At 55.1% G+C, this 119,327-nt stretch overlaps 4 protein-coding genes across 9 annotated transcripts; 2 read left to right on the forward strand and 2 right to left on the reverse strand.

The window, feature by feature from the left end:
• Window positions 1–812: 812 nt before the first annotated feature.
• On the forward strand, window positions 813–78,738 carry TBC1D14 (TBC1 domain family member 14). 6 transcript variants are annotated; one of them, XM_081098101.1, is made up of 14 exons: window positions 813–840; window positions 9,287–10,022; window positions 35,054–35,174; window positions 58,663–58,781; window positions 60,289–60,371; window positions 62,311–62,428; window positions 64,182–64,288; window positions 65,379–65,459; window positions 66,474–66,568; window positions 68,911–68,982; window positions 70,058–70,186; window positions 72,919–73,028; window positions 75,678–75,936; window positions 77,527–78,738. In XM_081098101.1, the coding sequence occupies exons 2-14, from the start codon at window positions 9,304–9,306 to the stop codon at window positions 77,590–77,592; spliced, it is 2,079 nt and encodes a 692-aa protein (XP_080954227.1). In that variant the 5' UTR covers window positions 813–840; window positions 9,287–9,303; the 3' UTR covers window positions 77,593–78,738. The 6 variants fall into 6 exon arrangements, with proteins under 6 accessions (XP_080954227.1, XP_080954230.1, XP_080954228.1 ...); XM_081098102.1 differs by lacking the exon at window positions 813–840 and adding an exon at window positions 1,416–1,529; XM_081098103.1 differs by lacking the exon at window positions 813–840 and adding an exon at window positions 4,698–4,713.
• A 2,564-nt stretch (window positions 78,739–81,302) lies between these two features.
• On the reverse strand, window positions 81,303–86,942 carry CFAP184 (cilia and flagella associated protein 184; the record flags this gene model as incomplete). The annotated part of the gene is made up of 1 exon (XM_081114036.1): window positions 81,303–86,942. The coding sequence occupies one exon, from the start codon at window positions 86,940–86,942 to the stop codon at window positions 85,197–85,199; it is 1,746 nt and encodes a 581-aa protein (XP_080970162.1). The 3' UTR covers window positions 81,303–85,196.
• A 597-nt stretch (window positions 86,943–87,539) lies between these two features.
• TADA2B (transcriptional adaptor 2B) lies at window positions 87,540–102,152 on the forward strand. Its single transcript, XM_081091833.1, has 2 exons — window positions 87,540–87,812; window positions 99,008–102,152. The coding sequence occupies exons 1-2, from the start codon at window positions 87,543–87,545 to the stop codon at window positions 99,998–100,000; spliced, it is 1,263 nt and encodes a 420-aa protein (XP_080947959.1). The 5' UTR covers window positions 87,540–87,542; the 3' UTR covers window positions 100,001–102,152.
• Window positions 102,153–103,337: 1,185 nt separating this feature from the next.
• On the reverse strand, window positions 103,338–109,241 carry GRPEL1 (GrpE like 1, mitochondrial; the record flags this gene model as incomplete). The annotated part of the gene is made up of 4 exons (XM_081091820.1): window positions 103,338–104,472; window positions 105,568–105,649; window positions 106,812–106,974; window positions 109,141–109,241. The coding sequence occupies 4 exons, from the start codon at window positions 109,239–109,241 to the stop codon at window positions 104,126–104,128; spliced, it is 693 nt and encodes a 230-aa protein (XP_080947946.1). The 3' UTR covers window positions 103,338–104,125.
• Window positions 109,242–119,327: the final 10,086 nt, after the last annotated feature.

The following is a 119,327-nucleotide window of genomic DNA, read 5'->3' on the forward strand; positions in this document are numbered from 1 at the left end:
TGATTGGTGCGACCAGAGGCGGTCCGGCTCCGAGCACTGGGCGTTTTCCTCCAGCCCTGACGCCCCCACAATACGATGATAATTTAACAAGCGGTTAAGTGCCTGCCATCTGCCAGGTGCAGGGGACGTAACAGTGAACAAGACGAGCCGGGTGGGCCTCAGGAAGCCTCCATTCTAGGACAGGGCGGGTCAGGTACCACCCGACAGAAGCCTTCTCTCCGGGGGGGGCACGGCTTTGGCAGGCGGTCTGGGCGGGGCACCGGGCTCGGCCCCTCGCGGCTCCTGGCGGCTCCCGGGACCTGGGCCAGCGGCTCTCCCGTCCGTATGCACGCGGCTTTGACCGCAGACCCTGTCTTGTTTCCACGATGCTGAGCGGAGTAATGCTCGGGCTCCAGGCCAGCGGTTCCCAAACTGTCTGCACTTCACGCAACTTCCAAAGCTGTATCTCGCTTCCAGATCCACTGGCCCAGGCAGTGGCCTCGGCTTTGGCATCAAAGACCCGCAGGCGCTGGGCCTGGGCTCATGGGCTCAATGAAGGGCAACCGCCCGAAAAGCCCGTTTTACAGATGGAGAGACTAAGGCCGGGCGGGGAGGGCCCCACAGCGACGTTCCGAGGCCGCGGGTCCCGGGCCGAGGTCGGGCGCGGGGTTCGCCCACACAGGCCTCCCGCCTCCAGCCAGGTGGGGGCGGGGCCTCTCCCCCGCACACCTGCCCGGGGGCGGGGACGCCCATCGATGCGCTCCGCCGCTCGGCTCCCCACGCCTGGTCCCCGCCGCTCGAGCCCTTTCCCCCTCCCGGCCGCTTCCCACTTCCAAGATGGCCGCGGGTGGAGCCGACCAGGTGAGGAGGCCGCAGGCGGGTGTCCCCGGGGGCCCCGCGGCCACGAAGATGCTCTCAGACACCCCTCGCGGCTCCGCCCGGCCCTCCGGAGGGACAGGGGACGGAGACGCCGGTCGGGCCCGCGGCGGACGGGCGAGCGGGCCTGAGGAAGGGCTGCGGGGCGAGCGCCCATCTCCAGGAGCGGCGGCGGCAGCTCGGGCGGAAGAGCGGCCGCAGCCGGCAGGGGGCGGGGCGAGGGCGCGCGGGGCGGGGCGAGGGCGCGCGGGGGCGGGGCGAGGGCGCGCGGGGCGGGGCGAGGGCGCGCGGGGCGGGGCGAGGGCGCGCTCCGCTGTTGGCCCCGGGCGGCTCGCGCGCACCTGCTCTCGGGGCGCCGCCGGCCGGCTCCTGGCGTCCTCGCCGCGCAAGTGGCGGGTCCCGCGGGACTTGCGGTGCCGGCTCCCCGGCCCCGGGATGGCGTCGCGGCCGAGCTAATTCGGGTACTGAGGGCTGTGGCGGGGGCGGGGCTGGGAGGGAGGGGGAGGGGCCCGGCGCGCGGGGCGCTGCCACCTGCTGCGGCGCGGGCCGGAGCGGGAGGCGGCCTGAGGCGGACGCGAGGGCAGCGCGGGGCCGGGTCCTGCCCGGGCGCCCCCTCCGGCGCCGGGGAGCGCGAGGGGCCCCGGGGACATTACGGCGCCCGGCGGCGCTCGGCGGTGAGACGCGCCCCGACACGCTGCTTTCCCGGAACTTGACGAAAAGTTTCCCCCTCAGATGCGCGGGGCTCGCGGGCCCGGAGTGGACCCGGCTGGGCGCGCGGACCCGCCCCTCCCGCCGCCGCGACCTTTCCTCCTCGGGGCCCCCGGGACCCTCCCACCCTCCGCCGTGGAGCCCCCGACCCCCTTCCTTCCTGGAACCCCTGCCCCTCGCCCCGACCCCTCCTCCTCGGATGCCTTCCCCCGGCCCGGGAGCCCCTGCGCCTCGGGGACCCGGCCCAGAGGCCCCTCGGTTGTGTCCTCGGGAAGCGGAGCTCGGCCCTGCGCACCCGCACCTGGCGTTTCGGGGCAGGACGCGGGCCCGGCCTCGGGAAGCCATTTCTGCCTCCCAACTGCCCGGGCACCGTTTGCACCAGCGGCGTCGGGAGCGTCGCTGCGGCAGGTGACCGCGCGGAGGCTCCGGGCCGGACGGCGGCGGGGGTCCGAGCGCTGCAGGCCCTCCTCCCAGCAGTGGACACTTCCTCTTGCCCTGCCCAGCGGCGGCGGTCAGCCCGCTCTCAAGCCTGGACGTGGCTTCCTCCCACCGTCTCACCTGCGCAGGGGCTGACCCTCCCTCCCCTCCCGGCCGAGCTGCCTTAGTGTCTGTCCTGTGTGCGTGGCCCCTGGAGACGCTGGCTCCACCGGCCCCAGCCCTGATGAGAGCCCTCGGGGGACAGTAGGAGATGCAGTAAGGGGTGCAGAGGCACCAGCCGGAGAGGCAGAGGGGCGCCCAGGCTCTGCTCCCCTCAGCCCCCCCGGTGGGGAGGTGGCGCCCGCAGGTCCCGCTCAGCGCTGCGCCCTGCCCTGAGCTGGGTTTGCGGACAGTGTTCCCAGTGGGGCCCAGCTCCTGGCGGCGCTGCCGATGGCCGGCAGCTCTCTCCTTCGGCCCCTCCAGTCCCCACCCCTGCACCCACTGCCCCACTCCCCTGCCCGGTGGGCGGAATGTCTGCCCCTCACGCCCCCACTTCCTCTTGCGGGTGCTCTGCCCAAGGCCTAACGGTGAGCACCCAGCTTATCAGAGCAGCTGGTCTGGAGCCTGTCTCTCCCCTGTTGGTCAGCGCATCTGACCTTCCTGTCCCAGCCTCAGCCCAGGGGGTGCCTGCCCAGCGCGTTGTGCTTGCGGGTGGACCTTGGAGACCTCGGAGAAGATGTCATCAAAACAGACATTCACTCGTGTAAAAGGGTTTTAGGAAAATGGTGGTGTCGTTAAGGTTTGTTTTAGGGCGGGCACAAGCGTTCTAGGGCCCGGCTGTTTGGAATTTTACAGGTGGGGAAGTGGAGGCCAGGTCAGGGGTGCAGAGCAAGTGCGAGGAGCGGTGTGAGTGGCAGGAAGGAGCTGCACCGGGCGGCGGTGCGGACGCTGACGGGTGGCTTGCTGATGCAAATGAGTTGCTAAAATAGTGGGCTGAGCTGGCTGGCCATCCCGGCGCCCAGGAAAGAACACAGCCGCTCCTCTGAGCTTAACTCGAGCCTGGCACAGTTCTGAGGGCTTCCGTGGATTTCTCCCCTAATCCCATCAGCTGCCGGAGGCGATAGGGTCTGTTGTTGGCCCCGTTTCACTACATAGAAAGTGAGGCGTAGGAAAATTAAGAAACGAGTTTAAGGTCATACAAAATGGAGGAGCTGGGATTTCAACCCAATCTATCTTCAGATCCTGCTGCGCCCACCCCCTCCCCCTTTTATTTTATTTTTAAAACTTTTCTGTTGAAGCTAACATACATTCAGAAGAAATTATTAACCGTTTAGCTTACTGATTGTCACAAAATTTAGGGCCTGTGTTCTTAAGCACTGCAGCAAGCCATGTATGTGGGCCTTGATGTCAGGCCTGGTTTGAAGCCAGTTTCTGTGCTGTGTGAACTTGGGTGAGCTCCTTAGCCTCTCTGAATCTCAGTTCTTCACTGTGCTTGTCAGGTGTGTGAGGCTTGGAGCATGGGATCGTAGCTAGCATGCTTGGTCATGGTAAATGTTTGGTAAATGATTTATCTTTTAAAAAATATGTGTTTTTATTGATTTCAGAGAGGAAGGGAGAGGGGGAGAGAGCTAGAAATATCAATGATGAGAGAGAATCATGGATCAGCTGCCTCCTGCACAGCCCACACTGGGGATCGAGCCTGCAACCTAGGCGTGTGCCCTGAACGGGAATCGAACCGTGACCTCCTGGTTCATAGGTCGATGCTCAACCACTGAGCCACGCAGGCTGGGCTGAATGATTTCTCTTATAAATAATTGAGATTACACGTTACGTTGGCTTTGTTCAGTGGTCTGAATGTCTTCCTAACCTGTCAGTTGCCTCTTAATCACATGGGTACTTGTATGATGGCGGTTTTGGTAAATCACTAAATGTAGCTGAAATATTTTGGGACGTGCTGAATCCCCCTTGCATTGAGAGTCCTTGATTTAAAACGTCCCCACCTGTGCCTTTTAAACGTAACCACCTTTGGGCAGTATAACTTCAATATCTGCTCCCTAGGGTTGTAAAGGAGCCTTTGGGACCCTCAGCAGTTTAACCCCAGTTTCTCCCTGGTTTGTGATGGACCAGAACTTATTTACACATTGTGTTAAGTGCCAGATTCCTAAAAGTTGCCATTCACCCTCCAGAGGAATATATTGAGCTTCTAAGAAATTATTTATTTTAGTATTTTTTTAAAATCCTAAAGAATAACACACTTAACACATTTACAAAATCAACTATAAAAGTTGGTTTTTATAGTTGACTTTTCCATTCTATGTATGATCCCAGCACAGCCACTTTATTACATATTACATATGCCTTCCATGCCTCTGTCTTGTCTGTGGATGGTAATGACAGGGTTGTTGTGGGGGTTATGCCGATGGCGGGTGTGAACACGGAACACGGCCCAACGTGTAATGCACACTTACTGAGCAGAGGCAGCTGCTCTTGTTAATTGTTAATGCCCAGGCACCTGAGACCTAGAACACCCTGTGCCTTTCTTCCCAGGGACCTTCCTGCCTGAGCCAGGACCTGCATGTACAGGAGGGAGATGGTGGCTGGTGCTTGTGCAGCCCTCTGGGAAGCAGGCCCTCCCACGCGGGAGCTGCCACACAGATAGCGGTGCGCGTGATCTGAAGAGTAAAGTAGGGAGCTGGTGGCAGAGCTGGGTTGATGGGAGACTTGGCAGTGAAGGTGAGTGCACACAACCTCCTTGGAGGGCAGCAGTGTCCCCATGCTGAGCAGGTGGCTGTCCTCTGCAGGACCCAGAGAGGAGCCTGGACAAGGAGGGCTGCGTCGTGGACAGGGAGGAGCCAGAGGACATCTGCGTGGATGGGCAGCATCGCTTCTCCCCAAAGCCACCAACAAGTGCACCCCCCGCCGAGGGCTTAACTAAGTCATTTGGTTTTAGCTTCGTAAGCTCTTTCTTTTGTTTCTGAAGAGCTGGCCAAGACTTAGTCCTGCTCTTTAAGGAGGAGAAAATTGAACTGTGGCTTCAAGATGGAACTGCTTTTGAAAGCCTTACTCGAAATCGCTGGCAGAGCCACTGCCCGCTTTCTGACTTGTATTAAACCTGAGACGCAGCCCCCACGGCATACAGGGTGTTCGTCTCTCAGGGCGCTGATCTTATTTGCAACCTGGGGGACTCAGTTTGTGGCAGGCGGATAAAATTCAGACGGTCTTGCTGCCTGAATTTCATCCTCCTCTTACCCTTGACGTCTTGTGTGTTTCCTCTTGTCCGGGAGGTGAGGGCTAGTCATTATTGTCTCCAGCATTTCCATGGCTGGTGCCGGCTGTGCCAGAAGACACCGAGAGCCTGGGGGTGCGCACCCGCTGTGGTCGCCCCTGCTGCCGGGCTTGTGTGCTCGGCCACAGCGGCTTGGACTTGGGGAAACCCCTGTGGAGGGAGGAGTTGTGCTTTACTTTCCAACACCATGGACTGCTGACAGGGTTCCTCGCCGGCTAGTCTGGCAGCAGCCGTGATGCTCAGGGTGGTCCCCGCTTCCTTGCTGTGTCTGTCGTCCGCTCACATGCCAAGAGCTCCAGGGGACGGATTTTCTTCCTCTTGTTACCTCCACTGCTTACCTTGTTTTGGGGACATAACCCAGCTCTCAGCAGATGTTTCTTGGATGGACTGTTCCTGAAACCTGCCCACTGAGAACATAGCTGTTAGTCCTAATTAATTCAGCAGATAGATTTTTGAATCCTTAATCCATGCCAGGCCTTTGGCCAGGCTGTGTGTCCAGAGGCTGTGAGTGCTGTGCCTGCCTGACGCCTAGAAGCCTGTGCAGCGAGACGTGGGGACAGCTGTAGATAGTTGTTTCAGGAGGGGTGCAGCCCAAGGGGCCTGGGAGGGAGGAGGGCCTGTGGCTTCCAGGCACAGTGAGGAAGGCTTCTCAGAGGAGGTGGCCTTGGAATGTTCCGGGTGTGTCTCCTGGTGGCACCTGTTACCAGCTCCCCGTTTTCCAGATGCTGAAGGCAGAGAGGACCTCGGGCACGGCGCAGCGGTCCTGGGCGTTGAGAGAACTGAGAGTGGCAGTGCGAGGCTGGGGAGGCTGGCAGGGACGGATCGGGAGGGCCCTGTGCCAGCTCAGGGAATTTAGGCTTATTCTGTCTTCAGAGAACGTGTGACTTGGAGGCAGGCCATCGGCAGCTGGCCTCCTGGCGGCTCCCCAGTTCCCCCTGCAGCCTGTCTTGGAAGCACGCACTCTGCAGCCACCCCTTCATGGCGCCCTCGAAAGGCAGGTGCTCTGGAGGGCGGGCGTCGGCTTTCTGGCACTGGTGGCACCAGGTGGAGGGTGTGAGGACAGGCGGCCTGGGCCCTTGCAGATTTGGGTTTTAGAGTGTGTTGCAAGCGGAAGTACTTCTTTCCTTTTAGGTTTATTTCCCCGAAGGCTAACACCCTGTTCCTGAGGTTTAAGGAACTTACTAGTAAACTGAACTTGGAACCAGCGGAGGCCTCAAAGGTGGCTCAGCGTCTCCCTTAGAAGAGGCCCTCTGGCTGCTGTCCGTGGCCGCAGCGGCCGAGGGGAGAACGAAGCACGAGGCGTTCCTGCCATTCTGGTGTCAACATTTCAGTTCATGTTGTGGCAGGGACTGGAGCTTTTAATGTGGCTAAAGTAGAGGAAATCCACATTTACTGTGCACCTACTGTGTGTCAGATGCAGGGTGTGGTGTGCTGGCGCTTTCACCAAACCTCGTGTCATTTATCCTCAGGGCTACCTGGGATTTCTGTGGTATGGCCCCGTTTTCCTGCTGGGGAGGAGGGAAGTTGAGGCTTAGAAAGGTTGAGCATCTCCCCTGAGGACTTCCTCTTGGGGTCGGCTTTTCGCCAGCTTGACTGTTGGAGTGTTGATGGTGTTTTGATAATCCTAATTACCTTTGACCTTTGCCAGAGATTAGCTCTTAACGACGTGCTGACTATGTTCCTTACCATATTTCCCTTTTAATTGGAAAAGCCAAGTAGCACTTTCCGGTTTGTGTGAGTTGGACTCTCCCTGCGTCTTTGTGGCGTGAATGCTGCTCTTGTTTCAGGGTTTCCCCAGAGCAGCGTCTCCAGCCCAGGAAGTCCAGGCCTTGTGAGCCGCAGCGCATTTAGAATGTGCTCCCAGGTGGGGCGGGGTGCTCTCACCCTTTTGGAGGATGCACTGAGTTTTTGCTCTGTGGGTTGGAGGACACTTTATTTTGTGCCACATCTTTATAATTTCATTTTTGTATTAAACTCTAATTTTGTCTGTAGCACAGTGTGGTTCTGCCTTCCAAGAGAAGTTGATGCCCAGTTAGTATAACGTCATAGTTAGACATTCCTTCCTTCCTCTTGGGTCACAGTTCCGGCTTTTATGTGCAGTGCAGTCTATATCTGAATGCTGCATTTCGATTTATTCCTTCATATTTCTACTTTTTTGTTCCTTCAATCTCTGGGAGGGAGAGTAATTTCTCCTCCCTTTTCTGCTCCGAATGACTTTGCTTTTGCTGTGTTGACATTGAGGGGAGGGCCAGGCTTCTGGAAGGAGAGCAGGAAGGCTCTTTGTAAAAGCAATGACACCTGAAAGAGAGTGGTTATCCTTGTTATTGTCAGCTCCAGAACCTTCAGCTACTCGCTGTTTGCTGATGGGAGCTGCCAACAGAGTGCCTGCTGGGGGCCAGGGCCTAGTGAATGCTTTTCTCCTGGTGCTTTATTTCATTCTCCTGAGGCAGGATGGTAGAGCTGGGAGTAGAACCCAGGCAAAGTCCCGTTCTCTGTGTTGTTCTGCTCCATAGGTCAGATTTATTTTTATTAAAAATACTAGAAGCCCGTTGCATGAAGATTTGCGCAATAGGCCTTCCTTCCCCTGGCTGCCGGCACCGGTTTTCCTCTGGCACCCTGGACCAAGGCCTTTGGTCCTGCCGCAGCGAGGCTTGGCTTCTCCGCTTCTTCAGTCTTCAGTCTTCACTCTGGCCAGGGCCTTCAGTTTCGCTCCTGGCCTGTGTATGCAAATTAACCGCCATCTTTGTTGGGTAAATTTGCATAGTTGCTCTGATTGGCTGGTGGGCATAGCGGAGTGACACCAATTTGCATGTTTCTCTTTTATTAGTGTAGATATTGATTTCAGAGCGGACGAGAGAGAGAGAAAGAAACATGAATGATGAAAGAATCATCGATTGGCTGCCTCCTGCACGCCCCCTACTGGGGATCAGTCCCACAACCCAGGCATGTGCCCTTGACCAGGAATCAAACTGTGATCTCCTGGTTCATAGCTCAACGCTCAACCACACCAGCTGGGCCATAGGTCAGATTAAAATGCAGCACCAGGTCTCTTTAGTTTTGAAATTTTAAAGGACAGTAGAAGGTGACATAACATATGCCAGGTCCTCAGTCCTCTGGGGACTGTGCTGTCCAGGCTGGTGCATCTCTCACCCCCTCTTCCCACCCCCGTCTTAAGCAGAGAACTGTCGGCAGGGCCCTGGGTGTATGTGTCAGTGGCGGCTTTGACTCTTCCCACTCAGGGTTATCGTAGGGTTATGGTATTTATTTTTCCTTTACTGTTTATCCATCTTCACTGAGCCAGCCTTCTGACCTGGGTTTTTATAACTGCAAACTAAGCCATTCATCCACTAGGAATGGCCTCCTTGGGGTTAGTCCCATAGATCCCAGCCCTGCCGTTAAGTAACAGTGTGACCTTGGGCCTGTTTCTTAACCTCTCTGAGCCTCAGTTTCCACATGCCCTCTGTGAAGTCCTGAGTGAGCTGGCTGAAACATTTGTGGAGGGCATGCTAAAGTGGGCGTGGTTGGGGTAATCTCACTGCACGTGGCATATACAGCTTACCTTCTTCAGAACAAGTAGAACCTTGTCCTATATGTGGGTTATGAATTCACACACTTCCAACAGAGGCAGCCTGTTCATCGAGAAACACACACACACACACACACACACACACACACACACACAAACAGAAACCTGCCCCTGCCTGGCACAGTCCTCATGCTGCCGCCCGGGTTCTCCTGGGGCTGGCGGTGTGGCTGGTGGGTGGTGATGAGGATGGCAAAGATGATATTTTACATATCATCTACGCAGATCCTTTGTTTGTGTATTTTCCTGTTATTTTACATCACGATAGTTTATGTTAAAACTAGTATGTGGTCCTGAATGGAAAGGTGGGTCTGTAGGACTTCTTCCAAGGGTCCCTTCTTTAAAGGGTGTCAGGACATTCGCGCTGTGCAGAGGAAGAGTGGCGTCTTTGGCTCTTACAGCCACTGCCTAAATTTCCATGTTGATGTTTTTCCTAGTTTCTCCTTGGACCAAGATGACTGATGGAAACCTTTCCAGCTCTACAAATGGCGTGGCCTTGATGGGCATCCTGGATGGTCGGCCAGGAAACCACATTCAGAACCTGCAACACTTGAATCTCAAGGCACCCAGATCCCTCTTGCTGCCAGAGTATGGATCCAAGCTGAAACATGGGGCTCTAGACCAGCACAGCCTACAGTCCGTGGACTCGGGCATTCCTACTCTAGAGATTGGCAACCCAGAGCCCGTCCCCTGCAGCGTGGTCCATGTGAAGAGGAAACAGTCTGAGTCGGAGGTAGTCCCTGAGCGGGCCTGCCAGAGTGCATGCCCGCTGCCATCCTATGCGCCACCAGCTCCCACCAGCGCCGAGCGGGAGCAGAGTGTGCGCAAGTCCTCCACGTTCCCCAGGACAGGCTATGACTCTGTGAAGCTCTACAGCCCCACCTCCAAAGCCCTGAATCGCAGTGATGACGTCTCCATCTGCAGCGTGTCCAGTCTCGGCACAGAGCTGTCCACCACCCTGTCCGTCAGTAATGAGGACATCCTGGACCTCATGGTCACGAGCAGCTCCAGTGCCATCGTGACCCTGGAGAATGATGATGACCCGCAGTTTACTGACGTCACCTTGAGCTCCATCAAGGAAACCCATGACCTACACCAGCAGGACTGTGTTGATGAAATTGCAGAGGGAAGTAAATTGAAAAAATTGGGACCATTTAGTAACTTCTTTACAAGGTAATGCCATCTTTGTTTCTCCAGAGGATTGGGGTTGTTGCATTCAGACCAGTTGAACTGTTCTTGTCTGAAACGTGTGCGTGTTAGGACACCCTGTTGAGCAGGCCCTGTGTCAGGCAGGCGATCAGGCCTTTCCCCAGTAGCCCAGAGTCCTGTGGGGTGTTTTTAGGACTGGTCTGTGGTGGTGCTGCTTTTTGATTCCTCACTGCTAGCTGTCACTTCTGTGTCCCTGGCTCTCGCACAGTCTGTTGTCACTTCCCGCCCCTGACCTGCTATGCCTGAGGGGGACCCACAATGGTCCGTGTTACCAAATCAGCAGCCTTTGTCAGCCTGATGCTCTCAAGGGCCCTTTATGCTAATACCTTGTGTCTCCTGGGCCAACCAAAGGGTGCTGATGTGGTTGATGTCAGAGTCAGTAACCCACATTTCTCACCCCAGCCCCCATTTGCATAGCCCAGGCCTGGTATTTCTGGGTGTCTGTCACTGCTGAGATGTGTGCTGTCACCTGTGTTGGGACTAGGCCATGCACCCCACTCCCCATGGTGCCCTGTCACCCAGGAGCCAAACCATGGCTGCTGGGGTCCCTGTGTCTCACCGCAAGCCCCATGGGGACAGCTCCTACTGCTTTGGCCTATTCTCTGTGCTTTCGTGTTTTTATTCAATACTGTTTGTGTCCCAGGCTCTGCTCTTGGCAGGTAATATGGGAGAATTGTGGTGGTAGGAATAGTAATAAGGAATGACTGTTGGTGGGCTTACAGGCGGTGGAAGCAGGCACAACAGTCAGTCTCACAAGCAAATGGGAGCTCCTAAACCGTGGTGTGCTGTGAGGAAGGCACGGGCTGTTGGGAGGGTGTGTGCAGAGCAGCCATATGTTCACAGCTGCTCTTCAGAGGGCCCTGGCCCAGGGCTTGGCAGGTGGGAACATTCCTGTGTCGACCCTGGCTGCCCCATGTGTGTGCCCCCAGCAAAACCCATGCTGGGCACTGCATACAGGGTGTTCCTTCAGATGGTGTGATGCGCTGGCATCAGGCATCTGTGACTGGGCATGCACGCTAACCTGCCGCTGCCTCAGTTGCTTCATCAGCTGGATGTGGGGGTCCTCGCAGATGTGTCCCAGACCTGTCCTGAGTGAGCCCTCTGACCAGGGCTGTGTCTTGTCGGCACCTTTTCTCTGATGTGCTGGCAAACAGGTATGGGGCTCCCAGGAGTAGCGTGCCTGGTCTCAGAGTGCATCACTCAACCATGGCCCTCATTGGTGGGGGGACCCAGGAACTTTAGGGGAGACTCACTCTCCCTGCCAAGGCCATGGCCTAAGGTCGTGTAGTGGCAGTTCTGGTTTGTGTGACTGCACTGACCCCTGTACGCAGGTCAATGTTTCAGCATTTCTTGCTTATGGAACCAGCTGGGTGCCTGTTCAGGCTCCTCGGGATCCATCCCTGAGCTCCAGAATCAGGATCTCAGCGAAGGGCTCGGGGGATAGGCTTTCAGAATCCCTGGGGGTTCTTGGCCAATTTGGGAAACCTTGCTCATGAGGGTGGCTGGGAGCTACACAGAGGAAAGAGCTTAGCTTTGGAATTCAAGAGACCTGTACCCATGTCCTAGCTGTGTGACCTTGCAGAAGTTGCTTCACCTCTCTCAACTAGTTTTCTCATCTTTAAAATAACGTCAGTAAGTGCCTAGCACGTGGTTCTGCTGTCCACGTACGGTGTGCTCTTTCCTTTGTCGTCCTCGACACCCTTGTGCTTTCTGTCTCGGCTTCCTTGTCTGCAAAGTGAGGGTTCTACCCCTTGTAGTCCATGGGGCAGAAGTGGTTCACACATGTGAAGCAGTACAGACCCAGACAAGTGTGAACAGTGCAGAACCAGGCAGGTGTGAACAGTACAGACCCAGACAAGTGTGAACAGTGCAGAACCAGGCAGGTGTGAACAGTACAGACCCAGACAAGTGTGAACAGTACACACCCAGACAAAGTGTGAACAGTACAGACCCAGGCAGGTGTGAACAGTACAGACCCAGACAAAGTGTGAACAGTACAGACCCAGACAAGTGTGAACAGTGCAGAACCAGGCAGGTGTGAACAGTACAGACCCAGACAAGTGTGAACTGTGCAGAACCAGGCAGGTGTGAACAGTACAGACCCAGACAAAGTGTGAACAGTACAGACCCAGACATGTGTGAACAGTACAGACCCAGACAAGTGTGAGCAGTACACACTCAGACAAAGTGTGAACAGTACAGACCCAGACATGTGTGAACAGTACAGACCCAGACAAGTGTGAGCAGTACACACTCAGACAAAGTGTGAACAGTACAGACCCAGACAAAGTGTGAACAGTACAGACCCAGACAAGTGTGAACTGTGCAGACCCAAACAAGTGTGAGCAGTACAGACCCAGACAAGTGTGAACAGTACACACCCAGACAAGTGTGAAGCAGTGCAGACGGAGCAAGCCTTGAAGTCTCAGTTGCTTGTTGCGATTCTCCTGACTGCCTTGTCTCTCTGTTTCGGAGCCTCTTCTGTGAGATCATTTCTAAAGCTGCTGGTGCCTGAAAATCCTTTCAGCTGTTTGCCACAGAAATCAGATGTCTCCTCTTTGCTTTATTCCTTGGTTCTTGTCTCCTTATCCTTGTTCTGATGGCTGAAACATTATTGTGAGCCATCATGAAGTACCTTTGGGAAGCTAGTGGAATATTAATGACAAATGAATCAAATATGATATCATGGGCCATGTCTAGTGAGTTTTGTCCTAGAATCTTCAAGTCTTAGAGGAGAGTGTCAATCTAGATTTCCTTTGATGGGGAATGTGCTCTGGGCCCAAAATGTTTGGAAGCTACTAAACATTTTACAGGTGAGTAAATTTACAGGGGACTTATAGCGAGGGTCTGGCACACAGTAGGTACTCAGAGGACTGCAGGCTGTGTGAGTTTCTGTTGAGGGCAGGTCCTTTGGGGTTCTCAGCCCAAAGGCTTCTGAGTCATCCTGTTTCTTCACTTGATCCCCTGTGCCCAAGCGACTCTCTTTACCCTAGCGCCTGTCTGTTCTTATTCTCACTGAGTCAAGTTCTAGGTTGTAGAAGGAAGTGTAGGCAGGACTGTGGGAGGCTAGTCTAGGACAAAGGGCCTCGGGGGGAGGAAGGGGTGGAGATGGTGGCCTGAGAAGTAGGCCTGTCGGTGACTCCGGCTGCTTGAGGAGGGTGGCCTGGAGGAGAGGGAGCTGACGAGTAGCAGGAAGGCTGGCTTGGGCCTGGCCACTGCCAAGTGGAAGTGCAGGCCCAGCTCTTGCTCTTATTTTTTTCTTTCATCCAGGCTGTGATAAGCACCCCTGTGGCAGACTCCACTCTGAGCTTAGAGATAGTCCCTGCCCTCAGGAGCTTACTGCTCAGGGGAAGACAGACCAGACCCTGTGGGGCAGGGGGAGGTGCAGCGGTCCAGAGCACGGGCTCAGGGGTCAGGTGGGCTGGCTTCCATGTGCGCTCTCCTACTTACTAGCTGTGTGACCTTCGGCAAGTTACTTCACCTCTCTGAGCCTTAAATGGAGCATAAGACTACGGCACAAGGTTAGAGATCAGATAGGTAAAGCATCCAGCACCCTTCTTGACAATACCTAAGTAGTAGCCACCTATAATTCCAATAGAAATCATGATCATTTCTAAAAAACGTGTCCTAAAGCCTTTTCTGGTTCTTGTCCCGACATTGTGCTTCTCCAGTCAGTCACTAGTGAAAGAGTTGCCGCAATGTTTCTCCACTTTGGCACTGTTGACATTTGGGATGGATGAATTTTTGTGCACTAAAGGCCGTTTGGCAGCCTCCCTGGCCTCTACCCACTAGATGCCTGTCACAGCCCCAGTTTTGACAGTGGAAAAATGCCCGTAGACATTGCTAAATGTCCCAGGAGGGTGGGGGGCGGAGGGGGCGGGGTCAGAATCACCCAGCCTTTGAAAACCACTGTGCTAGCAGGTTGTAAAATGTTGGGATTCCATTGCTTCCTTGAAGGAAATTTACTGCTGTCATGCAGTTCAAGCAGGGCCCTCACCTTGTATAGCGGGACCCCCTAAGCCCAGTGTAGTTGTCAGTGTTTCTGCAGAAGCCCCAGCAGCAGCTATGAGAGGAGCTCAGTAGCACGCTTGTATTGCACAGGACATGGCTGTTTCTGAGAAGCCCAGGGTTTGGGCTGCTAATCTGCACTGGTCTGGAGGGTAGTGATTAGCTCTGACCACTTACGTCTTCTTTTGTGTAACCGTTTATTAAGCTCTCAGAAGAGATGCTCCAAGTGTCCTTTGCTGATGAGAGGTGGCAAGATGCAAAGAAGGAGCTTGCCAGGGGAAGACAGGCAGAGGGAACAGCTCTCGGAGGCTGAGCGGGGTGCACCTGGCTGTGTTTAAAGAGCTGTAATGATGCTTTTTTCCGGTCTGCTTCCTGGCTGGCTGAGGGCCCCTGCGGGACACGGTCTATGTCTGGTTCACCCTGGCATCGAGCTGTAATCCAGAGATAGAGACGAGGAGTGTGGTGGTCGAGAGCCGAGGCTGCTCAGACCCAGGTTTGAACCCCAGTTCTGCTATTTTTGACCTGTGACATCAAGAAACTCACTTAACCTCTGTGATCCCCAGGGGTACAGGATGACATGGGTTAAATGTACCGCTTGGGATGAGTTGGTGTGAGGGTCAAACGAGATAATACAGTAAAGCTTTGGGCACAGACCAGGAATGCAGGTTAGATTTCTGGCCCGGTGTTCTGCCTTTGTTGGTTGGGGTTTCACGTAAGAGTTCCCTTTTTAAAAAGGTCCTACTATATGAGAGATTTTGAAACGACTGGCTTAAAAGTAAGTCTCCGGCTTGTAGAGCCCTTGCTGTGAAAGCGCTCAAGCAGACTCTCAGTTCCTGTGCTGACCTGGGTTGTGGGGTGTGATTATTTGGGAGGTGACATGAGCGGTGCTAAGGGAGGAATGTGCTCGGTGCTTTCTTTTGGCGGGGGGGGGGGGGGGTCGGGGGGGTGAGTTCGCTTATGGGCCGGTGGGTGCCCTTCAGAGGTGTGTGGCAGCCAGAGCCACCGGGTGCTCTCCGGGTGCCATTCTCAGACTTCCATGTGGTCGCCTTGTCCCACTGCCAGCAGCATGTGAGAGAGTGTGTGGCCGATCTGTGGGCTGGCTCGTTCCTGCTCCGGACCGTTTTCCTCCGGGGCTCCTCCTGCACTCTGCAAGCTGGAGCCTTCAACACGTGCATTTCCCAGCGTCCCTTGCCGTGGGGTTCTGGGTGTGAATTGGGTGCCATGTGTGAGAGATTTGAACTTTCCTTCCCCTTCAGGCTGGTTCCTGCTATCTAGTGATGCCATGGAGGCGTGAGGCTCTCCTGCAGCAGCAGCCTGTGTGACGCTGGGGTGGGTGAGGTGGCTGCAAGCTGTGGTGGCTTCCTGACCTGCTGCACCCTGGAGGGCCTTAGTCCAGGGGCAACTCAGATGTGGCAGCTCCCTGCTGTGCGAGTTCTCTACCCAGGGAGCCATTCCTGGAGGCCCCATTTAGAGCTGATGACTTCAGCCCTTACAGTGATTTCCAAGTCATCTAACTCCTTGAGTTCAGTCCCTTCCTGCTTGAAGCTACCGGAGTGACTCTTTATCCGCACTGAGAGCTGGTGGGTTCAGGTAGGCACTGCAGTTAATTCTCATTTAGGTGAGAACAGGCAGGGCTGGCCAAGTAGCTTGCAAGGGATACAAAGATGATACAGGGTTTGGGTCTTTGAGCTTCTTTCTTACCTAGAAAATAGAAATAAGTTCGTTTTCAAAGTGTTGTTGGAATTAAACAGGGAGGAAATGTACATGGATGTAAAGCACTGGGCATATGACAGGCATTTAATATCTTTTCTATTGTCATTATTCTGCCTGACTAGTTTTCTGCTACTTTGACCATTTTAAAATTATCAGTGAATTGAGGTGTAACATTGTAACTGTGACTTTTCTACAAAATCTGCTTGCTGATGTTCTTGGTGACTTTGACCTGGCATCAGGGATATTCAGAAAACCTGCTGAATATCTGAGCTGCTGGGTGGTGTGTGTGCACGTGTGTATGCACCACTGTGCACCTGGGAAGGAGCACGGGCTGCTGTTCTCTCGACCTAGCATTTCCTGGCATGTGGTCTTGGGTGAGGCAGGCACTCAGCTCGCTGGGAGGTGTCCTCATCTGCAAAATGAGCTGAGGATACCCCCTCACAGAGCCATGAAAATGGAAGGAGATTGAGCTCCACATGCACAAGATGAAGGTCTGCGCAGGAGCTGAGGAACTGTCTCGAGGAGAGGGAGTTTAAACCTCGCTGCTGCAGGGGCTCCCAGCTGCCTCTGAGCAGCTCCCCCCCCCCCGCCCCCCCCCTGAGGAGGCAGCAGCCACCTGTTGGAGCCAGCCCTGCACCTTCTCTCCGTGGAGCACTCATAGCGCTTCCGTAGAAATTGTCTCTGCACTGGAGAGAGCTGAGATGCCAGCTGCATGGGTTCCAGATGGCCGAGCGGCGACTGGAACATGCACTTGTCCAGCTCCAAATCCCTGCCCTTACAGAAGCCTCTCCACCGCCTCTTGTAAGTAGTGCCAGGAGCAGCCTTGGGGAACAGGGGCTGGAGAACAGGGGGAGAGGAGCTGCAGCCGGCGCAGTGCAGGTCTGCAGGCCAGTGTCGGGGCTGAGGGGCCTCTGCACCGGTGGGCGGAGATGTCTCACCTTTCCTCCCTCGGCCTGGGTGACCCCTTCCTGGAATAGTTTCCATTTCTGCCCCTCACTGCCACGCACACTTAAAATGAGGAGAACCCACCCAAGATCCCAGCATGGGTGGAGGGCTCTCCTCCTGTGGTTCCCTGGCTCCCCGCCTGTGCCCTAGTGCAGTGTCATCTATGGGTCCCCCAGCCTGGTGCCCCTTGCGGGACCGCGTCTCACTCATCCCATGCTGGCACCTAGCCAGAACTCAGTAATGCTTCTCAAATAGTGAATTCATTTCCTCGGTGGTACATACCCAGGACCTGGTGCAGCAGCCAGCAAGCCCCTTCCCCCAAATAAAAGTACCGGATGGCACTGGGATCTGCTGCAGGCACACAGCTGTAAGAGAGGCCCCTTGTCAGGCTCTGAGTGCTAGAAAAGTAAAAAGTAAAGTACCCGGGGAGGGAAGAGTGAGGGTGGGAGGTACATTTTAAGTAGGGTGGTCAGGGAGGGTGTCACTGAGCAAGTAACATTTGAGCAGAAATGTGAACGAGATGGGGGAGAAGAGTGTTCTGGTCGAAGAAGCCGGCAGGAACGGAGGCTGTGGGGCTGGCAGGGGCTTGCTTTGTGTTTCACATGTCTGTCCTGTGGCCTCCACCCTCCTGTACCCATGTCCCTGGTCCCACAGCGGGTCGCAGGCTTCAGCAGCCACCCTGTTTGGTCATTTCGGGTCTTAGGTTGGGGCACAGTTGGTGCTTATGCTAGAGTCTACTGTGCTGTCCAGTGTGTTAGCCACTAGGCACATGTAGCTGTTTAAATCTACACCATTGGTTCTCAACCTTCCTAATGCCGCGACCCTTTAATACAGTTCCTCATGTTGTGGTGACCCCCAATTTCATTGTTACAAATTGAACATAATTAAAGCATAGTGATTAATCACAAAAACAATATGTAATTATATGTGTTTTCTGATGGTCTTAGGTGACCCCTGTGAAAGGGTTGTTCCACCCCCAAATGGGTCATGACCCCCAGGTTGAGAACCCCTGATCTACACTAATCATAAACAAATATGTAAATTGACTATATCTCCATGACGCCTCCAGCCAATCAGGAAGGAATATGCAAATTAGCGGGACAAAGATGGCAGTGGCCACGGAGCCTGCCGGAGCAGGTGGGAGGCTTGGGTTGGGTGGGAGGCTTGGGTCGCCCTGGCGACAGAGGAAGCCAAGCTTCCTGCCTGCCCTGGCCGGCTGCTGAAGGAGGGGCCTGTGGGCATTGGCCACGGAGCCGGTCTGAACACGCGGGAGGCTTGGGTCGCATGGGCCGGCCGCCGAGGGAGGAGCCTGCAAACGGTCCTCAGCCCCTTACCCAGGCTGGCCACGCCCCCATGGGGTGAGGGTTGCCGCTGGGGGGTGTGGGCAGCCTGCAAACAGCCATCAGCCCCTCACCCAGGCTGGCCAGGCACCCCAGCAGGGACCCCCACCCTGAAGGGGGTGTGGCCAGCCTGAAAACAGCCCTCAGCCCCTCACCCAGGCTGGCCACACCCCCCAGCGGGGACCCTCACCCCATGGGGGCGTGGCTGGCCTGCAAACTGCCCCAGCCCCTCTCCCAGGCCAGTACTGTCCCCAGTGGGGACCCCCACCTCAATGGGGGCGTGGCTGGCCTGCAAAACCACCACAGGCCCCTTTCCCAGGCCACCCTGCCCCCCCAAGGGAACCCCCACCCTGATCCGGGACACCATTCAGGGCAAACCAGCTGGCCCCCCACCCATGCACCAGGCCTCTGTCTATACTAATAAAAGGGTAATATGCTAATTAGACTGGGAGACCTCCCAGGAGACCATCCAGACGTTCTTCTGGACAAAGTCATGGTGGCGGGGCTGAGGAAGAGGCAGGTAGGGGCCAAGAGGGGTGGGCAGTTGTGGGTGATCAGGCTGGTGGCGGGGGGGCATTGGAGGTGATCAGGCTGGCGGGGGGGCGGGCAGTAGGGGATGAGCAGGCCAGCAGGGGGGGCCAGTTAGGGACAAGCAGGCTGTCAGTGGAGGTCAGTTGGAGGCGATCAGACCGGTGGGGGGGCAGTTGGGGGTGAGCAGGCTGGCAGGCAGAGCGGTTAGGGGCAATCAATCAGACAGGCAGGCAGGTGAGCGGTTAGGAGCCAGCAGTCCTGGATTGCGAGAGGGATGTCTGCTAAACCGGCAGTTGGACATTCTCTGAGGGGTCCTAGATTGGAGAGGGTGCAGGCTGAGCTGAGGGACACCGCCCCACCCCCCCCTCTGTGCACAAATTTCGTGACCAGGCCACTAGTTTCATATAAATGAAAAACTCGGTTCCTCAGTCACACTGTCCACATCTCAGTGCTCAGCAGCCACACGTGGCCACTGGCTGCCTCATTGCACAGCACGGATTTGTACTTTCCCGTCACTGTGGGGAGCTCTGCTGCTCAGCGCTCATCTGCTTAGTTTAGGTGACAATCTGTGACTTTATTTTTGATCTTTGTTCTCGTTGATGTAACAAAGCTGCACAGGGTGGTTGAGAAGCAACCAAATCAGTATGAGGCACATAAAGCCAAGGGAAGCTGCGGAGGAAACTGTCCACAGGCCTGGGGGAGGGGGCGGAGGAGCCAAGGTGGCCTTTAGTAAGGCCGGTGTGGTGGACAGGCCGACCCGCTTCCTCCTGGGGCTGGGGCAGTGGCTGCCTGGCATGAGTCCTGTGTGACATGCCTGTGCAGTCCAGCGCGTGTTTAAATGTTCTGGATGTTTAATGCAGTAGAGGCGGAGGGGCCTGCCCCTCTCAGAGCTGGGTTCTGGAAGCGTCTGCTGTGCCTCCAGCGTGGGGCCAGAGGACTTGATGGGCATCAGAGAGTGTACCTGTAGCGCCAGGAGGTGGCTGCTCTGCCCTTCTGGCTGAAGGCTGCTTAAGCTGCTTCATTTTCTTAAACCTTGGTCTCCTTATCTCTGAATGGGCGGTACCGGGGCAATGCATGTCCAGTGCTCGGCACAGAGGCTGGTGCTGCGTGCTCACTGGAATCTGTTAGGATCGCTTCCCTGCTTGCTGCTGTAAAGAATGAGTGAGTGAGTGAATGAATGAATGAATGAATGCTAGTAAATGCCAGCGCAGTGGAGATGAGCAGCAGAAAAGGGCAAACAGAAACAAGGGACTTAACCCGTCCTGAGGGCGAGCACCAGCGGTTTCTCTTGTGTTACTAATGCCGTGATTAACAGCAGGCCCGCTTGGTTTTCCTGTGATCCAGCCAGTTCTCCAGCAGGAGTTGAACTTAGGGAACAGGAATAGTTCTGTCTCCCAGCTGGGCTTGATCTGTTTCCTTCCCTTGGGTGGAAGGAAAGTTCTTTGATCTGAGCAAAGAAACCTTTTAAGTTCAGCCGCTCTGCCCGTTGGGGGCTGACATTGAGATTCCTGTTCACCTTGGGTGGGGCCGGCGACTCTCACTGTGGAGGCAGGCGCATGCAGGAGTGGTGGGAACTGAACCAAGAAAGAACCGCGTGTCTCTGTACTATGTAGCGCATGCCCTGCTCACCAGCCAGACCGAGCTCCGGGAAACCTCGGAGGCCTCACGGAGCTCTCTGCCGCGCCTCTGTCCCTGTCCTTAGAAATGTTACAGCTGTGAAAAAGGTCGTCTTGGGGAGGCGGGGAGAGGAAGAATGTGTGCTCTTCGTAGGATTCACGTGGCCTCCTGAGTTTTGGAGCACCCCCGTGTGCGGGGGCTGTCGGGAAATCTACTGACTATGGGGACTCCCAGGCATCTGTGCTCAGGTGCCTTGCCAGCCTGCCTTGGTTCTGCCCTTGGGAGGGGGGTTCAGGGTGACGTGCAGGGGCTTTGTGAGCGCACAGGAGTTGGTGGGGCCTTGAGAAACCCACAGGCAACCCCATTCCTGCCAAGCAGCTCTTCAGCCACCAGCTACTTCCTACTAGTAAAGTAACTTCTCTTGGTGCAAGTGGGTATAAAATCTGTTCTACTGAAAAAAATGTTAGTGGAATAACACAGTTTAAACTCTCTTACCCCGTTTTCTACCTTGAATAGTGCCTGTTCTAAGCTGCTTGTCTGTTCTGTTTGTAGAATACTGAATCTCTGAGGTAGCTGACGTTACATTCTTCATGGCCCGTGTTGTTCATGTGCACACACATCTGACTGGATTGCCACACAGCTAGTTCCTGTTGATGCTCAGGGAGCTGGGTGTGTAATGAGAGTTTGTTTCTCAGTTCCAGTTTGCTGATGCTTTGTTGTGAATAGTTGTGGTTTGTCACAGGGTTTCTGTCAGGTTCTGTATGTGGAGGGATGAGTCATCCAGGTTTGCCTAGTCGCCGCTTTGGGCCCATAACAGTCCAGCTTTCCTGTCAATTCCCCTTTGCTTCCAGCCAGAGGCTTTCCAGTTCCAGGCTCCGTGTACAGGGTGTTTCAGGGAAGAGTAATCAGGATTGAAGTCCTAATAGCCTCTAGGTTTCAGATTTGGGTGTTAGACACATTTCCTACCAGAAGGGGGTACAGGGAAAGCGGTTAAGAGGGTGTGGGCTCAGTCCCCCAGTCCACGTCCTGCAGGGTGGGAGGGAGCCCCACAGGAGGAAGAAGAAAAGGGCTAGGGGCCAGTTAGACGGGAAAAACACCTCGTGGATCAGCCCTGGCCTTAGCACCTGACTGCTCACTCACTTGAAGCGTTTACCCTGGAATGAGCAGATTTCATTCCTTTAAAATTCCTTTGAGAGGAGTGATTTTTAAAGCAGAAGAAACCTTGGGTCACACAGCTGTGCAGGTTTCAGTCTGATTGCACATGTGGTATCCACACCTGTGGTGGTCAGTTTGTGGGGAAACACATAAATATGTATTTCCGTAGGTGAGCGCTAGCTGCGGTGACAAACTTGAATTGGTTAATGGCTAAGACACAAAGGACATTTACTAGTATTTCCAGCTCATGCTCTCCCACGTTCTCCCCGCTCCGGCGATTCCAACACGAGGCCTCTGGGCGGCTCTGTGCCAAGCCAAGAAAGGGAAAGGGCCGAAGGTAACCAGTGCATCTGCAGTTCACCCGCTGGGACTTAGTCATGTGGCCTCGCCCACCTGGAGGGCAGGCTGGGAAACTGGACTAGTGCTCGGACTAGTGAGGGAATGGGTTTGGAGAATAGTTGGGAGCATTGGCCATTTTGGGGGGTCATTTTTCTCCATCCCCCTTCCCTGTTCAACTTCATGAGAATTGAATGCCTAGAGTCGATGAGTTGAATGCTTTGTCATTCTGTTGCCTAAATCAGGGGTCCTCAAACTTTTTAAACAGGGGGCCAGTTCACTGTCCCTCAGACCGTTGGAGGGCTGGGCTATAGTTTAAAAAAAAAACTTATGGCCGAACTGGTTTGGCTCAGTGGATAGAGCGTCGGCCTGCGAACTCAAGGGTCCCGGGTTCGATTCCGGTCAAGGGCATGTACCCTGGTTGCGGGCACGTCCCCAGTGAGGGGCGTGCAGGAGGCAGCTGATCGATCTCTCTCATCGATGTTTCTAACTCTCTATCCCTCTCCCTTCTTCTCTGTAAAAAAATCAATAAAATATATTAAAAAAAAAAACTATGAACAAATTCCTATGCACACTGCACATATCTTATTTTGAAGTAAAAAACAAAACAGGAACAAATACAATATTTGTATTTGCATGTGGCCCGCGGGCCGTAGTTTGAGGACCCCTGGCCTAAATGGTAGTTCTCATCACCTGCAGAATACTCTCCAAACTCCCTGGCGTGGTGTCAGGAGCATTCTGGATCCACCTGCCCACCTCAGGACTCCAGCTCCCGTTCTGTGCTGCGGCCACAAAAGCCACGCTCGTCACTTAGGGTTCTCTGAACCAGCCGTCTCACGTAGTCACTTTGCCCCTTCTGCTCCTCTGCCTGGCAAGCTCCTGGGGTCCTTCAGGAGTCCTTGTTTGGATCCACATTCCTAGACTACTTGTCAAACAGCGCTGACACCGTCCCCACCCCCGTGGACCGTGAGCTTCCTGGGGCAGGGGCTGCATCTTCATCCAGTATTTGTTTTCCTAGCCAGTGCAGGCACTAAGCAGATGTTCAGTAAACAGTCTTAAATGAATGAGGGATAAACTGTAAACCTGAAAAAGTAATAGAGATCTGTTACCTTAACTGTTAAAATCTAAATATTTCCCCTTTTGATTATGTTGTTGTTCTGTGTATTGGGAGGAGACTTTCCCTAGCGATCTGGGTCACACAGCTGTGCAGGTTTTAGTTTGATTGCACATGTGGCATCCACACCTGTGGTGTCTATGACTTTTTTTTTAAGGAACCTATTTTTACATGTTTTCTTAAGGGTTCTTTTTGTTTAAACTATCATTCTATTTTTGCCCTTTCCACTTTTACACCTACTACCCATTTTTCCTTTTTACTGTATTTTCTTACACTTTTTTGAATTTAAAACATAAAATTGCATAATGTTTCTACAGTTCAGTATCCTGCTATTTTACTTATAGAAAACATTTTCCCACAAAATTAAAAATTTATACACTTATGAATGTCTTTGTGGTATTCCGCCCTGTGAATCATTTACTTGTCTAACAGTAAGGAAATGGTTTTCCTTCTGCTTTTTGATGATAAAATGACCTGTGGGTGCGTGTACTGGTGCGTGGTGTACATTTCAGGATTTCCTGGGGCCGAATCCCAGAAGTGCTGCCTGCTTGGTAACCACAGTCCTGACCCTGGTCACCTGACCTGCCCTCTCCCGAGAGCGTGTCTGTGAGCCCCCAGGAGCCCATTGTCCTTGGTGCAAGTTTACTGGCAGTGAAAGCCCAATCTCTGCTTTATGAATGAGGACACACTCCACGGGGCCGGTGGACTGTCGAAATCTGTCACGGCTCTGGCCCCACGTGACTGTAGCTTGAGGTCTGGCAGGACTGGTCCTCCCTGCTCCTGCGGTCCCAGAATGCAGAGATGCTATGGTTTGCTTCTCTCCCTCTCCTGGGCCCTGGCTCAGAGGACCGAGGCACGCTTTCCTGCCTTTGCCTGAGATGCTCCCTTCTCTTGCCTGCGTGCCTCTGTCCGATGTCTGCGTATCTTTAAGGCCCAGCTCAGCTCTTCCAGGACGCCCTCCTGGCTCCCAGGGGCAAAGGCGGCCTCCCCCAAGCATGCTGCTCTCTGTGTCTGCTCTCACGTAAGTCCAGTTTTGTTTTGTGTCTTGTTCTTAGTATGAGGCCTTCAAGTCAGAGCCTGGATCTTAGTCATCCCTGATCCCCAGCGAATGCCTGGCGAATGTTCTTGGTTGGCGCTGGGACATGAACAGAACATGGCTTGGCCCTGCCCACTTGCACAGTGTAGAGTCTACACTGTAGACCCTTGCTCGTGGAGCCACATGCAAGAGTGGTTTCTTCTCATGCGCAGGGGCAGGCCACTTTGTGCCACGCTCTGGGCTGGGCGTTTTTCGTACCAGAGAAGACAGGGACCTGCTGGGCTCTGGGGGTGCCGCCCAGTGGAGGGAGAGGGCGCACAGATGAGCTCTAGGAGCACCTGGGCTAGGAATCGGCACACCATCCGGATCAATGAAACCAGAGACTGGAAGGTACTAGAAAAGGTTACATTACCAGGCAGTCGTTCCCAGTTTTATTTTGCTTTCGTTCGTAGTATTTTTAGAGTAGTGTAAAGCGAAATCTAAAAGAGTGTCATTCACTGTTCATGGGAACTGCTGGCCCAGAGCTAATCTTCAATTCATATAGATTAAAGCATCAATTAAAGAAACGAGAGAACACGTGACAGCAAGCATTTATTAGTTCAGGACAAAGTTCTCAGCTCTAGTTGCACAGAATTCTCTGGGAAACTAAAAAAATCAGTTGATGTGTAGGCCCCACCCTCAGCAATCAGTTTTCATTGGTTTGGGGTGAGGCCATGGCGTTAGGATTATTAAAAAGTTCTCTAGTGGATTCTCGCTGCAGCCAGGATTGAGAACCACCCGTGGGAGGTATGAACTTAAATCCAAATCCAAGCCCTTCAGTTGACTGTGTGACCTTGGGCAAGGTTATATCTCTGAGTTTCCTCATCTGTCAGAGGGAAGATCATACATAGACACCTTGAGGATGGGGGCCTGTGTCTCTGGGGGCCTGTGCCTCTGGCTGGCCTCTTGGCACAGCGCCTGTGTAGGACACAGTCAGAGCGCAGTACAATGGGGCCTTGACTTACGAGTTTAATTCGTTCTGAGACCGAGCTCGTTAAGGAGCTTGTTAACTCAAATTACTCTATCAACTCAATGCAAAAAATCGGCTGAGAGACAGCTGGTGTCTCAAAAAACTCGTTAGTCGGGACACTCGTAAGTCAAGGCCCCACTGTATTCTGCTTATTGAATGAAAGCAGTAACGGGTGAATAGTGTTAGGATGAGATGAGATGAGCTGCTTGGCCTGTCATGCATAAGCCGCCCTCAGTGTTACTGATGAGCACAGGTAAGTCACCCATCTGGTGGCTGAGGCTGGTTCCTCTGTTGCAGAGGAGAAAGCTGAGGTTTCTTTCTCACGCAAAGTCAGGCAGCTGGTCCTGAAGCTGGGGTATGAGCCCCGACCTGCCTGACGCTGAGTTCCACGAGGAGTCTTTGCGCCACAGCCAGATCTCATCCCTTCAGGTCCAAGTCCTGCATCCCTCAGTGTGGTCGTGAGCCCAGACCCCTCACCACGTGTGATGCTTATGGCCTATGAGCTCGCAACTCCTCTTTCCCTCCTCTTAGGATTCCTTTGGAGATTAAGAATAAATTTGTGTTTTTCCCCAGGAAAGTAACGTTCAATACTAAACCACATGGGCGCTTTCGCCCTGCCTCCTTTCTCCTTGTGAAAACCTCCGCAGATGTTAGGGAATCCTCCCTGATTAACTTCTCCTTCCTGTGTTTACATGCTGGGAAGGGTTGAAGGGGACTTCAAGGAGGCTGTGACCCAGCCACTGGGGCCTGTTTTGGACTCTGACTTATCAGTGGAGATATACAGGCCTGAGTGGGTTTCAGGGTTAGTTAATGAATGACCCGTGAGTGCAGGCTCTACAGCAGGTTTCCTGCCAGCCCTCGGGGATCCAGAGAGCAAGTAGGGTACCCTCCCTCCCCCATGTAGTTAAGGAGATGCGGAAATAGCTATAATACAAGTCCCAGCTCTTGGTCAATGATGCGTGTAAAGTGCTCTGGGAGGACAGCAGAGCCACTGGGTACAGAGGAGTCTTCATCCGAGAAGACTCCAGAGAGCATGGGAGCTGAGCTAGCACTTCCTAAAGTGTAGCGTATACTGTTGTGTACACAGTGAGCCCTGCATGTGGGCCCTTGGAGTGTCACTGAGCCCTGAAGTCTCTGTCCTATCCCTTCCCTGTCAGGACCTTGCTCCCCCAGGGCAGCCGCTGTTTTGCTTGTTTTGGAGTTTCAGATAAATGGATTCATACAGCATATACTTCAATGTCTGGCTTTCTTTGCTCAGCTTTGCCTGAGGTTCACCCGGGTGTTACTGAATGGCGGCCGTATTCGTTTTCTCTTGCTCTGTATAGTTTTCAGTCGCACAAACATACTTCTGTGTGTTGCCCGTGCATGGAGGCTTGATTCTCAAGTCTGTGACACTTACTAATTAGGAGGTGCTCATCGTAATAGTCTCACGCGTGTCTTTAGGAGCGCATGCTGGGGCGGCCCTGCCGAGTGTGCTCGGTAGACATGCTAAGCGCTTTTCCTAGGTCAGTGGTCGGCAAACTGCGGCTCGCGAGCCACATGCGGCTCTTAGGCCCCTTGAGTGTGGCCACGAAGTTTCAATCGCACTGTACCTGCGCGCCTGCACGTGGTATTTTGTGGAAGAGCCACATTCACGGGGCCGCAGTTTGCTCATACTGCTGCAGCAGCGCGCGGCACTCGAGTGCTCTGTGCCCTCTCGGAATGCCGCACTGTCACTTGTTGGCTTCTGTGTTTGTTCTTTTCCGCCACCCTGGTGAGGGGTGAGGGGATTTGGGTTTACTTTGCCTACCTTTCCATATTTTATTGGCCTCTGTTCTCAGGTGCCTGTGTGGGCCTGTCTCACTGATCTGTAGGCACATTTTTAGATTCAGGGTGAGAGCCTTTGTGAAATAGACGTGAGGAATGCAGATCTCCTCTGCACGGTGGTTTCCTTCTCATTCTCTGCAGATTTTTTGTTTTGTGTTCTTAATGAACAGAACTTCTTTTTTAAAAAATATATATATTATTGATTTTTTACAGAGAGGAAGGGAGAGGGATAGAGAGTTAGAAACATCGATGAGAGAGAAACATCGATCCGCTGCCTCCTGCACACTCCCTACTGGGGATGTGCCCGCAACCAAGGTACATGCCCTTGACCAGAATCGAACCTGGGAACCTTGAGTCCGCAGGCCGACGCTCTATCCATTGAGCCAAACCGGTTAGGGCCAGAACTTCTTAACTATAATGAATTCTACTTTATAGAATCTTCTTTTTTATGGTTAGTGCCTTTTTTGTTCTATTTAAGAAATTCTGTTATCTTATAGAATCTTTGTTTTGACATTACCTGCTAGATCCATGATCCATCAGAATTACCTTTCAGTATGATGTGAGGCAGTGGTTAATGTTCCTTAGCTATAGAGATCACCCTTCCCGTGAACCTTGAAATACATCAGGTGACCATATAGCTTCTGTCATCTATTTGTCATTTTACTACTATCACTAATTTCAATACTTTTTAAATTACTGTAGCTACTATATAATGGGTCTTGATATTTGATAGAGTAAACCCTCTACTTTGTTCTTTAAGATTATTTTGACTATTCTAGGTTCTTTTTCATTTCCATATAAATTTTAAAATCAGTTTGGCAATTACCACAATAAATCTGTGGTTTTGTTCAGGATTGCATTGAATTTATTGATCTTTATTGATCATTTTTTACTATATGAAGACTTTTGGTGTCTGAGTATGGTGTGTCTTTCTATTTATTTAGTTTTTCTTTAAATTTTCCACAGTATTTTATAGGTGTTTCTTGTTTTTTTAAATGTAAAGGTCTTGTGTTTCTTTCATTAAATTTATTCCAGGATATTTGTTATTTTTGGATGGTTTTACAGATGGCATTTTAGAAATGTTTTTTGGAAATGCCGCTCATTTCTGTGTGTAGTCCTTGCATCCTGTGATCTTGTTAAATTCGGTTCTCGCTGTTGATCTGTGGATTCTTTTGTGTTTTCTGTGTAGAAAGCCCCTGTCTGTGAGTGGGTTGTTTCCAGACCTCGCCCCTCTCCCGCAGTGTTCTGGCCTCACGGAAGGCCTAGAGCTCCGTGCGTGTGGAAGTGGCCTGGCCTCTGAAAGCTTCCCTGCTTCCCCACTCAGTGTGACGCTTGCTGGCGGGTGTCTTTTCACCAGGTACCTCATGCTTTACTAAATACCTTTTATCCGATTCAGGAAGTTCTCTTTTATTCCTAGTTTTATAATTTTAAAAGATCACACATATGTTACGTTTTGTCAAATGCCTTTTTTCCTGCATTTCTCGGTTGTAAGTGTTTTCTCCTTTATGTGTTTATGTGGCAAATAACATTGCACTTTTCTAATGTTAAGTAAGCTAACTGCATTTGCATTCTCAGGATAATCCCAAATTATTCATGATACACCATCCTTTATGTTCCATGCTTGGATTGGATTTGCTAATATTTTGGTTATGACTTTCTGTCTGTACTTTGTCCTTTCTTATACTGCCCCTGACAGGTTTTGGTGTCAAGGTTATGCTGGCCTTATAGAATGGGCTCAGAAGTATTCTGCTTTGTGTGTTCTCAGTGAGATTTTTCTCTGGTGGTTAAATGAACCTACCATGTGTGAAAACTTATAGAAAGTCAGTTTTATTGCATATGAATTTTAAAAAAGCCTACACACACACTCCGTGTCAAATGATTCTCGAAAGGGTACTAAACAGTCCTGGCTGAATAGTTTTTTCTTGGGGAATAATGCCCATAAACGTGCTCATTGAATGACTACTGAATTCCTTCTGGGGTGGAGAGAGGGTAGGAGTGAAAGCTTTGCCTCTGAAAGGCTTTGTGTATTTCTTCCTTAAATGCTTGGAAGAGTTCACCAGTGAGGCCCCCTGGGCCTGAGTTTTCTTTGTGAGTTTCTCATTGTAGATATTTTTTGGAGATTGTTTTGCTGAGGTATAATTATGACACAGGACTGTTGCAGGTTGAGGGAGAACTTGGAGAGGTGTGGGAGCATGGAGGTGTAGATTTGTAGGGAGGGAGGACACAGGGTCCTGAGAGGGACTGCGGGTGTGGCGCTTCCTGAGTGATGCCTGTGCCAGACCAGGTGTGGATTTGACTCCTGGGGGTGAGGGGTTTGACAAGTTCAAGTAAGATCGCAGGGTTGTAAGTGTGTCAGTAGTCAGAACAGTGCTTAAACTGGAGCGAGCGAGCAACAGAGCTTCTCAACTAGAGGGAGGCTCATACAAACAGATTGCTCCCCCCCCCCCCCCCCCAGGTTCTGATTACGGAGGTCTGGGTCGGGGGCGCAGGATTTTGTGTTTCCAGCTAGTTCCCAGGTGGGCTGCCTCCAGTCCAGACACCAGACTTTGGAATGCAAGGAATTAGTATCCTTGCTAGTCAGCCCCACGCCTCCTCCCCCCAACACACACAATTCAGCTGCACTGGGACTGGGATTTTGAGGGTGGTCTTTTTTAAAATACATTTTTATTGATTTCGGAAGGGAGAAAGAGAGAGAGAGAGAGAGAACATCAAGGATGAGAGAGAATCATGGATCGGCTGCCTCCTGCGCGCCCCCTACTGGGGATCAAGCCTGCAACCCGGGCATGTGCCCTTGACCAGGAATCGAACCTGGGACCTTCCAGTCTGCAGGCAGACGCTCTATCCACTGAGCCAAACCGGCTAGGGCTGTGGGTGTTGTTTTTTAGTCTTGGCCTGGCACAGACCAGGTGCTCAGTACTACTCCTGTGCCCTGTTGTCTCCCACACTTGACTTATTTTTTGTACTTGCAGAAGGAATACATGCTGATTTAGTTTGTGTTTTTTAGCAGTATGGAAATTTGGAAAGTAAAATTAAAATTTCCATCTTCATCCCTTACCACTGCCTATCGCAGAGATGGCCACCTGGTACTGACTCTCCAGTCGCAGGTGGTCTCCTTTATTTAAGGGGCATGGACTGGATATTAGAGGGCCCTGGCCGGGGTGCAGCGTCGCCTCCCCGTGGGCTCATTGCAGACCCAGGAGTGAGCAGTGCCTGTGGGAAGGATGGCAAACCAGCCTAGACTAACTTCTTGTGGGTTTAGAATGGCTCAGGTTTGTTGACCTTGAAGTGGTTAGTTAGGTCTGGTCCTTGAAAAGGTTTTAATGGTGTTTCAAATCAGGAATAGGGAGAATCCCTTGGTGATGGTTCTGAGGCAGGGATTGGGTCAGGACTTTCCATGACCCTTTCTGTGACTCACCTGCATACCTGTTCTCTTTTTCACAAAGCTCAGTGTCTGACACACAGGACATGCTCTAAGTCGTTGCAAATGTGACTTCATCTTGCTTCCCAGAAGGAGTGCCCTGGGTTTTGTGTCTCTTTGGCCTCTCTGGCGCTGTGTGTGGCTCTGGGTCTCTGCATGGCGCCGAGATGTGGAGTGGAGCTGTGCTGAGTCCCTGGAACCGGTCACTCATGCTTTGCTTCCCAGACTGCCCGCCCTCCTCCCTCCTCCCTCCTCCCTCCTCCCTCCCTGTGACTAGTTAGGAGTCAGAGCCCTGCCTGCCCCGCCCCCGCCTTTCCAGCAGCTGCTCTGTCCTGGTGCCTTAACCTTCCAGACTGTGGAGCGGGGCTCTGAAGGCGTCCATGGTGCTTCCCCGGGACTCTGGCTCCAGCTGCCAGGAATGCGGCGAGGGGAGAGTCCGCCCGTCTGCGGCTGGCATTGCAGAGCCATGTGGCCACAGTAGACGCGATGTCCGTCTCCTCTGCGCTCCTGCTCATGGACAGGTTTGTGGTCCCAGTGTTGCCTTTCTTGTTTTTAAACTGGAGGCGTAACTGGAGCTGGGTTTTTACCCTGTGTGGAGGTGTAGGCCCCCGCTGCCCATTGGGCAGAGTTGCCTCCTTGCGTGTTTCTTAGATGAAGTGGGCGTGTCCTGTAGCTCCAGCAGGGTCTGCTGTGCGCCAGGAGCTCTCGGCAGGTGCTCACAACCCTCCCTTGAGTTGACCGCTGCTTCTGTTTTTAGGGATCCACTCTTTAGCCTCAGATACTACTGGGGTCACATTTTCTAAAGGAGGAGAGGCTCCAAGTGTTCCTAGCTCTGAGCGCTTTTAGTTGTGGAACTAGGAATTTGGGGCACAGTGACTGGTCTTTCCCCGGGGCAGGGAGAGTTCTGTCACACGGGAGGCTTGCTCTGCAGAGTGTGTTTTGGTTTTCACCTGTGATGGCTGAAGAGGCTGGCCTCTCCCTCTTCCCTGTCCAGAGCAGAGTGAGGGCCAGTGTGGGGTCTGAGGCAGGGAAGCCTGCTGCTGCTGCGGGGTGGAGAGCGGGAAAAGCACACAAGCTATGCAAGGGCTTTGGAAGCATCACTCAGGATTTCTGTCTTCTCTACCCCAGGGGGTGCCAGGGGGTGCCAGGGTGTGTATATCCCATCAGGAGTGAAGTCCTTAACCTCTCTGAGCCGGTTTCCTGTCTGTACCATGGCGACGCTGTGCCTTCCTGGTGGGCTGTTTCACACATGCGGTCCTTGACAGGTGATCTGTAAAGGAAATGGTGGAGGAGATAGCCATCGGTGCGCGTGGGACGGAACGCTGGGTGTTCCTGGTTACTCCTGGCTAACTTGCTACAGCTCCTGTTAGTGAGCTGAACGAGGGAGAGGGCACGAGGCCCAGGCAGTCACTGAATTGCAGCAGAGTTCGCTTGCACAGTGTTGAAGGAGGAGGACTTTGGAGTTTTATTTCTCAAGACTGAGAGGTTTTGAGAAATCCCTGCTGAGAGTTGGTGGCCTGTGGAACCTGCTCCGCAGGGTGGGGAGGATTGCTTCATGCACCCTGGGACGGCGCTGACTCCAGATTTCCAGGTAGCAGCTCGGACACGTCCCCCTGCCTCTCGGCCCTGTGCCCATTAGCTGTCTCTCTGGCAGGACTCCCCGAGCTGTTCGGATCCTAGCTTCCTCTACTTTAAATGGGCAGGAATCATTCTTGTGTCATGTTTATGAAGAGGCCCTGAAAAGCATGCATGGAATAATTTTGAATGCTTTCCTACTGTTCTAGACTGGAGTCACCACAGTGAATAGGAGGCAGTATATAGTACGTCCTCACTTAACGTGTCGATAGGTTCTGTGACTTCCAGTGAAATGACCCATAACAAAAACTATTTATTTTATTATTATTTTAATAGGTTTTTACTGATTTTAGAGAGAGGGGAAGGGAGAAGGATAGAGAGATAGAAACATCAATGAGGGAGGAACATTGATCAGCTGCCTCCTGCACGCCCCCTAATGGAGATCTGGCCTACAACCCAGGCCTGTGCCCTGACCAGGAATCAAACTGGTGACCTCTTGGTTTGTGGGTCAATGCTCAGCCACCGAGTCACCCCAGCTGGGCAAAAACCAATTTTATAACATCTGCAAGAGTTAAGTTTCTACAGCACCTCATCAACGGTGTAACAAACTGACGTCATGATTCGAGGACCTGCTATATCCACCCTTAAGGACTTAGATTCTGGTGATGAAAACCGAAAAACAAGTGGATAAATCTAGGCTGAGAAGAGGAAAGCTTCGTGGGGACAGGATTCTAATGGTCCATGTTGTCCCCGTGAGATGTGTCACTGACCCATCTTGCTCCTAACTGTGATGACACTGTTTCCTTGTGACATGCACTCCACAGTGTGCCCGTGAGCTGCTGGCTTCCCGGGGCCGGCAGGCACAAACCAGCACTATTTTTACATGACTCTGTCATTGGTGTCAACATAAGGACGTTCAGACCTGTAGAGAATTTTTACGAGTTTACTTGAACCAAACTGACTACAGTGCTGGGAGCAAGAGCTCAGATGCCCTGTAGAATGACAGTTTTGCAGCTTTTTTAGACGTTTGGAATTAAGGAAGGAATGGAAGGAAGAGTACTTAGAGGTGGGAGAAACCAAGGTGCGGGGTATTTAAGGGTTTGTGCTCTGCTCCCTGAGGTGGTCATGCGCCCGGGAATCTGAAAAAGGCATTTCAAAGGTCTTCACCTCGAGGCACAGAACCAAGGGCATCTCCTATCTTTTCCTCTGCATTGTGACCTAGTGAGATGAAAATAATTATTTTGCAAGCCCTGGGGTACACGCAGGGGTGAAACCCTGACTCCTTTTTCCTGCCCAAGTTCTCTGCCTCCCTCAGTTTGTTAGTTGGCAGTGGCTTAACCGTTGGCAGCGCACAGTGTATTACCCGAGGCCTCTTCAGCATTATTATCCAGGAATCGGGATAGGCATTGTCAACAGATTGGGCGGGGGGGGGGGGGGCGCTGGGGGGGCGGGACATCCAGCACCTGCGGGGCCACCCGCCTTCAGCCTCCCTTTCTTGTAAACCCAGCCGGTCCCTCGGTCCCTCAGATCTCTCTGATCTCTCTGTCACCGCCCTCCCTCCTGCAGAGCAGAGTGCTGGCCCAGCTGGGGGCTCAAGCGTGAGGCAGAAGCTCCTGCTCCTCCTGTGCCCTGCTCCCCAGTGGAGGAATGCCCCGGGGTGATGGCTGCTGCTGGCCAGTGGCTGAGTATGTGTGACAGGCTCGAGGTGGGCCTGGAAGGGTCCTTGGTGCATTGGGTAGCTGCCAACAACATGGCGGTGTGTCCAGTTAGCGATGCCAGCTGTGATCACTTCCTCAAGGAAGTTTCTCCACTGGAGAGAGAACTGGTTTTGCCTTTGTGATCACCCTGGTGTGAAGACCCTGGTCCTCATCCAGCTTTCACCTGCAAGGGTTAGCACCCCATGGCCCGTTCTAACTCCACCCACCTTTCTGTGCTTGCTCGGTGGCGTCCTGTAGCTCTCCTTCCTCCTCCGTGCATTAATGCTCGTTTATTTGTACCCATGTAGGCTCGTGCCTTTCTGTCTTATTCAGTGGATTATAATCCCTGTCCTCTTTATTTATGTTGATGATTAAATTGTTAGCCAGTCGGAGCCCTTTCAAACTGGCAGCTGTTTCCGTTAGCGTCCCCTTCTTCCTTTGACACTTGCCTACCTGCTGGCACACAAGACGCTGCGCATTGGATCCTTTGCTGTGGGCCTGGAAGCCACCTGTTGTAGTGAGTGCACCAAAGCGGTGCATCCCAAACAGAGCTTACTTTGCACCACCATTTGGGATTTGTTTTGTTACCTGGGTCTTGCGTTTATGTGTTGTTGGGAGAGGAGACCTCATGACAGACTCCTGGGTGGCTTTCTTTCTATGAAATGTGGAGACTCTGTGAATAGGTATATAGATTTACCTGATAGATAACTTAAACTAAACTAAAGGTTAAGTACTACAGCAGCTGTTCTTTTTTTTTAATCCTTACCTGAGAATTTTTCCATTGATTTTTTTTTTTTTTTTTTTAGAGAAAGTGTAAGGGAAAGGGGGAGAGAAAAAAAGAAATATCCATGTAAAAGAGACACATCAATTGGTTGTTTCCTGCTCACACTCTAACCGAGGCCAGGGTTCGAACTGTCGATCCATGTACGTGCTGTGCCCTTGACTAGAAATTGAACCTGTGACCCTTCAGTCTGAGGGTTGATGCTCTAACCACTGACCAACACTGGCCAGGGCTAAAGCAGCTGTTCTTTGAGCACTGATTGTGTAGCTGTAACTTTAAAAAAAAAGATATATTTTTATTGATTTCAGAGAGGAAGGGAGAGAGGAAGAGAGAGAGAAACAGTGATGAGAGAGAATCATTGATCAGCTGCCTCCTGCACACTCCCCACTGGGGATCGAGCCTGCAACCCGGGCACTATACCTGACTGGGAATCGAACCTCCTGTCATAGGTCGACCCTCAACCACTGAGCCATACCAGCTGGGCTATAGCTATCATTTTAATTCCTACAAGGACACATGTTAAACAAGGGAACTGAGGCTCAGACAGGTTAACATACAGGCCAGAGAGTCACACAGCTAGTGAATGCTTGAGCCAGAGTTTCAGTTCCCTTTGGTCTGACTTCAAAGTTCATTTTTTTCTGATATACTGTGTCATGATGTAATACATTTCCTTACTCTAAATTATAGAATTTGTACACCTAACAATGAATGACAAAAATCTTACTTGAGGTTCAAGGTCTTTCACCTACTGCATAATTTCATGTCTGTATGGAAATCAAGTCTGAAAACCTGGAGTGAGTGGCTCACCACATTGACCTGTCACAGGAAGTCTGCTGGTTTTCTTTAGAGTGACTCGGCTGTCCTGATATTCTAACCAGCGAGGAATTCCCTAACCTTTTCTTCTCTCCCTGTAGGAACTTGCTTACTAGAAAACAAAACGCAAGACTTGACAAACAAAATGACTTGGGATGGAAGTTATTTGGAAAAATGCCACTCCGAGAGAATGCTCAGAAAGAGCCAAAGAAAGTACAAAAGGTATACAAGATGCACACAGCGTGTGCTGTGCAGCACATACTTATGAACCTTGCAAAAGTGACTATTTTGGAGGTTTTGGGATGGGGAAACTTTGTATTAATTTGCATGCCAAGTTCCTAACACTCAAGCCTGTCTTCAGCATGTCAGTGACTGTACTTTATCATTTCTGACAGTTTGTAACAGGCACATCAGAGTGTTCAGTTGAGAGAGCTGGGCTTTAGATATATTTATAACTTGATTTAATGTAGTCACTTTTTCCTGGTAATAGTTGCAAATGTGTTTGTGGTTGATTTGTATTGACTGTGTTTGCTAGTAAAGCTCCCTCTCTGATCCCCTGGGCTTCCTGGGACTGAATCCTTCCGGTGCTGCGTTGTTCACCCAGCTGTAGTGACCCTCCTCTTGCTGGCCCTGGAGCTGCCCACCTGTCTGCCAGGCTTCGGGGTCAGGCCCGTTGGGGGCAGCTGGAGGCACATGCTCACCTTTCACAGAGGGGCTCCTGCAGGGATGGCAGGCCGGGGGGCTGACCCACCACCTGCATCTTCTAGACCAGGGGTGGGCAAACTTTTTGACTCGAGGGCCACAATGGGTTCTTAAACTGGACCGGAGGGCCGGAACAAAAGCATGGATGGAGTGTTTGTGTGAACTAATATAAATTCAAAGTAAACATCCTTACATAAAAGGGTACGGTCTTTTTTTTTTTAGTTTTATTCATTTCAAACGGGCCAGATCCGGCCCACGGGCTGTAGTTTGCCCACAGCTGTTCTAGGCTGTGAGCCCAGAGCTGCGACACTGCCCCCAGCAGCCGCACCCCTCCCACCTGCTCTGTGTTCATTGATGATTGTTGTGAACACTCGAGGGTCTACTGGTGCAGGCCCTCGCTCTGCACTGGGGTTGGAGAAACAGCACACACCTGTGCTCAGGAAAGGCCTCGGGAGGACGTGCCTGCAGTGCAGGGGTTGGAAGAGCAGCACAGGTGCATGGGGATGGCGGCAGGGCCTGCGGGCCAGGCTGTACAGGGGGTTGAGTGTAAAGGTGTGATGGAGAAGTTATAATAATGGGGATGGATCATGTACTGAGTGGTTACTTCTGCTAACTTTAAGTGAGTCAGCACTTAGGTTTCTAGTTCATTTAAAACTCACAACAACCTTATGAAGAAGATACTATTATTGTCCCCATTGTACCAAAGAAGCATCTAGACCAGCGGTGGGCAAACTACGGCCCGCGGGCCGGATCCGGCCCGTTTGAAATGAATAAAACTATTGAAAAAAAAGACCGTACCCTTTTATGTAATGACTAGAGGCCTGGTGCACAAAAATTTGTGCACTCGGGGGGGAAGGGGGTCCCTCAGCCCGGCCTGTGCCCTCTCGCAGTCTGGGACCCCTCGGGAGATAACGACCTGCTGGCTTAGGCCTGCTCCCGGGTGGCAGAGGGCAGGCCCAATCCCTAGGTGCAGCCCCTGGTCGGGCTCAGAGCAGGGCCGATTGGGGAGTTGGGGCGCCGCCCCGTCATGCACAGAGCAGGGCGACGGGGAGGTTGTGATGCCACCCTCAGTCACGCTCAGGGTAGGGCCGATTGGGGGGTTGTGGCGCCACCCCCTGTCACGCACAGAGCAGGGCCAATCAGAGGGTTGGGGCACTGCCCCCTGTCACTCACAGAGCAGGGCCCATCAGGAGGGTTGGGGCTCTGTACCCTGTCACGCACAGAGCAGGGCCAATCAGGGGGTTGGGGCGCTGCCCCCTGTCACGCACAGAGCAGGGCCCATCAGGGGGTTGGGGCGCCGCCCTCTATCACCCACAGAGCAGGGCCGATCAGGGGGTTGGGGCGCCGCCACTCTCACACTCAGGGCAGGGCCAATGGGGAGGTTATGGCTCTACCCGTCACACACAGAGCAGGGCCCGTGGTGGGGGGGGGGGGTGCCGCTCCTGTCACACACAGAGCTGCAGGGCGATCAGGCGGTTGGGGAGCTCCCCCCTATCAGGCACAGAGCAGGGCTGATCAGGGGGTTGGGGCGCCTTCCCCTGTCATGAACAGAGCAGGGTGGATAGGGAGTTGTGGCCCCGCCCCCTGTCACACACAGAGCCGCAGGGCGATCAGGGGGTTTGGGCGCTGCCCCCTGTCATGCTGATCCCGGTGCCGGGAGGCCTCGCGGCTCCGCTGATCCCGGTGCTGGGAGGCATATTACCCTTTTACTATATAGGGTAGAAGCCTGGTGCACGGGTGTGGGCCGGCTGGTTTGCCCTGAAGGGTGTCTTGGATCAGGGTGGGGGTCCCCACTGGGCTGCCTGGCCAGCCTGGGTGAGGGGATGATGGCTGTTTGCAGCTGGTCACACATACCCTTCAGGGTGGGGGTCCCCACTGGGGTGCCTGGCCAGCCTGGGTGAGGGGATGATGGCTGTTTGCAGCTGGTCACACACACCCTTCAGGGTGGGGGTCCCCACTGGGGTGCCTGGCCAGTCTGGGTGAGGGGCTGAGGGCTGTTTTCAGGCTGGGGGTGACTGAAGCTCCCAACCGCTCCTTTTTTTCTTTTTTTTTTTCTTTTTTATTCTGGGCCAACTTTAGCTTTGAGGCTTGGCTCCAGCTCTTAGGCCTCCGCTGCTGAAAGTAGGTTTCTGGCCTTTGCTTACAATGTTGCGATCCTGCTGGCTGAAGCCCGGCCAGCCGAATAAAGCAGGTTTCTGGGGTTTTGTTTAGCTTCTATATTTGTTACATAGTTGCTTAGAGTGCAGCTCAGAGGCCTGCAGCCGCAGGCGGGGAACGTTGGAGTCCTCCGTCACTGAAGCAAGCAAGCCTCATGTTAGTTTCAAGCTGCCTGGCTGCCCGCCGCCATCTTGGCTGGCAGTTAATTTGCATATCTCACTGATTAGCCAATGGGAAGAGTAGCGGTCGTATGCCAATTACCATGTTTCTCTTTTATTAGATAGGATGTTTACTTTGAATTTATATTAGTTCACACAAACACTCCATCCATGCTTTTGTTCCGGCCCTCCGGTCCAGTTTAAGAACCCATTGTGGCCCTTGAGTCAAAAAGTTTGCCCACCCCTGATCTAGACACAGGCAGAGGAGCAGTGGGGCTGACTGTTGGGAAGGGGCAGCGTGAGCAGGAGGTGGGGGCGCTGTCCAGGGGGCCTCTGTGATGTGACATGATGTGATGGTGATGTAATGTGGCATGATGACCCTGGTCCCTGGCTCTGGCCTGCAGGCTCAGAGTGATGTGGTCACCCTGGCAAGAGTGTGGCTCTTGGGCTAGTCCAGGTGAGAGAAAGGGGTGCCTGGCTCAGGGCTGTGGCAATAGTGGTGGCCGAGGTTGGCCCCTCTGAGCATGAAACATGGTGGATACGGGCGTGCGGTGTGTGAGGGAGGCAGTGTGCACACATTGGGGTCTGGCCGGGCCACAAGGTGGATTTGCACCTATTTTATGCCTTATCAAGTTAAGTTTGTTCTGAATGTGGCCTAACATTCCCAGAGCTGGTGTCTGGAGTCAGGAGATTCACAAAATAAATCAGTGTTGGACTTTGTATTTTAAATTTGGATCACTTCTTGTATAGGCTTATTAAAATAGCATAAAATTAAAATATGATGAGTTTGTTTGTAAAACTCAGCAAAATATTTCTTAGAAGACTAAGTAGCCAAGCAGTTAAAATATTTTAAAAGAAATCCACACTTTCAAAAAAGTAGCTATCGTACTAAATAGATTTATTCTTAATATTACTTGCATCGTGCTTAAATGTCTCTGCCATCTTGGTCATTCGTTTTCCGAAGGTGAGCGTGGGCATGTTCTTTGACCTAAAGGGTGCTTGCGAGCTGAAATGAACAGGCCAGCTAACTGTGTGGTGACACAGCACTGCCGAGCAGAGCGCCGTCTGGCTGCAGCCATCAATAACCAAGGGTGTGCTTGCACCTGCGCGAGTCATGCAGTCCTGCCGTGTTGTTTGCTGATGCTTTGTGTCTCGCCCTCTCATCTCTCATCCCTCCCGTCCCCACTCTCACCCCTACCCCCACCCCCAGGCTGCACGGCCTGAGAGTGATCCAGAGCCAGGGACCTGCCCCCGTGGAGAGGCTCCTGGGCACCCGGCTCTCGCTGGCTGTTGTCGCCGACGTCAGCTCACACACTCAGAGAGCCCCGTGCTGGGCCTGCGTGCTAGACTGTGGTCCCAGGCGGTGATGATGCTCCAGCAGAGCTACAGCCCGGCAGGTGTTGGGGAGACGAACTCCTTTTCCTTTTTTCGCAGCTTGTAGTACTTAGAGCATCTCATGGTGACTTAACGTGGGTGGGGGGCAGGCACCAGCGCTGTGTCCCAGCCCTGCCACAGCCTGGCTGCGTGGCTTTGGGCACGTTACTTCACCTTGTTGCACCCCATCTTCCTCCTCTCTGGAACTTGGAGAACAGGAGTCCCTGCCTCTGAGGTGCGGGTTAAAAGAGTGAATATTCACCATGTGCTCCAAGCAGCTCTGAATGTCTCGAGTGCTGGGGGTGTTTGCTGTTCTGGTTTCTGTCCTGTGACAAGTCTGCCCTGGACAACAGGAAGTGAAACTGCATGTGAGAATGAACCTGGCCCTGCCTCTCCCTTCATTTGCTTGTTCAACACATACTGCCGTGTTAGGGCCAGGCCGTGCTGGCTCTGAGCGCTTCTCTGTCGGTGGTCACCCTCTGGGAGGTCTCAGCTGGACTCGAGGCTTCGCATGTCCCCCTCCGCTGACAGCCCCCACGTATGTCTCCAGCCGGGACTGCATCTCTGATCCAATGTGGGCCTGCAGCTGCCTACTGGACAGCTTCACGTGGACGTGTATAGGCATTTCCTGTTTAACAAGCAGAGGCCTAAACTTTATTTACTTTCTTTCCACCTTTTTGAACCTGTTCCCTTGCATCTTTCCTCATTTTGGTAAATGACAGGCTTAACCCTTTTATTCAGGTCTAAAACATGTATTGAATGGAAATACTTTTTTTAAAAAATATTTTTATTGTATTTTCTTGTTTAGTTCAGTATGCATCATTTTATTTTATTTTTAAAATCTTTATTGTGAAAGTATTACATATGTCCTCTCTTTTCCCCCATCGACCCCCTCCAGCCCCACCCCAGGCCCTCACCACCCCACTGTCTGTGTCCATGGGTCATGCATATATGCATACAAGGTCTTTGGTTGATTACCTCCCACCCACCCACCCTCCCCCACCTTCCTTCCGAGATTCCGCACTTGGTGCCAAGCTTTCAGGTCTAAAACTTTAGAATTGTTCTTCTCTTCTCACATGCCCTTCCAGCTGAACAGGTGTTTTGTTTATACTTAAGCTCTGCAGGTGAATCCGATGTGCAGTTTTGTTTGAGAAGCAGTGGCTGGGAAATTGGACATTCCAGTGAAGTTGTGTAGGTGAAGCCATGTTATCGAGTCCTACTGCTGTAGCCTGGCATGAGATGGCCACGGCTTAATGGTCCCCCAATTGCTCAAGTTTTGGGATATGGGGAGTGGATTTTTTAAAGATAAATTAGCAATACATACTTCCTCATTATATTAACTTGTAGAAGATGTAGAAGATGCTAGCAAATTAAGAAATTTGGAGTCTTGCTACCCCAAATAACTACTGTTTGCATTTTGGTACTTTTCCTTTCAGTAATTTTTCCATGCATGTTCTTTTAATTTTTTTAAAAGAAAAGACCACTAAAGGTGGATTTCATGACTGCAAACATTTAGGACAGAGGTTTTTTGTTGGTGTTGTTTTATGTTGTTTTTTTGTTAATCCTCACTCGAGGATATTTTTTCCATTGACTTTTAGAGAGAGTAGAAGGGAGGGAGGGAGGGAGAGACAGACAGACAGACAGACAGACATTGATTGGTTGCCTCCAGCACGTGCCCCAACCCGGGCTGGGGATCGAACCTGTGCCCTTGACTGGGAATCTAACCCTTGACCCTTTGGTGCTCAGGCCAATGTTCTAACCACCTTGCTACACCAGCTGGGGCAAGGACAGTTTGTGAGTCTTTTAAACATAACATGGTGTACACAGACTTGAGGAATTGGCACTATTGTCCGGAAACGAGGTTGAGCAGATAGTTTGGGTCCTGGGTGGGCTCTGAGGCAGCGGCTGAGGGTGGCCAGCAGAGCGGCAGGAAAGGACAGGCTTGCGGAGGGCAGTGTCCTAGGAAAAATGCTGCCTGCGAGCAAAGGTGAGCATCGGTGTTTGGCTTTTTATAACCTGGAATGTCTTGGACGGCCTTCTGGAATCTCAAGTCAGCGGTGAGATGTTAAAGAGAGAATCCCGAAGAGGGCAAAACCAGGACTTCTCAGAGTAACAGTCATTCTTCTCACCTCTGTGTTCTGAGAAGTCTGGCTGCTTAGAAAACCATCCATCATCACACATTGCAGGAGGGATAAGCCTTGGTGGTCAGTGCAGGTACCGGGGGTGGGCCTGCAGGTAGATGCTAAAACAGAAAACTTCCTTCATTGCCATCATCCCGTGTATCCTTGGAGAATGGGCTTGAACCAGTTCACAAGAAGAGCAGCCCCATTCTGGGCAAGCACACTCGGCTCCATCTCTCCCAGTGGATGCAGCTGTACAACTTGCACATCGTGCATGGCATAGGGTTAGGGGTCCGGAAAAGTAACAGTCGGGGAGGGAAACCAGAACTCGAAGTACCACTGAATTGACTGAGTTTACCATTTCCCCCCTCTGGTATTTCACAGCCTGAATTCAAGGTAGCTCCAACCCATAGGGGGTGTTAACACTCTCTGGTTCTGGGTGAGAAAGGGGTCTCCTAGCACTCAGAGAGAATGCAGAGGCCTCACACTTGATTGTTGCCTTTTCTCTGTTCTCGCGCACTCAGCCCCCAAGCAGTCTCCTGGCAGCAGAGCAAGGGCTGGCAGCCTAAAACTCTCAGGAAGGAAACTGATTACAGGAGCTTCGTTCCCAAGGTGGGGCAAACACCTGATGCTGTATTCTCTCTTCCCACAGTTTGGCCCCAAGACAGACATAGTTGTGGGAAGAGTGGCTAGAGAACCAGAAAAAGGGAGACTGAGGGAGGAACCAGCAAGTACTGGGGGCCGTGTCGGGAGGAAGAGCTCAGGAAAGTGACTGTTTAAGGTTGTTAGGAACAGCAGGGCTTACTCCCAAGTTGTGGATACATGGGTCCGACCCAAATAGCACACATAGACTTTGAGAACTGACCTTGGGGATAGGCCACCACACAAATCCCAGACATCTGGGTGGGATGCACGTGGGATAGATTCACCAAGTACTACTGCAAAGGCTTTGAAATCTCAACTGATTTTGGAACCACAACTCACAGAAGCCTGATTAGAACTTGGGTCTGGGATCCAGCCAGGTCAATTGCCTGCTGAAACAAAAGTATCAACATTCTCCAAGGGGTTTTGATAAGACCCAGAGTCTCGTGACAATATTCAAAATATCTAGAATGCAATTAAAAATTACTTGGCATATGAAAAACTAGGAAAATCTCAACTCACAAGGGAAAGACAACAGATACCAGTGCCAAGATAACACAAGTGTCAGCATTAACTAGTAAAGCAGCCGTTACAAAAATGTTCCAACAAGTAAGGGCAAACACGCTTGAAATGGAAGATAGATTGTGTCAGTACGGATACAGAAAATACAAAGAAGAACTACATAGTAATTTTATAACAGAAATACAGTCACTGAAATAAAAACTAACTGGACAGGCTCAGTGCAGGATGGAGATGACAGAGGAAAGAGAGAGTGAACTTTTAGATCAATAGGAATTATCCAATCTGAATAATACAGAGAAAAAAAGATTGGGGGAAATGAGCAGAGCCTTTGGGAAATGTGGGACAACATTAAAAAGTCTAACACTTGTTACTGGAGTTCCAGTAGGAGAGGAGAAAAATGCGATGCAGAAAACAATGTTGGAATAAATGAATGTGTTTTAAGTCTGGGAAAAGACATAAACCTACAGACTTGGGAGAGGGGCCTCCATGAACTCCAAACAGGATAAAGACTAAGAAGTCCATGCCCAGACACATCATAACCAAATTGCTGAAAATAAAGACAAAAATTTTACAGGCAGCCAGAGAACACACACTACTTATTGGAAAACAACAATTTGAATGACTGATTTTGTCATCAGAAATTATGGAGGCCAGAAGTAAGTGAAAGAAAGGAGCTACCAACCCAAAATTCTGTATCTAGCAAAAATGCCTAGAAATGACAGTGAAATGAAGGTATTCTCAGATGAAGGAAAGCGAACAGAATGTGTGGCCAGCAGTTCTAAAAGAATTGCCAAAGGAAGCTGTTCAGACAGTAGGGACACTGTCAGAAGGAAACCTGAAACTTAGGCAGGAAGAGGAGCAGAAATGGTACATGCTAGATAAATACAGTGGACCGTTGTTCTCTTAATGAGTTCTTTAAAATATATTTGGTTGGGAGAAGAAAGTCATGCCTGGGGTTTCAGTGTGTGTAGATGTAATATATAAGACAGAGAGAAGGTAAAGGGGACGTACTCATCTGGCAGGGGAGATACTGTGCTCCTGAAGGTGGTTTTCCCCAGCAAGGCTTACCCACTGTGCTCCGGGTGTGCGGGCCCTGTGACTTCCCCAGTTGTGGGAGACTCGACTTCATCATTTGTGGTGATGGGGGATTAGAAAGTTTAAATAAAATACAGGGGGAGGTGATATGGTGGTAAAGTTTGTACATTCCACAATGAAGTGGTAAAATATGGTTCTAAATAGATTGTGAAACATTAAATATATTTTAGTCCCTAGATCACCTACTAAAGAGAGACAAAAAGCCAATAAATTAAAATGGAATTCTAAAATAACTTAAACAAAACCAAGGCAGGAAAGAAGAGTTAGAGGAAGGTAAAACAGAAAACAAATAAGATGGTAGGTCTAAATGGAAACATATCAGCAATTACAATCCATGTAGATGGTTTGAACATACCAGCAATGTCTGGATACCCCACAGAATGGGTTAAAAAAATGGCCCAGATCTATGCTTTCTAAAAGAAACTTACTCTAAATATAAAATGTGTGGGTTAAAATGAGAGGATGGGTAAGATTTACCATGAAAATACTGAGCAAGAGGAAGATGGAGCAGATATATCTACACTAATAAAAGAAAAAAATGGCCCTAACTGGTTTGGCTCAGTGGATAGAGCATCAGCCTGCGGACTGAAAGGTCCCAGGTTTGATTCCGGTCAAGGGCACATGCCTGGGTTGCAGGCTCGGTCCCCAGTGGGGAGCGTGCAGGAGGCAGCCGATCAATGATTCTCTCTCATCATTGGTGCTTCTATCTCTCTATCCCTCTCCCTTCCTCTCTGTAAAAAATCAATAAAACATATTTAAAAAAAAAAAAAAAAAAAAAAAAAAAAAAAAAAGAAAAAAATGGTAATTGGTGTACGACGATACCCTTTTCATTGGCTAATCAGGGCTATATGCAAATTAACTGCCAACTAAGATTGGCAGTTAACTGCCAACAAGATGGCGGCTAATTTGCATATGTAGGCACAATGCAGGGAGGCGAAAGGGAAAGCAGGAAGAAGCCCCCTGCCACTGACAGTGATCGGAAACCCAGGGGGGAGCTAAGAGCTGGAGGGCAGCCATGATCGGAGAATCAGGCGCCTTTGCTGCCCTGGCCAGTGATAGCAGGAAGTAGGGGTGGAGCCAGCGATGGGAGCTGGGCACGGTCAAAGCTGGCAGTCCCGGAGGTAGGGGTCCCTTGCCTGGGCCTAAAGCGGAGCCCATGATCGCGGCGCCCCCCGCTGCAACTGCGGGTCCCCGCTGCCTGGGCTGGACGCCTAGGCCAGAGGCGTTAGGCCTGGGCAGGGGCAGAGCCTGCAACCGCGGGGAGCTGGGGGTCCCCTGCCCAGGCCTGACACCTCTGCCGGAGGCCTCAGGCCTGGTCAAGGGGCTGATCCGGTGATTGGTGATCGGAGGGTGATGAGGGTCAACTCCTCTGGCCGAGGCATCAGGCCTGGGCGGGAGGCTGAGCCGGGGATTGGGGGGATATGATGGTCCCCTTGCCCAGGCCTGAAGCCTGGGTCAGAGGCGTCAGGCTTGGGCGGGGGGTGGAGGAAGCGATCAGAGGGAGATGGGGGTCCCCTGCCCAGGCATGATTCCTGGGCCAGAGGCCTCAGGCCTGGGTTGGGGGCAGAACCAGTGATGGGGGGAAATGAGGGTCCCCTCCCCAGGCCTGACGCCTCTGTCAGAGGCGTCAGGCCTGGGCAAGGGGCCGATCCTGCGATTGGAGGGTGATGGGGGTCAACGCCTGAGGGCTCCCAGTATGTGAGAGGGGGCAGGCTGGGCTGAGGGACACCCCCCCCCCCACACACACACACAGTGCACGAATTTTGTGCACCGGGCCCCTAGTTAACATATAAAAGGATTGCAGAGCAGTGGAAACTACCAGAAGGTGGGACACTTGCTAATGGAGACAGACTGGTTCTCAGTGTGTGTGCACCTGGTACCAGCTGCAGAGCACAGGGCACACTGACAGGTGTGAGACAAGCAGGCAAGTCCAGCTATAGCTGGAGGGCCAGCTCTCCTCTCTGGATAGCACCTGGTAGACCTGTGGACAGAATCAGCCAGGACAGAAGGCTGACTGTCAGCCGCTGGATGGACTGCCGCCTAGAGAGCACGCCACCCTCCAGCAAGCGCACAACACATTCTTTCCAAGGACGCTCAGGTAGGCCTCAGGTAACCTGCATTGCAACAGAAACTATGAACTTGAAAGGTTAAAATTATGCAAACCAGGTTCTCTAATCACAGGAGAGTCACACTAGAGTGCAGTGACAGAGGACAAGAGCATCTCCCCAAAGTGGCATTAAACAAGTAACCCCTTCTGAATAAATCATGGGGCCATGTGGAAGCCACAGGAAAACTAGAAAATGTTTGGACCGGAATAAAAATACAAGCTATCAAAATGTGTGGGATGCGGTGCTGAGAGGGCATTAGAGTAAAAAGTTCTCAAATCAATCATCACATTTCCTATCTTAAGAAACTGTATAAGGGACCTCACTGTTTTGGCTCAGTGGCTAGAGTGTCGGCCTGCAGACTACAGGGTCCCAGGTTCGATTCCAGTCAAGGGCATATGGCTGGGTTGTGGGCTAGGTCCAACATGAAGAAGGCAGCCAATCAATGATTCCCTCTCATCATTGATGTTTCTATCGCTCTCTTCCTCTCCCTTCCTCTCTGAAATCAATAAAAATATATTTTTAAAAAAGAAACTGTATAAGGAGCAAATAAAGTAACAAACCTCTATCATTAAATAAATATTATAATATACGGATTAGCCAGTTGGCACCCTTCATTCTTGCCATGGTGACAGGGCTCTGCATCGGCACCACTGCTGTTGCTCACCACAGGCGTCTTAGATGCATGTTTCTGAAAGGACTCCGACTTAGGGATCCGAGGCCTTGAGTCCATGTCTGATTCTGTCATTCGCAGTTGGTTGTGTGGCCTGAGGCCAGCACTTTGCTTCTCTGAAAGCTGGTCTCTTCTGAAAGGCAATGCCCATCCTGTCCCTGCTTGTGAGATGTGAGTGAGGAAAGTGGGGAGCAGCGGGCGGTGTCCAGTGGGAGCTCAGGAGGGTCAGTGGCCTCTCTCGCTCCGCCCCCTTCATAGCTACACCTTCCCTCTCAGGGGCGGATGAAATTTAAAAAATGAGAAACTGCTGCCGGCATGGTCAGAGTGGTTTGGAAATGGCGGTCGGCATAATCAGTGTTGGATTCCATCTGAAATGGCTTAAAAATTGTGTTGTTTTTTTCAAATGATAAAAACAGTGCATGAACACATACCAGTGAAATGCCCAGATGATAGAGTAAGCAGGTACCAAGAAAGCCCTCTGCACCTGGAGGCCGCACAGCCCCTTCCTGGCTGGAGTCTCCCAGGCCCTTCTCATACAGACACACTCCCTCCCCCCACGGATGCACTTCTGCGACGGGTCCCAGGCTGGGAGCTGTGCGCAGCCGCCCTGGTGTGGACACAACTCGAGGACTGGATACCCTGTGCTTATTCAGAGAGGACTGTGTTCTGACCCCGTTTCTGACTGACCTTGGTGACAGTGTTCACTGTCTGGTGGCCTGTGTGTAGCCGGAACCAGAAAGGTGTGTTTCATGGAACTCGCTGAATCAAGGCAGCTTCCTAGGAAGACCCAGAGAGGTGGCCCTTGGAGCCTTCAGATGCTTCTGCCCTCCCCTGGGCAGTGCAGTGAGCTCTCGAGAGAACAGCAGCAGCCGAAGGGCCCTGCCCAGAGGGTCCCCTCGATCTCATTCCCAGCGGAAGACTGTGATTTGAGTCTCGTAGAACCTCTCCCGCACTGCGGGAGCGCCAGGCCGCCCCTTCCTCGGGCCTCCCCCATGGCCAGTAGGCACAGGCATGGTGGCTTGTCTTGTGGGCGCAGAGCTCGGGCCCGGCGCTGTGGGCACTCCCGAGGAGCCATCATCAGCAAGCGCAGGGGCCAAAACGTGTTCCCTCCTTCCCTTCCAAGTTCTTCGGCTGGCCAAACAATTACATTGACATGACACAGACCGGCAGGAGAAAAACAAATCTCGTTTTGTGTATATTGGAGCCCCATAAAAATACGAGACTCAAGTGATTAAAGCGGGAGGCTTTTGTGGGGTTAGACAAGGAAACGGTAAATGTGTGAGGAGTGCACAGACAGAGGTGTGTGAGCTTGGGGTGGTAAATGATGAAGCAACAAGGTTTGCTTCTACAGCCTCCTTGGCCCTGAATTCCCTGTCTCAGGTGATAAGGATGCCTTCCACCTCCTGGTACAGGGAGGGCACCTCCACATGGGACATGACTGTGCTGCTCCCAGGGGGGCAGAGGAGGGTTAGAGTGTCCTTATACCAGCCGTCTCTCAAGTAACTTTAATCCAAAATACTCAGTATGCCAGAGTGGCACATTTTGGGGTGATGTATTCTGTTCCCTTTCACAAGGACTGCATAGGACTTATAAGGCTATTTCTAAATTTTCCTTTAAGTTGCTTGTCGAAGTTGAACTGAGAATATTACTTAAAAAAAGCGTCCTGTCAGCATGTGGAAGCACTAGGGAGGGAGTCTCCTTGTTGGCCCAGAAGCCTCGTGGTCTGCCCTGAGTTAATAGGCGAGGGTTTCGGTTGTTCCTTGGGCTTATGCCTGTATCGGGTAGTTAACGTGGCCTTGAGGCCGTGAAGGGAAAGCTGGCTTAGGAAACTGAAATCTTAGCTCAGCAGCTGCGTATCAAGGAAGTTGACAGTGAGGGGCTCTGAATCAGACTGCTGGGGTTGAACTCCCTCCCTGCCACATACCAGCTGCTAACGAGGGGAAGCCACTTGGACCCTCAGTATCTGGGATATGTGCTGATGATACTTGTATTAGTTTCCTGTTGCTGCTCTAACAAATTACCACAAACTTGGTGGTGGCTTAAAACAATACAGATTTAGTCTCCTGTAGTTTTCAAGGTCATAAGTCCAAAATGGGTCTTCCAGATGAAGATGAAGGTGTTCGCTGGGCTTCGCAGAAGCTCCAGAGAGAATCTGTCTTTCTCCAGCTTTCAGAGGCTGCTGGCATTCCTTGGCTTGTGGCTGCATCATGCGTCTCTGTTTCCATCGACACGTTGCCTTCCCTCTCTGTAGGCACATCTCCATCTGCTTCCCTCTTTTAAGGACAGCTGTGGTATTTTGGGCCGACCCAGATAATCCAGGGTACTCTCCCTGGCTCAGGTCCATTATGTTCATCACATCTGTGAAGTCCTTTCTGCCACGTACGGTGACAGTCACACCCGGGGATTACTACAGGGCATATTTGGGGTCCATCATTCACTTTCAGTAAAAGTTACACTGTCATCACATGGTATCATGTAGAGTTAAAACTTGGTAAATGGTGCTCAATTCTGAAATACATGGCAGTAGCTTGAAGGTGACAGCCTGCCAGAAGAGATGAGCAGTGTGCTTGGTAAGTGTACCTTAATGCACATTTAGCACGTGCTTGACACATCTCGTATTTAAGTTGAGTGAGCCTGTGGGCTCAGGTAGGTGAGGTCTAAAGTGTGTGTGGCACTAGGTGGTGGGAGGAGACATGGAAGGCCGAGAACCCTCACCTCTCTGTGAGCTTCACATGTTAGCCCTCTTCCCCCCGCAAGGGACTGTCTCCTAAAAGTCACCAGTAGCCCCAGCCTGGGTCAGCCGCCTCCTGGGCCCCTTGGAAGCCTCAGGGGTTTTCCTTGGTCCCGGATGGAGCACCTGTGCAGGGCAGTAATTTGAGTGCTGGCCTGTGAGTGACCCAGGGCACTGACCTTGTTCATCTTTATCCTAGGGCCAAGCACCAAAAGTGCAGGAAGGAACCATGGGAGGGAGGGGAAGGGAGGGAAGGAGGGGACATTATTGAGTCCACAAGTCCTGAGTGGCTGCAGGGTACCGTGTTCTTAACAAAGCCTTTAGTTGTGAAAATGCCACTGAAGCCCCCGCTCTCAGAGGTTTTAGGGTCTCTTGAGGGAAAGAACTATTAATCAGATAGCCGTGTAATTACAAGTCGTGAGTAAGTGCTCTGAGAGCACACCCTAAAGCAGTGATGGCAGACCTATGACACGCGTGTCAGAGGTGACACGCGAACTCATTTTTTGGTTGATATTTCTTTGTTAAATGGCATTTAAATATGTAAAATAAATATCAAAAGTATAAGTCTTTGTTTTACTATGGTTGCAAATATCAAGAAATTTCTATATGTGACACGGCACCAGAGTTAAGTTAGGGTTTTTCAAAATGCTGACACGCCGAGCTCAAAAGGTTCGCCATCACTGCCCCAATGCCTGGTCAGAAGCACAGGGCCCTGCTTCGCTGGGCAGGGGGTTCCTGTGGGGGTGGTATTTGAGATGAGATCCAAAGGCTGGCCACCTTCCAGCTTCTGCTCCTTGCGAAGAAAAACCCACAGAAGGGTTCAAAAATGACTTACTGAACACCACATAGGTGCCACTCATCAGATTGTTGACATTTTGCCTTATTCATTTCATTGCGCCTCTTTCTACTTTAAAAAAAATGGAACCATTGGAAATAAATTGCAGATACCATGACATCTTACCCCTAAATATGGCAGCATACAGCTCTTCAAAGTAAAGACGTTCCCCTACATAACCATGAAGCTGTTGACGCACCTGAGAAAATGCTCAGTGAGTCCACAGTAGCCTCTGACCGCGACATGTTCAGACCACTTTCCCAGTTGCCCTTAGTTACTTGTCCTTTTAGTCTCTTAATAGAAAACAGTTATTTTCCCATTTTTAAACTGACATTTACCTTCTTTGAAAAATTACCACAGGTCAAGGTTTCATTTCACACATCCAGGAGAAGAGTGAGATGGTAACAGTGAGAAAGCAGGTGTCTATAGGCATAAAGACAAAGAAGAATTGGAAGAAGATCACTAGGCCAGATTTAAATCAACAAACACACCAGGGGGGATAAGAAAACATGATCTTTGGAGTTTTCTATGGGGCATAAACCCACAAGTAACAGGCCACTTCACAGTTCCTGGGCGCACATTCTCCTGGAGAATTAAGTGAGCTGTAGGCAGGATGTTAAACATGCCCAGGTATGAGCTGAAAGGTCCCTACCCTCCCGCTCTCCTTTTGTCTTATTTCCAAATTGTGAATAATTTTTCTTCACGAGGTTTTCTTTAATCTTTCCAGCCAGAATCAACCTCTCCACTTGCATCCCATTACTTTTAAAAAAGGGCTTTATTGACGGATTTCTGTACCAGAGAATCCACTCACTGTATGTGTTCAGTGATTTTTCATGTGTGGATGCAGTTACGCCAGCGTCTGCAGGCCAGTTTTAGAATACTTTCATCTCAAAAATGTTCCCTCATGGCTGTCTGCAGTGGCTCTCCGCGCCCACCTCCAGCTTCAGGCAAACACTAATGTGCTGTATCGCTAGAGATCCGCCTTTTTAAGAAATTCCGTTGTCTGTGCCTGGCATCTCTGACTGAGCATGTCTGCGGCCCCCCAGCCAGCGCTGCGCTCCGTCCTCTCCTGTCAGTGCCATTTACCCCTTCTCCTGGTGGCGCTGGATTGCTCTGGTGGTGGCCTGTTACGGATAGTGCTTCTATGGTTACTTGCACGCTAGCCTTTCTGTGGATGCGTATCTTACTTCTCTCGGGTAGGAGGCAGTGTGGCAGGTCCATACTGAATATACAAGGAAATGCCACCCTTTTCCAAAATGGCTCCAGCTGCCAGTGACGTGGGACAATTCCAGTTTCTCCGCGTACGTGCCACCACCGGTCCTTGTCTGTCTCTTAGAGCCTCGTGCACATCACAGGCTTCATCTGGCTGAAGAGGTTCCTGGTGGTGGTTTGGTGATGCTACTTATCCAGAAACCAGCTGGGGTGGCCTGGCGCCATGGTCCGGGACTGGTCATTTCCATCACAGGAGGGTCTCGTGTCTCTAGGACCCAGTGTGTCCAGTTCTGGGACAGTGGACCCACAGGCGGACCAGAAATAACTTGGAGCCTACGCAGATTGTAAACAGTTTAAATATATATATATCTATATATAGATATAGATATAGATATAGATATATAGATATATAGATATATAGATAGATATATATTGATATATTTTGATATATATTGATATATTGATGTCAGAGAGGAAGGGAGAGGGAGAGAGAGAGAAACATCAATGATGAGAGAGAATCATTGATTGGCTGCCTCCTGCACGCCCCCTATGGGGGATGGAGCCCTCAACCCAGGCATATGACCTAAAATCCTAAATCAAACCTGTGACCCTTCAGTCCACAGGCCGACACTCTATCCACTGAGCCAAGCCAGCTAGGGCAAGTTTTCTTAATGGAGGTATGATTGACAAACAGTGGGAAGCTCTGGTCTGAAGTGTACTGTTTAATTAGTGTTGACAGCAATCACAGGCCATGTTTCTATCAGTATGTGTTTTTGTGTTTTGTCCCTGGTGTTTTGGTTGAACTAATCTTACTGTGGAAAACATGAACCACGGAATAAAAATTGCTCAGAATCACCGCACCACGCAGTGGGTCCAGTGTTAATATTTTCTGTGCAGTTCCCCTTGGTTATATACACTCCTCATTTTAAAAAGTCCTACAAGACAGGGCTTCGCTGTTTGGGTGCTGGCTGGTTCTCCTTGACAACGCACATTCTCCTGCGATGTCTCTGCTGAGGGTGCAGCTGAAGGCGCGGATGTGAGCAGCGAGGCCCGGGTCGGACGGGCTAAGCGTGCCCTGCATCCGCATGCCAGGTGCCCTGAGGGCTCCGTGCCACCTTCCCCAGCTGGCGGGACCTGGGGGAACCCGGAGCCTACCGGTCTGCGCGCCGCCCCCCAGCGCCCAGGGTCCCCACCAGCCAGGCCTGACGCGCCGAAACGGAGCGCGCGGATCAGCTGCGCCGCATCTGCGCGCGATTGATCGGCCTGCCGCCCCCGCCCGCTGCGCCGGAGCCGCCGCCCGAGGTCCCGCCGGAGCCCCGCTCGCTCTCGGGCATGGAGCCGCCGGCCGCGCGCCTCTGAGCCCCGCGGCGTTCATGGTGAGTGGGGCCGGGCGCCCGCGCCCCTCCGAGGCCTGCCCGCCTGTCCTCGGCCGGAGGCTCCGACGTGGGTGCGCCCGTGTGCATGTGTCACATTCATCTGTCCCACCGTGACGCCTGCATGGGCCGGCGCCGCGCCTCCCTCCTCCCTCCATGCTTTGTGTCTGTGCTTCCATATGATTTCCTAGCCGGCTCGGCTCCATGGGTGTGGTGAGAGGCTCCAAGAGAGAGAACCGCGATGTGCCCTAATTCTCACCTCAAATGGGATGGCGTCCTGTTCCCAGATTCAGGTCAGCCGCGGCCAGGCATCTCTTAGAGGCCAGGACGGCCTTGCCTGCCACCCTGGGAGGCCTTTGTGTGGCCGTCAGCCTGCGCCCTGTGTGCTCTGGGTCCGAGGCAGGCGGTCACATCGCAGCAGCAGCCAGGCTTGTGAAAGCCCACAGACCGGGCTGAGTACATGCTCCCCACTAGCCCACATAGTCACTTTGTGTTCTAGATGTTTTGTAAGGAATATGACAGTTTAAAAAGGTCTCCTGTGATTTCCCAAATGCTGACATTCCCAGTAACTTAGAGAATGCTTTCTGGGAAAATACTGCGTGGTAAGCAGATAAAAGAATTAAAGTATGAGGAAGCCTTGGGTTCCTCCTTAGTGTGAGATCAAGCTGCGGTACTCACCAGGTCTGCCTTGGAAGGCTAAGCATTTGTAAGACTGCACAAGCCACTCTTCCCCACCCAAAATGGCAAAACAAAACAGGTCTCATGTCAGATTCTAAAATAATGCGCCCCGCCCCCCCTCCCCAATTGCTTGTTACAAATGGCAGTGAGATCAGCTGCTGTGTTCCGGGACTTCACCACAATTTGTTAAGTATCTTAATGGGAATACTGCGAAAAGTAATTTTGGCCCAGCAGGTGTGGATCAGTGGTTGGGCGTCAACCTATGAACCAGGAGGTCACAGTTGGATGGATTCCTCATCAGGGAGGGCACATGCCCAGGTTGCAGGCTCGATCCCCAGTAGGGGGTATGCAGGAAGCAGCCGATTAATGATTCTCATCATTGATGTTTCTGCCTTTCTCTCTCCTTTCCTCTCTGAAATTAATATATATATATATGATTTTGTAGTAATGCAGTGACAGTAATACTCCTGTCATTGTACACCTGCTGTGGCTATGTGTCTATGTAACTCATTCTCATTTAATCTTCTCATTTAATAAATGAGGAAACAGGGTGAAGGGATGTGCTCAAGGTCAGGCTGCTGGTGGCGCTGATCCCACCCAGGCCTGCTGCTCCTCCACCCACCCACCCACCCACCCAAGCTTCCCCTGCAGGCTGCCTGGGCCCTCGGCCTGTGCAGAGGTGGTGCTGTGCTGTCCCTGGCGTCGGTTCACATCAGTCTTTTAATAGGTACTACATGAGGCGGCCCGCCATACTTTATTCCAGCATACCTCCAGAACCCTCATCATTATTTTAAAAGGTGAATCATGATACTGGGTACAGTGAGTCAAAGACTTAAACACAGGTTTTGACTGATGAGCCTTTCTGCCTCTGGCTAAGGTAGCTTTCCCAGAAGCCAGAGCGCTACTGGCCAGGAGTGTAGCATAAGCGGCCACCTTTACAGCACTCACAGCTCAGTGAGTAGCATTGTGACCCTCTAGTCATCCTGCCAGGAACACGTTACCTTCATTGTTTGAGAATCTTATCCTTTGTTCTCTTAAAACAAATGTTCGCTGAGGTAGGCTTTGTGTTTTGTCTTTTTTAACTGGCAAAGGATACACTTCATGCAGGAGCCCAGTGCCCTTGTCCTGCCTTGCGCACTGCTCGGATCACACGTGCTGTAGACACGGCCCTGTAGACCCCGCCGTGGGTGCAGTGACAGGCTCACCACGCCCACAGTCGGCTTCTGGCGCTGTAGCAGCCCAGCTCTCAGCCTACTCGCCTTGTTCGCCAGCTCTAGGTGGCTTGTGTTGAGCCCTTAAAATTCAGAGCAAAACAGCTTTGACTCAGCACCGTGCTCCGTCTCAGTGCTCGCTACCCGTGGGTAAGCCCACTCGTGTGCACCTCTAGGCTGCTGCTTGTGCTGTTGGGGCTCCTGTCCTTTGTCCACTCAGCTGGCCCCCTTTATGAGCTGCTTTCCTCTGTTCCCCAGCCATGGGCACCCTGTCCTCGGGCTCCCGTGGCACGAGACTTACTCTCTCCCGGCAGTTTCCATGGTCTGCCCTGGATTCCTAGCCTCTGCTGGCGTCTTACCTGCCCCTACTAGAGTGAAACATTGCAGGCTGGGCCTGTGGCCCCTCACTACAGAGGCCCTTTTCGCCTTCCCCTGACGGCTAAATCTGTTCCGCTCCTGGCCCTGTATGGAGTGAGGTCCTGCTCATTTACCCCTGCCAGCTGCTTCCCCCACCACCTGGCCCCTGGTTAGATGCAGCACATTTCATTTGCTGTTGTCTCATTGGTGTTGGTCTTGTCTTCCCAGCAGGGTACTTGATGAACCACTCAGAGCAGGGACTTGACCTACTATGCTTCTAAATTAGTGGCTTGCAAACCTTTCTGATGTGCCACCCTCCACCCCCAACCCTGTTAAACAATTCAACTCAGCACGCAGATAAAACTGGGTTTAGAACGGAAGCAAACTGGCCTTACTATGTGCACTCTGATGCTCTTTATTGTTAGATTTTAAAAAATGCTGGCGTGACCACTTCAGCGGATTTGCTAGACTGAAGAGCCCTGCTCTAAATTCCTTCTGAGCAGGCGTTGGAATCCGTTGCCGTTGCTTGAATGGGCGATTTGTACTGATGAGCTCGCAGGGCTGCTGATGAGCACAACAATGAAGGGCATTGTCACTGGGTTAAACCAAGAGACTTCAAAACATGGTCCCAGAAGGGTCCCAGGAAGAGAAGAAACTTTGGAAGGATAAGGTGGGCTGAGGCTGGGACTGCCCTGACACTTGCCTGCACACAGATAGGGCGCATGTGGCCTATGCCATCTCATCGTCACGGGAGTGCTCATGGCTGCTCTCGTTTTATATGAGGAAACAGACGCTGAGACAGAAGCAAAGCCAGATGATTTGCCTAAGGTCAGAGCCCGGGCTTACTCAGGCAGTGGTTCTCAACCTTCCTCACGCCACTACCCTTTAATACAGTTCCTCATGTTGTGGTGACCCCCAACCATAAAATTATTTTCGTTACTACTTCACAACGGTAATTTTGCTACTGTTATGAGTCATAATGTAAATATCTGATATGCAGGGTGTATTTTCATTGTTCGCGACCCACAGGTTGAGAGCCACTGGTAGAGCCAAGTCCTTTTGCTTCCAAAGCCCTAGCTCTCGCCACATCCCGTGCTGACCCCAACATCGATAACCCACAACTGAAAGTTATTTTCCAGAAGCTTCTTGCCACTGCACCCACCCCCACCATACACACAAGACCTGTGGGACCTCCTTGTTGTTGCTGAGGCTGGTTGTCTGGTCTGGTTTGGAGCTCACTGTTGACCTCGACGTCGCTGTGGGAGAACTTGGTTTGGAGCAGGACCCGCAGCAACTTCCGGTGCCATTCCTGTTGTGAAGTGCTGCTTCCAGTTCTGGAAAGGCTGTCCCTGGGATTTCCATTGTGGACAGGGGCCAGGCCTCCTCTGCTTTTGTTTGCTTTCTCATCATGTAATGCTCTGTGTGATTACAACGTGAGCTTTGCCCTGCATGTGCGCTGAGTTCAGTAGCACAGGTGTCCGTCGTCGTTGCAAAGCTTTTTCAGACTGAGTGTGAGTGACTACATCACCTGGACCCTGCCTGTGAGTGGCTGCAGGAGTTCTGGAGTGTGGCCGCCGCTGAGAAACGTGGCTGCAGAGCCAGAAGGCTCGGCGGCTGATCCCAGCTCCCCAGCAGGAGTCATGGCTGCTGCGGGCCTCCACCTCCCGATGTGTGACCTGGGGACCATGGCAGCTCCTCCCTCAGAGGGCTCGCGTGAAAGGGAAGTTGAGCCAACTCAGCGCCCATAAAGCCCTTGACAAGCTGCTTAACCTCAGCGGCCATTGCTGCTTCTTAGTCATAGAGCCTCAGAGCTCTAACCTGAGGGACCTAGTTGTGTTGGGCATGAGGCAGGCCTTTAATTCACTTACTTCTCCTCTTCCCGTGTGTGCTGTTCGCAGGGCTCCTTGCTTGGGGTCTGGCCCCAGAGCATCTTTTCTGCTGCGTACAGTTGTCAGGTCCAAGGGGAAGAAGGGTCGTGGCACCCAGCAACCAGGGCAGCACTTCTCTGCACCAGGGGCTGTCTGTGCTCACGGCCTCAGGAGCCTCCCCTGGTCCTTAGTCCTGCAGGCCCCGTCCCCCGCTGGCTCTGTCCTCGAGGGCAGGTCAGCTACCATATCTGTAAAATGGGCTCACACTTGCCATGGAGCTTGTTACGGACATAAAGTGAGACGACGAGTAACGCCCACAAGAGCAAATGGAAACGGGCGTCCAGGTTCTGGCACATCCCTCTTCCGGGCTAACACCTTTGGGCCTGGCGTAGAGTTCCCTAGACCAGGGTCAGCCCATCAGTAGCACCTTGTGGGGCAGTCGTTACTAATCCTTGTTGAAAGGCGACATGCCTCCCACTCATTCTCAACACACAGCTTTGGGTGGGTTTCCCATAAGATCCCAGGTTTTGACCCCCAGGCGCCAGGTTGGAAGCTTCCTGAAGCTGGTGCTGTTAAGTTGCAGCAGAGCGCCTGGCACACATAGGTGCTGGGATGTTAGACTTGATGGCCAAGGGCATCCGTTGTCTCAGTTTTTGGTAAGGAGGTCATTTCAGTATTTTAGTGGAACCACTTGAAATCAGGGTAAGAAGTGTTAAGACATCCAAACTTGTACATCCAGATGGACAGAAACTCTCCCACCCACCTGCTTCGGGGCGCACACCCTCGCGGAGCCTGCGTATTTGTGGGAGATCACTTTCCCTTTGCACTTTTAGGAGTCCCTGTAGGCTTTTCTGGCTGAGAGTAATTGCTTGCCAGATAATTTTGCCAGCAGCACCCCTCTTGGCAGCTGGTGTCAATAAAATCCATTTAGCAGCTAATCACTTTGCGCTCATGTACTGCTTCTGTTGTTGAAACAGTTGTTTTGGTCTTAGGCTAAGTACACGTTTGGGTGTCCTGTTCTCCCAGCTGGATTGTCCTCTCTTATGGGAGGGTCCCAAGAGCCTTGTCCATAACAGGCAGCAAGAGAATAGTGTGGGTTTTTGTATATCTCTTTTTCTTTTTTTTCAGAGGGCTAAGGGTATACACACCCACACGCACGCATGCGCACGCACACATACATGCACACAGGTTCAGAAACTGGACTCTGGCGCCAACGTGCTTGGCTCTCCTGAGCTCTTCTGGTTGGGTGTGTGGAATGTGGGTCACCAGGTGCAACTGAGCTTTCGTGACCTGGCAGCGTGGGGGCCGCTCTCAGATTTCCAGGGCCTGGCACAGTTACTCATGTCGCAGTTCGCAGTGACGGCTTCGTATGATGTTAAAGATTTCATTTTTTGATATTTCTGGTTTAAGAAAATGAAAGCGCTTTATGCAAAAGATTTTAACCTGTTCCTCATTTCAGGAAATATTTGAACAGCTAATAAATATGCATCAAATGCTATGGGGTAGAAGGAAGTGGCTTAGAAATTTAGGGTATGAGAGGAGGCCGGAGGTCAGGTGAGTGCTGAAACTGGCTGTTGGTCTGGCTCTGAGATTCCCAGTGGCCACTGTAATAACCAGTTAAAATTCACAGGAGAAGCAGAGGAGACGAGACGATGCTTGGGGCTCTCGGGAAGGGGCAGCGGGGTGAGGAGGTCCTGGTGACTTTCTCACCAACATGGGCATCCACTGTCCTGGTGTCGCTCAGCAGCACCGAAGCTGCAGAGCTGCAGGCCCCCTTGCCGTGGCAGGCTCGTCACCCTCAGAGTTAGCCTAAAGGACGGCACACGCTCTTGCTTCCCCAGGGCGTCGTCATGTCAGAGCTGGCAGGCCTGCGGTAACCCTGGTTTCTTTGTCCCAGGAATATGAAGACCAGGCTGGACGAGCTAGCAGGCCACCCTCCCCAAAGCAGAATGTGAGGAAGAATCTGGACTTCGAGCCGCTTTCCACCACCGCACTCATCCTGGAGGACAGACCAGCGTGAGTCCCAAGAAGAGCTTGGGTGTTGGCTTTAGTGGATAAGGACACCTCGCTGATGAGGCACCTTTTCATCAGAAGGGAACTGGGGACACAGAGAGAAGAAGAGTGAGCCACAGCACTCATAAAAAATGCCCAGCTCCACCCTGACCAGCGTGGCTCAGTGGTTAGAATGTCGGACTGTGCACTGAAGGGTGTCATGGGTTCAGTTCCTGGTCAAGGGCACATACCAGGGTTGCAGGTTCCATCCCCGGCCACGTAGAGCATGTGTGGGAGGCAACCAATCAATGTGTCTCTCTCATATTGATGTTTCTCTCTCTCTCTCTCTCTTTCCCTCTCCCCCGTCTTCCTCCCTCCCCCCTCCTTACCCTCCCTTCCATTCTTTCTAAAAGAAAAAAAAAAGGGCAATGGAAAAAATATCCTCAGGTGAGGATGAACAAGAAAAAATGCCGAGTTCCTCTTCATTTCCTATATTAATTAACGTGCGTCCTAGGGATAGTGAGTGACTGATTTGGAAAGCTGTCCTTTAACATAGAAGTGTTGCCTAGGATTTTCCATTCAGGTGGTGTTTCATTTAACTTAGCATTTTACAAATACGTAAGTAGCTATTGTAAACTGTAGGCTGGCTGTAATGCAAGAGAACACCAGCAGGGTCCTGGAGGTGAGTGTTGGAGGCAGCCGGCCCTGCGGAGCGTTGCCTGGACCAGTGCTGGGTCGTCCAGGACCCGTGGGAGCCGCTGGCCCAGCACCCCTCCTCTGGTGGTGGCTATCTGTTTGAGGACTGTCCATTTCTGAAGGAGAACGTGCATTTTATTTTTTCAAACAGGATTCGTAGCCGCTCACCACATTCAGATGCTCAGAGCTGTGGGATACATTTGTATACACGCCGATGAGCCGCATACCCAGTGTGAAACGAGCACACTTCCAAACCGGCAGGAGATGTGTTCACACATTAGCACCCTATATGCTGTTAGGGTCCCTCCTTCCCGGACAGGTGTCCACAGTTATTACTGTATTGTGGTCAGATCAAAGTTTCTTTGGAACTAAGGTGAAAAACACCAAAAGATTAAGTGTGTATCTCTTGGAATGATGGGCAATTGTTACTAGTACCTTCTTCTTTTTACTAATCTTTATACTTCAGATTTTTTACCATGAGCTTATTTTACTTTTGTAAGAAATATTTTTAGTTTATAAATGAGCTGTGTCTTTGTCATCTTAATGTGTTTAGTTTTATTTTTTGAGCTTTTCTTTTTTATTTACTTTTTACTAGTAATGCTTCAAGTTTTGTTTCTCAAAGAATTTTATTTGATACTAGAGGCCTGATGCACAAAATTCGTGCAAGGGGCTCGGCCCTCGTGGCTCGGGCTGCCTCGCGGGCCCCGTAGCCCTACCCACTGGTTTTTCCAGAAGGTCATTCTGGAAGGTTGTTCTGCCGTCCAGTCTAATTAGCATATTAGCTCTTTATTATATAGGATTCATAATGGTGGAAAATCATTTATTTTCTATCAAGAAATCTCCCGGCGAAGCCAGCTGAAGAAGCTCAGAAGCACAGGCAGCAGTATGAAGAAATGGTGGTCCAGGCCAAAAAGCGAGGTGAGGATCCACGTGTGCGGGTGCGTAAGGCCGCACAGGACTCTGTGTCTGTCTGGATATTTCCTTCTTCCTGTCTGGGGCCCTTGAACCTGAACTGTGGTGAAGGCTTTAGTATTTTGAAATTTATAGTTTTCCACAAAAGTGTGTGCTTCTATCATGTCATTCCTGCTAGCTTTACTCAAGGTCTTAGCATTTTGACACCAGGAGAGAGACTGTCTAGGGCAGTGATGGCGAACCTATGACACGCGTGTCAAAGGTGACACGCGAACTCATTTTTTTGGTTGATATTTCTTTGTTAAATGGCATTTAAATATATAAAATAAATATCAAAAATATAAGTTTTTGTTTTACTATGGTTGCAAAGATCAAAAAATGTCTATATGTGACACGGCACCAGAGTTAAGTTAGGGTTTTTCAAAATGCTGACACGCCGAGCTCAAAAGGTTCGCCATCGCTGGTCTAGGGTAAGAGTATGGACTGCGGAAAGCCTCGGCCAGCAGTGATGGGCAAAGCTCTCTCTCTCTCTCTGGGCTCAGTTTCCTTTTTTTTTATTTTTTTTTATTTTTATATTTTTTTAATATATTTTATTGATTTTTTACAGAGAGGAAGGGAGAGGAATAGAGAGTTAGAAGCATCGATGGGAGAGAAACATCGATCAGCTGCCTCCTGCACACCTCCTACTGGGGATGTGCCCGCAACCCAGGCACATGCCCTTGATCGGAATCGAACCTGGGACCTTTCAGTCCGCAGGCCGACGCTCTATCCACTGAGCCAAACCGGTTAAGGACCTTTTTTTTTTTTTTTTAATTTTAAATATATTTTTATTGATTTCAGAGAGGATGGAAGTGGTGGAGAGAGAGAGAGAGAGAGAGAGAGAGAGAGAGAGAGAGAGATAGATCAGTGATGAGAGAGAATCATCGATAGGCTGCTCTTGCATGCCCCCCAGTGCGGATTGAGCCCACAACCCGGGCATGTGCCCTGATCGGGAATTGAACCATGACCTCCTGGTTCATAGGTTGACACTCAACCACGGAGCCATGCTGGCCGGGCGAGTTTCCTTTTTTTACAAGATGGGATAGGATTTGGTAAAATGCCTTGCAACATCCTATGACAAGGATTTAAAAAAAAATGTGATTAACATAATGTGGTCTATACATTATTCAGCCTTAAAAAGTAAGGAAGTTCTGGAATGTGCCTCAGCACGGTGGACCTTGAGGATTTATGCTTAGTCAAGAAGATAAACACTGTGATCCCACTTCTATGGGGCCCTTAGAGTAGGCAGAATCATAGAGACGGAAGTATGGTGATTGCCAGGGGCGGGTGCGGGGGAATGCGGCGGGGTTAGAGTTTAATTGGTGCTGAGTTTCAGTTTGGGAAGCTGAGAACATTCTGGAGACGATGTTGGTGATGGTTGGGTAATGATGTGAATGTGCTTAATGCCACTAATTGTATACTTAAAATCGTTAACAGTAAATTTTATATTTTGTGTATTTTACCACAATAAAAACACACAAAAGTATATGTAAATTAACGCACGGTGTTTCCCATAGCTGCTATTGCACATTAAGGGTTCCGCTCGGGCTGTGAGACAGGAGGCTCCAAGTTGTGCTGGGAGGGGCCTGGCGGGGAGCTCACGAGGCGCCTCTGGGGTCTGCAGTGCTCTGTCCTTTGATTGCGGTGGAAGTTTCATGAGTTGGCCTATTTGTGATAATTGATCTGCTTTATTGGTATGCTTTCCTGTTTGTATGTTACACCTGAAAAGCTTACTAAAAGATGGTAACGCCGCGCCTCTGAGCTGCCCACGGTGGGAAGGGGGTGGGTCTCATGGCCCTGTCAGTGCCACTCTGGGGTCTTTGCTGCGTGACTGAGAAAAATCACCCACTTGAAGTGGTGGCTGCCAGTTAACGGAGCCTTTCCTCTTCTCCGTTGCGATCCCCAGAGCTGAAGGAAGCCCAGCGGAGGAAGAAGCAGCTGGAAGAAAGATGCCGGCAGGAAGAAAGCATCGGGAATGCTGTCCTGACGTGGAATAATGAGATTTTGCCGAACTGGGAAACCATGTAAGCTGGGACGGGCGCGGTGCGCTTTGTCATGTCCGTCTGGGATCCAGGAGCGGCCGCACTGATGTCGGTCAGCGTCCTGCCCGTGGTGGAAGGACGTAGGGTCAGGTGTGCAGCTTCTCCCTTCCCTGCCGAGGCTCAGGCCTGTTGTCCCTCATCTGGATCCTGTGACAGTTCCCCGTCCTCCTCCAGAGGGATCAGCAGCCCATGGCTGTGTCACTCCCCCACTTCAGATCTCAGTGACTCGGACTCCCTTTCTCGGGAGCCGCACCTTTGATCTCTCCTGCAGTGGATGGAGCGCTCTCATCAGGGAGCCTCAGGGCCTTTGCCTGCTCTGTTCCCTCTGCCTGGAGTGCTCTTGCCCTGTGATCCCTCCCACTCCCTGTTGTATGAAGCTCAGTCTTCTGTGGGGAAGCCCTTCCTGGCCAGGGGCTGGAGGAGACGCCCTTGGGTGCATTGCTGTCGTCCTCTGTCTGAGGGTAGGGACTGACTCTTCTCTGATGACAGCCCCCAGGGCAGTCTGGCAGCTGCTGTTATCTCTCCCTCTGCGGGACAGCTGGGGACAGTTCTTCCTGTGGTTCAAGGCGGGAGGGCCGTGTGCGGCCCTTTGTGGGCCTCCCCTCATCACTAGGAGTTGCCAGGAAGCTTGGGTGCCAGTTTCTCATCTCGTCGCTTTCAGCCTGCACCCGATGTCAGGATGTGGGGGACTCAGTCCTGGCACTTCCCCGAGTGTCACGCCGTCTCATTAGGGGGTCAGACAGCCCCGTTGCGGGTGTCCCCTAGGAAAACAAGCATTTCCCAAGCATTTCTAGGCTGTGCCTTTATGAGACTGGACACAGTCAGGAAACTTTTTTCTCAAATGGGACTCAGCGACAAGAGTGAGGCCCTCAGGACCTGGGGCTGTCCCCCTCTGTGGCTGCAGGACCCACCCTGGTCCATCCGCACTGACGGGGTGTGATGAGGTCCAGAGGCCCGCGCTTGGCACTGCCTGAGACGCACCAGCTAGGGGCCAGGCACGGGGCCGGGTGTCACTGCATCGTCCCGCTCCACGGCCCCCCTTCACGGAGGCTTTCTGCATTCGGTGCTGGAGAGGAGTCATTTGCTCGGGGTTGCACAGGGAAGCATGGAGTTGGGGTGCAGACCTGTTCTGCAGCCTCAGCCTGTGCTCTCTCACTGGGCTGCGTTGAGCACAGGGGAGTCTTTGCACTTTGTCCCAGTATGCGGGCTGTGAGCCACTGTGAGCAGAGGGCCTCAGTGCCTGAGCAGTGGAGAGCGTGCTGAGGTAGCAGAGTGCTCTGCCATTAGAGCTTGGCAGCTGTGCCCTGCGTGCCACCTGCCCTGCACTTGCAGCTCCGCAGCAGTCCTGTCCCCCCTCCCTCCCCCCCGCTCAGCTAGCAGCCATTCCTGCACAGCGAGGTCCGTTCTGGATCCTGTGCCTTCTGCTCAGAAAGCCCTTCCCACCCTCCGTCTGCTTAAACTGCTATGGGTTACTGAGGGTTCAGCTCAGGATAATGCAGACCCTCTGGTTTGTGCTGCCGCTCCCTCCCGCGCAGTGCCCTGGGCGTACCTGCCAGAGTATTGCCCCGTGGAGAGCGCACTGATCTGGTCTCTGTGGACACTGGACCTAAGTCCCCTGAGGGCAGAGCTGCGACATCCCTGTATATCCCCTGTCCTGTGGTTGGGGGAGGCACCCAGGTGGCAGATGTTTCTTCACGGAGAACAGCTGCATAAACTGGTTTTCCTCTCTGTCCAGGTGGTGCTCTAGAAAAGTCCGGGACCTGTGGTGGCAGGGGATCCCTCCCAGTGTGAGAGGCAAAGTCTGGAGCTTAGCCATTGGCAACGAGTTAAACATCACCCATGGTGAGTGCTTGCGCTTGAAGGCTCGAGGAATTGCCCCCTCCCTCTCCCCCGCCGTCCCCTCTGGCCAGGTCCTGTGGCTTCTCCTGTCCCTCTGCCCTGCTGTCAGCAGAAAGGACACCATTGCGGAAGCTGTGAGAGGCCAGGTGCCTGTCCTCCAGGAGCTTCAGCCACCTGTAGGGAGCCAGCCTGGTCTCGGCGTGCGGTGGGGGCACGTGGTTGTGCTCTGGGGTGCAGGTTGCGTGCTGGGGTGCCGGTTGTCTTTGGGCGCTGCTGTTTTCTGTGGCATTGTTCCCCAGGCAGCTGATATGGAAGCACCTCTAGAGGGACAATACACTGTGCCCAACTGGGTGCTTGAGGTTCTAGTAGCTTCAGAGTAGAGGGGAGGTGAGATCTGGACTCGCCTTTCCTAGGGCTGTCTGTGTCTTGCCGTGTGCGTTCATTCAGTGTGCATGTACCTCTCCTCCACCTGCGCTCCCCCGACTTTGTGCCCAGCACAGGTGAGGTAGGCCAGTGGCTCGCAGACTCGCAGTTTAGCGCCTAATAACTGGGAGTTGTTCCTTTTTCCTCCTGTCTCCTCATCTCCTTTATGTTATATGTACCCAGTAAATGCCCGGAGTTGCTGGTAGCGATGGAAGGCCTTTGCATTTAGGGCAGATTGATTTGTGTCTGCTCTGTGCACCTGGGGTCCCTGTAACTATTGTTCTTACCTTGGGAGACATCATCCGCCCACGATTGCAGCCTGAGTAATGCCAGCTGGGGGGCGTGTCACTGGCGTTTGTTGGAGGTGACCTCCTCAAGCTCCATTTTTGGCTAATCCATACCTGCCACAAGTTGACCATCTTACCCCGAAGAGCTCACAGATGGTACAAGTGATGGACTCACAAACCAGACAGCCGTGCCTGGTGGCCGTACATAGAAGTAAACACCCACACTGTGGTGTGTGTGGGTCTGTCTCTGTGAATGGTGGCTGGTGTCCTTAGACAGCAGAAGGACCTTCTGTATGTAGTTGAACTTGAGGCAGTGGTGTGCCCCTGGCATTCTGAGGAGCGTGTGTGTGTGTGCCCATGCTCAGCCGAGGCCTCTCTTCCAGAGCTCTTCCACATCTGCCTCGCCCGAGCCAAGGAGAGGTGGCGGTGCTTCAGTGCGGGCGGCCCCGACGTGGACAGTGAAGGTACATGGGGCGCGGGCTGGCGGCGGCTCGGTCACCGGGGCACCGCTCCACCCTACACAGGTCGCTTCTCTGAGGTGGTGCGTGGTGCGAGCTTACACGCAGCTGCCTGGAAAAGGGTGGTTTGTTTTTAAATCCTCACCCAAGGATACGTTTTCCTTGATTTTGAGAGAGAGAGAGAGAGAGAGAGAGAGATACACATTGATTGCTTGCTTCCCATAGGCGCCCTGACGGGGGATTGAACCCGAAACTTTTTGGTGTATGGATAATGCTCCAACCAACCGAGCCACAGGGCCAAGGGCTGGAAAAGGGATTTTTCAGGGCAAACAACTTAAAGAAGAAATTTTCATAAGAAAGAAAACACTCCAGGTCTGGAGAAGTGTTTGTGTCTGGACACGCTGGAGGGCCGGTGGTAACCACTGTGCTTCCCTCGTTCCCATTCACGAGGCGGCAGCAGCCTGGAACCGGGTCACTTGAGCGTCGGCGTCCAGGGCAGCATCTGAGCTGCTTGAAGACGGAGCACTGCCTGTTTGCGGGGTCACACGTAGAATCTCCCCCACACAGAATGACGCTGCTGTCGGTTCAGTGGTGTCTTCTTCACTGACCTTTTATACCAGCTGGGTGACACTGAAATAAAAGAAACAGAAGCCAGGTTCTTCCTGAGCATTTGTTAGAAACGGCGCACGAGTGTCGCGCTGCCACACCCCGTGCATTCTGCTGGGTCAGACCGCGATTCCCAGTGCTTTCCGTGCCTGGGGTGCGTTTGTTCTCAGCGCTTCCCCTGATTGCTCCTGGAAGGTGGTGTCACATGAGGCTTCCCTCAGACTCCGGAAGATACCCATGACGGTCTCGCGTTAGCCAGTGCTGTTGATATTTGCTCTACGCCCTGGTGGCCGAGCTGTCACCAGGTCCCGGGACATCTGCAGCACGTTCCCTGGTCACTCCTGTAAGACTCAGAGCCTCTGAGGTCCCACACGCTGCCCCTGAGAGGGGTCATGACTCTTGGTCTTTCGGTAGATGCCGGGTTCTCAGCAGCCGACAGAGAAGCCAGTCTGGAGCTGATTAAACTGGACATTTCTAGAACATTCCCTAACCTCTGCATTTTCCAGCAGGTAGGTGGTGGTGATTGGTTGCGCTCAAGCATGTTTGTCTGAAATTCACAGATGCTGATCTGCATACATTGTAATCAGGTTGAAAAGTACTTGGGTTTTTGGGTGGAGGGGTGGCCAGAGAGGGCCAGCAGGGGGAGGGTGGGTCTCATGTTAATACAGGCGTCTCTCCCGACCCGTCCGCCTCTGGCCAGTCACCTCACAGCCTCCAGACTAACCCTGCTGTGCCCAGTCTGACTGTACGCCCATGCCTCTAGCACCAGACCTCACAGCACCAGGGCACCAGGAAAGTGAAGCGCTTCAATTAGAACAAGTCAGTGAAGGGACCGGCCCCCTAGAATGCGGCAGGAGGTGTGGACATTTGACACTTGGGCTCTGCAAAAATGTGGGTGTCCCAGGCACTGTGACAGTGCAGAGGAGTGAAGGTCACTTCCCTGGCAGTGCGGCGTGGGGAGGGTCAGGGATGAGGGTCAGATCGGTGTCCCTGGGAGCGGCTCTAGGGCTGTGCTGGACTAGGTGTGAATGACAGCCCGCCAGAGAGCGGAGGGACACTTGGCAGAAGGTCTGGAATGGAAGCATCGGACACTGACCGGCCAGGGGCTCCTTCGGGAGAGAACCTCGCTAGAGGGACAGCCAGAGGCGTGCACTTCAGTGCTGTGGGCCCTCCTTACTGCCTGGCTGCTCTCACTGCTCTGACTGTCCCTGCTCTGCAGGAGAGTGGGAGGGCAGCGCTGCGGCTGAAGGGCGAGCAGGCACCTGGACCCGGTCCTGAGGGGCTGACGCCTGGGCGGCTGAGGTCCGTCTTTCCCACGCCCGGGCCCAGATGTGCTCCGTGGAGCATCAAGCTTCATGGACTTTGGGGGTCACGGGGGATGATCTTGGTGCAGAAAGAGGAGGAGGAGCAGCTTAGGAGTCTCTTTTGGGTGGGATTGGGGCCAGATGGCTTTTCTCCTTCCCTCCGGGTTCCAGTGGGTGTGTCTTTCTCTGCCTGTGGTTCCCAAAGTTCTAGGTTTCATACACGGGCAATCTGAAAGCAACAAAGGGTGGGTGGAGAGCGGGGCCACAGCGAGGCGTCCAGAACTAGTTAGGGCGTTTAAAATAGGGACCTGTCAGCGACAGCACCACCTTGTCACCAAGGAGGGGACATTAGTGCCCTTGAAAAGGACATAATCACGCTGGTGGGAATCTGCTGAGTTGAAAACACTCAGCTTTAAGAAGAGTTCAGTGCAGCGCTCTTGTGCTCCTCATTTGGCCTTGGACCAGATGGGACCTGCTGCCGATGATGTCGCCTCAGGTGGGCCCTTCCCTGTCCCCCTTCTTCCGCCCTCTCGTCCTGGATGGCGTCTTTTTTCCTCCCATTGCTGTGTTCTCCTCTTTGCCCCTTTGTGTTCTGGAAGTGTCTCTGCTTTTTATGCCAGAATGTGATGGTTTGAGCCGTGGCGTTCATTTGTAAGCTATGGTAGTCACCTGTGCATGACTTCCTAGTCATGCACCATGTACGCTTTTTTTAAAATCTTCATCTGAGTATATATATTTTTTCCATTGAAAGAGAGTAGAAGGGAGGGGGAGAGAGACAGAAACATCAATGTGAGAGAGACACATGGATTGGTTGCCTCCTGCGCGTACCTTGACCAGGGCTGGGAGCTAATCTGGGACCCTTTGGTGCATAGCCCGATGCTCTAACCTCTGAGCCACACTGGCCAGGACCCATGTCCACTTTCCATTCCTCATGTTAACTAGGCACATGGAAGGTGGGGACAGTAAGTGTGTGAAGTAGACTGAGCCAGCCCCTTCACAGCGCAGACACGGGACAGCAGTGTAAGGCCCCTGCTTTCTTCTGTGCTCAACCGAAGATAAACTGCCACACCTAAATGTTGAGGAGTTAGAGGAACGCATGGGGAGCTGGAGGATGTCTGGGTTAAAATGGAGGCTGTTAGGGCTTCAGATGGAGAGTGTATTTTCTAAACCTAAAGGCTGTGATGGGCGGGGAGCTGTCGGGACAACGGGCGCTGCCCTGCCTGGCTGAACCCTGGCACCTGGTTGCCCTCGAGCTCGGAAGGGCATGTGATTATACAGCAGGAGCTAAGTGAGGGGTATTTTTCTGGCTCAGGCCTGACCCACCAGCTTTCTCAGAGCAGCTTGGTAGATGGATTGGCTGCAGACTCGCTTCTAACTGGGTCGGTAGCTCATTTGTGAAGTCACGTAATACACGCAGAGCTGCTGGCCGCTGCTTGGCCACGACTCCCTGCACTCCGGGGGCGGGGCGGGGTGGGGCGGGGCGGCGCCCGAGGCCGGCCGGGCGCTAACCAGACTGCATGTGTCCTTTGGTGTGTTGATCCTTTCAGGGCGGCCCGTATCATGACATGTTGCACAGTGTGTTGGGCGCTTATACTTGTTACCGACCGGATGTGGGCTATGTAAGTGAACTTTTCAGTATTTTATCGTTACATTTCATTTTCAAAAGAAAGTCGGGATATTGCCAGGACATCTTCGCTGCGGAGGGCAAGGCGAATGCCCTTGTTTCTGTGGGGCAGGAGAAGTCTCCCAGCAGCGAGCTGCCTGCTTCTCCCGGAAGTGGGTCTCAACCTTCCTAATGCCACGACCTTTAACACAGTTCCTCATGTTGTGGTGACCCCCAACCATAAAATTATTTTCATTGCTACTTCATAACTGTAATTTTGCTGCTGTTATGAATCGTAATGTAAATATCTGATATGCTATATGTGTTTTCCAATGGTCGTGACCCACAGGTTGAGAACCGCTGTAAGGGACCCGGCAGACACAGCTGCCTGTGGCTTCCTCACATTGTCATTCGATTTGATTTTCGCTTTTCGCATGTGATTTTCTCAGCATTAAATGAAGAAAAGCCTTTAGCAGTAACCATTTTAAAACTGTGCTGCTGTGTATGCGCTAAGCCGATGCCTGTGCATGGTGCCAGGTGTAGCGCGTTACGATAGACCAGTGATGGCAAACTATGACACCTCTGACACGTGAACTCATGTTTTTGGTTGATTTTTCTTTGTTAAATGGCATTTAAATATATAACATAAATATCAAAAATATAAGTCTTTGTTTTACTATGGCTGCAAATATCAAAAAATGTCTATATGTGACACGGCACCAGAGTTAAGTTAGGGTTTTTCAAAATGCTGACACGCTGAGCTCAAAAGGTTCGCCATCACTGCGATAGACACACATCTCTACGCACGAGGCAGCCGAGACAGGGGCAGTGTCCCAGGTGGCGGATGCGGAGGGAGGGGCAGGTGTGGTGTTTCAGGGGGCGTGGGGTGGGGTGAGAGAGCAGGCAGGCCGCTGATGTGGCCGCGCAGGGCTTCCTGGCAAGAGCAGGTCCAATCCAGGCTGTCGCTCAGCTTTGGGGGAGATCGTGGGTGGGTGGCTTCCAGCACAAGGACATCTGGACTCCTCGTCATGAAATGAGAGCGCTGTCTGGCTGTGCAGGCCGAGGCACGTTTAACCCCCTCCTTCCCACAGGTGCAGGGCATGTCCTTCATCGCCGCAGTGCTGATCCTGAACTTAGACACTGCAGATGCCTTCATTGCGTTTTCTAATCTTTTGAATAAACCCTGTCAAATGGCGTTTTTCCGAGTGGACCATGGCCTTGTGAGTATCCCTGTGTGCCTGGCGCGGTGTCTTCATCCAGCAAGAACCGCCCAGTCAGCCGTCTTTTCAGTGGAAAAGAACACCCCCCCCCCCCCCAAAGAGGGAGTTAGAGAAAGCGCTGTAGAAGTGGGAGGTATTTGGGGCATTGTGTTGGATTTTAAAAACATGTAGCTAATAGCCATATGTATGACTTTCTGAAGACAGCTTTTCAGAAAGCGTTTCTGAAAATACATTCTCCACACCAGGGCGGGCAGCTCGTGCACAAACATGCCTGCTTTGTGTGGCGCAGTCTCCTTGTGTGGGCTGCGCATGGATGTGGCGGAGCTGAGCCATCCTGCTGCTCCGTGACGTCGGGGCGCGCTCCGTGCGGTGTGCTCACACACAGACAGGAGAGCCTGTAAGGGCAGCTCCTGTGTGGACGGAGGCAGCAGTGCGTTCAGTGCGTGGCTGGGCACTGGGCAGTCCAGGTTTCATTTACTGAGCTGAATCCGTGCCACGCATTATGCACACAGATGGCTGCGTGGCCCGATGGGGCGGGGAGGCTCCCGTTCAGGGCACACAGCTGGTGAGGGAGGAGCCCAGGCCCCCGTCCTGCCTCCTCAGCCCTGTTCTTTCTGAGGCCAGAGGATGGCGCCCCCTGACAGACCCATCAGCTTTTGCGTTAGTATTGCATTGATTTGCTGAGAGCTGGCTGAGAGTTCTCACCAGTACTGCTAGACCAGCTGATCTGAGCGTTTAGGTCAGCCAGGGATGTTCCCTCTTTAATATCTTAAAGCCTCCTGAGTATTTCCTGTTCAGGCAGTACATACATTAAACAAAAAGTATTTTAAAACTGTTGCCAAGTGGGTGGCTGTTAGGGGAAGTATAATTGGCAGAATTCTTCTGGAAGAAACTTGGTATTAAGTATCAATAGCGGTAAATGGTGTTGGTATGTAATTCTGCTTGTAGGAATCTAAGGAAGTCCAACCCGGGACCAAGCATTAACAAAGATGGTTGTCACACAAGTATTTATAATTATTTATAATAACAGAGATGGTTGTCACACAAGTATTTATAATTATTTAACAATAATTTAAAATTACATTTCGGTGTGAAAGTTGAAGAACTTTAAAAATGGGGTTTAGGGGAATACAGAAGGGTTCGTTGCAATCTGGTGCTAGATCCAGTGCAGTAGCAGTGTTTGCACAGAATCGTGCTCTAAAGAAGTATTTAAGATGAAGTGACACTTTTTTCAAAAGTATATGGAGTGGAACATCTGCCTTAATGGCTCCCATATGTAACTGTAAAAGGACCACAGTTCATAGGGATGATGGAGGATCCTTATTGTTTCTGTTCTTAGGTTTCCTCCAGCGGCACTTACGGTCCTGCCAGCAAGAACTTTTCCCATAGAATAAAATGATTTACATCTAAATAGTTCCTAATTTTGAAGACCCAGTTTTCTCTTTGGCAACATATGATACAAATGTACTGAAGAATTTTAGCCTAATTACTAAGGAAGAAGCAGAGAATCATAATGCTGACTGGACCTTCATTTACAGGAGGGCCTCTCAGTAGCAGCGCTGTTGACTTTGGGACTGGACGCTGTGGTGGAGCTGTCCTGGCATTGAATGGCTTCTCTGGCCTCTACCCGCTGAGTGCCAGGAGCACCTCCCCTCGCTGTAACAACCAAAAACGTCCTCAGACCTAGCCAGATGTCCCCTGGGAGGAGAGTGCCCCATTGGGAACTCTGGTTTACAGAACAACCATTCATTAAGGGGAGCAGGCAGCGCCCGAGAGCACCCTGCCCACATGCCCCCCCGCAGTACACGGAGCAGCCCGCCCGCCCCTCCGCTGGCGCCCTCCCCGTCCAGCAGCAGCGCGGTTCCACACGGCTCCCTGCGCACTGCACCCCACAGGCCCTGCAGGCGGTCGAAAGCCTGTGCTGGTGAAGTGCCGGCTGTGCCCGCCGCTCCTCCCCGCGTTTCCTCCCTCGCTGCTTGCCGGAGCCTTAGCCGGAGCCGGAGCCGGAGCCGGAGCGGTGCTGCCTGGGCCTGGCGAGGCTGGGGGCTGGGAGCGTGGCGTGCATGTGTCAGATTATTCAGCCACGAGTTCCTTCCCGGTCCTAGAGGAGTGACCCTAAAGGCTCCCTTGGCAGAGGGACAGACACGGGTCAGGTCCCGGCCACACGCTCACGTGACCTTCCTGGCAGGCTGTGCACCTTCTCCGGCTGTCAGTTTCCTCTCTGCACCTGGAGGAATAACAACGTGTAGCTCATGGTGTTACTGTGAGGGTGCGCCAGTGCACACCGGCAAACTCGCGATATCTCGGTTCAGCCCCCGACACCACAGGAAGCGGCGTCTCCGCGAGCGGCCCTGGGTTTCTGCTCTCCCGGTGCACACACAGTTCACACTGCGCTGCGGCGGTTCCGGGTGCGGAGACTGTGTCTGAGGCAGTGGGCGCGCCGTTAAAGGGCACGTGACTGCGGAAAGGTCTCACCAGCGTCGGAGCCCGTGGGGTAGGCTCGCTGGGCACGGGACGCCGCAGGGCCTGTGGCGCAGTGAGACGGGCGCGGCGAGGCGAGGCGCTGCTAGAACGGCCTGTGTGCGCCTCGCCGCGCCCGTCAGGACGTGTCACTGGCGATTACACAAGGAGGTGACTGTTGGATTCCGATGGTGTAAGCATGTTGGCTTGTTTTGTAGGTTGGAAACGTGCTGATAATTAGTTTACTGGTGTATTTCACGTTATCTCCCCAGATGTTGACTTATTTTGCCGCATTTGAGGTATTCTTTGAAGAAAATTTGCCGAAATTATTTACTCATTTCAAGAAAAACAGCTTAACTCCAGACATCTACCTAATCGATTGGTGAGTCCGCATTTTTGTTTCCACACCTCCTGCCCCGTGTTCCACTGTCCTCACGGCCAGCCCCTTTCAGGACTCAGCTGCCCGCGCCGCTGCCTCTGTGTCCCCAGCTCCAGCCCCGGTCCTCTGCTGGCACCGTTCACTCTTCCTTGTTACTCTTACTTTCTGTGACCCTACCTGGTCCCTCTGAACTCCTTCAGGGCAGAGTGGTGTCTTGGGCCTGTTTGCTTTCACAGCGCCACTTACCCATTATTAACACGTTAAGCGACCTGTCAGTCGCCGGTGACTGACATACTTTCCGTCCGGAAGACAAAACAGTGCCACTGAGCACCAGGTCTGGCTGTGCCGGGCTCTGCTGGGACCTGGACGGTGGTGGTGTGCAGGACACGGAGCTTGCCTGCAGAGCCTTTCCTAGAGGAAGACATGCCCGTGGGTGCTGTGCTGCACATGAAGTGTGTCTCTGAAGCAGGCGGAGGACAGCGACCCTGGACCCAGCTTAAGGGTCAGAGTGCACAGGGGCAGCGAACATGAGCCCCAGCCCCAGCCTGATAGGGGCACGTGGTGGTGCAGAACTTGCAGGGCTCCAGCAGGTGGCCTGGCGACGCTGGGCCGGAGGGAAGGCTGGAGGGTGGCAGGTGAGAGGTCAGGTCCAGTGTGTGCTGGATGCCACGCTGAGGCGCTTGGGCGGCATTGCAGGGGCAAGGCTTTTGATTGGGCGAAGATGAAGGTGGGTTATCCCCAGAAGTGAGTGTTAGGTTACGTGGGAGACAGGGAAGGCTGTAGGCAGAGGCAGGTTAAGGGAGAAAGACCAGGGTTTGAGCCGAGGCTGCAAAGTGGGTGGAGAAGGGAGTGGAGCGGGGAAAGCGGGGGTGCCCGAGAGATTTGTGGGAATGCAAGAGATGGCCAGGCGCGGTCGCCTGCTCTCCCGGCCCAGCGGGTGAGGGCTCGCAGTGCCCCAGCTGAGGTCAGAAGCACCGAGAGCCAGGTTGGCTTCACAGATGAGAAAGTGGAGGCTCAGCGCCCCTGGGTCCTGCTGCATTTTCTGTGAGGAAAGTTCACTGCAGGGTCTGTCCAGAGTCTCTTGACTTCGGGCCACCTCGCTGCTGCCAGCTGCTCTGACCAGGCCTGGTTTCAGTGGCCGCCGGGACCTGCGTCCCCGACACGCGCCTCCCCGCACAGGGGATGGCCCTCCTCTGGACAGACCTCCCCCGGTTCCCCGTCCTGTAGAGCAAAGCCTGGCCGCCCCCCTGCCCCAGCCTCGGCTTCTCCGCGTGTTCTCCCCTTCGCTGCTTTCGGCTTCTGCCTGGGGCTTCCTGGCTCTTCCTGGGATTTGCCAGGTCTGCTTCTGCCTCAGAGCTTGGGAACCTGGGTGCTTTCCAACCCTTCTCTTGGCTCCTGGCTTCCTCTTCAGGGCTTTCTGCAAATGTCACTTGTCAGTGATGCGTTCTTCCCTGACCATCCTGTTAACAGGTGTGTGTATATGCACGCTCTCACACAACACACATCAGACCGGCCGTCCCTGCCTCCCCCTGCTCGAAGTTAAATCCACACATCCTCACCCCTGGGGACAGGGAATGGTGTTTGTTCGATGCTACAGTGCATCCTCATCACCAAAGGACAGTGACTAGCAGAAGCAGTCTTCAGCCAGCCTGGCGACAGGCTGGCCGCCTCCACAGGAGGGCCCAGAGCTCAGGCGCTAGCGCACGGAGAACGGTACCGCCTGGGTGAGGCCTGAGCACAGGCGCGGGCTCTGACCACAGCTTTCTTGATTGTTCGCATGTTGGCTTCATTCTGTAAAGTTCAGAATATCTAAGTCGTTAATGGAGGCCACACTCATCTGAACTCCAGAATGCTCTGTTCAAGAAATATCTGTTGTCACTCTCCCTCTTATCGCTACTCTATTTTCTGATCACTTTTCACGCGAGACTCTGCTTTTAAGATGTGAGGGCTTGATCTCTGTGAGCGAATGGCAGGAAGAGGTAGGACTGTGGATTGGGTCCATTCTGTTTCATTTTCTGAAAAAGTATCACGTCCTCCAGGTGGAATTGAGAATGCTCTCCAGCTAGAGACTGGAGACAGGGCACCGGGACCTCTCAGCGGCCTTTGGTGCACAGGCTGCCGCCCGGCCACCAGCCACACTGGCCAGGGCGTGGCGATCACAGTTCTTTAAGGGAAGACATACTCGTATTTCATTGCTTCATCTGATGGTTTGCATTGTTAAGATCAGAATTTGTAATCTGCAGTCAAATTTATTTGGAAAAATTTCCTTTGTTCCTTTACTGACCCCTACTGGGAGGAAAGCGTATAGTCCTCTTCACATGCACGTGGACACGGAGTGGTGCATTTCTGTTTGCTGTTCTCAGCCCCTCACCAGACTCTGTGCTCGCTCTGCCTTAGTAACCTCATGTCCAGCGCCTGCCGGCAGCGTAGCTCATAGTCCTGGGTAAATATTTGCTGCATGTGGAAGTAACAGTAGCAGTGATGAGGAATTGTGCTTGTTCTAGATTCCGTGTGAAAGCCAGGCCTCGTGCCCCGCACCCGGCCCCATGTTTGTATCTAAGATGACAGTCAGACTGGGGAGCATGGAGTGGAGCACAGCCGATTCAGGGTTCCCTGTCTGCCAGCCCCCCTGAAGCGCTCCACTCTCTGCAGGATCTTTACCTTGTACAGTAAGTCTCTGCCCCTCGACCTGGCCTGCCGCATCTGGGACGTGTTCTGCCGAGATGGGGAGGAGTTCCTGTTCCGCACGGCCCTGGGTATCCTGAGGCTGTTCGAGGACATCCTGACCAGGATGGACTTCATCCACGTCGCCCAGTTCCTCACCAGGCTGCCCGAGGACCTGCCTGCAGACGAGGTTTTTGCCTCCATCGCTGCAGTTCAGATGCAGAGTCGCAACAAGAAGTGGGCTCAGGTAAGCGGGCCTTTGGGTCCTTCCTTCCTTGGCGCCCTTGTGCAGAGTCCTCTGAGGAGGCAGCCCTCTCGGTGGTTCCTGCGCTGGAGACCTGGCTCTGAGGCCGGCTCTGCCAAGGGGCCTGTCAGATGCAGGGGCCGAGGCACCTCAGCCTCCACCCTTTCTGCAGCCCTGGGAGGCCAGCTGGTTTGTCCTCACGGTGCCCCTGCGTGGCAGACAGCATGTGTCACCCCCTTAAAATGCCTGAGACGGAAGCCACAGGGACTGGCACTCGCCCAGCCCCTCCTCCCGGAGTGGTGCTCCCAGACGAGGTCCTGCCCCCGCTTCCCTGGGCTGCGTTACTCCTTCACCTTCCCACACGTGCAGTCACGGCTGCTGCTCTTCCTTCCAAGTCCCAGGTGCTTCCCTGTGGCCACCCCCCACACCCACCCATACACAGAGCCCATAAACACACACACACACAATTCCCATACACCCATACACACACCTGATACACACACACAACATCATACACAGACAACCCCCCCACACCTACCCACAGCCACACATACCCTACACACACAGCCACACACACTCCCACCCCCGCCACATACATACACACACCCGCGCGCGCGCGCGCACACACACACACACAAAGAGGGAAGGATCAAACCCAGATCTGATATTTTGCTTCATATACTTTAGGAACTAAGTAAAAATTACTGGTTAAAATGAGGTCAGAGTTTATTGGACACCATAGTGGGCTAGTGATAGGAGTTAGCTTGCTGGGGCGGGGGGGAAGGGGAGGAGGGGTGAGCACCATGGAGTTCCACACAGCTCCGACAGGGGGCATTGTGGTCTGGGCACAGTCCTACAGGCTGTACCCAAGGGAAGACCTGGTGAGCTTTACAAACAGGTGGGTATTTGTTTGGGTGGCAGTGCTGTTTGTGCAGAGGTGGGGGCAGCTTTTATCTGTCATCAGTCCTTGGTGCCCCCTTTGAGACTTAAACATTCCTGCTTTCCCTGTGGCTTGTACGGACAGTGGCGGTGCCTGGCCGCTGGTGGGTCAGCACCGGAGCTCCCTGGGTCCCTGGGTTTGGAAGTCAGACAGATGTGGGTTTGAGCCGGTGAGCTGTTTGGGAGCAAGTCACATCTGTGGGCGCTGTTGCTCAGGTGCCTTACGATAGGGGTTACCTTGATGGGGGTACCTTCCTGTGCTGCTGGTGCGGAGTAAACAGCTGTGAGGGGCGCCTGTGGAGTGAGGGATTCAAGAACTATAGCTGTTGTCATTGCTGTCATTAAGCAATCACAGCGGGAAGTAATATTTATAAAACAAAGGTGTTAACTAAGCACTGAGAGCAGAGAGGAGGGAGCCTGGCCCCTTGGGAAGCTCAGGAAGGAGGGAGCAGCTGGCTTCGCAGTGGGGAGCACGGGGCGATGTGAGGGAGAGCCCTGCACCCCGTCTTGTGGCTGGTGGGACGGGTGGGAGGGCATTGGTGCAGAGATGGCCTGATGGTCTCCACGTCGGAGAGGTGCGCGGGTGCCGGTGTGGAGCAGCAGAGGGGAGGTAGCCCCTGGGACCTGTGGTCAGTGGGTGCCCTGTGATTCCAGGTGCTGACGGCATTGCAGAGGGACAGCCGGGAGATGGAGAAAGGAAGCCCGTCGCTCAGACACTGAGGCGGCAGGCGGACTCTCGCTCGGCACCGGAGCAGAGCTGCCAGCGCACCCGTGCTGTTTGGGGCGGACACACTCGGAGCTGAGAACGGGGGCTGTTTTCCTGTTTGGTTCCTGGAACTGCAGTTGGCCTTAAAACAAACCAAACTTTTAAAGGATTAAACCAAGGCTCAGCCTTAAGAAGCTCAGTGGAATGATGGCCTAGCACTGACATGGCAACCACTGCACACTGCATGGTTTAAAAGTAGGGCGGCGGCTCTCCCCTTTCCAGCAAACATAATTAAATTGCGCTGCTTCTATGTCACTACCGCCAGGGCGTAGTCTTTCTTAGCCGAGGTGCATGAGAAGGTGTTTGGGAGACCTCAGAGATGTTACTGGCCCTTGGTTACCTATTTTGATAGGAAAGGGATTGCTGATTTAGTTACTGAGGTAATCGCTCCAGAGACAGGTCCAGTTGTTAAAGCCCACCTACCAAAGATGCATTAAGGCGCACGCGCTCTCGTGGACGCCCTGGGACTCACCTGCCCTCGGAGTGACGTCTTACCATGTTGCCTTGACAGTCACAGCGCCAGGGCTGACATGCACGCGTAGGCCCAGCAGGAGCCCTGCGCTCCCAGAGGTCGCCCGGCCCCTGTGGGGCAATGGAGGGACGGGGAGCAGGAGGAGCTCTGCACACAGAAGGCCCCAGGCGGCAGAGACAACCCTGAAGCCGATGGAAACAGAATGGACACCGTCTCCCTTGAAGTCACAGCGTGTTAAGCCTGCCCTGCTCATTAGTGTGCAGGCACGGACAGCACAGTGAGTGTGTGTGTGTGTCTGTGTGGCCCTGCTCTCGTGCTCTGACAGACTGCTCCTCTGTCCTTTGTCACCTGGACGGCAGCGGCAGCCCTGAGTGCCTGTTTCCTCCTCGCACATTTGGCTTAAAGATGGACTCTCCTGAGGACCGAGAAGCGAGCCACGCATATCCAGTGGCCCAGAGAGTCCTGTCACATTTTCAGTGTCCTTACCGTCAACCCTCCCATTCTAGCTGGTTCCCCAAGTTCATGAGCACCTCTTTTGTTCTAGATTTTCCTTGATGAATTTTGAGAACTTTGTATTAGGGACTTTGGTTATCCAACTTCAATAAATGAATAGTTTTTGCACAAAGTAGTCCAAAGGACCGGCACCTCTCTATGGAAACAGGTTCCCACAGGATAATCTGTTGGCGTGTTGATATCTGGGGGTGTGGGCGACCCGGCGGCAGGGCACCAGCAGCCGTGCGGTGCATGCTGGGGTCTGGCTCTGGCCTTTCTCGGCTGGACTCCCAGCCCAGGGAGCATCCCCTACCCGCCGGGCTGGTCCTGTGTCTGATGTTGGGAGTGCCCTCAGCTTCCAGTGTGTAACCTGCAACGAGGAGCCCTGGGGGGGGGGGGGGGGCGGTGGTGAAGCTGGCTGTGCGCTGCTTGATAGGTTTTCTGTGTTTGCCGTGTCCGCTGATGACACTTGCAGTGCAATAGTGAGTTGCCAGCCAGTGGCTGCCCTCGTGCCTCTGTCCTGGCTGCGCTCTGTGCGTCCTTTCCCCGGAATTGCCTTTGTTCCCTGTCTCCCATGCATTCCCCAGGGCAGCTGCAGAGCAGCATGGAAGCCACTCTCTGCCTCAGCCTTTAGTGCTGACTCGCTGACCTCTGGGAGGAGATCTGCCTGCGCCTTCCAGACAGAGCAGCCGGTCCTGACACCCCGATGCTGAATGTCACCCGACTGAGCCACTGCGCAGAGGCGCCCGTTCCTTCCATGGCGTGCTTCCTGTTCCTGAGACCTGCACCTTTTCTTACCGCCCATAGGCTGTTCCTTCTGTCGTGACAGGAAGTGGTGCAGCCGGCGGTGGGGCCCTCAGAGTGCATCTGTGCATTCAGACCCAGCCCTGAACGGGTTTCGTCGGCTTGAACCTCTTTGGATAGCAATTTGCATTAAGTTTTTGGGTTGTTTTAATCCTCACCTGAGGATATTTTTTCCGTTGATGTCTAGAGAGAGTGGAAGAGAATGGAGGGAGGGAGGGAGGGAGAGAGAGAGAAGCAACCAAGTGAGACACATTGATTGATTGGTTACCCCCCCCCCCCCCCGTCCCCCCGGCCCCAGGTGCCCGACAGGGGCTGGGGAACCTGCAGCCAAGGTACGTACCCTTGACCAAGAATCGAACCTGCAGCCCTTCCGTCCACAGGCCAACACTCTAACCACTGAGCACCGGCCAGAGCTGCATTGCATTTTTAAACAAGATTCCATGTCATCAGAATACTTATAAGTCTCTAGTTCAGAAGGTTTTTGTGACCTGCTCAGGGACCCTGTGAGGGCTGGCTGGCTGGCTCTGTCCCCTTCAGAGCCCAGGAAGTTCTCATCCGCGTCAGAGCACGTGGCCCCTGCACAGAGGACTGCTTCCGGGCTCAGGGCTGTGCTGCTCCACTTGCCAGTATCCGTTAAGAAAACTGGGAACAAACCTGGAGGCCCACCCTCGGCGCCCACACCTCCCGCCCGCGGCCTGGACCGGGTGCAGCCGCCCAGGCCTCGGGGCCTCCTCTAGAGCCAGGCTTCCCTGTACAAGAGCCTTCTTAGCTGCTCAGTGTGACTATTTTAAATAGTTTGCTGGTAGAAAATGTCTGCTAACACTTGATACATACCATGTTTTCATTGCTGTACAGTTAGCCTTTGATCTTATGTAGTAAAGTGTATCAAATCAGGACTTTTTGAATTGTAAATATATGGTTTTATTAAATAAAACTCATGTAAAATTGTTACTTATATTCCCTGTAGTCGGGTTTAAAATTGAAGTTCTTACCGTAAAGTATGGCAAATATTTGACTTGGAGTGTTATGCTGTTCCAGTATTTCAAACATCACTTAAAAGGATCGTTGAGATCAAAAGGATGGTACCGTTGGGGTAATTTGGTTAAGGGGTTCAGGAATTTAGTGCGCCCCTTCCAAGCTGAAGGGGAGCCCTGGACTGGCTGCCCCCTCAAACTTGACTCTGCCCCCAGCTGTAGCATTTCCCACTAGTCTGCCACTCACCTGCCCCCACTCCTGAGCCTGCACCCTGCCTGTCAGGTCCCCACTTCCCCAGAAACTGCTTGGAGCCTGTCAGCCAGGTGCTGACGTCCAGCCCCTGCCCCTCACCTTCCCCTCCCCCCGAACCCCCCCATCAGCGGGCGCCCTGGGCTCTCCCCTGGGCTAGTGTGGGCCCGGTTCCTGTCTGTGGAGCGGACATCATTAATACTGCCCTTTAAGGGGTGGCTGAAGCGATCCTCAGGGTCACCAGGCAGTGGGAGTAATCCTGTGGGTCACACGGGGGTGCCTGGGGGGTACCTGTCAGGCCAGAACAGGAGGCCCAGGAGGGAGCCCTGAGGGCTGCGCTCTCGTGTTTGTCCCGTGACTGTCCCAGATGCTGCCACCCCCTGTCCACCCCTCACAGCACCTCAGCCTCCATGCCTGTCCTGGGAGTATGCCCCCTGGGCCCGCTCCCCACCCATCCTCACGGAGACTGGGACCAGCAGCTCTGGGGCATCCACTCCGATGTCTTTGGCCCCACATGGTGCCCAGCAGCCCCACCTTTCCCACCAGTGAACTGCTTCGCTCCGGCCGCCGCCGTTTCTCTTCTCCACAGGCTGCGTGCGAGGTGAGCGATGGATGGGTGGTCACGGTTGTTAATGTAAAAACCATTGAAACCTGTGAAGAATTTTTGTGAGTTTATTTGAGCCAAACTGTGGACATATGCCGGGAAGCAGAACCTCAACGAATTGAGATAATGCTCCGGAGAATGGAAGGGTTACATCTGTATTTATACATTTGCAATCAAAGGAGGGACGTAGGTGGGTTACATGGAATTCACTGGTGACAGATTAAGGAGGAGGGATAAAGCAAAGCAGGGAAACCCCTGGGATTGGATAAAAAGTAAACTGATGGACACATACTTAGGTGGGTGCAGGAACAATTAACATGATAATGAAGGAATTGGTGGTCTCTGTCCTGGCGCCCAGCACATTTGGTTGTGCCCCAGGGGCTCCAGAAAAAGGGAAGTTACAAGTTACCCAGACATTTCAAGGGTGTGTTATCACAGATGCAAAAAGACAGGCTCCGTTAAGGTAAAGGTTGACCTCGTCAGTGAAGATACCGGCCCAGGACGTAACTGCCCACCGTCACTGCTTTAGCTGAAGTTTAATTTCAGACCGTCCTTTGTGGTGACTTTAGTCTCTGAGTTTGCAAGACCGCCATGCAGGCCTCCCTGAGCCGGTCTGGTCAGCATGTGGCCCCTTTCGTCCACACGGTTGTGGTCACATCGCTGGTGGCCACCCCTGTATTAAGTGCTCTGTGACCTCATGTCTCTACAGCTGCTCTGTCATTGTGCCCATTTCACAGGTGTGACTCAAGTGATCTGCCGGGGCTCCCGCAGCCAGTGCGTGGCAGGGCTGGGTTCCCCCTGGTCTGTGGCCCCCAGCCCCTGTGCAGACACACCCTCCCAGAGAGCCCGCTTGCCCCCAGGCCTGGGCAGCCTGCCTCCTCCGCTCCACGTTCCACAGGCAGGGTTTGGGGTGAGGCCTGGAGTCACTCGCTCCCCAGAGCCCCTCCTGTGTGCCAGGCTGGCCCCAGGCCAGCTCCTGGGCACCGGCCTCAGGGTCTTGCAGGAGCAGTGGGGGTAGAAGTTGGCGAATGTTTTCCTAATTGAAACTGGGGGGAGGAGCTCCAAGTTCAAAAGCCAGCACCTGAAGCGTGGGAGCCTGCCATGAAGGCAGGTTGGAGGACACTGCAGCAGGTGGGCGGAGAGGCAGGGTGACACCAAGGTGGACTAGGGATGAGCTGTTGGCCACCAGCTGGACCAGAGGAAGGGTATCTCGGGTGGACTGGCAGAGGAAGCCTTGATGGGCAGTGTGAAGCTCAGGCCCCCTCGTGCCCCTCCTGCCCCCCGCCCCAGGGCTCAGCACGATCTCAGGTCCCAGGGATCCCGGAGCTGCCCCGCTCCTCCCTGCAGCCTGCTTGCTCTAGGACGGCTACTCCCGCACGGCCATGCCAAGGCCCAGCTTCCCGATGCCTGAGCCCTGGAGGTTCCCTGTGGATGGAGGGGCAGGGCCTCTGCCCATTTCAACAGCCCTTCTTAAACAGCTCAAAAATAAACCCAGGTTTAAGGAGCAGTTAGCCGAAGGTGAGGAGCAGCATTGTAATTCTCTAAGCATCGTTTTCCTTTTCTGCAAACAAGGTAAAAAGGGTATCCAACATCTTTGTTTTGTTAAGTAAAAGTGGGTTTTATAATTTTTTTTTCTTTTTTGCTCAATCCTTCCGCACCCCCTGACCCCAACCCCTGAGAGCTGTCTGCCTGCTCGCTCTCTCTGAGTCTGTCTTTCTTTTGCTTATTAGTTCAGTTTGTTCATTAGATTCCACATATGAGTGAGATCATATGGTGCTTGTCTTTGTCTGGCTTATTTCACTTAGCATAATGCTCTCAAGGTCCATCCATGCTGTCGCAAAGGGTAAAATTTTCTTTTTTTATGGCCGAGTAGTATTCCATTGAGATTAAAAGCTCTTGTATAATCTATTTAGAAACAGCCTTGTGAAGTAACCAGCATTGTCTCCTAATTAACGGTAACATTGTAGCAGTGATAGAACCTGAGCGGCACTGGTAGCCGTGCCCCTAAAGCGAGGCCAGCACAGCGGCTAGAGTGTCAGCCCTCGGACCAAACTCTTTCTGAAATTCAATGGGAAAAATACCCTTGGGTGAGGATTGGCAACAAAAGCCAATGCCAGCCTTACGCTTCTTGTATCTTGGCACTCAGACCTGCCTGATGCGGAGGCCACGGCCGATGCGGGTGTTAGGTTCGACCTGGATAATTGCTAACGTGGCAAAGTCAGCTGAGGACACCTCTTCCCCTCTTGTGAGCCTAAGGGATGGGCGCTGACAAAGGCCATTTGCTTGGTGAAGGCACCAGGCATATTGATAGTTGCACTCGGAAGTCTCCCAACCACAGAGCCACCCAGTGTTGCTTTTTGTATGAGGCTCAAAGAAGAGAATGTTCTGTTGCCAGCGATGTACTCCTTCACTGTGGCGCCGATGAACAGGTAGAGAAAAGACAGAACTTGTAGAGGATGAGGAGAGTGGCAGTAGGAAGTGAAGCTCTTCCCTCCCCTCAGGGTTACGTCTGTGTGGTAGGATTAGTATATATGATAACACGTGTATTCAAGATGTGGGATGTAAAAAGAAATTTCAATCAACCTTTATTGCCATCAAAGGAAAAACACTTTAAAACAAAATGCATCAAAGTTATTGGGACATTCCCCGGACCAGCGGAGTCATCTGCTTTGAGTGGGGTTTCTGCCATTCTTAAAAGGTATTTAGCACCAAAAAATAGATCACCCTTGAGATGCACTCAAGGTTAGAGATAAGGGAATACTTTTAATCCCAGATCCGCACATCTCAAAATTTAACCTAAGATTAAGAAGAAATAAAACCGCCCAACCAGTGTGGCTCAGTTGGTTCAGTGTCGTCCCATGAGTCTGGAGTTCACGGTTCAAGTCCTGGTGAGGGGCACAGGCCGTGTTACAGGCTTGATCCCGGTGAGGGGTATGCAGGAGGCAGCCCATTGATGTTTCTCTCTCATCAATGTTTCTAGCTCTCTGTCCTTCTCCCTTCCTCTCTCTGAAATCAATAAAACCATATTTTTTTTAAAAAAAAAATAAAACCAAGCCCCTAGCTTCAAAAGCATTACCCCCACCCCTAAAAATGTTAATCACCAATTCTGAGTTAAGGAGCTGGGCCTCAGCTATTTCTTGCATTAACACGAGGAATGATAGGCATTTTAGCGTATGATACAGAGTAAAACCACGTGCAGAGTGGGGTCCCGTTGCCTCGCCGTAAACAAGAGGCTTATGGGCAGTTGGCACTCCCCACTCCATACATATTGCACCTGGCAAAACACAGCCCCCGCTGTCTTCACTAGAAAACAAACCTTCATTTATTGGGGGAGATCAATGCTTTCCTGTAGAGGGCCCAAGAAAACAGTTCATTAGACTTGAAGACTGCCATTGAGCCAGAAACAAACTTCCACTGCTCAGAAGACTGAGCCTTTCACTGAGCAAAGGGGAGATGAACACCAGCCCTTCCTCTGTGTCATTTCCCGTTTCCTGGATGTTTTATTACCCCAGAAGCGAGGTTCATCTAAGGGAGTCATGAGGTTTGAATTGAAACTGACTCGGGAGTGCACAGTTTAACAAATGCAGAGATTTAATAATCAGCACAGGAACTGGGGACATCCTGCCCACTGGCTGCCGCTCCGACATGGGGGAGGGGCAGTTCTCCTTAGCATCAGGTCGCTGAGATGATGGAGTCGCTCAGATATAAAAGACTCTCGACAGTGTTTCACGAGAAGGGGGCACACCACCTGCTGTTTGTTCCTCTGGACCTGCTTTGCTTGACCCCATAATAAAACCCACTGCTAACCCAATTTTGTGCCCAGCACTCACTCATTTCGAAGCTGAAAGAGTATGAGATAAATACAAAATGTAGTTCCATCCTAAATATCACAAGCTTTTTAAAGAATGGCAACACATGAGAATAAAAGTTAACTGATAATAGCGTCTGCCGAGGTGAGCCCGTCAGGAGGGGAGGAAGGCCCTGGCTTCCCGGATCTTCTGCTTCACCCCCCGGCAGGACAGAGCCAGGCCAGCGTGGTGGCGCTGCAGGTTTTCCAAGTGCTGCTGGAGCTGTTCGGTCCTGCCCACCTTCTCCTCCATGTCCCGGAGGAGAGACTCCTTGCCCAGGAGCCCACACCTCTGGTTCAGCTTGATGTTGTCAAGCCGCAGGTTGTCTCGAGCTTGCTTCGTCTTGGTCAGGATGTCCCTCCTTAGGGCCACCTGAGCCTCGACCTCCAAAAGCTGCGCCTTTTTGCTCATATTTTCAATATCCACAAAGTGCAACTTCTCCTTCACGTGGGTGATGATTTGCACATTGTTGTTCACCTTGCCGTGCAGTTTCAAAAGCTCCTCGTTTCGCTCCTCCACTTTCTCATTGAAGGTCTGGTTCTCAATCTTCAGCTGCTCAAAGTCGATGAGGAGCAAGCCGCCCGACGTGCCCTCCTGGGTCCGCATCCTGGTTTCAAAATGCACGAGGCTCTGCTTCAGCTGCACGTTCTCCAGCCGCACGGCGCTCATCTCCCTCTCCTTCTTGTCCTCCAGCGCCTGGATCTGCTCCACCTCCCGCAGGGCGGCCTGGCGACCGCCCCTCAGCCGACAGCTGCCCATGGCCTGCAGCACCACCTGCTTCTTGAGTGCCTGGAACCGTCGCCATTCCTTCTCCACCCTGGAGACCTTCTCCTTGCACTGCTGCTTCAGCTGGTCCAGCTCCTGGTGGTACCAGTCCAGGTCGTCGGCCTCTTGCTTCCTGAGCTCCTCCAGCAGGGCCAGATAGTGGAGGTAGGCTTCCTCCTTCTCGGGGGCCTCGGGCTCCGCGCCCTTCTCGGGCACCTCGGCCGCTTCCAGGCCCTTCTTCTTGCGCAGCGCCTCGTAGATCTTGTGCTGCAGGTAGATGTTGTAGCGCTGGTAGTGGCTCCGCTCCACCCTCAGGGTGCGGTACTGCTCCAGGAGCTCGGAGCGCAGCTGCAGCTCCTGCTGCCTCTGCACCTCCTCGGTCCACTCCAACTCCTCATCCTTGAGCTCCTCGTCCAGCCCCTTCTCACTTCCTTCCACGCTCTTCCTCGCGCTCACCTCGCTCTCCACCACCTCCTCCTCCTCCTCCTCCTCCTCCAGCTCCTCGCGCTCAGCCTCCGGGACGGGCGCAGCCTCCTCCTGGCTGGTCGCGGACCGCCGCACGGAAGCCTGCGACGAGGCGGACCGCCGCACCGAAGCCTGCGACGAGGCGGACCGCCGCACCGAAGCCTGCGACGAGGCTTTCTTACTCCTCGCCTCCTCGGGTGTCTCCGCCTCTTCCTCCTCGGGCGCCTCTTCGCTCTTCTCGGGTTCCTCGGGCCCGGGCCCGCCTTCGGACCCCGGCTCGGCTGGCTCCTCGGTCGGCTTCTCAGGCTCAGGCTCGGCCTCGGCCTCGGCCGGCCGCTCCCGCTCTCCGGGCCCCTCTCGCTCTCCGGGCCCCTCAGCTTCGGTGGCCAACGGCCCTTCCCCGAGCTCGGCGAGCTCGGCCGGCTTGTCCGACTCGGCCGGCTCCGGGGGCTCGGCGGGCTCGACCGCGGCGGAACTTCTCTCCGAAGGCTCTACGGCTACCGGCTCCGCGGGCTCGGCTGGGGACTGGGGGCCAGAGCTGGCCTTGACCCCGGACGGCCGCGGGGCCAGGCTCGCCACATCTCCGTATTCCTTCTCCGAGTCCCCAGGGTGTTCCGAGTGGCCTTCCATCTTTCCCGGACTCGGCCTGCGCAGCTGAGCGCAGCTCCCGGCTGTCCGGTTTCCAGGGGCAACCAGGGGCGCTCGCGGTGGGCGCGGCGATTGGCTAGGCGTCCGACCGACATCCCGCCCCTTCTCCCCGCCTTCTAGCAGATCAAAACCAATGGGAGTCCGCTGTCGGACGACTGACGGCGTTGATTGGGAGATGGCGTAGGCTCGCGCCGAGAAGGGCGTGGCGCGCCCGCCGGGCTTGCTTTCCGCCTGTTTCCCAGCGCCCGGGAAGGGGCGTGGCGTCGGGAGGCGCTGGGCGGGGCGGGCGGCCCGCGCGAGGGGCGCGCAGGCGCAGAGCGTCGGGCCGAGCCCCCGCGCGGTGGCGCGCGCCGGGCGCCTGCGCGATGCGGCGGGGCGACGGCGGCGGTGGCGGCCGGGCCGGGCCCGAGGGCGCCTGCGTGCTGAGGCGGGACGCGGCCGGGCTGGCCTGCTCCGGCGGCGCCTGGGCGGGGCGGCGCGGCGGCGGCGGGCGGCAGTTGCTGGAGCGCGGCGGCGGCCCGGGCGGCGCCGAGGGCGGCGGGCGCGGCGGCGGCGGCGGGCGCGGGCGGCGGGCGGGGGAAGATGGCGGAGCTCGGTAAGAAGTACTGCGTGTACTGCCTGGCCGAGGTGAGCCCGCTGCGCTTCCGCTGCACCGAGTGCCAGGACATCGAGCTGTGCCCCGAGTGCTTCTCGGCCGGCGCCGAGATCGGCCACCACCGGCGCTACCACGGCTACCAGCTGGTGGACGGCGGGCGCTTCACGCTGTGGGGGCCGGAGGCCGAGGGCGGCTGGACCAGCCGCGAAGAGCAGCTGCTGTTGGATGCCATCGAGCAGTTCGGCTTCGGGAACTGGGTGAGCGGCGGGCCTGCGCGGCCCGGGCGGGAGGCCGGGGGCATCCCCTCCTCGGGGGCGGCAGACGCGAGGTGCACCTGCTCGCCGGGCCCCGTGCGCCCGGGAAACCGACGCGCAGAGAGGTTAAGCCACCTGCCCAAGGTCACACAGCCAGGAAGTAGCGGGACAGGGCTTGGGACTTTGGCTTTCTGGCAGCAGAGCCGTGTTCCTGGCCTTTAGGAACTTCATCGGTGGCTGCTGAGTGCAGACCGGGGGCTGGAGCGGCGCGGACTTGGGGAGGAGCTGGTGGGCGCAGGCGGCGCCGGCCTGAGGCTGCGGAGCAGCAGGAGCGCCGGGAAGGAGCTGGCTTTGCCGGGGAAAGTGGTGGCAACGGCCAGACCAGCCTCGCACACGCCCTGGGGCCTCGCTCACCATGTCTGATGGCGGAGGTTGCCCTCCTGGCCCCGCTGGCCGTGTGCCGCTCTGGGTATGCAGGTGCCCCGTGTCCCCCGCCTGGCCAGGGGCTTGGTTCTCCTGGGCCCTCGCGACACCCAGGTCGGTGTGCAGGGAGTGGTCAGGGGGACCTGCACCAAGCAGCGTGGGCTATGGAGGCGTCTGTCCGGGGTTGGTTTGTGTCAGGTCTCTGGAGGGACAGGTGACAGGAGCAGGTGGTGCCCGCGGGCTGGTGTGCCAGCCCTGGAGAGAAGCGCTGTTGCAGGGGTCTCCCCAGCCCTGTCCGCTCGGCAGGAGGGCGCTGTCTTCTGTGTTTGTTAGGAAAGATCTGGCGGTGTCCCCCCTCGGGGCCCAGGCCAGGAACTGCCAAGGGTCGGTGGTGCCTCCAGGCATTATGAGAAGCCAGGGCGCCCCCAGCCCCACAGGATGGGCCCCTTCTTCCCTGAACCAGCCTCTCCTCTCCTGCCGGGCTCCCACGGAGGACACACCTCTCCCCGTTCCCGAACCTGTCCTGCTTCTGTTTCTTTTCTGTAAAGTGAGCCGGTCTTTGGGGACCAGTACCCATTGTGCACCCTGGATTCTTTCCTCTCCTCCCAACTGCGAGACACCGCTCTACACACTCCCCTACGCGCCGCATCGGGTCCTGAAATGCTGTGAGTGATGCCCGTGAGCACAGACGGGAGGTGAGAGGGCTTGTAATCACGTCCCAAGCCAGGAGCTCTCCCACGATCCAGCCTTCATGTCAGAGGCCACCGGCCGACGTCCTCACCTGCTCTCTGCTGGACACCTCGGGCAGATCTCACCTCACTAAGCCACTCGGGCTGCAGGCCCGCAGCACCCTCCGCTCCTCCGCCAGGTCCGAAATAGTCCGGCCAGGAGCTGCTTCTCACAGCCGCGCAGTGCAGGCTGTGCTTCTCTTGCCTTGACCATTTCGGGAGCTTCCCATTTGGTCTCCCTGCTTCGACCTCGAGCCCTGCGCCCGTCCCACACCAAGCTCAGGGTGCTCTGAAGACATGTCACTCACGTCCCTCAGTGGCTTCCAGACCGACTTAGATTACACTTCACAGCCCACGAGGCTGTGGGGTCTGAGCTGCTACCCCTTCATCATCTTTCATTCCTTCTGCCTAGAGGTCTCTTCTCCCAAGTTATGGTTCGTGACTGGTCTTTCTTCCTCTGTCAGTGCCTCCAACATTCCCTCCCCACGTCATCCTCACCCTCACAGCACTCGGCTCCGCAGCAGCAGCTGAAGTAGCTGGCGGGGCCCCGGGCCTTGCCGAGTGCCCTCACTGTGCATGCCTCCTGGGACCTTCCGGGGCCAGTGCAGCAGGTTTGGATGGGATAGTTTGACTTCAGAGTCTGCTCCTAGCTGCACTGGCTGCACTGCCTCCCGCACAGCATTGTGGGAAATAGACGAAAAACAAGCCCAAGGCCTAAAACATTTATAGTGCTTTGGAGGGAGCCTGGGGCTGGGAGGGGGGCATGGTCTATGCAGTGCTTTTCAGGCTTTAATGTGCATACACAGCACCTGGGGAGCTGATTAAAATGCGATTCCCTCCAAGAGCCCGGTCAGCTCTTAGAAGAGGCAGCCGGAGGCGGGGGCTGGGGCTGGGGGCCTCTTCCCTGGCGGCTCGGCGGAGGCTGGAGCTCTGCGTGCCAGCCTCGCCTGCACAGGTCCCAAGAGCACGGGGCTCTGGGGCTCCGGCTGGGCTCCCTGCTCTACGCTTGACACTTCATGTGCAGCTCTCTGATGTGTGGCTCCCTTCCGAGCAGATCTGTAGATACACACACGTGCTGTATTCCAGGTGTGCCGTGTTCACTGGGCCAGGCTCCTCTATGCATATCACCACTCTGCACCGCAGCCTGGAGTGGCTTCTCAGTGTGTAGTTGAAGAACAGCGACTCATCTATACGGATAAAAGGCTGATATGCGAAGTGTCCCTCCTACTGTCCTACCAGTAGCTGTGACGCGCACTGACCACCAGGGAGCTGCCGAGCTGCAGTGACTTGGCAGCAGCGGTTCTTGGGTGACGAACCCCAAAACCAGAGAGGTGGGAGCCCGATTCCTCGTGGGGCTACCTGATTCCTTGCAGGGCCGCGCGATTCCACCTTCGGCTGTGGGTTATGTTGCTGGGCACTGTCGGCCCAGAATTTGATTTATTGCTCACTTGGTTTGCGTTCCACACCCTGTACTATAGCAACTTTGCAGAGTGCCCTCTGCACTCCCGGACTCTCGGGGGTGTTGGAAAGCCATTTCAGCCTGATCCCCGCAGGCCAGGCCGAGGGGCCACAGACGCCATGGGGGGAGGTTGGCTCCAGGGCATGTCCAGCCCATCTCACCCAGTCCCGCCCTGCGGCCCACCTTCTAATTAATTTCAACATGCACGAATCTGTGCGCCGGGTCAGTAGTTTTTAATATTTGTCCAGAATGTCCTGGCTTTTCATGTGGTAAAGTCAGGGTGTAGACGCAGTCCTGTGGGTTCCAAAGCCTGGACCCTAACTTCCCGGTGTAAGAGCATTCACTGATGTGGGCCACACAGAGGCTGGAGCTCGTGGGGAACTGAAGGTGTGGCCGGCCTGGAAGGGTTTTGCGGAGGAACGAAGTTGCCCTGGCTCAGCAGGCGGGCGGGCGCTGTGTGGGACAGGGAAGGTCTCAGAGCAGCAGCCCGGCTTGGGCTGCGTCTGGAGAAAGGCAGCGTGCCGATCGGGGACAGTGATGTAGAGGAAGGTGAGGTTGTTCATTCCAGTTTCTCAGAGGGCCCGTGGCCTGTGACCTTGGGGTTGTGCTGCTTTATGTGGAGTTGGGAGGGGTGATTTCAGGAGACTAGCGGGAGGGCTGTGGCTGAAGTCTGGCCCCACGTGCTCACACTTCCCGGGAACAGGCGAGGCTGAGGGATGCCCTGCGGCCGCGAGGGTTTGGGGAGCAGCGAGGCCAGGCTCTGACTGTGCCTGTACATTTGATGACTGCCCGGGAGAGGACAGGGAGTGGGGGAAGGAGGCCTGCGAGTTGGGACCAGGGGAGGGCTAGCAGGAGGACAGTGACCCACAGTCCCGTCACCCGGGTTTTGAGAACCTTACGCAGCTGTTCAGGGCTGGGTGCTGTGCGGGTTCCCGGAAATCCAGGTCCTGGTCACACGAGCACAACGTGAACCCTGCGTGGCTGGGAGATGAGTGTGGGGAGAATGGAAGGGTTGAGGGTGGCCTGGTCCTCTGCAGGTGGTGGTCAGGGCGACTTCAGGGGAGGCGGTCAAGCCAGCTTCGAAGCTAGCCTAGGTTTTGAATTTGAAGAGTGTGGAGTTTTCTGTAGACTGCGCAGCTGTGGGAGGCAGGTGTGCGCACTAGCCTGGGCAGGCGGGGCTTCCCCACAGGGTGAGAGGCTGGGCAGCAGCCCCGGGAAGTCGGAGCCCTCCTGGGGGAGGGGGGCCTGTGAGGTGTCATCACCCAGGACTGATGAGGGCTTCCCAGCATGGATGTCAGCATCTGAGTGGAGTGAGAAGTGGGGGGGGGGGGGCGGAGCCCACGCTGGGGAGGAGAGTCAAAGGCCAGGACTGGGCAGACTGGACATGACGCCGGGCCCTGCACGGCCCTGTGCCCGGAAGGAGCTTGTTAGGGCGACTGCTGAAACCAGCAGGAACAGAGGTTTCGGTGCAGCTTTTAAATCTCCTAATTTTGCTCGTGATGTTGTGGTTATGCAGGAGCATGTCCTTGTTGGTAAGAAAACCAGACAAAATCATTTGAAGGTGATGTTGCTTGAGGTTACAGCGTAGTTTCAAAATGGTAAAAAAACATTTTTTTAAGTATGAAATTCTCGCCTGCGTCCGTGCATTCCGGCTCGCTGTCGGAGGCCGTGAGTGTCGTGAATAAAGCCTTTCACTTTGGTAGACGACAGGGGACATTCAGAGACCGGGCAGGAGCAGATGTGGAGATAGTGCTGCTCTGGGCACTGAGTCGCTCGCTCATGCATGCAGCCCTCGCTCGGGGCCTGTGCTCGGTGGCGGAAACACGATGGAAGTGAGGCAGCTGTGCCCCTGTACGCCTGTGTGTCACGTGAACTCGGCCTCCTTGTGGGAGGAGGAGAAGGCTTTCCGCGGAAGGATGGCGTGGACAAGGGGGTTCCCCTGCCCAGGGGTCTGGTTGGTGTGTTCAGGGGCCAGGACAGGTAGGCAAGGGGGTGTGGGGTCACATGTTGAAAGTCCTGAGCACCGGCCCACCCGGCGGAACAGGCTTTGAAGCTGCTTCACACTGAGCTACCCCAAGTGCACGTGTGAGCTGAGCCCAGCTCTAAGCTGGGCCTTGGACGTTGGCTCGCTCCCAGCCACGGCCCCCCGAGTCCCTCATTTACAAATGAGGACGCAGCTGTAGCGTGAAAGAATTGGAGCCCGTCTGGCTCTGCACAGCATAGTCACCTGAGGATCCCCAATTCCCAGGGACACCCCAGCCCTCCTGAATGCGCACGGGAGGTCCGGAAATGGTAATTGTGGGCGATTCCCAGGGAGTTCTGACAGGTGGTCCCCGGAACCACATTTCACGGCGGGAGACGGCCCCTCTGCGCTGGGTGAGCCCCTTCCATGAGCATCTGACGGATGGTGGGACTTGAGGACTTGCTGTTGGGTGGCGGGAGGAGGGAAGAGCCCGGATGGAGAAAGCAGCCGGCAGTGGCTCGGGGCCTGGACAGGGTGCGCAGCACTGGAGGGCTTGTCGGGGCGGGGCCTGGGCCTGGGCCTGGGCCTGATGCGGGCCCTCTCACAGTGCCTTCTCACAGTGCTGGGGCGCTGCTGCTGCGGGACCCGCTGCAGGAGCCACTGAGGCGGACGGCAGCCTGCCGCGTAAACGTTTTAGTTCTTTTTATTTTTATGTTTTTAAAAAATTATTTTATGTTTTCATCACCATTTATCCTTTCTATGCCCTCTTCCATCTCCAGTTCTGTTTTATTTTTAAAAGTTTGTTTTTGTGCTAAAATACACAAACCAGGAAATTCACCTTGTAACCCTTGTTGGGGGCCCAGGTCGGTGGCATTAGGCTCAGTCACATTGTTAGGCAGCCGTCGCCACCATCACCTCCTGGACTTGCCATCTTCCCACTGGGACTCTGCCCGCATTCACCTCCTCCCTCCCGCCCCAGCCCTGGCACCAGCATCTGCTTTCTGTCTCTGAGCCTGAGTCTCAGGGCCTCGCATACGTGGCATCGCTCAGCCTTGTCTCGCTGTGTCTGGCTCATCCCGCCTCCGGGCTCCTCCACGTGCAGGGCGGTCCAAATCCCCTCCTTGCTCAGGGCATTGGCCGTGTGGGTGGACCCCTTTCGCTGACCACTCCCGCATCGATGGACACTGGGCGGCTTCCACTGGGGCCGCTGTGAATAATGCTCCGTGAACGTAGGCGCACAGCAGGGGTGGGGGGCGTCCGGCCCGCAGGCTGTATAAAGAAGGCTCTCGAATCATGTGGTCTGGCCCTGCCAAGGCATCGGGGGTGAGTTGATTAAATGTTTGACCAAATACAGCAGGCTGAGTTTTAAGTGGATAATTGTGTATGCCCTGCGAGTGATATTATAGATATCCAAGCGGCCCTTGGCAGGAAAAGGTTCCCCACCCCTGGCGGACAGTTACTGTTGAGTCCCTGCTTTCAGTCCCTTTGGGCGAACACCTAGAGGTGGGGCTGCGGGTCCTGTGGCAGTTCCGTTGGATTGTTGAGGACACAGGTGCTGTTTCCACAGCTCCCTCACCGAGGGCAGGAACCGGCCTGGCCGGACCCAGTCAGCTGGGGAAGGAGGCGGGGAGGTGACTGAGAGAGGTGGCGGCTGTCACAGCACCTCCCGGCGGGCCCTCCTGGGTCTCCCGCTCACAGCGAGCCTGCCTGCGAGGTGTCAAGGCCAGTGGCCGGTCAGTCTGAGCCCCGCTGGCCTTTGCCGCCAGCGTGTGAGAGCAGACACATGCCAAGCACTCTGGACATGAGCCAAGGGCTGAGGGTCATCCTGGCAGTGCCCCGCCAGGGCTTCCAGTCTGCTGGCCCCGCAGCTGCCCAGGACCATGGACGTCCGGCCTGCCTCACTCCGCCCTTGGAGCTGGACGGGCCCTCCCCATCCATTAGGACGCGCCACATCCCTCAGAGACTGCTCTCTCCTGGTCCTGTGCAGGCCTCCGCTCCCCCTCGCCACCTCAGTGCTGGTGCCCGGGAGCCCCGGGAGCCCCGGGAGCCGCAGCTCCGTGCGGTGGGCCTCTGGTCGCTTCCATCTCTCAAAGGAAATCCCCGCTGCTCCTCTCACCTCAACCCCCCAGGCCTGGCTGCAGAGCAGGGGGGCGGGGTGGGGGGGGTAAAGCTGCCTCGGAGTGCTTCCCAGCCCAGACCCCCTGGAGAAGGTGGGGGTGGGGGGTTGCTGCGCATTCAGAGTGCTGGGGGGGCGGGGGCAGAACCGCCCACCTGCACAGCAGGACGGCTGTGGAGCTAAAGATAGCAGCCGCTTTGCGTTTGCGGACACTGAACTGCATCCTCCGTCCCGGGCAGAAGTAGGTGCCACCGTGCCCTTACCGGACCCAGCGCCTGGAGTTGAGAGGGTGGGCGCCTTTGTCTGGACAGAAGCAGCCCCGTCGGCCTCGCTCTGCTGGTTTCAAGCACCAGGACGCATTTGGTCAGCCTCCTCCTGTGTCATCAGCATCGCGCACTGGTGAGGGGACAGGCTCTGGGCTGCTCAGCCTGTTTAGTCTCCTGTCCCACAAAGTGTGTGGCTGGGCTGCTCCTGCCCGTGGGAACTGCTAGGCCAGTGCTGGCGAACCTTTTGAGCGCGGCGTGCCAGCATTTTGAAAAACCCTAACTTAACTCTGGTGCCGAGTAACATATAGACATTTTTTGATCTTTGCAACCATAGTAAAACAAAGACTTATATTTTTGATATTTATTTTATATATTTAAATGCTATTTAACAAAGAATAATCAACCAAAAAAATGAGTTCGCGTGTCACAGGTTCGCTCTCACTGTGCTAGGAGGTGAGGTGACCTTGGCATGCACTCTCCCACGGCGACTTCCTGTCTGGACAAAGCCCTTCGAGAGGAGGCTTACCGATGGAGGAGCAGAGCTGATAGGATGAGGCTCTCACAGCCAGGGTCACTGAGCCAGAATCGGAACTCAGCTCTGGGGCCACTGACGGCTTCCTGGAGGAGGTGACTGTGTCCTGTGGAGGAAGCTAACAGCTTCATAGCAGCAACAGGCGCCACCATGGAGGGAACACAGCCCCACGCCGGGCACTGGCCAGCTGCACAGGCGTGACCGCACTTCACCGTCCGCAGCGTGCTGTGCAGTAGGTCGTGCAGTACCTTCGTGACTCAGAGGAGGCGGCCGAGGCACAGAGGCTAAGCAGTGTGTTCCAGTTGTCAGCTCCTAAGGGGCGGAGCCAGGACTGGAACCCCAAAGGCTGCCCCAGAGCCCTTGCACCCAGAGAAGGCATTTCCAGCAGGGGAGGGGCGGGGACGGTCTGCAAGGCCCCTGGATGGCAGGAGGAGCGTGGCTGACGCTGGCAGGTGCGCACTGCCCAGACCTTCAGATTTTGTAGACCATTCATGTTGAAAGGAAATTGCTGGCGTTAGGTTCGCCACGTAAGGATAGTGAAAAAATGTTTAAAGGCCAATTAGCTATCACCATTTCACAAAGAGAAAGATGATCTTAAACACACCCAGATAGTAAGGAGGAGGGGCCATTCTTTAAATGGCAAAGTTTAGCTTTCAGGAAAGTCTGCGTTGGCCTCCCTATGTTTTTACATTTCACCCTAGATGGTGGCCAGCCCCGTGTGAGAGGCCGTGGTTCCCTGGTGGGAGCCTCTAAAGGTTTGGCCCGTTGAGTCCCTGTGTGGGGGTGTCCAGGTCAGAACGGTGGCAGTGGCTCTGGTTGGAACCCGGAGGAGAGAACCCTGAGCCAGCCCCACTGGTGGGAGCCGCCGACCACATTGACGACGATTTCTCTGGACTGTTTGCATCCTCTTCCTGGTCAGGTGCTGGAGGCCAGGCCCCAGAGCACTTCTCACTTCCTCTCCTGGAGGCAGCGTCTGGCCAGAGTCCAGGGATCTTGGAAAGGAGACCTCCTGGGCCTCGAGTGTCTTAGCGACACCTTCCCCTTTTCAAAGGACTTTAGAGAAGCAGCACACCTGTCTCTGTCTTTTTCCGAAGGTGGGAGTCTCTTTTCTACTAAGAGAGCATGAAGGAAGGAACAAACCTGGAACCCGGCTTCCGTGGGCTTTGGGCTGCGTCCCCGCTGTCACTGTGTGCTGGGGGGGGGGGGGGTGGGCTTCAGGACAGTGTGTTCCCTGTTTTAGTTGTACTTGAGTTGAACTTTCTCTCCAAATCTCATTCCCCAAGTTCTGTTGCTTCTGCCTCCCCACCCATCCATCCAGATCAGAGAAACACTTTGGCCTTGGCACACGTGCGGGAGAGCCGCCCCCAGGGGTCTGCTGCTGTCCGGAGTGTTGCCGCCATGCGGTGACAGGACGCGTCTCGCACTCGCAGGAGGCGGGCAGTGCTGCGTGACCACGGCACGTGGAAGACGAGGAGGCTCTGGGACTGAGCGGCAGGTGCCAGCTCGCAGTGGAGTGCGGAGGCCGGTGCTCAGTCAGTCACGTTAGACGCCCTTCCTCAGGTGGAGCTTCACGGCACGGACTCCATTAGAACCAGCGCTGTGCTGTCCGTGGGCTGGTCCACGAGGACCCTCATCTCCATTCCACAGGTCTTGAGGATTAGGGTCTGTGTGTTTTCCTGACTCATCGTTCAGTGGCGTGGTGCCCCGAGGGGCGCTTGTCTTTCGGAAATCGCTGAGCCCTGGCTCCTAGTGAGGCTTAGTTGTCCTGGGCAGTGGCTGAGGCTGTACTCATGCGAGCGCCTGGCTCCTGTCCCTCTGATTTGTGGCTTCACATGGAGCATCCGAGAGCAAAGTCCCCTCTGTAACCTAAAGACAGCCGGTGTCAGCCCAGTGCCCACAGCTGGCCCTCCTGCCTGCCCGGCCCAGGACACACCTGGCGAGCACTGGAGGCGACGGAGCTGCCCCACGTGGCCCACGCATCTGCTGCCCTGGGGCCGCCTTGCTGCCTGCGCTCTGCTCCCAGAGTGCTGACGTTGATGGAGATAAACAAAAACAGGAGCAGATCATCTCGGTTTGGTCAGGTACCCTTGATTAGCCAGAAGCCTTCTGTTCTTTCCGGATTTAAGTTTTACCTGAATGTGGTGCTCTGAGCTGCTGAGGACGCGGAGGCAGATTGCTGATGCTAAGGTTCAGGGGAGCGGCAGGCTCACTGGGAGGGCAGCTGGCGCTGCATTGCAGGCCTCACTGGACCTGGGAGGGGGTGAGGCCCGGTCCTGAATTCCTGACATTCAATGGGGTTCGCCGCCTAGCCCCTCCGAGCCTCCCGTAAGCGGCACCCAGCTTCCTTGCCCAGGAGGCCCCTGCAGCCTTGGGGAGCCGATGGGCTAGGCTCCACGTGCCTGTACCACCACCCCCGCGGGCAGTCAGGTGGGGCGTGGCCAGCCGGGGTCAGAGTGGCAGTAGATGCTGGGGATGCTTGTGGTTTGGTTTTGGTTTTTCTTTTTGGACCACATGCTTCCTGGGAAAATATAACGAACAGAGTTGAGGCTCTTGACTTTTTAAAGAAGAAAGTATGTAAATTTCATCCCCATGAGACCAGGACCGAGTTCTAGCTCTGACCTTCCCTTTGCTCACGGTAGGTCCCAGCATGGCCTTCTTTGTTCCTGTGCCGTAAGCCCTGCCCTCTGCACCACAGTGCGGGGGGCTGGAGTGCCTGCAGGGGCCTGGCCCTGACTGGGGCCTCAGACGTAGAGTCTGGTCACCGCACCACAAACACTTCCCTCTCTGCCATGCCCACCTTGTCATCAGCCTAGCCGCATGGAGTGGCTGGTTTCTTGGGTTCCAGTTTGGCCTGTGGGGGTACAGAAACCAGCCCGATGTTGCGGGGTGAGTGTTGCTGGGCGGAAGGCAGTGTGTGTCAGGAGAGCAGGCGGAGGGGTGGAGGCTGCGGGTGCCGAGTGCTGCTGGGGCACCGGCTTTCTGAAGTGGCTTTGGCGGTTGAGTTAAGGAAGAGGCCTCTTGGCAGGAGGAAAGGATTGAGAGAGTTGTACCGTTTCCTCCCGTTAATAACCCTGACGTGCACGGTGACCTCGCAGAGTGAGTGCTCAGCCCGCAGATGTCAGAGAGCAACGCCACACGGGGCTGTCGGGAATGAGAGCCCGCCCCTTTCGGAGGCGCTTCCAGCCAGGGAGTGTCAGCCACAGGGCCGGGCCCTCCCGGTGCCCAGAGGCGGACAGCATGGTAGAATGGGGTCCCTCTGGTAGCCAGGGAACCTGGCCATGAACTCTGGACCACTCTGTTCTCTAGTCTGGGAATGAGGAGGTTAGACTGGGAGGAGCAGGGCACCCGGTGCTCTGTGGCCTTGCCCACCTGTGTCCCTTCACAGACAGACAACCTCCCACCTCAAATGCAGCACTAATGGGCGAAACACCAGCACCAGGTGGGCCCTGCTCGTCTATTTCAGGAACCAGCAGCCAGTTCAGATCTCAGAGGAGGGCTCCGGTCTCAGCTCTGCCGCCGGTCCGCTGAGGCCTGGCGAGTGTCCACATCTCTGGATTCACTTTGTCCAGGAGAGGGCGTGGACTGTGTGGGGAGGGGTCATGATGGGACAGGAGTAGTCCAGGTTGCCTTGGGGAAAGGTTGAGGGGATTTGTGGGAACCCTGAGTCAGACCCTCTGGCTTTGGGAATGACTCTGACCTTTGTCGTTGTAGGAAGACATGGCTGCTCACGTAGGGGCCTCCCGGACTCCACAGGAAGTGATGGAGCATTACGTAAGCATGTACATCCACGGCAACCTGGGGAAGGCCTGCATCCCCGACACCATCCCCAACCGGGTGACCGACCACACCTGCCCCAGTGGAGGCCCCCTCTCTCCCAGCCTCACCACCCCCTTGCCTCCCCTAGACATCTCGGTGGCCGAGCAGCAGCAGCTGGGCTACATGCCGCTGCGCGACGACTACGAGATCGAGTACGACCAGGACGCCGAGACGCTCATCAGCGGGCTCTCGGTCAACTACGACGACGACGACGTGGAGATCGAGCTCAAGCGCGCGCACGTGGACATGTACGTGCGGAAGCTGCGGGAGCGGCAGCGGCGCAAGAACATCGCCCGCGACTACAACCTGGTGCCGGCCTTCCTGGGCAAGGACAAGAAGGAGCGCGAGAAGGCGGCCAAGCGCAAGATCACCAAGGAGGAGCGCGAGCTGCGGCTGAAGCTGCGGCCGCTCTACCAGTTCATGTCCTGCAAGGAGTTCGACGACCTGTTCGAGAACATGCACAAGGAGAAGATGCTGCGCGCCAAGATCCGGGAGCTGCAGCGGTACCGGCGCAACGGGATCACCAAGATGGAGGAGTCGGCCGAGTACGAGGCGGCCCGGCACAAGCGGGAGAAGCGGAAGGAGAACCGGAACTCGGCGGGCGCCAAGCGCGGGCGGGAGGACGCCAAGGACGGCGAGTTCGCCGCCATGGAGAGCCTGCCGGGCTTCGAGCTGCTGTCGGACCGCGAGAAGGCGCTCTGCAGCTCCCTGAACCTGAGCCCCGCGCGCTACGTGACCGCCAAGACCATCATCATCAGAGACCACCTCCAGAAGCGCCAGGGCATCCCCTCCAAGAGCCGCCTGCCCGGCTACCTGGACAAGGTCCTGAAGAAAAGGATTCTAACCTTCCTCACCGAGAGCGGGTGGATAGCCAGGGACGCCTCCTGAAGGGGCGGAGCGGGGCGCCTGTGAGCCAAGTGACTGGGGCGGGGACAGCAACCGCTTTCCCCATGGTTGTTTTTTCAGCAAATTGAGTTTCTTTTTTAGGATGTAAGTTGTTCTCGCGGGCCTCTGGAAGAAGCAATAGTAACAGTCTTAGATCAGATCCTGAGGGAAGCAGATGCAGGCACATTGGACCTTAGTGCTAAAAGCAATGCGCTAAGACGACCCTTGCCTTTGTGTTGAGTGTGGAGAACGTGGAGTGGGAGCGGCCCGGGAGCCCCTTCGCTTCGGTGCACACCTGTGCTGGCCGCAGGCTGCCAGCCTTGCCTGTGCCACTGGCTCCGGCGCGGGGCACTGTAGATGGCGCCGGGCAGGTGGGCAGTGAGGCCAGAGGGCAGGGTCGAGCTTCCTTGGACCGTGAGGAAGAGGCTGGTAGCGAACAGAGACCAAATGAGCTTCCCCTTAGCTACTGGCAGCGGCAGTTTGAGTTTGCAGTTCCCAGACCCCGAAACTGCCCCTTTTGCGCCCGCTGGGCAGAGCCCCTTCCCCCCCCCGTCCCCCCCCCCCCAGTTTGGAAATGGGCAGTGCCCCTAGCGTAGAGGGTGGCTGTGGGAAGCATGGCAGCCAGGACCAGTGCAATGGCCAGGACGGAGCCCTTTCCTGGGGCAGCTGCTGGCTGCTCTTGGGCTTCCGTGCGTGTTACTTGCAAGCCCTTGTTTCAGGCAGTTCATGGCTAAGGTGTGTTCTGGTGTTGGGGTCTCACAGCTACAAGGACCTTTTTCAGGGAAACCCTGACCACACTAGCCTGGCCAAGCCTCTGACCTTCAGCTGGCCTTGTACCCTGCAGACTAGCCAGGCGAGACGGGCCGGCCCATGTGGCCGTCGGTCCCAAGGCCCCTGTGTTGCTGCTGAGTCACTGTCTTAACCAGACTCAGACATGGCTCTGCCCAGCCCTTGCTAGAGGTCTTTTCAGGGGCCTCTTACACGGTACCTCCCTTTGGCACTGGGGTGGCCATTTGTCTTCCCGGCTGCTTGGGGTTCTCGTCCAAGACCCGCTTAGAGTCGGTGATGACTGCAGACCCAGCCGCCTGCCGGCCCCTGGCCCGCACAGTGATGGAGAGAGGACCTCTCAATGTCTGGGCTTGACGTTCCATTAAAGTGAAGTTTGAAAAAGACCCTCATCATTTCCAAGGATGACCTCATTATGGTGCCTTTTCCTTTCTTTCTACATCTCTCTGTCCCCGAGGGTAGCTTCTCAGCGTTAGCGGGAACATCTCAGGTGGGCTGTGTACGGCTGTAGTAAAGCGCAAGGCCTGCGGCAGAGGCGCTCCTTGCTGGCTAAGCCAGACTTCTCGCTGACAAGTGTGAGCGGTGGTGTCACTCGTGAGGGCCACCTCCACTGCCCCTGCGGGTGACTGCCCTCCGTGGGGCTGGTGTTGCCGCTGGCTACGAGGGAGGCAGTGCTGCCTTACCGCTGCTTAGCCGGTGGCCCTCACCCAGGGTTCCTGGACCAGCAGCAGCAGCCCCCAGCCCTGGGCCCACGGAGCCCTTTGTGCCAGCCTCCAGGCGGCCTGGGTGCAAGCTAACATTTGAGAGCCGCTGGCTTTAGCTGACCTGGTGTCATCCTTCGTGGGTTTTCTGTCAGATGCCTCGTCTGGTGAGGTTTAGATGTCTTATTTTTCTATACAGGGGTTGCCAGGCTTCATTAAGCTGGAGAAGCAGGCGCCCCAGTAGCTGTGGCCAGTCAAGAGCTGCCAAGTGAATGCGTGGTGCTGGAGGTTTGAGGGTGCTTATCTTTTGATGGCGTGAAGAACTTTAGGCGTGGCTGTTTTAAAACACCACAATGAATGTATAATTTATGTTAAAGTGTTACCTTGGTTACAAGGGGAAGTGATTTTGATTGGTTGCCTTTATCCCGTCCACTCCTGTTGCCAGTCTTTGCCCCTGCTGTTAGCAGAGCCTTGACATTTCTGTATTTAATTTTCATAAGTTAAGTTACCACAATCCCAAGAATTAGGTCTTCAAAATTTAAACTCCAACCTTTGAGTCCAGTTCCATAACTCAGCTATTTGGAATCCTCTCTGGATGCAGCGTTCCAGGAATGTATTCAAGCCGACCTGACCGTTTTTACTGCCCTTTCCTTATTAAACAAGTTGCGAACAAAACCGTGTGGCTCACTGCTTCTTAGCACCTGCGCCACGAGCCCGAGGCAGCCTTTCAGGGCCGGCTCTCAGACGCGGGTGGGGGCAGCACGGGCACGTTAGCTGGCACTTGTCAAACCAGCTTCTTCAGACTCAGCCTTGCTTTCTGTTGAGGAAACCCTCATGCCAGCCCTTGCTCCCTGTAAGGCACCAGCAAAAGCATGTCCATGGAGCAGGCCGGGTGCCAAGGCTGTCAGTAGACGGAGCGCTGCCTGGACTGTCTACACTGTACGTGTCCACAGGCTGCACCTAAGCCAAACCCACAAGCGTGGATGGCTGACCACTCTAATTTCTAGTGTAAAGCTGTATCGCAGGTCCTCAAATGTTTGTTACAATGTTGAGATGCTGTAGGAACCCGACTCATTTGTACCCAGTAGCCTAAGGTAAAATTGCCTTCATTTTATGTGGTTTCCCTCCGTCTCAGAACCTGTGGACTCCCTGAGGATGTGCTGTGCATGGTGGTGTCCCCTGTGAATGGGAACCGATGGCTCAGACTAGTGAGGAGCTGGCTTCCCAGTGGAGCGGGCTACCTGCCCGTCTCAGCTGGGCTAGCTCTACACAGGGAGGGAGGCTGCACACGCACAAGAGTGACCTGCAACGACTTCGGTGCAGCCTCGCCTTCCCAGCGAGTGCAGGAGGGCAGGGAGGCCCTCACAGCTCAAGTGAAGGCGGAGCTGCGACTCCCAGTCCCACCCCTCACTGTGAGGCGGGGCGGCCTTTAGTTCTGGGATGTCTTACAAAAAAATATTTGAAGGAGAAGTGTTTGAAATTATATATATTGAAATCTTAATTATGGGAATATTACATCTTTCAAAATGATCAGCCAAGTAAAATTGCCCCATATTTTCTCCGCACCCCTTAGGCCAAGGCGGTAGCAGCTGTTTTTTGTTTGTAACAGATAAGGAGGGTCCTATGGCGAGTCACAGGCCAGCTTCCGCAGACTTTCCTGCCGTGGGTCCGGGTGTGTGGTCCCGTCACGGACCTTAGGCAGACACGTCCACCCGGAGCAGGCCAGTCCCACGCCAGCCTGCAGGGGACGGATGGAAGCAAACACGTGTCTGCGTGCATGTCAGGCACGCAGCCAAGTCACGCTCCCCTTAGTAAGGATCGCCACCAAGGTACGCAAAAGACTTATCAGAAAGTAGGAAAATAAACATTGGGGCTTTAATCCTCTTCAATAGATTTAAAAACTAAACATTCACATTTAAAATTTACCAAGCATGCAGCCCTCGGGCACTGAGAAAGACCATCTTACTAGGGACATACCTTCAGGTCATTAGTACCTGGCTGAATATTAGATACAAACATTTCTACACGTATTTGAACAAAACAGGACAAGAGTAACTGATTCTGGCACATTCGTCTTATTCTAGGGGAGAAGGGTTAAGGTGCCTCCAAAGAAAAGCCAGAGGGCAGCCACTTAGCAGCCAGATGGTGATGAGATGGACTCACCTGTCCTCCAGGCACACACAAGTGTTCGAGCAAGAACCAAGTTACACTCCTGCCTTTCCTCCCGAGTGAGGTGCAGAGGGCTGAGGCCTGCCGCGCTCGCATGGCAGCGAGCAGCAGAAGGCGCACAGGGCCGATGGCGTGGCCCTAGCCAAACAGCACAGTTCCCAGAGACCTTTTATTCGTTTTAAATACTTTGGTGTCATCAGACTTGAGCAGATGTAGCATTATTCACGATACCCGAGGGCCCGGTGGTGGCCTGTTCTGTAAGCATGTGAACTACTAAACATGTATGAAAATCAATCAACAGGCTCCCAAATTAGAGTCCAGTAACACCTGTGCAATGGGCCCACTTTGCTGGGTAGCCGCCGGTTACCGGAGCTTTCCAACAAGGTTTGGGAAAGGGCAGGAGTATTCACGGACGAGCCAGCCTTTTAGAGTTGCCGCCAGTGACTACCCACAACCCACAGCCCGGGAGAAGCTACGCTTCCTTCACCACCCCCACCAGGGCGGGCCGCAGGGTGCGCCCGTGCAGCTTGTAGCCCACTTTGTTCACCAGCGCCACCGTGCCCGGCTCCTTCCCCTCCACCGGCGCATGGAACAAGGCCTCGTGCTCATAGGGGTCGAACTTGGCGCCCACGGGGTCCAGCCTGAGCAGGCCGTGCTTCGTGAACACCTTCTGGATCTGGACTTCGGTCATCACCAGCCCCTCGTAGAGGTTCTTCAGGTGCGGGTTGTCCTCCGTGACCTCCTCTTTGGGGACACACTGTGTGGCCTTCTCCAGGATGTCCGCCACCTCTAACAGGTCCTTGCAGAAGCCCTGGATGCCTGCAGAGCCCAAGAACAACATTTGCATCCACCCATGTCAACGGAGTGGGCGACTCAACACTGTAACTTCAATGGCTTGACTGAGAAGGAAATACCACCCCCCAGCCTTTCCTGGGTTTAGACAAGGGCTAATTAGGTGTGAAGACTGGCAGCTGAAAATGTGCAGAACCACCCCCCTCAGCCCTGCTCCAGCCCAGGAGACCCACCTGCTCCCGCAGAGCGTGCCCCCCCCCCCGCCCCCCCAACAGCCAGACTGCACAGGGCCTGGGGCACATCCCCGGCAGCGACTTTGCTGTGTGGTCCTGGGCAGCCTCGCTGGGTCTCAGCCCCCTCCCAGTGACGGTGGGAGGACCGCAAGGGTCACGCAGGCTTCGAGGGCCTGGGACACTACACGTGTTCCATGTCAGCAACTATTGGGCACTGTGGGGTAAGAGTTATCCAGACTTCGCCTTCCCCTAACAAGACAGAACGTTTGAAAGGCCACTCAAAATATAAGGCAGTGTATTACATAATTTTTGTGGTTTCAAAAAACAGGTGCCCATGCCGACCGGAAGTCAGGGATGGCGAGAGCACCCACACTGGCACCTGCTTCCACCAAGGCCGCGCCCGCAGGAACCAACGGCGGCCTCGGGCTAACAAGCACAGCGAGGAGGAGCGCGGGGCCACCGCTAGCTTTGGGGTGAGTGGCAGGTCACGAAGCATCAGTGATCTCAGCTGTACAGTGGGAAGGACAGGGACGAATACTCAAAGGTGACAACACAGACAGCACCTGAGGGGATCTCAGTGGTCAGTGTGGTGCTGGAGATGCCAAGGAAACGACACCAGAGAGGCCGACCTGCCAGGATCGCCGCAGGTCCACACCAAGGCTCCACGTGGAGAGCGGAAGCCTCCTGCTTACGGCTCTAAGCGCCAGTCACAACTCCAGTTTCTCCTTAAAAAGGGGGACGGGGGGACGACAACCGGCAGGCGCCCGCCCCGGCTGATCTTTCTGACACACAAACACGCACACACACACACACACACATACACACACACGCGCGCACACACACGCGCGCACACGTTCCCGGATGAGCGGCACGCAGTGTTAGAAGTTACCATATAATTTTGCCTCCTCCACCAGTTTTTGGGTCCTCTGCCGCAAGTTCTCAGTGTCTGCCAAAGCTCGCTTATATTTTTCCTAAAAGAAAAAGGAAACTGACATGAATAAAACATGGAACAAATTCATAGGAAAGCAAATCTGACACCACAAACCGCAAGTCAAAATACAAACACCAACTATCCTTATGCCTGAGACTGGACTACAGACAGTGCAGCTGCACTTAGAAGTGAGTTTCGCCCAGTCACTTCCCAGCGAGGGAGGAGGATGTCAAGGCGACAGATGTCTGTGTAGCCCCATGGCCATTCTTACGCAGTGACAGCTGGGAAAGGAGAAGAAAAACGACTTTCTCGGGGCCCTGACGGCCTCATCACCAAGGAAGGACCATTCACTTCCTTAACCAAGTTTCCAATGTAAGGGGATCCCAGCAGCCTCAGGGGCTGACCCGCCGGTTCCCATAAGCCTGGTGGAGTTTAGGCAGCATCCCAGTGAAGAGCTAAAGGCTCATCAATGACCCTTTGTAGTTCACTGCTGCCCAGTCATGGCTGAGTTCCACACTTACTGTGTATAAGCATCTGAATTATGGGATCGTCCCCATGTCTCACCACTTGACTGTAATCTCACATTCTGCCCCATCAATTCCATTTTAAAGTGGACGAGATTACTCTGGGGAGTGGGGGGGGGGGGGTGAGTGTAACCCCCTTTTCAGTCTGTATTCAGGCAATTCCAGTGCAGTCAAGAGCAAGCTCTCCCAGGCTGTGGCTGTGGCTGTGGCTCTGGCACGCAGTAGCTAGGCGACCTTAGGAAGTTTACTTAACTTCCCCGTGCCTCAGTTTCCCGTCTGTAAACAGGGACATCAGCAATGAACTGACTGGAGCCGTGAGGATGCACACATAAAGGCGCTGGCGCAGTGTCAGCACCTGCGTGTCTGGTGTTGCCCTTAAATCCTGAAGGAACGGACCATGTGTCCGCATTACTGCCGCGTCCGCCAACCGCTGCCTCCCCGCAGGCACAGCTTCGACAGCCATGCTGGTATTCCTTGTACGTAAAGACCAATTAAATCTTAGCTCAACGCAAGCTGCACAGCACGTAACCGTGAGTCTCACGGCAGAGCCAGAGCGCGGCCTTGGGCTCTAGCCCTTCCTCAGCAGGAGGACGCGACCGGCCCCAGCCGTAGTCCGTGGGCAAACCAGGGACTCGCCTGGCGCTCAACTGCCCATCTCCCCCAGGGCCCGCGCCTTACCGTAGTGTCCTTCAGCTGCTCCTCTAACTTGGCCTTCTCCTCCATGAGCGTCTTCTCTGCACAGGGAGTGTCCGTCTTCTGGTCAGTCTGACCCGCGTCCTCTTCCAAGTTCTGGCCACTGTTCTTCTGCTTTGCAGCTGTGCACAGCAGCCGAGGAGTGGGCCTGGGGAAGCGCATGCAAGGCAGAGGTATGACCGTCAACCTGAGGTAACTGAAGACTATTGGCCATCGACTTGCTGGGGGAGAAAGGGTTTCTCTTGCATCGGACGTGTAGAAGCTATCTGCAGCTAGTATGTCCTGTCCCCAGGCTACCTGCTCGCCCCCCTCCTGTCCCTCCTGAGCTGCGTCCTCCCGGCCCCGAGGACTGGAGGAGCAGCTGTTAGCAGACGTGAGGCCCAGAGCCGATGCTGACCACGAAGGTGACGGGGACAGAGATCCTGCCACAGGGCACTTGGTGTCACGCAAAGAGGTATCTACGCAAAGAACTGTAATTTTAGGTTTAAAAGTGATAAAAGGGGAGGCTCTGGGAGGCTCAGCATAGAATACTTCTTAGCTTTGGAAAATGGAAAAATGAAAGGCTTCCTGCAGAGGGGCTTTGAAGGACAGCTAAGAGTTACACGTAAGGCCCTGGCCGGGTGGCTCAGCTGGTTGGAGCATCGTTCCCCACACTGAAAGGTGGCAGGTTTGATCCTGATTCCCAGCCTGGTCAGGGCACATATGGGAGGCAACCAATTGATGTCTCTGTCTGTCTCTCTCTCTCTCTCCCCCTGCCTCTCTGAAATTAAAAGTGACACCTAAGGAGTCGGAGTGGACTGCAGACCCACTTCAGGAAGAGGGAGCTGCCTGGAAAGGCCAGGAGGTAGGAAGGCATGGGGTGCACAGGGAAATACAGAGCTCTACCACGAATCCTGGAGGCGGAAGTCACTGAACATGACCCAGTCTGGTCCCCACGTCCAAAAGGTTAAGCAATTCAGCCCAAGGTCACAAAGCCACGAATAAGTAACAGAACAGCCTTCAAACCCAGATTTCTTCACCAGGACCCCAGGAGTTTCTTCATTATGCAACGGTCCCATCTGAGAAGGAGCTACATTCAGTTTTCCTCCCAGAATAGAGGAAACTGCCTCCATGAACAGGAGCGCGATCAGTACACAGAGCGTGCAAGGACGCGCAGGGCAGCATGGTACACGGCGCGCAAAACAATGCTCATCAGGAAGGCACGGGTGGGATCAGCTGTTTTTCCACAACCCGAACAGGGCAAGAAACGCAACCCAAACACATGACCCGAAACGCAGTGCACATGTGGTCTTAGGCAGAGAGGGATGAAGGATCCATTAGTCTGTTCACAGGGTGGGGAGCCATAACCTTTTTATTGTTTTATGTTTGCGACTTAAGAAGACGAACAGTCCAAGAATGGAGCGTGGTGTTGTGAAATGTTTTACTTTCTAGTCGTTCTGTTCCGTTCCGCCCTCTGGGCGTGAGGGTCGCAGCCCTGGGCTCCCCTGCCCCGCGGGGCTGCAGCAGGAGGTGCCGAGGGGAAACTGAGTCCCCGAGAGGTCAGCTGCCCGAGAGACCTGACTGCCATCCGGGAGACCTGACTGCCATCCGGCTGCCCCGACTCCCGGGCTGGGCCTCTCTGCACAGACGTTCATGCCCACGGGTCCCGTCCTTCCCGGAACAAAGCCACAAACAACGGGAGCAAAACGCCTTTTCCCCGGCGCTCCGGCCGGGTCCCTGCTCCTGGGCTCCCACGTTTTATTTATGTAACTTGTTGGGGCCATCACGCCTCGAACCCCTTCCGCTCTCTGCGATCCTCGCCGGGCTCCCGTGCAGGGGGTGCGCTCCGCGAGGGAAGACAGGCGCCGGGCCCACTGTGAAGTCACTGCCCGTCTACACTCGCCCGGCGGGTCGGCCCCCGTCGCACTCTGACCTCAGCCTCCGGAAGGCGGAGGTGGAGCAGGAACACGGGCCGAGTGGGAAATGCCCGTGGACCGCTGACCCGAACCTGGTTCCACGAAACGTCCCGCCCATGGGACCCAGCCCTGCGCTGCCAGGGCGCACGCGCCCGGTCCTGCCGGCGGCCCGGCCCGCGGCTCCGGCGGCTCCGAGGCTGAGGCTGCCCGTGCCCGGGCGCGCGCACGCGGGGGCTGTACACGGGCCCGGGGACGCGTGCGGGGGTCAGCGCGGGCCTCGGGCACACGGGGCGCACCGCCCCTTACGCTCCAGGCCCGCGCGGGCGCCGCAGCCCACGACGGCCCGTTCCCGGACCGGACTTGGACAGGACGGCACCGCGGGCCGCGCCCTTCGGCCGAGGGCAGCCGGCGCCCCTTACCTAAGAGAGAACGCCAGGGCCGGGAGGCTGCGCCGCACCAACCTCACGCACCGAGCCGCCATGACCGCCACCCGCGCCGGCACTGCGCGCGCACCGGGCATGCGCGGAGGCCGCCGGCCCGCCCCCTTGGGGGGGGCCAAGCAACTCGCGCAGACTCCGTGCCTGCTACTTGCTTCCAGCCAATTCGCGACCGTATTTCTTCTGATGGACGGACAGGAGTCACCAATAACCGTGGCTCACGGTGGGTGGGCGGGGCCTGAAGTCTCCCCACGCCCCGGGACGAGAGGCGGGGACAGTTGAAGGAAACAGTGGGAGGAGACGCTCCGTGGGCGGGGCGTGGTCAGGGAAACACCAATGGGGAGGAAGCTTGGGGGGGCGGGAAAGGGGCGCCGGAAGTGCGCACGTTTGGGCGCTCGAGGTCCTTGGGCCCGTTTTCCTTTGCTCTCGGACAGTTCGGGGGCGGGGCGGGCATTTGGCCTCTTTTCCTACAGCCCAGCGCCTGGCGCGGTGCCGGGCGCGAAGCGCCCAGTGTTGATGGATGCGGGTGGGCCAAGGGCGAAAGCGCCCCAATGCCCCTGCAGGCCCGTTGGGAACAGCGGTTTGGAGGCTCCACCCCCTTAGGCTGTGGCTCTGGTGGTGAAGCAGCGAGTTGCAGTTAGAGCACCCATCGCTGTCTGCGTTTTATTAAAAGTCACAGCAGCAACAACAAAACAGCAAAAACCCAGCAAGCGCATGTGGCACCGTGGGCAGTGTTGGTGTTGGGTGATGGGTATATGTTGGTTTTCTTTGCACTTTTCTATCACCTTCAATTTTCTGGGAATAAAACCAAACAGAACGAAATAGGAACAGCACCTAGGAAAACTGGAGGCACAGCTGAAGCTCACAGCCCAGCTGCCATCAGTGTCCGCGGGCCTGGAAGAAGCCGGAAGAGGAGGTGCGGCTGGCTCCGCTGCCGCTGCCGCTGCCCCTCCAGTGAGGCCCCGGGAGCTGTGGCCTGGCTCCTGCAGGACTGCCGGGCCTGCAGTCCTCTCTGCGAGATCCGGGGGCTGGGGCCGTGGTCTCCCCAAGATCCGGGGGCTGGAGCCTGTGGTCTCCCCAAGATCCGAGGGCTGGAGCCGTGGTCTCCTCAAGATCCGAGGGCTGGAGCCGTGGTCTCCCCAAGATCCGAGGGCTGGAGCCTGTGGTCTCCCCAAGATCCGAGGGCTGGAGCCGTGGTCTCCCCAAGATCCGAGGGCTGGAGCCGTGGTCTCCCCAAGATCCGAGGGCTGGAGCCGTGGTCTCCCCAAGATCCGAGGGCTGGAGCTGTGGTCTCCCCAAGATCCGAGGGCTGGAACCTGTGGTCTCCCCAAGATCCGGGGGCTGGAGCCGTGGTCTCCCCAAGATCCGAGGGCTGGAGCCGTGGTCTCCCCAAGATCCGAGGGCTGGAGCCGTGGTCTCCCCAAGTGTAGTGCTGCTGCTTGTCACATTTTTGAGGACCGAACCTCTATTCCTTCACTTTGCTTCCCCTTCAGTATTCATAACGTTGAATGAACACCTACTGTGTGCCAGGCAGGCCCTGTGCCACCTGTAGGAGAAGGAAAAAAGCCAAATCCAGAATTTAGGATGTTCTGTGGGAAAACACCTGGTTGTTAATTAAGGGCATGGAGATAAAAAAGGAATTGGACTGTTTGGGGATAAAAGAGCTTAAAGACATAATCGAATGGGAGGTGTGGGCCTTGTTTGGCTCATGATGGAACACACCAACTAAGAAAGATACCTGTGAGCCTGCGGGGGAATGTGGCTATAAACAGTGCTAGATAAGAACGAGTTACTGCTGCTTTTGTAGGAAGATAGCTGATTAGGAAAAAGTGTCCAAGTCGTTCAGAGGTAAAATTGAAAGTATTTACAGCGCGTTTCCAGTGTCTGGAGTTTAAATAACTAGTCAAAAGCCAACAATGAGCAGAGGAGAAGCAGTGGCGAAATGTTCAGCCGGATGAGGGACACTGTGGAGGTTTGTATATATGAAATTTTCTGTATTAAAACTTCAAGCGACATTGCCGTGATTTCCATGGGCTGTGACCTTGGGCAAGGCACTGACTTGCTCTGAGCCTTCACATGTCGACCTGTAAGACCGGGATCATATTATTTATTGTGAGGCTGAGAAGAGACACAAATCCTCATTTCCTCACTCTCCCTGGGGCTCAGGGGAAATCGGGTGGGCATCCTGCCCGGAGGAGCTCATGCTGGAGCCGGGGACACCCCGCCCCAGGGGCCTGCCTGTGCTGCCATCTCGTGGCCACATGGGGAACTGCTCCGAGGGGCGGGCTGCGGAGGTCGCTCACTGCCACTGTTTGGGAGCCCGCTCAGCGAGGCCTGAGGCCGAGGCCGTGATCACCGCGGTGCACACCCCGTCCTCACGGAGATGAAGCTGCTGCTCTGAGAGTGTCCCACACACGGATCCACACGTGGCTCCTCACATGGGCCAGCCAGCGGACCACTCTCCCAGCAAAGGGGACGGGAGGCCTGGCCCAGGGGGCGCACGAAGACCAAGCAGACGCCACGTGGTGGCCCAGCAAGGACGGGGTGGCGTCTGGAGAGCGAAGCGCGCTCAGGCGGGGGCCGTGCAGATGGCTCGGCAGCATGTGGGCGGCGGGTGTGAGGCTCATCCCAGCCGAGCGGCGGGGGCCAGGCTCGGGGCAGGTGCCCTCCCGCCCCCCGGCCCGCAGGGGGCTGGCTGGGCGGTCACCAGGTTAGGCGGCTCACTCGGGGTCATGCAGGTGGACAAAGGGAGAGCTTTTGTGTGTTGTTCCCGGCCAATCTTAGCTTCCATGTGGCTGTCGGGGCTGAAGCTAGAATCTGGGTCCCTCTACTGCTGCTGGCTGCACCACCACCATCATCATCATCAGCCCTCAGTGGGGGCATCGTTTTCATCCTTCATCAAACTCCGAAGTAAGCAAATTGAAAAGCAAACGAATACGGGTCCGATGGGCGTGGCAGACAGAACTCTAAAGCTGGGCCCCGAGGCCCACCTCTCAAGCCCTGAGCTGAGCTGGGTGCGGCTGCGAAGGCTTGGAGATGCAGTGGAGGTCCCTTGGCGCTTGACCTTGGAGGTTACCTGGTGGGCCGGGCCCGGCGAGCTAAAAGCAGCGAGTTTCCTCCAGGTGAAGTCAGCTGCCGAGCACGAGGGAGACTCGGATGTGGCTGTGGTTCGCAGGTGGGCAGGGGAGAGGCCCGGGTGGGCGCCGCTCCCGTTCGGCCCCTGGCGGGGAAACAGGACTCCACCAGCAGCCGAGGAGCCCCCAGTAAGAGCCCAGCCCGCCAGCACCTCAGCCCTGGAGAGCGCGAGGGAGAGCCCAGCCACGCACGGGCCCAGGATCCCCCGCGAGGGGCGTCGTTGCGTCTCCGTTTTATGTCCACGCGCCTGTGGGTGTCAGGACCCAGGTGGGTTAGCGCTACCTGGTGCCCATGCCTGTCGCTGCGTCTCCTTCTTGGCCCACTTTATTTCTGGGTACAGGGGACACCCCAGAACCCAGCCCCCGAGGAAACGGAGGTGCCGGGGGCCCGGGGGGTGGGGGGAGGATGAGGCCTCCCCCCACCCCCAGAAGAGGGAGGGACCTGGCAGCCCAGCTCCCTAGGCTCGGGCTCTGAAGGGAAAAGGGTGCTCTTGGTAAGAGATCGCCACCGGAGGGACCCTAAGCAGCAGCACCCTCCCCACTGGCCCTGCGTCTGGCGCCCCTCACTGCCAGGGCCTGGGGCAGGGGCGGCCCCACCTCGCCGGTGCCCGGTGCCCGAGTGGGTGGCAGCAGCTTTCACTGGCGTTTGTGAAGGAATGGCTGCCCATGTGCGCCAGCCTCGCAGTCCCTGGAGCCCCGGCCTGGCTCAGGGACGTGACTACCGTATTTTTCCATGTATAAGACCCTATTGTTTTCTAAAATCGTTAGACTGAAAATCGAGGAGTGTCTTACACACGGAAGTCAGCCGAGGAGGAAGCCAGAAGGGTGTGGGGCTGCCCACACCTTGTCCAGCAGGCTTCCTCCAATATGAGCCTTATTGTTGCTGACGGCAGCTGAGGCTGTAATTGGAGGTGGAGGTGGAGAGTGGCAGATGCAACAGGGACCGGAGCGTTCTGAGCCCAAAAAGATGTCAAACAAATAAATTCATTAAAAGGTAAATACCAGTAAGCGATTGTCTTACTCTGCAAAATTCAAACTGAATGTAACCCGCTCTGCAGAGAGCATGGAAACAGCTGCGGAGAGACCAGGTGGACCTCCTCCACTGAGCGCGTGAGCAGACAGTGGGGAGAACAGGAAGAACGGCCCCTGCAGATGCCCAAAGGGAGAGCCTCCGGGGAGAACCAGCAGCGGGCAGACTGGAGCGGGGCTCGGGCCTGGGTTATGGAGCAGCGCCAGGCGGCACATTCAGCGCCAGGCGAGGATGCCAGCAGGCGAAGTGAACGCGGCGGACTTCACAGGAAAGGCAGTGGTGCTCCCGTTTCGCGAGGAGGGGAGGCTTGGCCGTGGGCACGGCGGCTGAGCTGAGGAAATCCGCCAGCTTACGAGGAGGGTCTCCGTGCACAGGCCGCGACTCGGAAGACACAGTCGAGGCCGGAGCGAGTGATCCGTCTGGAGCTAACGTGAAGCAGAGAGCCGTGAGGCCGCGGGCCGGACAGAGGACGCCGCCCGTCAGAGTGCCGGCATCTGAACACGCCCGGCGGCGACCACTAGATACACTGCTCTGTCTCATGTGTAAAATACTGATTTCTTAGTTTTGGTTTGGAAAAGTGGGGCGTCTTCTACACGGAGAAACACGTGGCCTCTAAGCGCCTCTCCGGGCGGCTTGGTAGGAGGTGCTGGGGAGGGGGGGGGGGGGCAGGTGGCCAGGAGGTTACGTCTTTCAGTCACTCCTAGAGGCGCTCGGTTCCCTGTCGCTTCATCAGCAAACGCTGCTGTTCGCCGGGAATCTCCTGCCCCGAAGTGTGACCTGGCCGGAGCTTCCTGGGTCCTCCCTCTGCCCGCCCCTCCTCGGGCTCGGGGCCTCCTCGCCTCTGAGTCGGGGTCCTGGCCCCCACGCGTGTGGGTGAGAAAAGGGGCAGCGTGGCGAGGGGGAGCCAGGACGACCTGGGTTCGGGAGCCTGTGGTCATCGTGTGTCCTCCGCTGGGACTTGGCCTCCGTGGCCGGACACACAGCGGACGGTGCTCTGTCCGTGGGCGGCCCGTGGTCGCAACCTCACCTGCTCCCAGCAGCCGCCCAGGGCGGGTGGCCGGCACCCAGCACCGGGGTCTTCCTGCCCTTCCCCCGTGCCCGCCCCTCAGGGCCCCTTCTGCCCACCCGGTCGCCCCGTGGGCCCCGCCCCTCCTGGCCTTCCTTCTGCTGCGTCTTCCCGCCCGAGGCAGCCAAAAATGCAGGCTGGAAACCGAATGATTTTCCAAGAGGAAAGAGAATTTTCAATCCTGGCCTAAGGGCTTTGTGCCGAGGAGCCGCGAATGCCAGCCCTTCCTTCCCTCCGGGTGCTGGGGGTCTGTTCCTGTGGGTGCTGGGGGCCTGTCTCCCCTGCTGCCCTGGGAGATGGGAGAGGAGTTGGGGGACTCCGTTTGCCCTGCGGCTTTGCCCTCCGGCTGCTCACTCTGTTAGTTTGTTTTCTCCTCTTTCTGGAAAAGGCCTTTCCTGCTCTAAACCCCCGTCAGTGCTCAGTGAAAATGCCGCCTCCTCCGTGAAGCCTTCCCGGTCAGGCAGCCTTTCCCTGCTCTCCGTGCTCACATGGCGAGGGGCGGGCCGTGGATTGGACTTCCACAGCCCAGGGCTCAAGTCCAGGCCCTGCAGCTGTGGGGGCTGAGCAAGTCCCCCCGCACCCCAGGGCCTCACTCGGGGGGCCAGGGCAGTGGGTACTTAGGGGGACGGAGAATCGAGCAGCAGCTGCCCCGGAGCCTGGCCTCGCAGGAGCAGGAGTTGTCGCTTCCCCGTCGCCGTCCCCGGCTTTCTGCCTAAGCCTCGCGATGCCCAGCCCCGTGCGGGCTGCTCACCACCGTCCACCGCCCAGAGCTTCCCTGGCGCCCCTCACTGCGGCGCCCACAGAGCATGCAGCTGCGGGGCGGCCTCCCCACCGGGTCCCAGATCTGACCCGAACCCCAAGACCCCGGCAGAGGTCGCCCTCCCTCCCTCCCTCACTGTTGCCCTTTGTGACAACAGGGTGGGCCTGGATGTCACCTCCATGTGGAACCTGAACAAAAGCCAGACGCACAGGAACAGGTTGCCAGGGGCTGGGGGGGGTCGGAGGGGGGAGTGCGGGGGGGGTAGGCGGTGCGGGGGGAGGGGGGAGGTTGGTCAAAGGGCAGAAACTTTGAGCCGAGATGAATAAGGGCTGAGGAGCTCATGGGCACCAGGAGACTGCGATCGGTAACACTGTTGTGTAAGCGAAATTTGCGGGGAGACTTGAATTGAAGTGTTCTTGGTCAGAGGCTGCGCACCCGCCTTGGTACGCTGGGCTGCCCCCCGCCCCCCGAGAAAGCTGCTGGACACCGCAGGGGCTGGTGGGCCGTGGGGCCAGGCGTTGAGTGACAGGCCCCGGGAGACAGGCTGCAGTCAATCTGAGCCCACACAGGCCTGATTTGAAATTCAAATTCTGACTAAACAGAAAAAGAACATGAATTTCCTAATTCGTTATTGTCGCTAACCTGCTGTCTGCCAGGCGGGCGGAGCTGCAGGCCTTGCTGTGAGGCGGCCCCGTCTCCCTGTCCCCCCTCCCTGTGGGGGCCCCCCTCTCGGGCATAGGGGTGCCTGCAGGTCAACAGCAAATAGAACCTCAAGTGGCTGGGGCCAGCCTCCCCCGCCCCCCGGGGAAGGGGAGTGGGGACTTCTGAGACCATGACCCGAGCGCACTCCGTGCGGCCTGCCTCTGGACCCGGGGTGGCCTGGGAGGAAGGGAGGATGTGGGCGCCAGCCGGCCGGGCCTGGAGGCTCTCGGACCCGGCTCAGGGTTGGCACGGCTGTGCCGCCTTCAGCAGCCCGTGGCCCGGCTCTGCCCTCCGGTGCTGCTCACCGCCGAGGGCGCGGGGCAGAGACGGTGACCGTCGGGCACATATTGTGTCCAGACGTGAATGTAAGTGAAACGCGCCTGATCGAGTGCTGCTGGTGACCCCGCTTGGCACGCGAGGAAGCAGCTCGGGCGTTAAGTGTCTTGCTCACCGTCACCCAGCGAGCGCGAGGGGCAGGTGCTCTGAGCCTGGGAGAGGTTCCGGTCCCGGAGGGGGGACAGCGGGCATGGCTGCCACCACGCAGTGCCCGGGTCCCCGGTGCACGGAGGGGCCCTCCCAGCCCTGGGAGCGGAGAGCTGTGCGGGAGGCCGAGGGCGCCCGGCTCCACGGCACTCAGCCTGCGGCGGCGCTGCCTCTGCTGCACGGGCTGCTGGGAGAGCTCTTCATTCCAGGGGGGTGTCCCGAGGCCCCCCACGGTCGTCATGGCTGCAGACCGGAAGCCTCAGGGAAAAGGGGGTGTCTTAACGGAGGCCCCTCACAAAGCGCCACCGAGGGAGGGGCTCAGGCACAGCTCTGGGCGCCTGGGTCCAGCACCAGGTGCCCGCGGACGGATGTGGCCTGGGGGGCTCTCTTCCTGGCCTTGGCCTTGGGGGCGGTGCCTTCCCACCATCCTCCTCCCTCCTCAGGGCACATCCCTGGGGCTGCTCCCAGCTCCTCGTGGTCCTGATGCCACCCAGCGCCAGTGGGGGCGTCAGGGTGTGCACCTGGGGACGGAGTCCGCGGGGAGGGGAGACCTGGCTTCCAGCTCGTCGGCCTCCAGGTCTCAGGGACCGGCTCTCTCCTCACTCACGTGTGCGACTTCACCCACTGGGGTCGGCCCTGCCACCGGCTCTCGGCTCCCAGGAGGCCTGCGCGTTGGTGAGGGTGAAACACCATGAAGTGCACGTCCTGCTGTCACGGGGGGAGCGCCCGCTGCCACTAGAGCTGAGCCCTCCCCTCGGGACGTGCTGTTCTGGGCGCAGATGGGAGGACGCCGAAAAGTGTTTTTAGTATAAAAGCGTTCAGTGCAGGTCACTCCCAGCGTCCGGCCTCCGAGCTCAGCGCGTGGCTGAGACCGACCCACCGTGCAGCCCGTCTGTGACTTCACCCTGTGGGCGCGGGAGAACCGCTGCGCTGCCGGCTGGGGGTCCGCCCTCCGGGTGCCGGGGGTCCGCCCTCCGGGTGCCGGGGGTCCCTCCCTGCGGGTGCCGGGGGTCCGTCCCTGCGGGTGCCGGGGGTCCGCCCTCCGGGTGCCGGGGGTCCGTCCCTGCGGGTGCCGGGGGTCCGTCCTCCGGGTGCCGGGGGTCCGTCCCTGCGGGTGCCGGGGTCTGTCCTCCGGGTGCCGGGGGTCCGTCCCTGCGGGTGCCGGGGGTCCGTCCCTGCGGGTGCCGGGGGTCCGTCCCTGCGGGTGCTGGGGTCTGTCCTCTGGGTGCCGGGGTCTGTCCCGCGGGTGCTGGAGTCTGTCCCGCGGGTGCCGGGGTCTGTCCCGCGGGTGCCGGGGTCTGTCCTCCAGGTGCCGGGGGTCTGTCCTCCGGGTGCCGGGGTCTGTCCCTGCGGGTGCCGGGGTCTGTCCCTGCGGGTGCCGGGGGTCTGTCCTCCGGGTGCCGGGGGTCCGTCCCTGCGGGTGCCGGGGGTCAGTCCTCCGGGTGCCGGGGGTCCGTCCCTGCGGGTGCCGGGGGTCAGTCCTCCGGGTGCCGGGGTCTGTCCCTGCGGGTGCCGGGGGTCTGTCCTCCGGGTGCCGGGGTCTGTCCCTGCGGGTGCCGGGGTCTGTCCCTGCGGGTGCCGGGGGTCTGTCCTCCGGGTGCCGGGGGTCCGTCCCTGCGGGTGCCGGGGGTCTGTCCTCCGGGTGCCGGGGGTCCGTCCCTGCGGGTGCCGGGGGTCAGTCCTCCAGGTGCTGGGGTCTGTCCCGCGGGTGCCGGGGGTCCGTCCTCCAGGTGCTGGAGGTTCCGCGGCCGACCCCACCCTGCGTGGGACTGGGGCCCGCGCTGTGCTGTCCACGGAAGCGTGTTTACGTGTCCGGTTCACGAGCACTAAGTAGTCACAGGTCACAGTTGACTCCGCTGTGTGCCGGTCTCCACCAGACCCTTCCTCTGGCAAAGCCAGACCTGCCCCCTTCGACCCCATTCTCCCCGCTGCCCCTGGCACCGCCGCCCCTGGCACCGCCCTTGCAGCTTCCGGCTCTGCGTCTCAGTGACTCTGGGCCCTCAGGCCTTTCTGTGACCGGCTCCTTCCCGTCTGCCAGGAGCTGTTTCCAGAGAGGGTCCCGTTCACAGGTCCCGGGGGCTGGGCTTGGACACATCCTTCTGGGGGACGCAGGCCAACTCACTACAGACCTCAGCCCCCTAGGCCGGCCTCAGGGCCCGGTGGGGCGGGGCCACGGCACCTGGGAATCAGGCCAAGGGGAGAAGGTGTGCCCTGTTGGGTGGGCGGCAGTCAGGGTGGCGGGGGGGGGGGGGGGTGCAGTGAGCAAAGCAGCAGGGGAGGCAGCCCCGGGGAGGCATCCAGGCTGCTCTGTGGTGCGGAGGCCTCTGCCGGCTCCACGGCCATCCCGTCACCTTGAACGCACACCGCCCCCGGGCCTCACTCTCCCGGCTGTAACGGGGTGACCTGGACGTGCTCACCTCACAGGGCGCTGCCAGGCCGGAGAGGGTGAAGGAAGGAAAGCGGTGACATGGCGACCTTCCGCTCATCATCCCCGGCCGCCCATGGCCCGCAGGGATCCCGCAGGCAAGCGCGCAGGGGCCGGCTGAAGGGATGACGGTGGGCAGCCAGAGGGCACCGCTTTCTCGTTTAAAACCAGCTTTATGGAGGCACAGCTGACACCCACAATCCCCACGCTCACAGGCGTGTGCGCCCAGCCCTCCCTCCGTCCTCCGCAGAGCGAGCCCCTCGCCGTTCTTAAATCCCCGGCCAGCAAGCCTCCCGTCCCGGGGCGAAGGCCTGGGGTGGGGGGTGGGGGGTGGGGGGGGGCAGTCCGCACCTGGCGTTTTCGGGTCTGCCCACCGGCCCTTTCCCAGGCTGTTCCCTGTGCGCACGCACCTGGCCTTGGGGGCAGAGGGGAGCCTGTGGCTCGGGGATCCCCAGAGGCCAAGGCCCTTCCACACAACCTCCAGGGAGACCATGTCCACGGACAGAGCTGCGCGCGAGGCTCGGGCCGCCCCTGTCCTGGTGGTGATCGCCCTTCACCGGGCAGTGCAG

This window comes from Myotis nattereri, assembly GCF_964212035.1.
Source record: "Myotis nattereri genome assembly, chromosome: 1".
In the NCBI taxonomy this organism is placed as follows: domain Eukaryota; kingdom Metazoa; phylum Chordata; class Mammalia; order Chiroptera; family Vespertilionidae; genus Myotis; species Myotis nattereri.

Excerpts from the sequence above, each read along its gene's own strand:
- TBC1D14 (XM_081098101.1), top strand. The coding sequence starts at position 9,304 with ATGACTGATGGAAACCTTTCCAGCTCTACAAATGGCGTGGCCTTGATG. Across the intron at positions 64,289-65,378 it reads CGAGTTAAACATCACCCATG|AGCTCTTCCACATCTGCCTC; the intron begins GTGAGTGCTTGC and ends CCTCTCTTCCAG. Across the intron at positions 68,983-70,057 it reads ACCGACCGGATGTGGGCTAT|GTGCAGGGCATGTCCTTCAT; the intron begins GTAAGTGAACTT and ends TCCTTCCCACAG.
- TADA2B (XM_081091833.1), top strand. The coding sequence starts at position 87,543 with ATGGCGGAGCTCGGTAAGAAGTACTGCGTGTACTGCCTGGCCGAGGTG. Across the intron at positions 87,813-99,007 it reads AGTTCGGCTTCGGGAACTGG|GAAGACATGGCTGCTCACGT; the intron begins GTGAGCGGCGGG and ends TTGTCGTTGTAG.